Raw genomic sequence first — 144179 nt, 5'->3', positions numbered from 1 at the left:
ACTTAAACTCAGCTCTGGACCAGGCATATCTGATAGATATCCACAGAACTTTCCACCTCAAATCAACAGAATATACATTGTTCTCAGCACCACATTGCACTTATCTTAAAATTGACCACATAATTGCAAGTAAAACACTCCTCAGCAAATGCAGAAGAACTGAGATCATAACACACAGCCTCTCAAACCACAGTGCAATCAAATTAGAACTCAGGATTAAGAAACTCACTCAAAACCTCACATCTGTATGGAAACTGAACAGTCTGCTCCTGAATGACTACTTGGCAAATAGCAAAATTAAGGCAGAAATAACAAAATTCTTCAAAATCAATGAGAACTAAGTGACAATGTACCAGAATCTCTGGTACAAAGCTAAAGCATTGTCTAGAGGGAAATTTATAGCGCTAAATGTCCACATCAGAAAGCAGGAAAGTTATAAAATTGACACCCTAACATTACAATTAAAAGAACTAGGGAAGCAAGAGCAAACAAATTCAAAAACTAGCAGAAGACAAGAAATAACTAATATCAGAGCAGAACTAAAAGTGATGGAGACACGAAAAGCCCTTTAAAAAAATCAATGAATCCAGGAACTTGGTTTTTGAAAAGTTTAACAAATAGATACATTGCTAGCCAGATTAATAAAGAATAAAAGAAGAATAAAATAATAAAAAATGATAAAGGGGATATCACCACTGATCCCACAGAAATACAAACTACCATCAGATAGTACTATAAACACTTCTATGCAAATAAACTAGAAAATCTAGAAGAAATAGATAAATTTCTGGACACATACTCCCTCCGAAAACTAAACCAGGAAGAAGAAGTCAAATCCCTGAATAGACCAGTAACAAGTTCTGAAATTGAGGCAATAATTAATAGCCTATGAACCAAAAAGCCCAGGACCAGATGGATTCACAGCTGAATCCATACAAAGAAGAGCTGGTACCATTCCTTCTGAAACTATTCCAAACAATAGAAAAAGGGGGACTCCTCTCTAACTTGTTTTATGAGGCCAGCATCGTCCTAATTCCAAAACCTGGCAGAGACACATCAAAAAAAAAAAAAAAAAAAAAAAGAAAGAAAATTTCTGGCTAATATCGCTGATGAACATCGATGCAAAAATCCTCAATAAAATACTGGCAATCTGAATCCAGGAGCACATAAAAAGCTTATCCAATATGATCAAGTTGACTTCATCTCTGGGATGCAAGGCTGGCTCAACATACACAATCAATAAACGTAATCCATCACATAAACAGAACCAATGACAAAAACCGCATGATTATCTCAATAGATGCAGAAAAACCCTACGATAAAATTAAACACCTCTTCATGCTAAAAACTCTCATAAACTATGTATTGATAGAACATATCTCGAGATAGTAGGAGCTGTTTATGATAGACCTATAGGCAATATCATACTGAATGGGCAAAAGCTGGAAGCATTCCCTTTGAAAACTGGCACAAGACAAGGATGCCCGTTCTCCTCACTCCTATCAACATACTATTGGAAGTTCTGGCCAGAGAAATCAGGCAAGAGAAAGAAAGGGTATTCAAATAGGAAGAGAGGAAAAATCAGTATCATTTCTATATGTCAAGAGCAAACAATCTGAAAATGAAATCTTTTAGCTTTTATATAATTCCATTTACAATACCTACTAAGAATATGTAGGAATAACCTTAACTATAGAAGTTAAGATCTCTACAATAAAAACTATAAAATATTCATGATATAAATTGAAGAGAACACAAAAAATGAAAATATATCTCATGTTCATGAAGTGGAAGAATCAATATTTTTAAAATGTCTATACTACCCAAAACAATATACAAATTCAATGCAATTGCTACTGATGTACCAAAGATGTTCTACACAGAAATATGAAATATTCCTAAAATTTATGTGAAACCAAAAAGATCCAGAATAACCAAAGCCATCCTGAGCAAAATAATGAACCTGGAATCTTGACATTACATGACTTTATATTACAATGTAAAGCTATAGTAACTAAAACTGTTATTACTGGCATAAAACCAGACACACAGAACAATAGAAGAGAGAATCCATAAATAAATTCATATATTCACAGTCACATCATTTTCAATAAAGGTGCCAAGAACATACAATGAGGGTAAGAACACTCTGTTCAACAAATGATTTTGGTAAAACAAGATGTTTATATTCATAAGAATGAAAGTAGACCTCCATCTCTCACCATATTAAAAAAAATCAAATCAAAATGAATTTAAAACTGAAATGTGACACAAGAAACTGTAAAATTCCTAGAAGCAAACATTGGGAAAAGGCTTCAGGATCTTAGCATGGACAAAGATCCTTGATTAAGCATAGTCAATCAACGCAAAAATAGACTAATGGGATCACATAAAGCTAAAAAGCTTCTGCACAGGAAAACAATCAATAAGGTGAACAAATAACCTACAGAATAGGATAAAATATTTGCAAATTATTCAACTGACAAGAAATGTATCACCAGAATCTATGGAAAACTCATACAACTCAATAGCAAAAAATATTCTGATTTAAAAAATGGATAAAATGTTTTAATAGACACTTCTCAAAAGAAGACATACAAATGACCAACAAGTGTATTTTTAAAAATTGCTCATCACTAATAATCAGAGAAATGCAACTTAAAATCACAGTGAGAAATCATTTCCCCATACCTAAAATGGCTTTTATTATAAAGACACAAAAATAACTGATGCTGGTGAGGATGTAGAGAAAAGGGAAGCCTTGTACACTCTTAGTAGGAACGTATATTAGTATAGCTACTATGAATAACAGAATAGATGTCACTCAAAAAACTAAAAATAGAAGTGACATATGATTCAGCAATCCCACTGCTGGTCTGTATTCCTGTATTTATTACAGCAATATTCATAATAGCTAAGATATAAAATAAAACTATGTGTCCATCAATGATGACTGAATAAAGAAAATATGGTACATATAAACAACAGAATATTCATTATTTTATTAGAATGAAATTATATCATTTGCAACAACATGAATGGAACTGGGGGATATTACCTTAAATAAAGTAAGCCAGGCATAGAAAAACAAGTATCATATGTTCTCATTCATGTGCAGTAGGTAAAAAATTGATCTCATGATAGTACATGGTAGAATGGTGGTTAACAGAAGCTCAGAAGGATAATGGGGAGGAAGGGATAATGAAGGTTTGATTAATGGGTATAAAAATACACAATTAGTGTATAGTGATAATTAACATTAATCAATTGTACAATTCAAAATAGCTAGAGGAGTGAATTTAGAATGTTTCTCACACAAAGAAATTCCAAACCTTTGAGGTGATGGCTATCCCAATTACTCTGACTTGACCATTACACCTCTTATGCTTGCCTCTAAACATCACATGGATCCCATAAGTATAAACAACTATTATGTACCTTTATACATAAAAAATCTAAAAACCCAATAAATAGGTTTTTAATATTCCTGACCTAAACTTTGTTTGTTTTCAGCTCATTCTGTTATATTTTGCTGAGTTCCCAATCCCGTTTCATAGAGTCCAGGTTATTTTGCTTTCTTCTAATGATAAGTGTAAACTTTTCCAATGTGTCTGTCTAAATTATTTAGTAGACAATTTTCCAAGGCTTGCTTAATTTCTTCATTTCTAAATTGTCAATATTGATGACATTTTATTTCAATTTACAGATCATTTTTCCATACATATTATATTTTTGCTTATTGCTTATTTTGCAATGTATAAACTTCTAAGAACCAATTAATTAACGGAAAATAAGATCCCACATCTTGCCTTGAAACTGTTCAGTGTACGTTTTGACTACCTGTGTGCGTGTGTTTGTGTGTATGTGTATATTTAATAACTTTTTATATCTACCTTATAAACATTTTTCTTGGGAATATTTTGTTTTTCATAGACAAAATTTTTCATATTTATGGGGTATATGTGACATTTTGATACAAGCATACAATGTGTAGTGATAGGTAATTGGGATAGTGATCATCTTAAACATTTGTCATATCTTTGTATTAGCAGCATTTCAATTTAACTCTTTTAATTACTTTGAAATACACAATATTGTTAACTCTAGTTGCCCTACGGTCCTATTTAACACATATCTTATTCTAACCATATTTTTGTACTCATTAACTAATCCCTCTCTATTCCCCGTTCCACATTATGGGAAGAACACATTTTATAAAATGACTTTTGGTATATATAAAAATAAAATAATCAGATACGGATTATTTATTTAGCTTATTAAAATGATAAAGTATATATCCAAATGCTAATTCATCCTTACATTCAAATTTATTCAGTCATGAATTTTTTTATTCTTCATTCATACTGCAAGCCTGATTTTGTAATTGTGTATTTTGAATGCTTTAGTAGAAATCTTCATTTATTTGATTATTTATAATACTTTATTTTTACTTTATCTGCTTTCATTCTTACCAAGAAGGTATTGGCATATACCATCTATTTCTGACACACCTCTCCATAGTTCACCAACTTTTCATACCCAGGGAATTAGTGAGGCTTAAGTGTATTTGAATTTTTGAAAAGAGGGATATGATTTGTGTACCTATCGTGGATGTTCCTCTTTAATCCAGACAAATGTAGTGCATTTATCTAAGATTCCTTTAGATTATAGGTTTTTAATAGTTTCTTTCCTTAATATATAGGGCAGATGCAAATTTCCTGTACTTGTAAATGTCTCAGTTTATTTCTTTCATAATTGTGTATGCATGCATTTACAATGGGAGGAAAAATGGGCAAAATACTGGACATCAAATGAATGTCTCCCATCAGATTTTATTTCAATAAATCTTTGTTCATTTTTGTGATAATGGAATTTTTACTCTTTTACTTAGTAAATTACATCTATTAAACTTCTATCTCATATCTATTACTTTAAAAATATGTTACTTAAAAAACCCAGAGCTAAATAACAGAAACATTTTGAAAGTTTCCTCATTTCAATTGTTTAATACCTGCATACGATTATCCAAGAATTTTGTACCTCTGGTCAAACATTTTAGAGAATGTTCTGACAAAAATATCCTTCTTAGGCTGACAAAATGCGTGTGTCTTTCCTTTAAATTCACACTTTTTACTACTTGAGTTAAAATCTTAGCCTCACAGTTATGTGACCTTTGACAAGTTATTTAGCCTCTTAGTGTCTTTGTTTGTTTTTGTTTTCAAAATGTGATACGAATCATTTCTATTGCCTAGGATTTCTATTAAGAGTAAATGAGATGAAAAATCTAAAACCCTCAGAAAACGTGGCACATAGTAAGCTGTTAAATAATATCAGTTGTTTATTGTTTGACCTTTAGTTAGAGTACTACAAACCCAACCTCATGAGTTAGCACACTAATTATTAGGGATTTTTGTGTGGTAAATATTTACGGGCCTGTGTGTCTGTTACTGCACCCACTTCTCCCACATTCTTCTTAAATACAATTTCTTTATCCATATAGAAAATATTTTTCTGTGCTCCCACGTGTCAATTCCTTTCCATGGATTTTAAGAGTGGGGCCGAATGAGGCGAGACAATCCTTTTCCCAGATATCAAAGTTGTAAGATGTAAAGATTGGAAGACTTTAAAGGCCTGGTTTTATAACCGTGTCTAGAATGGAAAAGGTAACCATCATGCACAGAAAAAGCAAAGTCTAGAGAATGTGGGTCTTAACAGAGTTTGCATCTCTAGTGCATGTGTTCCTGAGGTTTAGCACACTCCTGTCCTTTTTTCAGCTTGGTGATTCCGTAAAATATTATGTAATTATTCAACTCAGGTTTATCTTAGTTAACAAAAGTTGTCCATTTTTTTTTCTGTTGTTCTTAAGTAATCTTAGTATTTTTTATTTTTTATTTTTTGAGACGGAATCTCGGTCTGTTGCCCAGGTTGGAGTGCAGTGGCCCGATCTCAGCTCACTGCAAGCTCCGCCTCCCGGGTTCACACCATTCTCCTGCCTCAGCCTCCCAAGTAGCTGGGACTGCAGGCGCCCGCCACCACTCCCGGCTAATTGTTTTGTATTTTTAGTAGAGACGGGGTTTCACCGTGTTAGCCAGGATGGTCTCGATCTCCTAACCTCGTGATCCGCCCGCCTCGGCCTCCCAAAGTGCTGGGATTACAGGCGTGAGCCACCGCGCCCGGGCAGTATTCTTTTCTACTTTTACGCTGCTGTTGAATTTGTTTTCATTCGTCTTGGAGACCAGTGATGGATACAGCCTCTTCTTCAAGTGACTCTGCTTAAGCAAAAAGAGGAAGATTCACAGGTGCTTTAAGAACAGAGTGGTATCTTTTTTTTTTTTTTTTTTTTTTTTTTTTTTGGTAAACATAGCATTTTATTAACAAAACGTTTACACCTTTTTTACAACAAAACAGTGATTTAGCATGTTATACTCTATAAAAGTGTATTATAGAATATTCAAGCCAAAACAATATTATTTAAAACTATGGCAAATCAACTTTCATTTGCAAACTATCTACTAGGAACATAGGTATGAAAACAAAAATCTTACAACAAAAACCAAAAGGTCTAGTTTTCTTCTGTCAGCATCTATAAACAATACAGACATCATATGGTTTACACACACTTAGGTCCAGCCCAAGGTTAAGACTGCAAAAATAAAGTCTTCAAACATCCACAGAAGCTTGATAGCAACACTCGCTTACCCAAAGTGATATCTCTAGATAATTTCAGCTGTGGGAGTTGATTGTCTATCTTCTCTTTTCTCCTCTGTAGGTTTTTGAGGAAACTAAACTTTGTTTTATCTGCTTTGTGAAGAAACACATTCTTTCAGCTTCATTACAGTGCAGCTCTGCTTAACTTTCTGGAACAATGACATGTAACTAGCTTTCATTCCTTTAGTCTCAGACAGACCTCTACCAAAACTAAACTTTCTTAATGACCTTCTAATTGTATCTGCCTTCACCTAATTGCCTGGGCTCTTTTAGTACCACTCCCTTCCTCACACATCATGGAACATCCAAATTAAATTGCCTTGAGGACCATGGATTTGTCAGGTTCTCTTTCCTTATTTGTTGAAAATAATATTAATATTTATGTGATAAACATATGTCCATTATTTATATGCTTGGTGTTAGTATCTTGGTTAGTAAATATTTCAATTATTTATATGCTTGATATTAGTATGGATAGTATTCCATATTTTGCCTTACATATTTTTACAAACCTCACCTATTTCATGCTCCATATGCATTTTACCCAGTGTACTTGCCAAAGATCAATACAAAGTTCTCATTGGGAAATTTTCTTTCAGTTTTTTTCCAACAAAGAGAAATTCTGAGGAAAGTTGAGACCAGATCTGGGTACTTCCTTCTCACATGCTTAGGCATGTTCAGGGGAAACTCAAAGCTGGCCTTATTTTTAATATTTTTTTTTCTTATAAGTAAACAAGTAGGAATTTTATTGTACTCCACAACTTTCCAACATTTTTTTCGTTTTTCTTGAGTTTTTAATTTTGCAGTCTCCTTGTGCTTATTAGTAACCTATGGAAAATTTTCTCATTATTTCCTTTTGGTAAATGGCGAGTATATTGAACTCCTTTTATAGTTTATATCATAAATTGTATAATTTTCTTTCCATTTTCCAATCATTACCCTAAACCTACTAAAATTTAGATATAAGGTTTTTCTCTGGATTTTGTTTTTTTTCTAGTAATAATTGACAGGATTATTTGAATCAAACTGCCAATGAAAAAAAAAAAAAAGAATTTTTCTAGATAAAATATTAAAAACAGTTCTAAACAGCACTGAGTAGTTAAACTGATGATAGAAAGAGGCTAGACCACAACAAGAGGATAAACTTTACCTGGAGAGATAAGTATTAAATCAAAGAAATAAAGTATCTTTTGTCTTCAGGGCATTTACCCATAGTTTACATAAAAGTTCAAAGTGACACAAAAATTCAGCATCTTAGGAAACCGTCTTGACAATAACCTAGAAATAAAGTGACCACTCTTTTGGAAAGATGAGTAAGAATTAGATACTCTTCTCTTATTATCCCAAACTTAAAATTACTAGAAGCTGAGCAAAACAGGTGAAAATAAAATAAACAGAGAACCTACGGTACTACATATGAATGTACTAAATGTTCCAGTTTAATGACAAGCATACTCATATAGGGAAAAAAAAATACCAACAACATGTTACTTACAAGAGACAAATATAAAATACAAAATACAAAATGAGTAAAAGTAACGGGATTAAAAATGATATGTAAACTGTACTTTCAAGCACTCATAGAAAATCTACCACAAATTGAATATATATATAAGGACAGGGAAAAAATGGAACCCATATACCATTTTGGTGAATGGTGCCAGTCAATTTTGTCACTTTGGAAAATAGATTGGCATTATCAAGTATATTTGAAGTTGCACATACCCTATGGCCCAATAATTATATTCATAATATTAATAAGTATATATGCTTTTAAAATTCACTCACATGTGCATTTGGATGCCTATATGAGAAGATTTACAGCAGCAATAAAATGACCAGAAACTTTAAACAGCTCAAACATTCATCAACAGTACAATAAGAAAAACAAATTATGGAATATTCATATAATGAAATATTAAAAGATAATGAAAGTGAACAAACTGCAAGTTAAATGATATTTTACAAACAAAAGTGAGAAAGACAAAAGCTAAAAACCAAAACTAGTAAAATTTAATTATGTTTATATAAAATTGAAAAGCAGAGAAAACCAAAGTAGGAATCAGAAACTATGGCCCCTGAATCAAATCTGGCCTTACATCTATTTCTGTAAATTGTACTGAGGATAAATACATTCATACTTTTGCCTATCATTCTATGGCTATTTTTGTACTACAATGGCAGTGCCTAGTAGCTGTTACAGAGACCCCATGACCTGCAATGACTAAAATATTTACTATCTGACATTTATGGAAAATGTCATTCTTGGAACTAAACTATCATTTAGGAATGAAAATGTAAGTACTAATACGTAAGATAAAACAAAGAACATGGAAATAATAATAAGCAAGTTTAAGTTTTCCTTCTGGCATTTTATAAAAAAGGTTGGGATCACAAAAGGACACATAGGCCGGGCTCGGTGGCTCAGTGGCTCAGTAATCACAGCACTTTGGGAGGCTGAGGTGGGCAGATCACTTTAGACCAGGAGTTCGACACTCGCCTGGAGAACATGGCGAAACCCCGTCTCTACTAAAAATACAAAAACTAGCGGGACGTGGTGGCGCACACCCGTAATCCCAGCTACTAGGTGGCTGAAGCACGAGAATGGCTTGCACCAGGTAGGCGGAAGTTGCGGTGAGCCGAGATCGTGCTACTTCACTGCAGCCTGGAAGACAGAGTGAGACTCTGTCTCAAAAAAAAAGGAAGGACACAGCAGCTCTGTATTGCTGCCAATGTTCTATTTCTGTACCTATGTTACCGGTACAAGCACATGAACAGATTGTTACATGAGCATTCATTTTATAAATATCAAATTATGTGTATATTTTACACATTGTTGGTAATTCTTTACAATTAATATCTTTAAAATATTTTAAAGAGAAACTAAACACATTTAAAAACTAAACCAAGCCAAAACAAAAACATATATATAACATACCAAAGCCATATAATAATAGACCTATATACTAGCTAGCATACATACTAATATGTATACACACACACACTAGCATATATATATGTGTGTGTATATATGTGGACACTACTATATATGCTAGCATATTTGACAACAATATGACAATATGCTAGGACTTTTTCCAAATAATAACCCTGAATTTCATTTGATTGTTATCGGTTTTCCTGCCCTAATTCTGCACCTTCCACATTCTTCTTTCCAACAGGCAAGTAAAGAAATACATAGCCACCAATTAGTGCATTTAACTTATCGAATAAAGCATGTATCAGACAGAAATTGAATCCTCTGCAATCTATTATAAATACTTATGTTTAGTAAAATATCCTGAGATGGTAAGACACCTTTTCTTCATTTTGTTATCCTGTTCTCTGCCTAGAAAATATAAATAAATTTTTGTTGAACTAGTGAAGCAAGCATCAGTCATTTATTTTTAATCTAAAGAGCTAGGTGTCTAAATACAGAGCAGACGTTTGTATCCAGACAGCTCTATGTTTTTCCTATTTGCAAAATAGAGATAAATAAAGCTAACTACATTTACAAAGATATTTATCAATAAACATCGTAATGCAGTCTATTAGACGTGTATGCAAGCAGGCCGATTTTTAAAATCTTTCCAGAATTAAGTTGTTTTTTTTTTTCATTTTATAAACATTTGAATTGAGCCACTAGCATTGCATTAGAAAGACATGCTGGGTTGACATCAAGCTGGTTCCAAGTTTGCAGTGGATTGAAGATCGGAAGTTTTGTGGGAATGCTAACGTGCTGGTTCAGGGCTCCAAAACTTACATTTCTCCAGATGGAGCGTTGTTAATATTCTGGATTTGTGGCACTGCACTATTTTGAAACAAATAAAATGAAGCAGTAAAAAGTAAGTTTGTTTGCCATATGGCTGTTTATTTCTCTATGTAGAGCCTCACTGTGAAATATATGGCTCCTCAATATGGGACAGCCACATATTCACACCAGTGCACCTGCTTTTAGCATGAGGAATCTTTCTTTTGATGACATTAAATTCATGATATCATGATTTGAAGAATTTTTCTCATCATTTATGAGACTGTGGAGAGCAGTCTGTCTTATAAGACATGGAAAATGAGATTATACATTGGTAGGTTTTACCCTTTAAAATATATGTATTATTTAAATATGCAAAAAAGCTGTTTTAGGTAAATGAAAGAATATGATAGATAGAAACAGGACGGTGAATACTGTGAGAGAGGCTTGTGTTCCAATTCTACCTGAAACAGGGATTTCTAATGTAGCCCTGAGCAAGGAATGACATTTCTCTACCTAATCTATTCTACTTTTATAATTGGAATTTAAATAATAGAATTACAGAGTTACAGATTTCTCAAAATTTGATCTAGGTTTGCCTCCAGGAAAAATACAATGAGGATACAAAAAGAAGTATTTTCTTCCCTAAAAAGTAACAACTTCTGTTACTAATCAGTACAGTGATGTTTTCAGGGTCAGGGGTTAACCTGTTCTTTAGAACTTGCTTTCTCTTGTCCTACTTGAAAGTGGGGGAGAGAGTGACCTCTTACAAACCTAGAGAGGATTTTAAAGTGCTGCTTTCAGGCCATAATAAGAGGTGAAGAGATTCTGCTAGGATAAATACTTTGCTTTGGTTTGGACCCAACACTCTCAGACAGTCACGTACCTACAAACTCTTCTCAGATACAACTGTATACAATTGTAAATGTGCTTTTCAATATCTTACTTACATCTTCCATCCTTTCTTTTATAAAAATGTCTGCTTTATTGCATACATTTTGCAATCCTTTTATAAGATTTCAACCTTAATACCTTTAAAACTTGAAAGTAGAAACAACTCATCAACAAGTATTAATTACTTGTATATATAATAGAAATCCTTGAAACATTAAAATACTTGAGTCTATAAAGTTAAACATCAAGGATATATTGTTTATTACTTAAGAGGAAAGTATGGTTAATATTTTAGAATATTACAATCTCTTAGTCTAGTATAGAAATAGGCTCAGGAGATTGTCCTGCTTCAGCCTCCCAAGTAGGTGGGACTATAGGCACGCACCACACCTGGCTAATTTTTGTATTTTTAGTAGAGGAAGTGTTTTGCTCTGTTGGCCAGGTTGGTCTCAAACTCCTGACTTCAGGTGATCCACACGCCTCTGCCTCACAGGGTGGTGGGATTGCAGGTGTGAGCCACAACACCTGGCCAGTGGTTTTTTAAAATATTCTTTGACAGTCTCATTGTCATATCAATTAGATCAATGCCTTTAAAAATATGTATATATAATCTCAAAAATAAAATAGTAAGCATTAAAAAAATAGAAACATAAATAGAACTAATGTATGAAAAAACTATTCTAAAAATACACTGTTGTAAAAAAGATCAATTTTCTTTTATGCTGTTTTTCATGTTATTAAAAATTCTTATGTAAATTGTTTTCCTTTACAATATTTCTAATACTTACCAGCTTCCATACTTCACCTTAATCAAACTGTTTCACCAGATACTATATCAATGTGCCCATCTCTTGATGTTTTTGGATTTTATTGTCATATAAGTGTCTTACTAAAGCATCTTAGGGTTTGTGCTATTTCCTGCTCAACAAGTCTGAGTAGCATGATCTCATTAAAAGAGTAAATCAGCTTGAAATTCTATGAGGTTGTGCATTAGTATCCTAGAGCTAACAAAGTATCACAAAATGGCGACTTAAAACAATGGAAATGTATTGCCTCACACGTTTCAAAGCTACAAGTCAAGATGTCGGTAGAGGGTAGGGTTGGTTCCTTACAAGGGCACCAAGGGAAAATCTGGTCCATGTCTTTTTTTCTAGCTTCTGGTAATAGCTGGCACTCCTTGGGATTTCTGGGCTTACAAATGCATCACATCTCTGCCTCTATCTTCACATGAAGTTCTACCTGTGACTCTGTCTTCACATGGCTGTCTTCTTACAGGATACCAGTCGTATCGGCCAAGAGGACCACTTGACTTCAGTATAACCTCATGTTAACTAATTAACCTGCAATGATCTTATTTCCAAATAATATCACATTCTGTTGAACTGAGAACTGATAATTCAACATATATTTTTCCAAGACATAAGTTAACCCATAATAGGTGTATATTCAGACATATCAAGTTAATATTATCAGAGAGCATGGATTCTGATACAGTATGAATGTATGTCATTGAAGGCATAATATTAATTCCCCTACTTCACAACTGGTTTTTAAAAATTTGCTTAATAGATAGAGAAATGAATTTGCTCCAATATATCAGTGACCTCCAGATTTCAGTTTATGTTGATCTTCATTGTCAAAGATCCATTTGGTTTTTGCACCTCTGAACAACAGCTTACATTATAATATTATTTGAATCCATATTCTTGCATCTTTCAAGTCTTTTTTAATGGTGCAAAATAGTGCAATTATCTCAAGAATGTGACACATATGGTTTGTTATTAGATAATAAGATGCTGTGATAAGAAGTTACCCTTAGTTTTTCTTGCCATCTATAGCCCTGATTGTCAGGTCAGGGGACCAATATGAGGATTCTGCAGGTTTCCAAATAACAATGTCAATGAGGCATTAATGAACTGAGAAATATATATATGGTGGTTTGAGAATTTACTGAGTCTACTCTGAGATTCACCTGGGCCAAAATTTTACTTATCACTTCATCACTATAAGCCCTCTGATAATCTATAAATAATGAAAGAAAGATTTGCAGCATATAACATATATACCCTTTTATCAAGAGAACTGAGTGCTCATTTCAATCACAGAAATATCAGGTTGCCAAACAATGTGAGGAATCAAAGTTTGTATACTGTTTGCAAGCTCACAATTTAAATTGCTAAAGTTTCATGAATGTTGGCAAAAGACAAGAGACTCCTGAATCGGAGACAAATAATTTTATCACTCAAAGATAGGCAGAAAACATAAGCTTAATATTTGCATTGGTTTCCCTTGCCCACAGTTCCCACCGGGCATTGCAGAGTCACCAACATAGATGCTTTGCCTGCAGTGGGTTTGCATCTCAATTAAGAAACACCAAACTTAAAATACCCCAGTCTCTCACAATGGGTTGCAAGCAAACCTGCTCAACCTTTGCCCCAGAAAAAAGATGTTATATTGCCAAAAAATGAGACACCCATGGAGAACTGTCTTTCAGCACAGTATGTATTGAACTGTATTGTGTTGAACCAATGTATGAATTGGTTTAAGTCTGGAAAATGAGTGAAAGATAATTACTTCCAATTGTAGTTACCCCAATGGGATTTTTGCTAACCAGACTCAAAAATTTTCCCATAATAAAGGTAAGGAATTTTTTAAGCTGATGATACTCCCAGATTAGTGTGTTTCTCAGAAGAGTCCTCTGGGCCCTCTGGTTAGCAGAGTTAGCAGAAAGTGGCAGTGGGAGAGGATGAACAGGTACAACTTAATAACTCTAAATAGCATTCCTATTGTCTTAGTCTTTGGATTCTTTTTTTTTTTTTTTTTTTCCCACAATGGCAGAGAAGTTTTGGCATTTTGATCTAATTGACTACAGGCTACCATTGAATCTACATTTTTATTTAGACTGTTAGAGACATTTTCCACTATCTGGAAATTCAAAGCAAAAATCTCTGATAAGTGCATTTTTTTTTTTTGGTGGGGGAGGTGGCTACATTTCTTTTCCTTTTTTTTTTTTTTTAATACTTTAAGTTCTAGGGTACATGTGCACAATGTGCAGGTTTGTTACATATGTATACATGTGCCATGTTGGTGTGCTGCACCCATTAACTCGTCATTTACATTAGTTATATCTCCTAATGCTATCCCTCCCCCCAACCCCCTCCCCACAATAGGACCCAGTGTGTGATGTCTCCCTTCCTGTGTCCAAGTGATCTCATTGTTCAATTCCCACCTATGAGTGAGAATGTGTGGTATCTGGTTTTCTGTTCTTGCGATAGTTTGCTGAGAATGATGGTTTCCAGCTGCATCCATGTCTCTACAAAGAACATGAACTCATCGTTTTTTATGGCTGCATAGTATTCCATGGTGTGTATGTGCCACATTTTCTTAATCCAGTCTGTCACTGATGGACATTTGGGTTGATTCCAAGTCTTTGCTATTGTGAATAGTGCCTCAATAAATATATGTGTGCATGTGTCTTTATAGCAGCATGACTTAAAATCCTTTGGGTATATCCCCAGTGATGTGATGGCTGGGTCAAATGGTATTTCTAGTTCTACATCCTTGAGGAATCGCCACACTGTTTTCCACAATGGTTGAACTAGTTTACAGTCCCACCAACAGTGTAAAAGTGTTCCTCTTTCTCCACGTCCTCTCCAGACAATTCTTGAATCAGCCTTAAGAATCAATTTCTACACTTCTTATATTCCTGCTTCTGAACGTTAGCAAGATTTTGCAACATTTTTGACATCTAAGACATCTTAAAGATTCCTAGACATGAGACTATCTCACTCAATGAATCTAGAAGCAGTAAGAAGTACTGGGAATGGATCCTGAGAAGATGCATTTCCTTGTTAGGCAATTTGTGCATTGAAGGTTTGAGGATTCAACATCTCAGATTTCTCTAAATCTGGCCTAAGTTTGCCAGTCCAAATCTTAGGTTCCTTCTCCTTTCCAATTAATGCCCTAATCTTAACATCCGGTCAGACTGTGAATTTGACTTGCAACTTGCTCACATTATGCATGAACTTAATTTTTGTTGTATTCTTCAGATACTTTTTAAAAGAAAAAAATGAGAGATTTTTAAAAGATATAGGCGCTGTGGTTCTATATTCTTTCCTTGAATGAGCAGTTGATGCCCCGTGCTCATAATATACTTTACTTTTGGTAAACTTTTCCCAGTAAGATGGCACAACATCCCTTTAATCTTGTCTTCATTGTCAGTAGACTTGTAGGGTGCAATTGTTCATTTAATCAATACTTAATCCAAAGCAGACCCATGTGATAATATTTGTAGTTATTATGCCACTGGATGCCATGGATAATTGTTGTCCTATTTTCTGTTTCTATGAATGTTATTGCCGTGTTCAGTCTCTAGCAGGTGAGCAGTTTATTTCCATTCTCCATCTTGGAGGTCTGTTTCTTTTTTTTTTTTTTTTTTTGAGACGGAGTCTCGCTCTGTTGCCCAGACTGGAGTGCAGTGGCCGAATCTCAGCTCACTGCAAGCTCCGCCTGGGTTCACGCCATTCTCCTGCCTCAGCCTCCCGCGTAGCTGGGACGACAGGCGCCCGCCACCTCGCCCAGCTAGTTTTTTGTATTTTTTTTGGTAGAGACGGGGTTTCACCGTGTTAGCCAGGATGGTCTCGATCTCCTGACCTCGTGATCCGCCCGTCTCGGCCTCCCAAAGTGCTGGGATTACAGGTGGAGGTCTGTTTCTTAAAACCACCTAGGTAGGCTAAGAACTTCATCCATCAGTGTTCAGTCAAGAAAAAAGAAACAATTCAAATTTTAAATAGATGCAAGTCAGTGCAAGGGATATTTTTAACAAAGTTAATACAATTGCTGAGAACACTAATATGGAATGAGAGGAAATGTAATTGTAGCTTGATACATTGGCCAAGCAAAGCAATAATCAATAGCTTCCTTCTTTTCAACCTCCAACCTCCTCTTAGTGACAACTAGTGGCTGAAACTAGCTTGAAATACTTTGCAAGGGGACAGAATTATGCTTGATTGCAATGCAAAGCAGAATGTGGCAGATAGAATAGTATTCCTACCTTACCCCAAAGAGGTTCACATACTAAAATCCAGAACTTGTGAATATGTTATGTTTAATAGCAAAGGAGAATTAAGATTGCAGATGAAATTAATGTTTCTAATCAGCTGTCTTTAAAATAAGAAAAGTATCTCTGTAGGGCTCAATATAATCACCAGATTTCTTCAGGTGTGTAAGAGTCATGCAGAAGAGTTAGAGTCAGAAAAGATACAAGGAAAGAAGCAAGTTTGAATTGAGCAAGTAGAGGTTCAACTCGACGTTGCTGGCTTTGAAGATGGAAAGAGGCCCACCAGGGCCAGGGATACAGACAGCCTCTGGAAGCTGGCAAAGTCAAGGAAACATAATCTCTTCTAGAGTCTTCAGAGGGAGCATAACTCTATAAACACAATGATTTTAGCACAGTGTGATGACCATTTTAGAACAGTAACCTCAAAAATTGCAAGATAACAAGTTTCTTTGTATTCGAAGCCACTAAATTTGTGGTAATCTGTTAGAGTGACAATAGAAAACCAATACAAAGAGCAAGTAAAGGTATGGTATATGAGAACTGACAGGCAAATAACCCACACATCTAATACTTTTAATTATTAGAGTATCAGCTCACAACATCTGTGCATTGTGAAAGAACTGCCAGGTCCTTCTGTGTATGAACGGTAGGCTATGCATAAACCTACTGGGACCAACCCCCTTTTTATCCACTCAATTACATCATTGGAAAAGTAAAACTTTAGTAATAAATCTAGATTTATTTTTTTAAAGAAATACTTTAAAACAATTTATATGGAATAATTCATACATACGTATTTTATAAGACTGCTTTACAATAACTTTTCATCAAGAACATAAGGGCTACTTTCAAAATCATTATCAGAATCAACTATGGAAAGAGTACAGTGTGATAAGCAAGGAACAATTAGTAGAGAAAGCTCAGCTGAGGCAGCTGAATAATTTGAGGATAGCGTCAGATTAAGGGTCCAATTTGGTTCCTGTAGATTAGGAAATGTATAGTTTGTTTGTTTGTTTTGAGATGGAGTTTCACTCTTAATGCCCAGGCTGGAGTGCAATGGTGTGATCTCGTCTCACTGCAACCTCCACCTCCCAGGTTCAAGCGATTCTCCCAGCCTCCAGAGTAGCTGGGATTCCAGGCATGCGCCACCAGGCCCAGCTAATTTTGTATTTTTAGTAGAGATGGGGTTTCTGCATGTTGGTCAGGCTGGTCTTGATTTCCTTTCCTCAGGTGATCCACCCACCTGGGCCTCCCAAGGCGTGAGCCACTGAGCCCACCTGTATAGCTATTTTAATCGAGATGGGTTAGCTTAGAACTTAGGCCATCAAGCCAGCCTACAACATATGGAGAGGATTCAGGATCAAGTTGAAAGGACACTGTCATCATTCGCTTCAAAGGTATAATTTGTGCAGGAAAAGGCTCAAGCCAAGTTGGATGCTAAATATACAAGTTAAAAGTTATGTGCTCAGGATAATGGACCAATGTCAGGTTGTAGATACCTAAACTGGAGAACATGAGAATATAGGCAGAAGTGGAGCACTCTTACACAAGCTCAGATTGACTTTTTTTTTTTTTTTTTTTTGAGACGAAGTCTCGCTCTGTCGCCCAGGCCGGAGTGCAGTGGCGCAATCTCGGCTCACTACAAGCTCTGCCTCCCGGGTTCACGCCATTCTCATGCCTCAGCCTCCGGATTAGCTGGGACCACAGGCGCCCGCCACCACGCCCGGCTAATTTTTTGTACAACCGCCCAAATAAACAAACTAAAAAGGCAGTAATAGGAAATCAAATACAGAGTAGAAAACTAGACAACCAGACACAGCTTTTCAGGATCCCAAGAAATTAAGTGGTTTCAGCCCGGCTAGAATGATTGCTTTTTCTTCTGCTCTTAAGTAGTCTTGTTGTTGATAAAATGAGTTCACAGTGCAGGTTGTTTCTCAGAGCAAGGTAGGTACAAATATTTGTTGTAGAGAAACAAATCTCTTAATCTGGGAAGTAATTATACTATTAATAAGAATTTATTTATTTATTTTCTTATTCCTGCAGTTAACAGATATTTAAAAATTGATGACACTGTAGCCATTGCACTACACACTGAAAATTTAAATATAGCTCCTCTCTTCAAGAAATGTATTGTTGATTAATTTAGGCATCTAGATTAGTTTAACCATCCTATAAATTGATTGTGTCTTTCATGGGCCTAAACTCTGACTTATATTCCTCATAGTTAAGTTTATTTAATTATTATACTCTGTATAAAAAGCAAACAGCTGATGATTACTACCCAGACCATGTTCATGAAATACAGGAGAGGGTTTAAATTTCTCTCAACATTATTCATCACCAGACATATTTTCTATTCTCAATTTTATTCTTTCTTTCTTTTTAATGAACCATCAGTGTTTTCCATGTCTCACTTGAGTTTTGGAACTTAAAATTAGATGTAAAGAAAACATGTTTATAGTGTATATTTTATTTGATAATGACAGTCAAAATTTGTAAATACAGAACATGGGTCCTAGCTTATGTAAAAGGTGAAATAATGTATCTGGATTTCTGCTGATAAAACTTTCCAATATCTGTTGGAAAATAACATTGAAAACAGACTCTTGCAGGAAGCCTTAAAGTGCAAATCTGTAGGCTTTCTCAGATTTAGCAGGTTAAATCTAGAGTTAGTACTCCCTTGTGATACCTTGGCATTTTAGCATGTTAAAGATAAAGCACATTTAATGATCACAGGAGAGAGTGCAATTAAAAATGCAAGCTCATTTGCACTCCCTTCCTATTCTCTGGTTTAGCTAGAAAACTAGAGTAAACATCTGTGTATATAGTGCAATTTGAAGTGTAAGAGAAAATCATACTTCTAGATTAAATGATTCCAGTCCCAAACTAGCTAGCCAGAAGCAGCATGAATGCAGCACTTCAAGTGTTGAATACTTCTATTTTACTTGTACTGGGTCATCTGAATAAAATCTGAACATGGCCAATTCAGTCAGAATAATCCAATTTAACTTTATACCTGATTGAAAATATGTTTCCTCTAAATTGTCTTACTATTTACTAAACCAGGATTTTGTTGCTATGTAAATGTTTTCTGTCTGAAATATTTACATAAACTAACATAATTAAAGTAATTATACTAAAACCTTTATTAATTAAACCATGAAATTTCTATCAATCTTAACTCACTTTTGACACTAAAAAAAACACCAAATACATAGATTTGGTATTTTGGCAAATTATCGCATTTTCTCTTCCCATTTGTAATTATCGGAGCTAAGAAACTAAAATAATTTTTTTTAACCCATAACAAAGTCACAGGAGAATTCCAGACAGATTCCTCTTGCGTTCTGCTGGAATTCCCCTGACATTTGCCCAAGAAAATGTAAAGATTGAAACCTGCATTTGGAACACTGAGCCTCAAACGGCTGACCTATTACAGCTGTTTAAATGACAAATGCAAAATATTTTAGAAATGAAAAACAGTGGTGGCAGAGAAGAGGAGGGGTCAAAGTGGAGAGATCAGATGTCTAAAAAACGAAATGTTTCCAATATTCCATTTTTATAAAAAATAGAAACATTGAATGCGCTAAACTAGCCAAAATACTTTGGAGGCATTTCATTTATACTGTGTAAATCTAAGCCAGAAAAATAATTTTAAATAATAACTCAAACTAGTGGTGTCATACACATAACCTCAGTGAAATCCAAGGAGCTATCTTGTGAGCAATTTTAAAATAAATATTTCATCATATTTTATCAAATAGAATATTTAAAATTCTGAGTTAGTTTATGTTAATCCCATGATTTAATTAATACATTAATACTATTCATTATTTAAATGTTTACTTGATCAAAACCATGAAAGATTAGAACTCTTAACTTACAAATAGTAATATAGTGTTCTTGAAATAAACAATTCCCTGGCATTGCTTTCTTCAGATAATGCAAGTAGCCGCTTTGAGTCATAGACAGTCATAGATACCTTTTCTAGGTATAATTATGAGGGGGAAAGACTTTCAAATATAGTTAAAGGCAAAAATAATTACTGTAAAAATTGCAGTTTAAAAATTTGATCATCACCCCTCAGATTACAAAGGATAACATTAAATGATCCACAGCTAATAATCACTCTCAACACATATAAATATTCTTCACAACTTCTCAGTGTATACCCAAGGACTAAGGAGTTCATAAATGTTATATTAGGAAGCTTTTACTTTATAATGCAAACCATGGCTGTGACCCAAAGCAAGAATATACAATACTTTCCTGTTGGATATTCAGTCACTTTCATTCCCTTTGATGCTCTTTCCTCACTTTCAGGGAAGGAGCAGAGGGAGTTCAGGTTTGTGGCCTGCTCCCCTGTTGTCCTTCATTCTACAGGCACTGAAAATGAGATGAAACCTCAACTGCTCACTAGTGCACACACACACAATCCACTGGCTTTCATCAGTAACTTTTATTCTTTATGAAAGTTTCTATCAGAGAACAGTGAACCTTATTATACAGTCCATCCAGCTCCACTCACCATGGTCTGGTGTGAAATGAGGAATTACAGAAAATTCCACAAAAGGTTTCTTCATGTGTAAGATCCTCAGATGAGTTCTTTTTCTTTTACAGTGTTGAGGAGTAGCTGAACTGAATGAGTCTCCATGGGCATGCAAGAATTGGTAGATCATAAAGGTATCTATGGCCCTGATAACTTCCTTAGTTATTTTACTCCACCAACAGAACTGTTAGGGGGTGGAGTCAGCATCTCCATGATCAAAGTAGGTGGTTCTGAATATTTGCCATTAGCTGAAAGTTTCCAAGAACAGTGAGGAAGAGTAGCTCTTATTAATTGTATTCATTTTTGTTTTTTGTTGTTTTTTTCCTTTTTATAAGGTATAGTTGAAATTTTTCTAAAGGTATCAAAGATAAAAATTCAAGATATCACTGTTTTATACTTGCATCAACTTCTTTTGTACCTCATATAAATGTAAGCTTTTAAAAAGAAGTAAACAAAGGAAATAAAACAAAAACACAGCAACAATAATGCGTAAGTCCAAATAACCTTGCTGGGTCATATAATCTTTTTTATTACTCTAAAAAGGAGTAACTATGAATGTGTTCTAAAAAGTGTTAAATCTTCCAAGGAAACATCTACCTTTATTAGAATTGAAAAGGAAAAATATATCCCTGAAGATTAATAATTTGAAGTTCAGAAAAATTTGCAGAATAACCATAAGAAGTGCATCTCTAGTCTGGGATTACTCTCACAACTTCTAATGTTCTTGCTTGTAAACACATTGTAATTATTTAAAACATAGATATTATATATGTATTTAAAAATATTTATTTATTTAATACCTTCTATGTATTAGGCCTTCTCCTATGCAAGGAGGATACAAATGTAAAACATATAGAGCAGGAGACAGAAAATAAATGAATAAATGAATATACCATAGAATGACAGATGAGGTAAGTACTATGACAAAAACAATAAATTAAGGTAAATATTAGACAGTGATGAGGGATGCTAATTAACACCCCTTTCTGAGGGGGACAACTGAACAAAGAACAGAAAAACTGAGAGTGTAGGTCACACAGGTGTCTCTGGGAAGAAGTTATCAGGAAAAGAGGACATCAAGATGCAGTTCCTGAGGCAGATGTTGCCTCAGTATGTTCAAAGAAATACAAAGTGGTCAGTATACCTGAAGTAGGTGGATCAAGGGAGAAAGTGAAAAAGACAGATAATGGATAATACCTGATCTTAGAGGCCATGGCTAGGAGTTCAGGTCTTATATTGTGTATGATAAGAATATACTGCAGAGCTGCTAGAATGCCACCATCAGGTATATAATTTAATGGGGGTAACTTTTAGCTCTGTAGATACACTATAGTTAGGCAAGAGTGAAAACAAAAGAACATCTTGGAGGGTGTTGTGCTAACGTAGCACTATCAAGACAGAATGATGGCTTAATGTGGATTGGCAATGTTGGTGTATCCGTTAAACTGTTGCTCTCAATTCTCCCCTCCATGTAGACACTGGCAACTACCAATATGTATTCTGTCTCTATGGATTTGCCTATTCTGGATAATTCATGTAATAGAATAATATGATAGATGACTTTTATGTCTGAGTACTTTCATTTAGCATATTGAAATTCATCCATGTGGGAGCCTGTATCAGTACTTCACTCCTTTTAATGACTAAATAATATTCTATCATATGAAAATACCACAATGAGGTTGTCTGGCCATCAGTTGATGAAAATTTGGGCTTTTTTCACCTTTTGGCTGTTATGAATGGTGCTAATATGAACATACATGTAAGTGTATTTGAGTATTTTCAATTATTTTACATATATATCTAGGAGTTGGCTATCTGGGTCATATGGTAATTCTATGAAGAGTTGACAAACTGTTTTTCTTAGCAGTGGAACCATTTTATATTGCCATTGCCAATGTACAAGGTTTCCAATTTTCCATGTCTTTGTCAACAATTCTTATTTCCTGGGTGGTTTTTTCATTTGGTTTGCTTTTGTGTTTTGTTTTTATTATAGTCATCCTGGTAGGTGTGCAGTGATACTCACTATGGGTTTTTGATCTACATTCCCCTAATGAATAATAACATTGAGCATCATTTCATGTGCTTATTGTCTATTTGTATATCTTCATGACAAAAGCCTGTTTACGACCTTGCTTTATTTTTCATTTTTATTTTTGCATTTTGGTTGTTGAGTTGTAAGAGTTACTTATATTTTCCAGACACTTGATTCTGATCATATCTATAATTTGCAACTATGTTCTCCTATTATATAAGTTTATTTTTACTTTCTTGATAATATCCTTTAATGAACAAAATTTTTGATTTTGATAAATCCAACGTATCTGTTTCTTTTGAGGTTCATCTTTTTGGTGTTATATCTAAAAATTCATTGCCAAATCCACTGTCATAAAGATTTACCCTTTTTTTTTTCTAAGAGTCTTATGGTTTTAGTTATTATGTTTAGATTGTTGATTCATTTGGAGTTTTTTGATATGGTATAAGATAGAAGCCCTAATTTATTATTATTATTTTTGCATGTGGATACCTTGTTGTCTAGTACTATTTGTGGAAAAGACAATTCTTTCCCCATTGAATAATCTTGACACTCATACTGAAAATCATTTAGCCACAAATGTCTTGTTTGTTCTTGATCATTTAGCCATAAATGTCTTTTTTGTTAATCTTTGTCTTGTTCTTGATCTTAAAATGAAAGCTTTCTGTCTTTCACCATTGAATATGATGTTAACTATGGGTTTCTTCAGGAATACCCTGTTGAGGAATTTTTTTCTCTATTCTTAGTTTCCTGGAAATTTTTATCATGAAAATACCTTCTTTGAATCAATTGAGATGATCGCATATTTTTTTCTTCATTATGTTAATGGCATGCATTGCACCGATTATCTTATATTGCACTACCCTTTCATTCTTGGAATACATCCCAGTAAGGCATGATGCATAACCTTTTTAATATGCTGCTGAATTTATTCTGTTGAGAATTTTAGCATCTATATGCATTACAGATATTGGTATATAGATTTATTTTTCTATGTATTGTCTCTGTCTGGCTTTGATATTAGGGTAATGATGGCCTTGTAAAATGTACTGGAAAGTGTTCCATTCTCTTCTGTTTTCTAAGACCTTGAGAAGAATGGGTGTTACTTCCCTTCTTGAATATCTGGTAAATGTCATCAATGAAAACATTTGATTATGAATTTTTCTTGATGAAAAGTATTCTTGTTAAGAAATATTCGATATTTTTTCTGTCTTCTCAAAGCTGCCATTGAAATCCTTTAATAAAGTTTTCATGTCCCTCTTGTATTTTTCAACTTTAGAATTTCTATTTGATTTCATTATCTATTAGCATATTATATCATGTACTATAATTATTTATTGATTTTCTCTACTTGTTTATACATTAGTTTTCTGTTTTTTATAGGTCTTTGAACATATTTAAGACACTTGTTTTGAAGTCATTGTTTAGTGAGTCCAAAGTCTATATTTCTTCAGATACAGTATTTTAATTTTTTTGTATAAATGAGCAATATTTCTTGTTTCTTTTCATGCTTTGTAATTAAATAAAATCAACATTTTAAATATGATCATGTGGTAATGTGGAAATTGGAGTCTTCCCCTCCTCAGGAGTTGTTTGATTGCTTGCTCTAAGCTAGTGTTCTTTATTTCCTTGAATTTCAGAAGCCAGATAAAGTGGTAGGGGGAAAAGAAGAAAGGAGAAAGGAAAAGTAAAGAAAGAAAGAGAGAGAGACAAAACAAAAACAAAGCAAATGAAAAAATAAATAAAACTTCTCCCAGTTTTTGCTGATGTCTGACATACCTTCCACACTTAGGCCATTTACAACTCTGCCTTACCTTTTATTTTCTGCTTCTAGTATGCCTAGAGATTAGAAAGAGGTAAAAGTTTAGGGTTTTTGAAGACTATTACAGAACATGCATCCTGACCTGGGCATGACTGTGGCATTCTATATTCTTCATTATACATGGTTTGTTTAAATGCTCTAATTTCCTCCAAGCAACTCTTTTTTTCAGCTTTTTCTCCCCAGATTTGTGGCTTAATTCTATATCTCAATTTTAATCTTTTTCCATGGTAGCTTTGGGTTGTTTGCCTTATAGTGTTTTGGCCAAATACCCACTGCTTATCTATTCTGAATGAATTCCACGTTAGGCGAGACTAGGACAAGCACCTTGTGTCAGTTATTCAGGTAGGTCTAGAAGGGCTAAAACTGACTAATACAATTATTTAAGAGTAAAGTTGGAAGTCCTAGCAAAATAATCAGGCAAGAGAAAGAAATAAAAGGCATCCAAATAGGAAAAGAAGAAGTCAAACTATCTCTCTTTGCTGACAGTATGATTCTATATCTAGAAAACTCTAAACACTTTGCCAATAGGCTCCTGGAGACTGATAAACAACTTTAGTAAAGTTTCAGGATATGAAAGCAATGTGCAAAAATTAGTATTTCTATGCACCAACAATGATTATGCTGAGTGCCAAATCAAGAATGCAATTCCATTCACAATAGCCACAAAAAAGATAAAATACCTAGGAATACATCTAACCAAGGAGGTAAAATATGTCTATAAGGAGAACAACAGCAACAACAACAACAAAAGCAAAACACTGTTAAAAGAAATCATAAATGACACAAACAAATTTTAAAATATTCCATGCTCATGGACTGGAAGAATCAACATATTAACAAATTAAACAAAAAGACATCAAACAAAATGTCTAGAAATAAATTCAACCAAGGAAGTAAAATACCTCTACAATGAAAACTCTAAACTATTCATGAAAGAAATTGAAGATGACGCAAACTTAAAGATATCTTGTATTCATAGTTTGGAAGAATATTATTGAAATGTCTATACTATCCAAAGCCTATCACAATGCTGGTAACACTCTTCATGGAAATAGAAAAAAAAAAATCTGAAATTTCCATGAAACCACAAAAGAGCCTGAATAGCCCAAGCAATCTTGAACAAAAATAAGAAAGCCAGAGGCATCAGAGTACCTTACTTCAAAATATGGAATAAATCTATGGAAGTCAAACTACATGGTACTGACAAAAATATAATAATAAATTTAAAAACAGATGAAAGGAGCAATGGAAAATAGAAACCCCAGAAACAAATCTACACATCTACAGTCAGCTGATTTTCAACAAAGATGACAAGTACATACAATCAGGAAGAAATTGTGTCTTTAATAAATGGTACTAAGGAAGCTGGATATTTATTAATTTTTGATATAAGTTTTTTATAAGATATGTGGTTTGAAAATATCTTCTCTCCCAGTCTGTGGGTTGTGTTAGCATTCTCTTTGCAGAGATTTTTTAGATTTCTTTTTTTTTTTTTTTTTTTTTGCTATTTTAGTTTTATTTTTTCCTTAATTTTTAATTTTTAAAATTATATTTTTAAAATCCAGTAAAGTACAAATTACAGATTTTTTTCTTTTGGTGTCTGGTTTAATTAATCTGTCTAAATTTATGTCATGTCTTTATATTTTTGAGATACATACAGAATTACTTATGAGTGAGATAACTTTTTTAAAGCTTTTCTTTGGAATAATTAAGCAAAAGGAAATTTGTTGGGAAGGGTTTAGCCAAAAGTTGATAAATGTCAAAATTAATCGAAGGGTATATTTGAAATTATGAAGCTATTTTCTCTATAATTTTATGTTTGCTGTGTTTCAGAAATTAAGAAATGATGGTTGGTTATATACATTTACAATTTGATCATTGCACAATGATCTTTCCCGCAGTGTCTGCATATGACTGTATCCACATATATTTTTTACTTTATGTAAAATCCTCTTCATTGCTTTAAAATTTTATTTTCCAACCAACAGGTTTTATACTACTTTAATAGACCTCCAGTTGAATTGCCATTTTCTCTGAAAGCAATTTAGAACTAAAAAATAAGAGAGAAAAAGAAGTATTAAGAATTATTGTAGAGTCAGCCTTAGTCATAAGTAAGGATTTAGCAAATATTTCACTTTGTGGTCTCTATCCATTTATTTTAGGCTCTTTCCCATCAGTTCATAGTAATTCTGTTGTTACTAAACACTCCGACGTCTCTGATAGTATTTGCATTTTTTTCAAACAAAACTTACTTTGAAATTCTTTATTTTTGTTAAATAGATAAATACTAATATACAGTGTAACAACATAATTACAGTGCTATTTTATGAGCAGCTATAATCTTAATGTAAACATTAGTATATTTATTTATGTTATATATTCATAAGAATGAAGTATTCAGCTCTTACAGTATATTCATATTTTTTGCTATTACTTGTTATTTTTCCCCTAAGAGTGATGTTTCAAAGAGAGGGAGGCTGTTGGGCTTTTCCTAAGTATTTTGCTAGCTGTATTTCAACTATTGTTTGCTTAATTATCAAAATAATCCTATGACTTTTGCTATTATTGTATTCATTCTGCAGATGGCAAACTCATATAAAAATAGGCAAAGAAGGTCAAACAAAAACATTAGTTGGAATTTTAACATGAGTCTTTCTTATCATATTTTTTGTAAAATTAGAATGATCTTAAAATATAAATATCATAAATTCTGAGAGTTGTTTTCTACCAAATTTCTTCATATCATGGTTAAAGTGTGAACTAAAATATCTGACTTTTAACAACACTTTTTTTTTTTAACCACACAGGTCATAACTTCAGAAATACAAATACTATGTTCCAGTAATTTCAAAAATTTAGCAACAGAATTAGATATGTAAGGGTGTTTCTTTATAATTTCTATGGAGTTTCAGTTACTCTTTATATTTAAATTAACTAAATCATTAAAAAATCAACAATCTTAAATAAAATTTATTCATTCTTGGATTCATTTCAATTTTATAGTTTTATTCTGGTGAGGTAAAACTATATTTTTCTGCCATTTTTCAACGATCGCTAAAATGAATCCACATATACAGAACTTTAACCTCTTTGGTTTTATATTATTTGAGTATAATTCCCAAATAATTGGGGCTCTTTCTTCCAAATGGTAATATATGAAATGCCATTAAAGAATGATATCCTTGAAAGAGCAAGAATTTAATGTTAATCCTCTTGTTTTTATATTCATTAATGTACTAATTGCTTTTCTTAACTCTTAGTTTTTACATCTGTAACTAAGTGATTTTTATTCCACATATGTACAATAAAAATCATCAGTCGGGAGAAATCTGCTAACTGTTATCAAGTGTCAGACCTGTGAGGGCAATACGTACACTCAAAGAGGTTAATTTCTAGCATAGAACAAAAATATGTAAACAACCGTGTACTCCAATATATGGGGAGTACATAGTACGCCAGTGTGATAAATAGCATCATGAAAGGCACACTGAAAACACAGAAAAAGACATTATTTTCATAGAAGAAATAAGTTATTAATATCAGAATTAAGTAGGACTCTTAGCTGATCTTGAAATAATGTGTGGATTTAAAAATATGCTACTATAATTATTAAACATATTTTAAATATTTTAAAAGGAAGTATACTAGTTTACTTTTTTCTAGACTACTAAATTTCAGCTTCATATGATTCTTGAAGTTTTAAATTCTTTTTATTTTTTATTATTATTATACTTTAAGTTCTAGGGTACATGTGCATAACGTGCAGGTTTGTTACATATGTATACTTGTGCCATGTTGCTGTGCTGCACCCATCAACTCGTTATTTACATCAGGTATAACTCCCAATGCAATCCCTCCCCCCTCCCCCCTCTCTCCTCCCTATGATAGGCCCCGGTGTGTGATGTTCCCCTTCCCGAGTCCAAGTGATCTCATTGTTCAGTTCCCACCTATGAGTGAGAACATGCAGTGTTTGGTTTTCTGTTCTTGTGATAGTTTGCTAAGAATGATGGTTTCCAGCTGCATCCATGTCCCTACAAAGGACACAAACTCATCCTTTTTTATGGCTGCATAGTATTCCATGGTGTATATGTGCCACATTTTCTTAATCCAGTCTGTCACTGATGGACATTTGGGTTGATTCCAAATCTTTGCTATTGTGAATAGTGCCGCAATAAACATACGTGTGCATGTGTCTTTATAGCAGCATGATTTATAATCCTTTGGGTATATACCCAGTAATGGGATGGCTGGGTCATATGGTACATCTAGTTCTAGATTCTTGAGGAATCGCCATACTGTTTTCCATAGTGGTTGAACTAGTTTACAATCCCACCAACAGTGTAAAAGTGTTCCTATTTCTCCACATCCTCTCCAGCACCTGTTGTTTCCTGACTTTTTAATGATCGCCATTCTAACTGGTGTGAGATGGTATCTCATTGTGGTTTTGATTTGCATTTCTCTTTGTAAGCATCAGTAATAGAAAAAGATGTGTCATTAATATTTATTTTATAACTATAGAATTATAGTTTGCTAGACTTTGTTTCAAAAGACCAATTCAGAGCCCAGTTTTATTTCTAACCCAGATGGAAGAATGCCCACCTACTGAATCATCCAGACCATTTCCTGTAGTATTTGCTTTTGCCTGTAAATATTCTCAAGTAGATCTATTCAGGGTCAGTTCAAATTCGATTGCTAGATGTTAAAACATCACAGCGGAGTAAGATGTTAGCAAGATACCTCTTGTCATTCAGCAGAGATTTTCCTTGTATGGTAGATACAGGAATTTGTATTATTTTTTAAAGTACATTTTAACATTAACCCATTGTGATCCATAATCACATTCATTAACTATTCATAAAGGGGGCTTTCAAAGTGTTCATTGATCTTTAACTTTAATGGAATATACTCCCCTTATAAAAAATGTGCTTCAAATGCAAAGTAATTAATTAAGTATCAAAATGTGGTCTGAAACCACTCAGTGGTAGCATCATTTTCTCACATTCACACAAGTTTGCAGTTTAATGTGTTTTTTATTTACGCGTTAAACAGAATGCTTCTGAGAAGGATTGAAAATGAAATCCATAGCTTTTAGAATATTAAACAATTCATACTGTTTGATTATGTCTTTTAAGTCTCGTATTATACACAAACATTTAAGTTATTGTATTTCTTTTTTTTTCTTTTAGTGACTGCGTAGTACTCCACATTTCAGATGTACTAGATGGTATTTAAATAATAAATATCTTTGGCATTTAATTCTAGCTAAATATTAAGATAGTTCCTCATTTTGGTATAACACTATGAATAATATATTTTATATAAATATTTGTGCATTTGTCTGATTGATCCTTTAAGATAATGAAGAACTTGTAAGTCAAACACTCCACTCACTTGCAAAGCTTTGAAAAAATACTGGCAAAGAGTAGTTGGAGCAAGATAGCTGATTAGAGCCTCCCAGAGAACATTCCCTGCACAGGAACATCAAGCTGAACAACCATCCACATGAGGACGCAACTTTATAATAACCAAACATCAGGGGAGTAAGCACAGTATCTGGTTTTAACATTATATCAAGGAAAAAGACACTGAATAGTGTAGATCATCTTAAATTGTGTACAACACCTCTCCCCCATCCTCTGGCAGGGCAGTGTGGTGTGGACAAAGTATCCCTATGCTTGGGGGAGAGAAAGCCCAGTGACTGTGGAACTTTACATTGGAACTCAGTGCTTCCCTGTCACAGTGGAAAGCAACACAGGGAAGTTTCAGTTGGTGCCCATTGAGGGAACATTTAAACGGGTCTTAGCCAGAGGAGAATCATCCATCCCAGCAGTCAGAAACTAAGTTCTGGCTAGACTCACCACCATGGCCTAAAGTGCTCTGGAGTCCTTTTGAGTTTATTTAAGCCTCAAAATAGAACCCCAGGGTGCTTTAAGCTAGGGGGCTGCAACTACTGGGCAAGACCTGGTGCTGTGCTGGGCTCCAAGCTGGTGGATTTGTGGTGGACACAACCCAGTGAGATACTAGCTTGAGTGGCCAAGGGAGCAGTGCTTGTATCATCCCTCCTCCAACTCCAGGCAGTACATCTGGCAGCTCTGGGAAAAGAAGGAAGAATAAAGAAGACTTGGTGTTGCAACTCGGATACCAGCTCAGCCACAGTAGGATAAAACACCAAGCAGAGGTCTGAAGCTTCTATTCTGGGCCATAGTTCCTGTGACACATTTCTAGACCCACCCTGGGCCAGAGAGAACCTACAGCCCTGAAGGGAAGGACCCATTTCTAGCAGAATTCACCACATGCTGACCAAAAATCCCTTGGGCGCTGAATAAACCAGTGGTAGCCAGGCAGTAGTAACCATGGGCCTTGGGCAAGACCCAGTGCCAGGCTAGCTTCAGGTGTGATCCAGCACATTCCCAGCTGTGATGTTCACAGGGAAAAATTCCTTCTCCTTGAGGAAAGGAGAAGGAGAAGTAAAATGGGCTTTCTGGCAACTTAGGTGCCTGCTTAGCCACAATAAAATATAGCATCTAACAGATTCCCAAGGTCTCCAGTTCCAGGGTTCTGTGGGGTGATTTCTAGATCCTTCCTGGTCCAGAAGGCCCTACTTACCTGAACAGTGTCTCAGGCCTGGCAGGATTCACAACTTGCTTACTAAAGAGCCCTTGGGCCTTGAATAAACATCAGCAGTATCTAGGAAATAGTCACCACATGCCTTGTGTGAGTATCGTGCTGGCTTCAGGTGTGACCCAGTGTAGTCCCAGCAGTGGTGGCTACGGGAGTGTATATGTCACTCTCCCTCCAACTCCTGGCAGCTCAGCATGTAAAGAGGGACTTTGTTTGGGGAAATGTAAGCGAAGAGAACAAGAAACTCTTCCTGGTAATCCAGGGAATTCTCCCAGCTCTTATGCAAGAACATGAAGTCATATTACTACAAGTCTGCAAGAGTCAAAGCATTACTGGACTTGGGGTGTCCTGTAATGCAAAGACTTAGATCACAACACTCAATTCCCTTTGACTACTTGCAAAGGCTTCCCAAGAAAGACAGGTGCAAACAAGCCCAGACTGAGAAGACTACGATACATATCTAAGTCTTCAATGACCAGACATTGATGAACATCCATAAGCATCAATACCATCCAGGAAAACATAACCTCACTAAATGAACTAAATAAACCACCAGTGACTAATTCCAGATTTGCAGAGATATGTGACCTTTCAGACAGAGAATTAAAATAGTTGTTTTGAGGAAGTTCAAATTGTAGCTAACACAGAGAAGGAATTCAGAAATCTGTAAGAGAAATTGAAGGAAAGGATTAAAATAATTAAAAAGAATGAAGCAGAGATACTCGAGCTGAAAAATGCAATGACATAATGAAGAATTCACTAAAGTCTCTCACTAGCAGAACTGATCAAGCAGAAGAGTGAGGTTGAAGACAGGCTATTTTAAAATACACAGCAGGAGGAGTTAAAAGACAAAAGAATAAAATTAATGAAGCACACGTAGAATCTAGAAAACAACCTTAAAAGGGCAAATTTAAGAGTCAGTGGCCTTAAAGAGGAGATAGATAGAGAGATTGGCACAGAAAGTTTATTCAAATACATAATAAATGCTATCCAAGCCCAGAGAAAGCTCTCAATATTCAGGTACAAGAAGTTTATAGAACATCAAGCAGAGTTAACACAAATAATACCTCAAGATATTCAATAATTAAATTCCCAAAGCTTAAGGATAAAGAAAGGACCTAAAAAGTAAAAAGGGCAAAGGGAAAAATAACATATAGAGGACCTCCAGTACATCTGGCAGTAGATTTCTCAGTGGAAACCTTCCAGGCCGGGGGACAGTGGCATGATATATTTAAGGCAATGAAAGTGAAACAAATCTCTTTTATTCTAGAATATCGTATTCAACAAAAATATTCTTCAAACATGAGGGAGAAATGAAGACTTTCCAAGACCAAAATAAATAAATAAATACATAAAAGCTAGGAGATTTTGCAAACATCAGACTTGTTCTACAAGAAATGATGAAGAGAGTGCTTCAATTTGAAAGAAAATGACATTAACACACAATAAGAAATCATGTGAAGGTACAAAACTCACTGGTAACAGTGGGTACACAGACAAATACAGAATAACATTGCAACAGTGGTGTGTAAATTATTCATATCTTGAGTAGGAAGATTAAAAATGAACCTATCAAAAATAATAACTACAATATTTTATGACATAGACAGTATAAGATATAAATAGAAACAACAAAATGTTTAAAAATGGGGTCTTATAGACTTAGTTTTCTCTCGTTTTTGCAATCAGAGTTACATTTTCATGATTTTAAAATAATGGATTAAAAGGTGTTATTTGCAAGTTGAATGGTAACTTCAAATCAAAAAGGCTACAACAGACACATAGGAAATATAAAGCAAAAAATTAAAACATATCACCAAGCCAGGCCCGGTAGCTCATTCCTTTAATCCTACCACTTTGGGAGACCAAGGTGGGTGCTTCACTTGAGGTCAAGAGTTCGAGACCAGCCTGGCCAACATGGTAAAACCTTGTCTCTGCTAAAAGTACAAAAAACTAGCCAGGCGTAGTGTCACACACCTATAGTCCTAGCTACTTGGGAGGCTAAGGCAAGAAAATCACTTGAACCTGGGAGGCAGAGGTTGCAGTGGGCTGAGATTATACCACTGCACTCCAGTCTGTGTGACAGAACAAGATTCTGTCTCAAAAAAAATAACACCGTCAGAAAAAATCACTTTCAGAAAAAGGAAGAAGGAAAGCAGGTAGGAAGGCAGGAAGGCAGGAAGAAGGAAGGAAGGGAGGACCGTAAACAACTAGAAAACAAGTAACAAAATGGAAGTAATAAGTTCTTACTTTTCATTAATAACACTGAATACAAATGAACTAAACTCTCCAAAAGACATAGGGTGACTGAATGGATCAAAATATGAGACCCAGTGATCTGGTGCCTACAAGAAACATACTTCACCTATAAAGACACATATAGACTGAAAACAAAAGAATAGAAAAGGATATCCCATGGAAATGCAAATCAAAACAGAACAGGAATAAAATAGACATAAACTATCTATTCTACAAACCAAAACAGAGCAGGAATAAAATAGACATAAACTATCATATCATCTATTTGGATAAAATAGATGTAAAAACAAAAACTATGAAAAGAGACAAAGAAAGTCATTATATAATGATAAAGGGATCGATTTAGCAATTATAAATATACATGCATGCAACACTGGAACACATAGATACATAAAGCAAAAAGTATTAAAACTAGAGAGGGGTAGATCCCAAAACAATAACAGTTAGAGACTTCAGCCCCTCATCTTTGGCACCGAACAAATCATCCACACAGAAAATCAACAAAGAAACATCAGACTTAATTTTCACTACAGACCAAATGGACCTAAATAGATATTTCCAGGAGATTTTATTCAACAACTGCAGAATTTATTCTTCTTCTCAGTACATGGATCATATCTAAGGATAGACCGTATGTTAGGTCCCAAAACAAGTATTAAAAAACTCAAAATAATGGAAATAATATAAAGTATCTTCTCTGACTACAGTGGAATAAAACTAGAAATCATTGAAAAGAAGAGCTATGGAAACTATACAAACACCTGAAAATTAATTAGTATGCTCCTAAATGACCAGCGAGTCAATGAAGAAATTAAGAAATTTAAAAATGTCTTGAAACAAAAGGAAAATACAACACACTAAAGTCTATAGGATATAGTGAAAGTGGTATTAAGAGGGAAATGTATAACAATAAACACCTACATTAAAAAATTAGAAAAACTTAACCTAATGATGTATCTTTAAAAACTAGAAAAGCAAAAGCAAATCAAACCTAAAATTTGTAGAAGAGAATAAATAATACAAATCAGAGTCGAAATAAATTAAATTGAAATTAAAAAATACAGAAGATCAATTGAATGAAAAGTTGATTTTTTAAAAAAGATAAACATAATCAACAAAACTTTAGCAAGATTAATTAAGAGAAACAGGAGAGAAGACCTAGATAAATAAAATCAGAGACGAAGAAAACGACATTACAACTGATACAGCAGAAATTCAAAGGATAAGTAGAGACTACCATGAGCAGCTATCTGCCAATAAATTGGAATACCGAGGAGAAATGAATACAGTCCCAGACATATTCAACCTACCAAAATTGAACCGAAGACATCCTAAACCCAAACATATCAATAACAAATAATGAGATAAAAGCTGGAATAAAAAGTTTCTCAGCATAAATAAGCCCTGGGCCCAGTGGCTTCACTGTTGAATTTTACCAATTAATTAAAGAAAAACTAACACCAATCCTACTTAACCTATTACAAAAAGAATTAGAAAAGAGATCCTTCCAAGAACACTCTGAAGCCAGTATTACCCAGATACCAAAACCAGACAAAGAAACATCACAAAAATAAAACTATAGGTCAATATAGTTTTTCATCTGATAAAAATTGATGTAAAAATTCTCAACAAACTGAATTCAACACCTTAAGAGGATCACTCATTATGACCTGGTAGAACTTACCCCAGGAATGCAAGGAGGGTTCAGCACATGCAAATCAATCAGTGTCATATATCATATCAGCACAATGAAGCACAAAACCATATGATCCTTTCAATTGATACTGAAAAAGCTCTTGATGAAATTCAGCATCCATTCATGATAAAACCTGCCAAACAGGGAACATACCTCAATGCAATAAAAACTATATTTGATATTCTCACAGCTAGTATAATACTGAATAAGGAAAAACTGAAAGTCTTTCCTTTAAGATATGGAACTAGGGAAGAATGCCCACTTTTACTACTGTTATTTAACATTGTACTGGAATTCCTTACTAAAACAATTACATGAGAGAAATAAATAAAGGGCATCCAAATTGGAAAGGAAGTAGTAAAATTATTTTTCTTTGTAGACAATATGATCTTATATTTGAGAAAAGCTAATTTTTTCACTGAAAATTAGAACTGTTAAACAAATTCAGTAATGTTGCAGGATACAAAATCAACTTACAATAATAAATAACATTTCTATATGCCAACAGTGAGCAATCTGAGAAATCAAGAAAGTAATTTTATTTAAAATAGCTAGAAATAAAATACCTAGGAATAATGTCAACCTAAGAAGTGAAACATCTCTACAATGAAAACTATAAAACACTGATGAAAGAAATTGAAGAGGTCACAAGAAATAGAAAGTGTGTTAATGTATTAGAATAATCAGTATTGTTAAAATGCACATACCACCAAAAGCAATCTACACATTCAATGCAATCTCTCAAAATATCAATGACATTTAAAAAATAGAAAAAATAATTATAAAATTTATATGGAATCACAGAAGACCCAACATAGCCAAAGCCATCTTGAGCAAAAAGAACAAAACTGGAGGAATCACATTTCCTGACTTTATGTTATATTATAGAGCTATTGTAACCAAAACAGTATGACACTGGAATAGAAATAGACGCATAAACCAATGGGATAGAATAGAGAACACAGAAATAAATTCATGTTTTTGTAGTGAACTCATTTTTGATGCAGGTTCCAAGAACATACATTGGTGAAAGGACAGTCTCCTTAATAAATGGTGCTGGGAACATTGGATATCCATAAGCAAAAGAATGAAACTAGACACTTGTCTCTTGCCATATATAAAAAAGTCAAAATGGATTAAAGATTTAAATCTAAGACCTCAAACTATGAAACTACTAAAAGAAAACACTGGGGAAACTCTCCAGGTAATTGATCTGGGCAAATATTTCATCAGTAGTGCCCCAAAAGCACAGGCAACAAAAGCATAATAGACAAACCAGATTACAAGTTAAAAAGCTTCTGAACAGCAAAGGAAACAATCAACAAAGTAAAGAGAGACCCCACAGAATAGGAGAAAATACTTGCAAAATAACCATCATTCAAGGGATTAATAACCAGAAAATATAAGGAACTCAAAGAAAAGGAAAAAATATAATAACCCAATTTTAAAAATAGGCAAAAGATTTGAATAGGCAGTTTTCAAAAGAAGACACAGTGAAAAAGTACATGAAACAGGTATCTGGAACAGATATATGAAAATGTGCTCAACATCACTGATTAACAAAGTAACAGAAATCAAAATCACAATGAAATATTATCTCAACACAGTGAAAAATGGCTTTTATCAAAAAAAAGAAAAAGAAAAAAATACCAGACATGCTGTTGAGGAGGCAGAGAAAGATGAACACTCATACCCTGTTGGTGAAAATGTAAATTCATACAGATACTATGGTAAATATTACACAGTATGGAGATTCCGCAAAGAGCCAAAAATATATATACCATGTTATCCTGCAATCCCACTACTGGGTATATATTAAAAAGGAAGGAAATGAGTATATCAATGAGATATCTGCACTTCTATGTTTATTGCAGCACTATTTACAATAGCCAAGATATGAATCAACTGAATAAATGGATAAAGAAAATGTACATACACAGAATCATATTGAAAAATGAAATCTTGTCATTTGCAACAAAGTGAATGGAACTGGAGAACATTATGTTAAGTGAAAGAAGCTAGGCACAGAAGGACAAATATCACATGTATTCACTCCTATATGGGAGCTAAAAAACTTGATCTCATGGAGGTAGACAGTAGAATGATGGTTAGAGAGACTCAGAAGGGTAGTGGGAGGGGCATATAGAGATTGGCTAATGGGTACAAAAGTAGCTAGTAGGAATAAGATCTAGTGTGTGAAAGCACAATGTGGCGAGTATAGTTAACAATGATTGTACATTTTAAAGAATCTAGAAGAGTGGATTTGAAATGTTCCCAACACAAGAAATTCTCAATGCTTGAGGTGATGGGTATTCTAATTCCTCAGATTTTATTATTACACATAGTATACTTGCATCAAACTACTTCACATACTGCATAACTGAGGTACAACTGTTATGTACCACAAAAATTTTAGAAATAAATAGAAGTATGCTTAGATTTACCTTTTAAATGACTATATGTAAACCCTTCATAATAAAAATGAATGCAAAAAGAAAAAAAATAGCTTTTAATAACAACAAAGAACACTTGGAAAACGTTGCCAGCTATCATTTCAAGTATTTGTTCTATTAGGCCATACATCATGATTAAGCACTCTAAAGTAAGTTTCTTGAAAACATTCGTGGTGATTATAACCTACTTATTTTCAAACCTCACTAATTTGTTTTTCAGAGGCCTCTACTAACCTTTATTTGCTAACCCTGATAGTTTCTCATTACTCTTTTAATTTCAAAATCCTTAATGTTCAGGCTTATATATACTTGTCAAAACTCTTTGAAATGTATACTTTAAATGGGTGCAGGTAATGGAACATATTGTATGCCTCAATAAAGTGGCTACAAACCAAAATCTTTAATGTGTCTTACGTGAACATTTGCTGTTTGGCCCTTGCCTGTCTTCTTCACATGATCTTCAATAATATATATGTCATGTTCCAGCTTCCTCTTCCTTTGATTTTTTTTTTTTTTTTTACAACATTTACTACTACTGAGTATTCCCTTTTTTGTTTGTTTGTTTTTAAGACTAGTCAAGTGCGGTAGTGAGAAGGGAGGAGAGTATGACAAGAAATTCTGTCTGTTAATGTTTTTGAATAGTCATTTGAAGTAACTCACTACTTTCAGACCAGCCTATTTATTCTTTTTTTTCTTCTTTTCATACTCTACTCTCTTCATTTCTTTTTACAACTTTCTTTTAGATTTCCTCTAAGAAATTAGAATGTCCTCTTCATTCACTTATATTTACTTCTAATTCCAATTATTGTTTCATCTTCCTAGTCTTTCTCTAAGTACATTTTTTGTCAGATGATTCATTTAAAATAAATGGATCCAAGTACTTTAAGACATATAATTAGACTTGAAGCTTAATACCAGGAAGGAAAACTATGTCATGACAAGATGGGCTTATTTTATGGTCAAGGTGTGTTAGATTGAGTTAATCTGATTCATCAGGGTGCATATCAATTTTTGTATTAAGACCCTTTCATGTAACAAACACTATGAAGTCATATAAAAGAAAGACAATTGCCAACAGGTTAAATAATGATAATATAGACATAAGGATTATTATAAGGATAGTAATCCAAGTTGAGTTGCTGAAACTAAATTTTCATATCTCAGAATGATGATTAAAATTTCTGCCTACCTTAGGTTGTTAGGAGGATTTAATGAGATGCCAGTGAAATCCCTTTGCAAATTATATAGAAAATAATGTTTTATTACTTTAAACAATTGAATCTTTAGGTTTATAATATTCTGAATATCAATTAAAATAATGCCACATTGCAACTTTGTGTGAAATAAAAGTTCAGGGTTAAGAATTCATTGAATTCTATCTACTTAATCAAGCTAATTAATTTCCATTTAAAGTTGCAAAAATGCTACATGGTTTTCAGCTTAATAACCTATTAAGTGACCCACATGATTGTTTTACTCTGTACATATCTCTTTTTCTGTCCATATGTTTTACAATATGCCCTTCCTTTCCATTACCTTTATTTTTGCTTCTGTGATATTATCCACATAACTGACAGAATTTAAGCTTTATTTACTGTATTTTAAACTCCAACTTTTACTTTAACTGGAATGGATAGCTTTATGTTTTTGTTTTTGTTTTTTTTTTAAATTCTTTTCTTTCCCCTCATTAATCACCCAGGGATACAAACCTTTGAAGGCTTTACACAAGCAAAGGGCAGGTGATCTAAGAGAATCATTGTTGTTTTAATTGAGAAAGAGGCATTTTCTACAAAGTTATTAACAGCCATGCTTGCATTCTGCTGAGAAATGAGAGAGAGGGAAACTCCTGAATAGCAAGATGGTGAAAAACATGCTATTACAATTCATTCTCCAGGAAAAATTCAGGGGCATGTCAGAAAACTCCGAGGTATGGCTGGAATCTCTGATCACCACATGGTGACTCTGGAGACCACTGTGCACAGTGTCCAGGACCATCAGGAAGCTCCCTTGCCTAGTTTCAGAGGCTGAATCCTTGTGATCAATCAAGCATGACTTAATGAGTTTTTGGTCATGTTCATGAAATCCTTCCTTACTCAAACGTCGTCGAAGATAACCTCCTGTTTTCGGCCAAGTGTTTGACAGTTTTGTATTTTATCGTTTCATGTTCACGTATAGTTCGTGAGCATCTACAAGAGGTTAAGAAAATGAAAAACTGATTTGATTTACATTTTAAATAAATAATGTCAGGTTATGTGAAAAATAGAAATTGCCAGCAGAGACAGGGTAGGCATTCAAGGCTGGATGGAAGAGACCAGTTAGGAAGCTCGTCTCACTTTGGTTTATATGAGTTAACTATTTACACGTTTATATTGAGAATTATTTTAATTAAAAAAGTAAATCTTACATTTTATCAAATCTGCTTTTAACAGTCACAACATTTATATTGTTTTCTATATTGATCTATACATGTGGTAAATGGCATTAATCTATTTTACATTTTGAACTACCCCTGTCTATTTGGAATATAGCAACCATGGCCAAATGAATATTTTCTCTTAATATTTGATGAGGTTCTGTTTGACTCTTGGATTGATGCTTCAAAGTCTCACTTTTTCATCAGTGTATTATATCAGCACAGACTAATGGCTCTTTGATGGGTTATAATTCCATGCTGTCATTATTTATACTAATCCTCAAATTGCCCTAGTTTTTGGCAAGGAGAGCTCTTTCAGGCTGGCCCCTGTGTCCTTTCAATATTTTCCCATAATTTTTTACCACTTTCTTATTTTCTGGCACAGTAAGGTGATCCTGGTTCACCTTTAACTTTCTGTTTCCTAGGCTTGCAATTTGCAATTGATCCAAGGAGGTCCGGTTCCTTTAAGCAGAAAATGGAGAATTGTACTTGAAAAACAAGATCTGGTATTGCCTACACTCATTGTTATAGAGGTATTCCTGCTCCAGTCACTCTCTGTGGACAGAGTTAGAAAACACATATTCATATTTGTACACACACCTTTACATCTGTATTATTTTTATATCTATTCATACATACTGAAAACCATAATTTCACACTTACATTACCATTCCAATCCAATTCCATAGTGTTTATTTTCATTTTCTCCCTTTTTTTATTTGTAACTCTCTTCCCGGTGAGAAACCTGACTTCAACCATCTTTAATATATTTACGTATATAAGTCAACTGCCTGAATGAACTCATCACTGTCCCAGTGTAGATACCCTGTTCTCCCCATGAGCTCTTACATGTAGCATAGTACCCCATGTTGTGCTTCCTCACCCCCATCTGGTCCAACACTCTCCACTGTACAATAGCCACATGTGGAGGCCCTACAACTCTGTTGGTGGTCTAACATCCTGCGCTAGGCTGTTGTCCCTTGTGTATGCTCCCTCCAATTCAATCAGGTTGGCCTTTCCTTTTAGGCTCTCCACCAGGCCATCACCTTGATTGAGCTCTAATACCCTATTCCAGGCTTGGACTCCACAGTGGCACTCTCCTCATTCCACCTGACACTCCACATCATATCACCCTCCTCCCAGCTTAGACACCCTTCTCACCCTAATCAGGCTCTTACAACCCACAACAGACAGCATCCCTATGCAAGGGAGCTGCCTTCTCATCCTTGGCTTGGATTTTCCACACAGAAACATTGTCCTCCTCTCCTTCACCCAACTAGGGCTTCAAAACCCCATGCCAGGCTGCTTCCCATTAGTGTGCATGCCATTCTTAGCTGACTCAGACTCTGGCATCCTGTGCTTAGATTCATCGATACAACTGCATTGACACGCATCCAATGACAACATTCTCACGTTTATCATGCCCTGGAGCCCATGCTAGGTCACCCACCTGTACGAATGTCCCTCTAAACCCATCAGGCAGTAACAACCTCACCAATAATTAGTTCTTCCAATCAGACATCTTCATCACTCTTCTTAGACTTCACTACCTGATTCTAAGAGGCAATTATTTATTACATTTTCTATTTACTCAATGTTAAATATTATTGGCATTTTTTATTTTTTTTGCACATGGGCTCAAATTTTCATCCAGTATCTTTTGTTTTACAACTGAAGAACTTTTAATAATTACTATAAAATAGATGGACTGAATTACACACACACACTCACACAAAACAAAAAACAAACAAACAAAATACTCCACTTCTCTACAGCTTTAACCCCTCTGGAGAGGGAGTGAGACAGGGCTGGTAAAAACACCATGAGATTTCCTCCCATTTAGAATATGGCTTTTTCTTAATTGGGCATTCCCATAAGTGCTGTAGATTGTGACTCCCTCTCAGATTCCTATAAGGTTATTTTCTCCTAGTTTCTAGTAGTGTTTGATATTTCCATGGGAAAACTGAGACTTGGATCTTCCTTATCTGCCATTTTGCTTGTGTCATCTTTCATTTCTAAATGATAAATTTAGTTTACAGTAGTGACTGGTTTATGTGAATTTATGTGATTCACCCTGTCAACCTTGTGCATGTCTCCTGATGTGCACATGTTAAAAAGCTCTATGGGCTATGTACCTAAGAGAATGATTGCTGGAATGAAGGCTATGTAAATGTTCAATTACATGTAATGCCAAACCTTTTTCAAAAGTGTTGTGAAAATATGAGCTTGTTTGTGCCTACTTTGTCTTTTATCTTTGGGATTTTCAGAATTTATATTTTTTGCCAATCAAAATGTATGGTCTTGGTTTGCATTTTCCTGATCAGAAATAAATTTGAACATGTCTAATATGCCTATATTTTTGGTTCCATGTTTTTGTTTCTAGTAGATGTATTTCAGTTGTCCTCTGTGCATTATTTCATTAGTATTTTTTCTCTTATCTTAATAATTTATAGGCGTTGCTTTTGCATTCTTGATATTGAGCCTTTGTAAGATGTGTGTATTGCCAACATCTTTTCACAGTCTATAATTTTACTTTTCACTTCTTTTAAATTGTTTTATGAGGTACAAAAGCTTTTATGTTTAATAGTTAAATTTGTCAGTCCTTTATATCACATAAAGTCAGTGAAGTGTTTGAAATAGCATTGACTGTCAAGATGCTTTTGAAAAAAATGAGATTTCAGGTAACTTACTAAATTTTTTTCATAATTTTCTTGATATATGGGAGAAAATATACACAATAGCTGTACCTTTTAAATCCCACTGTTAAAATAGTTTATTTTTTTTCCAAAGTGAGTTAATGATGAAGCCTTTTCCTGTGTGGGCTTGAGGGCACAATCTGTCTTCACAGGAAGCTTCCTCAGAACCACCAGTGTGAACCCCTGAAGGTGCCTCCTTTTAACAAACCCTACAGTTAGCCTCAATATTAGGCTTAGATTCCTGGATCAGTTCCAATTTGGAAAATACACACTGCTTACTAAAATGTCTGCTGCAGTTTGAATGCAATGCAGAGTATTTCTTCACTTTTCATAAAACTTTCAATATGATCTCAAATATATTAAAATATATTTTAATCTCCACGGTCAATGATGATGTTCAGGGTTGCGTATTCTTTTTCATGACATAGTCAAAATAAAACTTTGCTGTTTCAAAAATAAATACATAGTTTGAGCACATTCTTATTTCATTTAACCTGTATGTATTTACTGTCAAAAAGTCTTTAGGTAATTTTCAGATAGGATAACTGAGGTACGTAGGTAGATAGATAATTGATTGATAGATATACATGTGTATATATATATACACACACACACTAGTAAAAGCATTAATTTCAAATGATCAGTTCTGGATTAGCACAATTTCTATATTGTATAACCTGAGTCTAAACTTTAGATTTATGCAGATTTACAGAGAGTTGAATATTCTAGGGCAACACAGAGAAAGATTGCAGATACCTCTTTCTAAGAGGTATCTTTCTAAATTTGTAATCTGACCTTACTAGATCACCCATTAGAGCAAAAATCCAGTATCAAAATGCATAAATGTTGTAAAGTACAATTCTACTAAGATTCTGTCCAGAAAATCAAAATCATGGATTGAAAAATGTTATTTGGGCTAGCTTAACAACTGAATTGATTGACTGTATGACTAAATGTATTGAGATCACAGAATGGCAGTCAAAACATGGACACAGATAAATATTTTATTTACGAATATATTTTGAATTTCTCAAAAAATTTTAACTATAGTATTACATTCATCTACTGATTCTTTTTCAAATACATAAAGTGAAATTACCTATACTTCACTCACTACATAACCTCACTTAGACACACGAAGAAAATTTTTCTTCGATACTATACATTCTAAAAAGTAGCCCATTAGGAAAAAAGAATCCCTGGCATAAATGGGACAACATTGGTAAACTAGATAATTTTTTATTGGTTTGACTAGTGCTCAAAATCATTTTCTGAGTAGAAATAAGAAGAAGAATAGCCTATAACTGTTTCTAGAGCAAGTTTAAACAGGCCAAAATAATCTCGTCTATTTCTCTGGAACTATGTGAAGTTTCGATAAAACACAGGAGAGTAATTTTTATCAGGTGGCCCTATATTTGGCCAAAATGAAAAACCTGTTCCCAATCTTATTTCTGATGAACATATCAAAACGATTGTTGTATGCCTCATCTTTTTAAGAAAGCATATGTTAAACAGGGCAGGCAAAGATAAACTTTAAAAGGATTCACTTGTCCTAACAGCCCATCTGTTTCATACTCCCCGCAGAGCACGTCTCTTTTCTGGGGTCCCTTTCAGGTGCGCTCTTACCTTATGTAACACTCTCTTTATTGTAAGTTCATGCTGTGACCCTGTCAGAATTGCTACAGCAGGGGTGACCTCAGTAATGACCATCCACAGCCTGCCAAGCTAACTTGGTCAGTGTTAGCTGATTAAACTTTTAACAACATCCCCTGTGCGATAAAGGGCAAAATGACAACTTTGCCCATCGTCAAGGTGTCTGTATAATAAACTAATTAGTAAACCACACAGTCTGTGGAGCTTTTAATGAGTGCTATCGGCTGGCCTCTGTAATAAAAACCCAGTCTGCCCCCTTTTGGGATTCAATTAAGGCACAGACTGTCATATGCTCGGTCTAGCTGATCAATGAATCCATTCCGACCTTTGTCGGAGCTGTTTGCAAGGTCAGTGGCAGTAGTGAAGAAAGCCGGCTTGGTAAAGGAGATATACCCAACAGCGGCCGACAGGCTCCAAGTCCAGTTGTTAATATCCTTGTGGTCATTTGACATCAGCAGAAGTTTCTCTCATTCAAAGGTTAGCTGAAAGAGAAGACGGCAATGAAAAAAATATATATTGGTATTTTTTCACAGAAAGGTCCTTCTGTTATTAAAAAATGATCATTAGTCTGTTAACATCTAGTTTTACCTTGCGGTATCTTCCTTTTCTTCACCCGGTGGAATAGATGATCCAAGTTTTGTTCTTCCAAATATAACTTATTGATTTAATTCTTTTCCAGAAGTGAAAACAAATGTAACCTTTATGAAATGTAGTTCTGTTTTCATGATTCAGGATGCTGAGGTTTTTACAACGGAATTAAATGAGAAAACACGATGTTTCTTATTAAAAGTCTACGAAGTCAGGAAAGTTTTTATTATAATTAAATGCTTTTAGTACTCTATAATTTTGGATATTGCAGGATTCTTCGAGTCTACATCTCAAACCTTTTTTTTTACTAATTTGAAAATCCCCATATTTATCTCTACACAAAAATCTTCAAAACTAAAGTCATTTTAAAGATATTTAAATGATAGTTTGACTGAATATTTTTCTATTTTGATAAGTTACATAAGGAGAAAATAATTGTAAATTCTGTGGGTTGTAGTTCCCAGACTTAATATTTGTGGATTTTAGAGTGATCCCAAATATCCATGAGAATTAGCAATCTATAATTTTATTTATACCCAGGATTGAAATGCTTTACTGTCAAACTGTGAGATGCAAAATCTCAGAGCTGGAGGGTGAACCTAGCTGACTGCTCAGCAGCCACAACCTAAAGTACCACTGTTGTTGTATATGCAATGAAATTTGAGAAGTCCTATAGGATATTGCTATTTATACTTAATATAAGGTAAAATATATTATAAATGTAATTTAAGATTTCAGGAATTTATATATAAAAGTATATGTCTATCAAGATTCTACAGTTTACTTTTTTTTTTTTTTTTTTACAAAATGAGCATTTATGTTCAAATTGTGTGGCAATGACATTCAAATTGAAACATTTTAAAGTTCAAACATTTCAATAAACATGTTTGCATAAAATGAAGCATCTAATTAAAATGGAATGATCTGCACCTTTGTTTGAGTAACATTGGTATGATTTTTAAGCATTATAAATGAAGATACCATGAAGTCTAGGAATTCTGACTCTTAAAGGTTTATTGTAAGGGAATAGTTATACAGCTATAGAATAGGCAATTAGTAAAATATCCACTGCAGAGTTCATTTTAGTAGGAAACAATAGTGTAAAAACTAAATACCCAACCATAGGAGACTTTATGTACACTTAGCGAAATATTATGCAGCCCTTAGAAATGATTCAGGGCCTTTAGTCATCGTCATAGAAAAAGATCCATGCCTTTGTCAGTGAAGTGACCAGTGTGAAAAGCAATATGCTTACATTTTTATTATGCCTATTTCATAGTATATATTAAATACATATAAATAAAATATATGTACATGTATATTAGTATATTCAAGTACACATGTGTACATGAATATATCTGGAAATATACATGCATAGGTATGTCTATATATATGTATGCACCATGTACATAGACAAATCAATCAATAAAAATACATGTATATACATACTCATAAGGGTACGTTCCATTTTTTACATTCAATATTTTCTGATTTCTTCTAATTACTTTTAATAATATTTTTATGAGGAAAATTTATTATTTAATATTTGCATTTTTTGAGAACAGGTCTTGCTTGCTGTGTTGCCCAGGCTGGAGTGCAGTAGCATGATCACTGCTCACTGCAACCTTGACGTCCCAGGCTCAAATGATCCTCCCACCTCAGCTTCACGAGTAGCTGGGACTAGAGACACATGTTACCATGCCTGGCTAATTTTTTTTAATGATTTTAGAGGCAAGGTCTCCCTATGTTGCTTAAGCTGGTCTGAAACTCCTAGGTCCAAGTGATCCTCCTGCCTCGGCCTCCCAAAATGCTGGGATTACAGGCATGAGCCACTAAGCACAGCTGTCATCAGGAAATTTTAAAAAACACACATTCTGAAAAAATTTACTCAATTTAAAATAAAATTGCATATCAATTAAAAAATTAATTTTAAAAATAAATGTAAAATATGAAATTAAATATCTGCAATGCATTTTTTAATTATAAATTATATTACAAATAAATACATTTTCCACTACATTTTTTCCATAATACTGTTTATTTGGTAATATTTTCATATAAAATTTATCTAGAAATATATATATATATTTAAACTCAAAGTTTAGCTTGAGATTCAACATATATTTAGATGAAAATTTTATATATTACAGACTTAACTAAATCACTCAATCATAGAAGAGTAGACTTTCATAACTGGAATGAATTGCCTAGAAAACTGCCACCATTTTATTTAATCTCTTTGGAAGTGGAGTCCAGAGAGACAATGTTATTTCGTTGAGATTATACTCAAGCACATTAGAATCCAAAGGAAAATCTTGGAATTAGAATCTTGTGGCTTAGTGAGTTTAGGGTTGGGAGATGATGATCTAAAAGGAAGATATAATCGAAAAAAATTCTTGATTTTTGAATTAAACATTTTTAATTTATCTTTTACTAGGATCAACCCTATCTCTTAAACATAACCTCATACCCTCACACAACATATATATAAACACACACACACACACACATACAGATACCAAGTGAGAATTAACTAAACAAATTAGTGTTTTTGTGATAACTCAGATCATAGGCATATATCTGAAAGGACATATCATCTCAATTTTCCACAGAGCTTAAGTTCAAAAAATGTTATCAGTGCAATTCTAAGGCATAAGAAGGAATGGTCTGTGCCTTATAAATCATTAATTTTTTTCAGTGAGAATGTTGAGTTTTTCATAAGTAAAGATGCTGCATATCTGGTTTGATCATCTTACTCATGTGACAAATAGACATCAGGTTTCTTCATCATAGATGCTTTTTAAATATTTGTTTTAAAAACTAGTTGGTCAGTTTGGGTTTAAATAAGTTGATATTGGGGGTAGGGGTAGGCAAAGGTTAGGGGGATGAGGAGAAAACACTTCCCATGTTCCCCAAACTAAATGTATTACATACCTTGGCATCAAATCGTGAGTTTATTGTCTTTTTCCAGGTTGCCAAATTTCTGACTTAATTGGACTAGTCCTGCAAAATTATGTCTTTGGAATCTATGACTTTATATTGAAGTTAAGTTGCAGCATAAAGAAAAAAAGAACACAAGGTTTGCTAATTCAAGGATGTCTTAATGTTTTAAATCTACCAATATACTATTCAAGTAATTTGATTTCAATTGGGTAAGAAATTATATTTATACAAACTATTTAAATTAATTATTCATATTCAACATATTGAACATTTTCATAAATACAAAATATAAACATCCTGTGATTGCTCATGACAAAGTGACCTTTGGTGCCTTCACAGATATAATTTCCTTTGTGTTTGATATTATCATATTTCTACTCATACTAGAAAGCACCTAACACAGTAAAGGTATGTTATAATTTAATAATAATGATAAATACCTGATTTCTGTTGGAATACTGATTTTTATTGGAATACTCATGACAGACATTACTAACACTGGAAGTATATTAATCCACAGAAATTTCTAAGCTTTATATTGTAAAATCAGTCCAGCTCCACTTCTTACAAGATATAAGAGGTAAAGGGAAATAATTGACTCTGTTTGCCAGATATTACATGAGACATTTTATAGCTATTGTGTCATTTAGGTCTTACAGCAATATTGTGAAATAAGTACTTATCATTATTTTTAATTAGATAAAACTAAGATTTGCTCAATTATTAAATACTAGACTTAATTGATAATATTTATAATTAAATGTGCCCTTTCAGATTTGCCAATATAATCAAGTATTCCCTGTAATTACTATATTAATTTTTCTATGTATATTTATTTAACTCCAACATGCGAAGTACTTAGAAGTTAACATTCTCTTCTAATAAGAAAAAGCTGGATGAACTCAAACCCAGTAACTTTTATTTGACCTACCAGAAAACTGAAATTGCAGGGCAAAATAACACCCTGAAATCCGGAGAGACAGATGCATCTACAGAAATGTAACAATTGATATCTACTAACTTAGAGGAAAAACCACTGATAAATGAGGGCACTTAAATGAACTAATATGGCACTTTAGACTTGGAGGAATTGCTGGAGGCTGTGGACTAGCATGAAAATGAGAAGCTCCTGGAGGATACAATCTTAGATCCCCTTACTTACATGGGTTTTCCTTTCAGGGACCCTACTTGGCTCTGACAGTGGGGGAAGAAAGTAACTACTGTCAAACTCTCCCAGACCCCCTTCTCCATTTAAAAAAAAAAAAAAAAAAAAAAAAAAAAAAAAAAAAAAAAAAAGGTTACCCTCCAGAGAAACATACTTTGCCAAAGTTCAATTCTCAAGCCTTTTTCTAGCAAAAGAAAGAAATTCCCTCCCACTCAGGCCCTCTTCAGCTTTGTCTCTTCTAAGGGGGGAAAAATAACATAGTCAACCAGATTCTGAAATTCCAGTGACTGCATTGCAAACTCTGTAGCAAAAGAAGAAAGGAGAGAATGGGTGGAAAGCGGTGCATTGCTGGGGAAAGGGGGAGAAGGCCATGCCACTGGAGAAACAATTGTGACCATCTCAAGCCAGAGACACAGACCTATTAAAAGGCTGAGATTCAATCATTAGACTATAGAATGTTCCCTCACCCTACACCCTACCACCAACATCAGCAGGGCTCCAATATAAAAGCAACACATTACATTTAGAAAAGCTACACTTCCTGATTGGTCCAAAAGGCTAAATATCAAGCATTGAGAAAAACACAAGGGCACTAGAGGAATTGGAAGCTGTACCTATAGTTACAACAATCATTAAAGATACTCCTCTCCTTAGCCAGATCAATATAAATTCTCTCACCAAAGGCCTTTTTTACCTCAGTTCCTTTTACTCATTACAACATTTGGCTTTCTACAAAAAGTTACAAAGCATGCCAAAAGGCAAGATAAAACACTTTTAAGAGAAAGTGTCATCATCACAAGAAGACTCAAATATGATACATATGTTGAAATTATCAGGTAGGAAATTTAAAATAACTACATGTTAAGAGTGATAATACAAAAATAAACCATTGCATTGCATAATGCAAGCAGAGAGATAAAATTTTAAGAATCAAAAGTATATACTACAAATAAAAAATACAGTAACATAAATGAATGTTTTTTGTGTGTTCATCAATAGACTTAACTGAGAAAAGAAGGGGAAAAGAACCATTGAACTTAAAAATAAGTAAATAGACACTTTCTAATCTTAAAGGCAGAGTTAAAAGGATGAAATATCAGAACAGAACATACAAGAACTGTAGAAAAACATCAAAAGGTATAACTGTGTGTTATTGGAATACCAGAAGAAAACGAAAAAAAGACAACATGGCAGAATGAATATTTGAAGTAATAATGGCCAAGTCTATTCAAAATTAATAATCTCCAGTAAACCAAAGATCCAGGAAGCTCAAAGAACATCACTCAAGGTAAGAACCAAACTACCCAAAGCAAACAAAATACTGACATGCTTAGGCATATCATATTCATACTGTAGAATACAAAATACAAAGAGAAAATGTTGAAGGAAGACAGAAGGGGAATAAAACCACTTGAACTATGGAAGAACAAGGATAACAACTGTAATGGTCTTTTTATTATAAAGCACGCCATCAAAAATAGAATGGAGCAAAATATTAAAAAATTTTTAAAAATGATTAATTTAGAATTCTGTATCCAGAAAAACTATTGTGCAAAATGTAGGAGAAATAAATATTTAGGCAAACAAAACCTAAGAGAATTTGCTGTCAGCTGATGTTCCTTGCAGAGAAATTTTTTTACAAGTTCTTCAGGCTGAAGGAAAATGACAAAGGACAGAGACATGACTCTGCATAAAGAAACAGCTTTTAAGAGGACATATGTGGAGGTAAATCATATTTATATATGTTTACTTTTCTTATCATTAATCTAAATGATAGCATTTCGAAGTAATGATAGTAAAGTGTTGGGTGGTTATAGAATAAGTTATGTGAAATGAATGACGACAGTGTCATAAATGATGGAAGAATGGAGAATACTCTGAGATACTTACACTACATGACTACATGTGAAGTGGTATAGTGTTATTTGAAAGTGGACTAGGATTAGCAAATTATATACATGACATATATTTATATATTATAAAATGTATATATATTATATATTATAAATTAGAATTTTGTAAGGATGTATAAATGCCATGTTAACAGAACAGATGAAATTAAGTGATATAAACTGTTCAATTAAAACCACAAGAGACAGAAAATGAGAAGAAAACAAGGACAAAAGAACAAACATCATAGAAAACAGTTAAGAACATGTCACATATAAGTTTAAATATATGAGTAACTATTACTAATGTGAATGGTCTAAAAACAGCAAGGAAGGAAAGATAATGTCAGATTGGATAAAACAAGACCCAATTATATGTTGTCTATAAAAACCTACTTTAGGCCAGGCACGGTGGCTCACACCTGTAATCTCAGCATTATGGAAGGCAGAGGTGGATCACCTGAGGTCAGGAGTTCAAGAGTAGCCTGGCCAACATGGTGAAACCCCATCTTTACTAAAAATACAAAAATTAGCCAGGCATGTGTGGTGGCGGGTGCCTGTAATCTCAGCCACTTGGGAGGCTGAGACGGGAGAATTGCTGGAACCTGGGAGGCGGAGGTTGCAGCAAGCCAAGATCATGCCATTGCACTCCAGCCCATGCCAACTACAGTGAGATTCCATCTCAAAAAACAAAACAAAACAAAAGAAAAAACCTACTTTGAATGCAACCACAGGTAAGTTAAAATAAAAAGAAAGGAGAAATATATACCATGTTAATTCTAATCAAAAGAAAGCAAGTCTGGTTACATTTATTTCAGACAAAGCTGACTTTAGAATAAGAAAGATTACTGGGGACAAAGTGGGTCATTACTTAATCATTAAGAGACTAATTTTCCAAGACATCACAACCTAAATGTGTATGCGCCTACTGGAGGGTTCTTCAGAGAAATAGAACCAATAGAATAGATAGATAGATAGATAGATAGATAGATAGATAGATAGATAGATAGATAGATAGATAGATAGATAGATAGATGGATAGATAGAAAGATAGGCAGGCAGGCAGGCAGATAGATGGGAGAAGATTTACTATGAGGATTTGTTCATAGGATTATGGAGGTTGAGAAGTCCCATGACAGACCATCTGTAAGCTGGACAAACAGAAAAGCCAGTAGCGTGTGGCTCATCCAATTCCAAAGATTCCAGAAGGAGGGAAACTGATTGTAGTAACTCTCAGTTTGAGGCCAAAGGCCTGAGAACCTGGAGGTTCACTAGTGCAAGTCCTAGAGTCTAAAGGCAGGTGAACCTGGAGTTCTGATGTCCAAGGACAGGAAAGAAGGGTATTCCAGGTCCAGAAAAAAAAGAGAGTAAATTTGCCCTTCCTTTGCCTTTTCATTCTGTGTGCTCAGTGGCTTCATGGTGTTGATTCACATTGGGTGAGGGCAGATCTTCGTTGTTCAGTCTATTGATTCAAAAAAAAATCTCTTACAGAAACACCCAGACATACTCAGATATAATGTTTTATGACATGAGCTCTCAAGGTATCCCTTAATCTAGTCAAATTGACACCTAAACTTAATCATCACTGCATCTAAGAAAAAGAGGCAACACTGATAGAACTGAAGGAGTAAATAATCAAATACATTATCATTGTTGGGGACTTAACACCTCTCTGTCAGTAACTGATAGATCAGACAGGCAGAAATCAGTAAGAATACAGATGACCTTAACAGCCTTATCAATCACCTTAGCCTAATTAACATTTATACAATATTACATTTAACGAGAGCACCAAACATAATCTTCTCAGGTTCACATGGAACATTAATTAAGATATATCCTATTCTGGGGCATAAAGCACACTTTCACAAATTTTTAAAAATATCATACAAAATATATTTTGAAATCACAACGGAATTAAACTACAATTCAATTAACTAAAAAAAGCAGAACAATCTCCAAATATTTAGAAATTAAGCAATATACTGCCAAATAATTCACAGCACAAAGAAGAAACCTCAAAAGAAATTTTGATATATCTTTGTGAATTGAATTAAAATGGAAAGACCATTCCTCAAAATGGGATCTAGCAAAAGCAGACTTAAAAAGAATTTATAACACTATATTTATTTAAAAGCTGAAAGAATATAAAAATAAATAATTTAGCTTCTGGAAAAGAAATTATAAAGTCAATAAATAATGCAAGGACAATATACTAAAGTAAATTCCTTTCCTATATAACATCAATTAACAATTTCACTTTGAAATTTCAAAAAAAACCCCACCATTTATAGTAACAACCTTCCCCCACGCCAGTCCCACAAATAAGTACATGGGTGTGTAAATCTGACAAAATGTGGATAGAAACAATATGTTGAAAGTATAAAACAATATAAGAAAATCCAAGAAGATCTAAATAATTGGAGAAGTATTCTATTAATATGTCAATTCCTTCCATCTGTGTCTATGAAAATAATGCATTCCCAATAAAACCCCAGTAAGATACTTTTAAGATATCAAAACATTAATTTAAAAATGTGTATGGAAAGGCAAAGAACCTGGGGTAGCCAACACAATACTGAAGATGAATAACAGAGTTGGAGAACTCACATTATCTATTTTTAATATTTACCATAAAACTATGGTAAATAAGAGATTGTATACTAGTAAAAGAATAAATACATAGATTAATGAAATAGAATGAGAGCATAGATAAACTGACACAAATGTAATGAACTAACTTTTAATAAAGTTACTAAGGCAATTACATGGAGAATAGCTAGTCTTTTCAAAAGATGGTGCTGGAAAAATTGGATGTCAATATGCAACAATAAGAAAAAAAACTCAGAACCTACATACAGACCTTACATCTTACACAAATTTAAAAACAATAGATCATAGACACAGATGTAAAATTCACAATTATAAAATTTCTAGAAGAAAACATAGGAGAACATTTAGGAGACTGTGGGTTTGCTGCCAAGTTTTTGATACAATATCAAAAGCATATTTCATGAATAAAAACATTTGCAAATTGAATTTTAAAATTAAATTTTTTGTTGTATTAAAGGTGTTGTGAAAAGAATGAAAACACTAGCCACAGACTGAGGGAAAAATCTCTGCAAAACACAAATCTGATAAAGGACTTATTTCCAAAATATATAAAGTAGTTTCTTAATGTTATTAAGAAAACAAAAGCACAGTGAAAAATGGCCAAAAGATCTAAACATCTGCCTCACCAAAGAAGATATACAGATGGCAAATAAGCATTAGACAAGATGATCAAATCATTTGTCATTGGGAAAAGGTGTAAATTGAAATACAAAATTAGATATTACAGCACATTTAATAGCATGGCTAAAGTCTAAAACTGTGACAAAGCAAAAGCTGACAAGATGTAGAACAACTGGAACTTTAATTTCTGATGGGAATTTTATTGCTGCTGGGAATGAAAAATGGTATAGCTATTTTGAAGACAATTTGGTAGCATCTTATAATACTAAACAATGTCTTATCTTATGATCCAGTACTCATGCTCCTAGGTATTTACTCAACTGAGTTGAAAACTTCTGTGTATTCCAGATCTACATATTAATGTTTATAGCACCATTATTCATAATAGACTCAAACTGGAAGTGATCAAGGTGTCTTTCAATAGGTGAATGGATAAATAAGTGAATAGGTAAACTGTGGAATATACATACACTAGAATACTGTTTAGCAGTAATAAAAAATGGACTATCAAGCAAAGCAAAAACAAGGATGAAATTTTGGCAAAGGCAAAAATATAGAGAAAGTAAACAGATTAATGGTTGCCAGAAATTTGGAGAGAGTTAAATAGGTGAAGCACAGAAAATTGTTATGTCATTGAAACTATTTGTATGTGACTGTAATGGTATAGTCATCACGCAATGCACTTGTCAAAACCTACACCTTCACAGAACAACATGTGAGCCTTACTGTATGCAGATCTTTTAAACTCACTTAAAAGGTCAGGGATACCGGGATAGAATGCAGGCTGTGATAAAAGAATCCAATCTAACAAGTGCATGAAACAACATCAGTGAAAAGAGTTGGGTGAAAGTAACCTTGGAAATGAGTGGAGTCTAAAACCAAAGGCAAAGGAAACTGGACATAAGCACTTTACTCTAGCTGATAAAGTTGCTTCCCACAGGAGTATAGGATAACAATTCTAAAGCATACATAAACACATATAACACAATTTAATAAATGGTAAATAATGGAACCCAACTTATCACTGTTATAGTGGTAGGTTACTGACAAGAACCTGTTGACTAGAGTTGGAGACATCAATATAAAGTCATATTTATCTTAATGAGTATATATAAATAAGCAGAACACATTTACTGGTATTTACGAAAATGTAAACATGGATTAGTATACACACATATATTACACTCTTCTGTCAACAGAGAAGCATAGTAGCAATGACACCATGGCAGCAATGGGTACATCTAGTTCCCAGGTTTGAGATTCTAATATCATTCTCCAATAAAAATAACAAGGGTGTTTTTTTTTTCCTTTTTTTTTTTTTTTTTTTTTTTGAGACAAAGTTCCACTCTTGTCCCCCAGACTGGAGTGCAATGGCACCATCTCGGCTCACTGCAACCTCTGCCTCTCGGCTTCAAGCAATTCTCCTGCCTCAGCCTCCCATGTACCTGGGATTACCGGTGTAAGCCACTGCGCCCGGCCAACAAGGGCTCTTTAGAGAAGTGGCTAGATTCTAAGATATGAGCAAGTAATATGCAAGATGAGCCTAGAATGTCTTATACTGCCAAAAAGCAAGGAAGAATGTGCTATAAAAAGACAACAAACAAACACCAATGGGAATATGTCAAAAGGACACAAGACTCAAAGAATCCCCAATAGCCAAAGATGGAACCATATGAGCAACAAATACAATGCCATTGAATTATCACACAAAATATAAAATATCTATAAATCTATACTCATATAAATAAATAAATAGATAGATAAATAAATGGAGAATAGGCAAATAACCCATCAAGATGAATTGCAAAAACTTTATGTGGATAATCCACTGTCACGGAGACTGAGAATAAATTCCCTGTCTTTAAGTATAGGCTGCACATTACTACTTCTGAAGAATACATTAAAAACAAGGAGAGGGAGTATAATACGTCACAGTGGAGAAAACAGAAAAATTTGACCTTACAAAGATGATTAAGGGTAACACCAACAATGGTAGATTTTGTTGCTATAATGCATCCCTGATGTGATGTGAGGTGATATGATGAGAATGACAAATTAGCTCTTTGGTTTTTCTCTTAGAATCTATAAATCCAGTCTAGTCATGAGGAAAGTATCAGATAAATACCAACTGAGGGACATTCTACAACATACCTGACCAATAATCCTCAGAACCGTCAAAGTCATTAAAACAAGTTAAATCTGAGAAACTCACAGCAGAAGGTGCTTAAGGGGAAGTAACAACTAAATGTATCCTGGATAATATCCTGGAGGAGAAAAGGGAAAATCTGTAAAAATTAAAGACATCTTAATAAATTATAAACTTTATTTTATAGCAATGTTTCAATATTGGTTTATTAATTGGAACAAATATTCCACAGAAAGGTGAAATGTCAGTAATGTAGGGAACTGAGTGTGGAATATATGAAACCTGGCTGCCATATTTTCACAATGTTTCTGTAAATCTAAAACCATTTTAGAATAAAATTATAATTTAAATAAAAGTCTAAAAAGGAAATCCATGGTAGCTAGACATGCAGGAAGGAAATTCAGAGAGATTAGACAATGACCATATCATGGAGTATCATGAAGGCCATGTTATCACAGAGATATTGTGTACTCTTGATCGGAAGCCTTGGTGATGTTATGATTTTATTTCCATTTTAAAAAGACAACACAAGATCTTATGTGGCATACAGATTACTGGATGAAAAAAACTGAAAGTCAACAAACAAAGAACTATTTGAACACTACTAAAAGAGCTCAGAAGAGAAACACTGGTGGTCTTGATAAGTAGAACTGATGGGAGATGAAAGACCTATGGAATATGAGACAGGGTTCATGGGACAAGCTAACGATTTTTGTTCTGTGCACACTGGTGTAATAATGGTAGCATTTTCTCCTATAGAGATGTTGAAGAAAAATCCTGTTTGAATGTGGGGGTTGCCAATTAAATATCACAGCAATTCTGTTAGTTTCACATCATAGCACCCATTTTTCTTACACACAGAGGAAAGGTGGCTGAGAGACACTGAAATTCACCAAAATTTTATACCTAAAAGCATTACAGCTGAGACACCATCTCATATGAGTCCAAAATGTCTGATCTTTGCATATTTCACATTGTTTACTCTCTGGCATGGAGAGAATAAATTTCTTTCTCTGTCTCTACAATTTTCAAGGTAAAGTCTCTGTGGCTATTGGCCTACTAGCCTTTCAAAAAAACATGTGAAAACTTTCCAAATGAGAGGAATTCAGTAATATTATCTCAAAATCTACTTTCACCTGTTGGTTTCCTTGAGAATTCAAGGCAAAGGGGCTTAACTTTACTTCTAGCAAAGGAGGGAGAAATTTTCACCATCTTCTGGTAATAAAATAAATATACAGGTTGGTATATGCCATTTGATTCAAAATCTAGGGCTGCATTAGCACTTCTGTGGGCCCTACCCACTTTTGACTTTGTATGCCCCTTCTATTAAAAGCATATTCAAAATTACATTTTACACTACAGTTGCAATAATAATATATTAATGTTATACCATAACATTTTCTTTGATGATCTACAGTACCTACAATGCCTAATAGGTAAGTCAACCGGGTTCATATCTCTGTGAAGAAGGTTCCTACAGTGTTAAGGTGATGAACAATAGAAGATATAGCTTACCCCATATCACAGGTTCTAGAGTTTTCCAAATGAGAATTATTTCAATTCATGATGATGGTCTATAAAATCGATAACTCATTACAGATTACTAAAGCATATCCTCTGGCCCCCAAACTTTTACTAATGTAGTTTTTTTTTTTTTTTTCCAATGAGGGATACAATTCTTTTGAACACCAGTAACAGTTTTTTAGATTAAGCCAGCATGTTTTCTTTCCTTAGATGGTTTGTGACATTTATATTCATTTGGAAACCCTGATTTTACTCAACTTATTAATGCTGTTGTTCATATTTTATTATATTTTTCTCTTATCTCATTGTTAAAAGGAACAGGACTTTAAAAAAATTTGTGTGTATGTGTGCATTTCTTTCTTGCCCAAATATTATGGGCAAGAACTGCTTTCTCAAGTTTTAACTTACATAGTGCATCTGGGACACATTTTCTGCTCTTTTAGGCTTGCCATAAACAAGTAAGTTTAAATATCTCAAGCATTTGGTCTTTGCCCTAAATATGCTAAAGCAAGGGAAATATTTTTTATTAATAATTTTACCTTTTCTAAGAAAGTCATCACATAAGAAGGGCAGCACATTAATTAATTAATACATGTACCCAGAGGAAACTCAAACAGTTGAAATAATAAATGTGGACATGTCTCTGAATATTTGAATAGAATTTTATTATTTAAGTTACTAGCAAATTTAATCTGTAGTCTCAGGCAAGATAATGCTTGGAAGTGTTTTATTCTTAGAACTGAGAATTCTAGATACCTAAGAGTTTATACTTTTGCTCTTTAAAATGTATTTTAATTACTAAGAATGGAATAATTTTAAAGATGATCAATTACTACATTTTTAATAGAATTGATATATTGCACTGATGACACAAAGACATTATTTTAAACACATTATTGTTATATGTTGATATCCATATGTATTTTTAGGATCCCAAAAGGCACTTGGATTGTTTTATCCAACTTAAAAAGTTTCTAGACACTTGTACATTTTGAGGTGTTACAATACTTCCATTAGTAGTATAAAATCAATCAGGGAAAGGCGGTTTGTGGCAGAAAATGTGCTTAGTTTTGGACATGTGGCATTTCGTTATTGTAGAGATTATAAAATTAAAAAGCATTAAATGAAACAAAGTAACATATAGGTTATTCTAGTCTGACATGTCATGCTGAGTTTTCAAAAATGTTATTTGCAAATAAGAGTGCATCAGACTACCTGAGTAAAATTTATTTTAAAAAATCCTTTTTTCTTAGGCAACATTTGACAGAGTTTATCAAGGTCCCCAATAGCAGCAATGTTGCTAACAATATGGACTGTTAATTGCTTCAATAAATAAGCATGTAAAGTGTATATTTATATTTAATATTTCAAGTAAAAGTGACCTACATGAATAGAAGGAGAAAAATTTGCAAATCTATAGGCTGTTAATTAAATGACATGAAAAGGGCAAAATTGAGCAAGGCAAGTGGATATGTTTGAAAGATAGGGTTTTTTTTTTTCCGTTTCTTCTTAAATTCTCTCTAATAAGGTTATCACTTTTATTTCTCAATTTATTGAAACTACTTGCATCAAAGTCACTGATTCTTCCACATTCATAAATCCAATTGTGAATTCTCAGTCCATATCTTATTCTACAAACAGCATTGGAACCAGGAGATCAGAGTTTCCACTCCCTGCTTTAGCACCAAACTCTTCAATTAGAATGGGGCTAATATCCAGAACCTACAAAGAACTCAAACAAATTTACAAGAAAAAAACAAACAACCCCATCAAAAAGTGGGCAAAGGATATGAACAGACATTTCTCAAAAGAAGACATTCATACAGCCAACAGACACATGAAAAAATGCTCATCATCACTGGCCATCAGAGAAATGCAAATCAAAACCACAATGAGATACCATCTCACACCAGTTAGAATGGCGATCATTCAAAAGTCAGGAAACAACAGGTGCTGGAGAGGATGTGGAGAAATAGGAACACTTTTACACTGTTGGTGGGATTGTAAACTAGTTCAACCATTATGGAAAACAGTATGGCGATTCCTCAAGGACCTAGAACTAGATGTACCATATGACCCAGCCATCCCATTACTAGGTATATACCCAAAGGATTATAAATTATGTTGCTATAAAGACACATGCACACGTATGTTTATTGCAGCACTATTCACAATAGCAAAGACTTGGAATCAACCCAAATGTCCATCAGTGACAGATTGGATTAAGAAAATGTGGCACATATACACCATGGAATACTATGCAGCCATAAAAAAGGATGAGTTTGTGTCCTTTGTAGGGACATGGATGCAGCTGGAAACCATCATTCTTAGCAAACTATCACAAGAACAGAAAACCAAACACCACATGTTCTCACTCATAGGCGGGAACTGAACAATGAGATCACTTGGACTCGGGAAGGGGAACATCACACACCAGGGCCTATCATGGGGAGGGGGGAGGGGGGAGGGATTGCATTGGGAGTTATACCTGATGTAAATGACGAGTTGATGGGTGCAGCACACCAACATGGCACAAGTATACATATGTAGCAAACCTGCACGTTGTGCACATGTACCCTACAACTTGAAGTTTAATAATAATAAATAAATTTAAAAAATAAAAAAAAAAAAGAATTTTTCAGAGAATTTCCTTACGTTAATTTTCTTTCTCCTCTTAGCTTCACCCAGTCTGAAACATTTAAATGCCACCCATGTGGTATAACTTGAACATCTCACTTGAATTAAAGACCCCTATATCTACCTGATTACTTAATATTTCCATTGAATGTGTCATAGAATTCCCAAACTTTGCATGTTGAAATTTGATCTATATTCACAAACTTGCTCCATCTATAGTATTTCTTGTCTCAATGCAAAGACTGTTTGGTTCTAGTTAAGCCAAAATGCCTTGAAGAAATAACAACTCTTCCTCCTCATATATCATATGCAACTAGTCAAAAACTGCTATTGAATCTACCTTTAAAATATATCCAGAATATGATTACTACTCACTACCCTGGTCATAGCCACCATCCTTTTTCCCAAGTATTATTGCAATAACTTTATCTGTCTTCCTGCTTTCATCCTTGCTCCTTCTAAAATCTGTTCACTGCAGAACAATGACACAAAGTCATTCAAACTTAGTGAAACCAGTTCATTGTGTGTCTGTGTGAGAGTGGCAGTAGCATAAGTGTTGAAAAATATTTACGTCATTGATTTTGGTCTGTAATGTTAAGGTAGAGCCAACAGGATCTGCTGAAGTATCTGGTGAATGTTGTCAAGTGTAAGAGGTGTCAACAAAAAGAATGAGTGGCCTGAGCAAATAGAATAGAGTTGTCTCTAACTGAGAAGGAAAGACCGAGGAGAAGAAAATTTAAGGAGGAAAAAGATGGGCAGGAGTTCAGTTCTGGACACTTTAACTCTTAGAAGCATATTAAGCATCCAAGTGGAGATGTCAAGGCATCTCTGGACAAAAATTTGAAGATTGGGAAAATAGATACAGTTGAATTTATAAATTTGGGCACTGATGGAGGATAGGTTGCTTTTAAAGCCATGAGCCTTGAAACCAGGTCATTCTTTTGCTTAACACCTTCCAGTTGCTCTGCATCTCCTTCAAGGCCCTACACAATCTGGCCTCTCACTACCTCTCTAACTGCATCGCCTATTTCTCTATGGCTTTGCTCCTTCCACTCTCTCCACTGTTGTTGTTTCTTAAGCACATCAGGCAGACTTCCCACTGAGGGCCTTTGTAATGGCTGTTATTTCTCTTGCAGATGCTCTTTTCCCATCTCTTTCAAATTTTTACTCAAAAATTCAAAAAAAAGTGATTGCTCCCTAACTGTTCTATTTTACATAGAAACCTTTTTCCAGACTCCCACTATCCTTTATTCCTTTTACCTTCACATATAATTTGGGTACTGCTTAATTTATTGTCTGTACTCTCCCTTATTAATTATTAAATAGGCCCATGAGAAAACTTATGATTTTTTGTTTCTTTGTTTTACTATTTAATTTCTTTTTATAACAGTAGGTAAAATCTCTCAATAAATATGTGTTGGACTTGTTGAATGACTATAGATCCATATGGTGAATGTCAATTTTAAACAATCTTGATGAAATTATTCTATGTGGGTTGGATGAGAGTATGAAACATTGTTTATAGAGGTGAATTTTCTGATGAGAATTCAAGCTAAAATTGTAGTTATCATTATGAAAGGATTAGGTCAAATTCATAAGAAGGACAAAGTAGTTTTCAACATTAATATCTCTTAATTAGCTACTTGAAAATAAAATAAAATGATGGTTTTTCTGTCATCTCCTCTAGATATACTGATCTACAGGTATCTGTATTTTATTTTATTTTATTTTATTTTATTTTATTTTATTTTATTTTTTGAGATGGAGTCTCACTCTGTCACCCAGGCTGAAGTACAGTGGCATGATCTCGGCTCACTGCAACCTCCACCTGATGTGTTCAAGCAGTTTTCCTTTCTCAGCCTCCCAAGTAGCTGGGACTACAGGTGCCCACCACCATAGTCGGCTAATTTTTGTATTTTTAGTAGAGATGGGGTTTCACCATATTGGTCAGGCTCATCTCCAACTCCTGACCTCAGATAATCCTCCTGCCTCGGCCTCCCAAAGATAGTTTTAATGCAACTTGTCCAAGGACCATGCTTTGAGTAAATGCCTTAGAGAAAGAGAATGGAAAGTTGAAAGAAAACTTCTAGGATTTGAGGGAAGTGAGTTCCCATTCTCACTAAAAGACATCTTAAAAGTATGTGATTAAATAGCAGAATTAAAAATTTGATTTAGTATTAGAGAGTCTTTTTCTTCTTGGTCAGGACTGATAAACTGAGGAAGATAGACCATTTTATGCCAGGAAGAATTTAAAAATAGATTCTCATCTTTCTGCAGTGATTTTTATGATAGTCTATTTTAAGATATCAGATTAGCAAAAATGAACTTGCATTGTTCTTTTCAAGTGCTGTGATTATGACTTTAAATCTTTTTAACAGCTATGAAGGGATAGACTATGTTTCATGGTAAGTTTTAAGTTGAGATAATTGATAATAGGGCCAACTTTTCTTTGAGCATCAAAGTGAATACAATTTTAATTCTTTTGAGCCTTCCTTCCTTCCTTCCCTCCTCTCCTCTCCCCTCTTCCTTTCTTTTTTCTTCCATTTCCCTTTCCTTTCCCTTTCCCTTTCCTTTCTTGATAGCGTCTCACTCTGTAGCCGAGACTAGAGGGCAGTGGCAAGAGGCACGATCATGGCTCACTGCAGACTCCACTTCCCCAGGCTCAAGTGATCCTCCACCTTCACCTCCTGAGTAGCTGGAACTACAGACATATGCCACCATGCCTGATTATTTTTTGTATTTTCTATAGAGACGGAGTTTTGTCATGTTGCCCAGGCGGGTCTCCAATACCTGGACTCAAGCAATTCACCCACTTTAGTTTCACAAAGCTCTGGGACTGCAGGCATAAGCCACTATGCCCAGCTTCTGCCTATCTTTAATGATTTTCTTTCACTCTGTCTCTGTCTCTTTCTCATCAAGGTGTACATTTTTAGACCTAATCAAGGCCATATATAAATATAAAAATATTTTTTCATTTGTAAAATTAGTATTTTGTGCAAGATTTTCAATGGAAAAGACACTCTAGAAAGGTATAATTTTTACGATTTTAATTTAATAACATGATTGCTATGGTTAAAATGTGTCTCCCAAAATTCATGTTTTAGAAACTTAATCCCCAGTGCAAGTGTTGAGAGGTGTGGCATCATAGGAATTGATTAGGTCATAAGGTCTCTGCTCTCATAAAGGGATTAATGTCATTATCTCAAAGTAGATTCTGGTAAGCCAGTTTGGCCCCCTCTGGTTCTCTTGCTCTCCCCTAAACTCTCTTGCACTTCGCCTTCTGCTGCAGGATAACACAGCAAAAAGGCTCTCACCAGATCTTGGTCCCTTAACCTCGAACTTCTCAGCATCCAGAACTGTAAAAAATACGTTTCTTTTCTTTATAAATTATCCAGTCCATGGCATTCTACTATAGCATCACAAAGAAGACTAAGACATTGACATTTTACGTTTCTCAATATTGATGAAATAGGACGTCTATCACAGTAGTAACAGAGGGAAAAAAGAAGGAGGGATTGAGAAAAACAGTAAATTTTTGTTGCTCATGTTATTTTTCTCTTGACATTTTTGAATATATCTGCACTGTGGTATTGGATACTCAAATAAGATTTTAGCTTACTTCAAAATATTGCTGAACTAAATGTTTCCTTTATTTTCATGAGTTTTAAAATAACCAAAATGTAAACAGAAAAACTAGTCCAGGACCAGGTTCTAAAGTGATCATTTTCTTATTAAAGATTCCCTTCAAGTGTATGTATACAGTTTTATTTAGCATTTCTAATCCCACATAAATACAAATATACACACCTTCTATCTCTAATTATACTCTGAGCTGTTTCAAATCTGTTCCTGTGTAATTGGGGCAGGGTTTGTCTGTATAACATTAACTAGTTTTTTTTGTTGTTGTTGTTGTTTTGTTTTTTAAAAGAACAGCAGCAGAATTTGAAGTAATGAAACCATTTTAATTTTAAACATCCAGCCTTATCTAAGACTTCAATTTAAGAATGGGAACCTGAAAGAAATACATACAATATTTTGCTGAAATAAATCTTTCTTTTCAACTTCCAGAAACATCATGAGATTACACAGCCTGATTTATAAAAGAATTTGGAGCAAGCTTCAGACTTTAAACATTCAAAACTGAGGTTTGTTTATTTCATTTTCTACTTACTAAAAGAAGAGTTTTTAACCTGAACTAAAGGCCTGTGCTATATGTACTTGAGGTACTGCAGTGCAATATGTGCTAACTAAATTGTGACTCTATTTTACCACTGGTGACCTGAGTGAAGATTCAAACTTTCTTCATGTTTTTATTTTTAATAATATAAATATAAAAATGCTAAGCTGCAGAAAATATTGAATCCACATGGATTTAACCTCAAGAAGCTCTGTAAAATTCTTAAATGACATTATAAAAACAAGAAGTTAAACCTAAAGCATCCTCCTTAATATAATTTGAGAAAAAGAAAATGTTCATATCTTAGGTAAGATACCAGTAACTCCTGGTTAAAATGCTACAATGAGTAAGAAACATGCACTGACCAATTTAAAACTTTATTTTTTTTTTCTATTGAGGATCATGAGATAACTTGGTTAAATTTGTTAAATAAAACAGATATACTAGTCAGTAATTATTGATGGGTGTGATATCTTGGCATGACTAACAGTTTACTCTTAAAGAGAAGGTTACTAACAGGAAGGGCAAAACACAGTAAGACATAACTCAAATTAGAAAACTCTCTTCTACTGGGGGGAAAAAAAAAAGACTTTTGGTCACCCTAAGTTACAAAGTTCATGGTTTGGTGCTTTTAATGAGAAAAATGACTAATATTTATATGAAACTTTTCAACAGTTATTTCAAATGCTATTCCTCAAAAAATATCAATTTGTAACAGTATTATCTTTAAAAAACTCACATTCAAAGAGACTAGACTTTCTATATCTAGTAAGTCACATATCTGATAATTGATGGAGAGAAATCCAAATGCCACTTGTTTGACAATAAATCCTGTGACCCATCTGGTGCCCAGTTAATTTGGATGCCTCTAAAGCCTTTATTTCAGACCTATGTATAATTAATTTACCCCCTAAAAACTATTTCAATTTGCATCTGAAACCTATGACACATTTCAAGATATTGAATATATCCAACTCCAGGAGATGTAGAGTTGAGTCTGCCAAGGTCCTTCTTCAGAAAATAATTTGCTCCCCAGCTTGGAGATGTGTGCAGTTCTGTATCTGACAAGCACATGGGCATATACATGTGTGGCCATATGGCCCCATCTAGGGAATGTTGGTAATGGGTGAATGAATGTATAGCAGTTGGACTTTTTCTTCCTTCTATTTTGAATTCCTCTCTTCCCTTCATAGCAGTTACTCCCTAGTAAACATCTTGCATCCCAAACTGTGTCTCAGAATCTGCTTCCATAACATCAGGACCAACTACATCATCTGTGGGGCCAGTACAAGGAGGAATCCCAGGGACCCCTTTTAATAAAGCATCTGACTGCATGTTTTTATGTTTAATTACTCACGGCTTTCAAGTCCCATAGTGGGACGAGTCCATAAGAAAGGTCTCACTCTCTTCCTTGTCACCAGATGAGAATGATCAAACCACGCAAACCCAGCTCCTATGCAGAGGCTCTCCTCCCAGCATGTCTGAATCACAACAGAAACCAAAGTCATATTCCCCTTATTCACTCAAGCCGTTTTGAACCTGCTTAGGAGTCTACCCTCCTGTCCCCAGAACCCCCCATAATGAGATTAATACATTCTCATACTCTGGCGGTGCATGTGTCAACATCTAAACCTATCCTGCCTTTTGCAGGATGCTACCAAAACACCCTTGTTCCAAAATATTAAAAGTCTCAAGACTGCAGCAGCAGAGGATTGAACCAAATGCAAGGCCATTCTTAGCACTTAGCATGTCATCCCATGTACCTACACAGGTCACAAACATGGAGCCAGCCCTGGGTAAACCCAACCTCCAGCATCAGCTATCTCTTGTCTTTTCATTAATTTTGTGATCTCGGTTGGGGAAGCAAAATTCATAGTATTCATTTTTGGGGAGTCTGTTGTAGCACTCTTGTATCTACAGTTGCTTTTCCATTTTTCTCTTTTCCTGGTGTTGAACGCTGTGCTTCCACAATTTTATGAGTTCTTGTAATTTCCCCAGTCTTATTACTAGCCCCTTTCTAAGGAAGCCCTCCAAGTGGAAGAGATGGTTGACTTATCATTCATGTATTCCATTCCCCCAAGTATAAAGGGAGATCTATCATAGTTATTTACGGCACTTATGTGTGTGCATTGTCCTACCCTCACCACCCTCCTTACACAGTCTAAATTCTACATTCTTACATACCATTTTGTGCAAACATTGCCAATAATTGTGCCTTTCTTTCATTTTATTATTCTCTCCTTGCAAAACTCTAATCAAGTTTAATTGTATTCTCTGGTACTCTGAACCTGGACATGGTTCACTGTCTCAGTTTAAAGTCATAAACAATAGTTTCAAGTGACTGTTAACTTTCCCTCTGTACTGGATTATCTTATAAGTATATCTTGTACATATATACTGTAATTTCTTCCATATTAAAAGAAAATGTTCTAAATCTATATTTTCCTTTAGCTGTTACTCCATTGGTTTTTCTTAACTTTAAAAGAAAAACTCCTCCCATTTTTGCTTCAATCACCTTCTTTCAGGTGTTTGACTCTACAATATGCTGCAAATGCATTTATTGAGTTCACAAATGAGACCCATGTTGCTAAAAACCAAATTCTAGTGTCATTATTGACACTTTTCTTTCTCTCATATCTGATCAGTTATCAAATTATTTTATTTTAATTTCAAAACATATCAAATTTGGCTTTCAATATCCAAAATGATCCCCTGATTCAATCCACTCTCATCTTTTGATGGGATGATCTTTATTTAAAGCTCCTTAACTAGTCTCTCCGCTTCATTCTTTAACTCCATTAGCAGATTTTTAAGTCCAGACGTCAGAGTTATAATTTTTAAACCTAAGTGGACTTATGTCCCTTCTTATTTGAAATATTCATATGGCCTTCATCTCACAAATTTAAAAAGATCAAAGTCTGCAAGAGCCTAAAGGTAACATTTAACCTGGACCCCCATACTTTTGTGAACAAATATGCAAATACTCTACCTTTCCTTCCTTCTTTCCAACCACACTCACTTTCACATTTTTCCTCAAACAAGCCAAGCACACTCTTGCCTCAGAGTCTTTGTACTTGCCTGCCCTTCCTGGGATGCCTGATACCCTTGAGTAATGCTCGCCAATCTTTGGTCAAATGTCACTTTCTCAATGAGTCCTTCTAAGATCACTCGAAGTAAAGTAGCAACCCTTTTTCTGATTCCTAATCGTCAATTCCCATGTTACTCTTCAGTTTTCCTCTTGCTTGTAGTATTTTAAAGTTTTTATCATTAGTATCTATAGATACTTATATATAATATCTATATATATACCATAGACAGAAAGGTCAAGACAGAGGTAAATTTATTTATTCTGTCTATTGTATGTCTCCTGTCAGTGGAATAAAAGTTTCATGATAGCAAGAATCTTTAAGTGTCTGGAGCACAGCAAATACTCAATAAATAATTATTAATTAATTAATCAAGGTATAACTGATAGGGCTCTTATAAGACATTCTTAAAGCTTTTTACAAGTTCTAACAACCTAAGACACAACTGACATTGTATTAGTGACTCGTTAAAGATTCCTTGCAAGGACAAATCCAAAGATTGGAGTATATATGAATGACTGAAGAGGTAGAACATGAAAATAATGTTTGAAATATGAAAAAAATACATGTTAATGAAATAACTCAAAATGTAGACATTTTATAAGCAGATGATATGTAATACTTTCAAAACCAATATAAAGCTAAGTGGAAAATGACAAGATAGTCTGAATTTGGTGAAATATACTGGCCAAAATACTGACAGGTTACAATTCATCCATCATGGCTTTAGCTTGTCATGATCCCAGGATACTAGCTGAGAAGGCAGCTTGTGATTTCTTCAGGAAGCTACCCTAACTTGCGAGATGTATGTGTATGCCTGTGTATGTAAGTGTGTTTAAATAAGGAGTGAGCAATTTATTGCAAAGGGAAATGGAGAATTTTGCACTTTTGTTATTAGGTTAAGAGACCAAATCTAGTCCACTTTTTAGAAATATCTTCCTCTTGTTTCAGGTTGTTTAAGCTTTCTTCTTAATGTTTTGGCATGGGTATGGAAAGGCTGTAGTCAAATTTGTCATAGTTTGATATTAAAATATGGGTGCATTAATCTTACAATGACCTTTTCCCTGAACTTATTCCTAGAAAAAAAAAGATGCTGCATCTTTTGTAAGTAACTTTAAGGCAAGATATTATACAGCATTCAAATATAAGCATTTATCCAGCTAATCATCAAGCATTACCTACTTTCATCAATGTTCAGGAGCTTAATTCCAGGATTACTTATCCCAAAAAAGCTAAATACAAAAATCAGAAGCACAGACCCAAACAATAGAACTTTTATACCATGATAATTAGAAAAGGAACCTATTACCCAGGATTATAATTAGTGACTAACATATTAAATGACCTTTAACATTTACCTTAAGCCCTGGATTTCTGGAAAACCAGCAAGGTTATGAATGCCATATTAGTGATCTTTAATCTTTATTACTGCTGTGGACAGAATTTTAATGATTTTTAAATAGGCAGTGGTCACTAACATATCCCTATTAAAATAAAAAAAAACTCATAAAAAATTAAATGGATTAAGACTTCAAATGTACCATCATCAAAAGTATTATCTAATTATGGAGTTCAGTGAACAGGCCAAGTGAAATGGTTGGTAATATTAGTTACTTGCCACGTGGGAATGCCCAGGATTTATGCACAAATAGATTCTGCTTCTGTTGCAACATAGTAATTAAGAATTTGTCAGGGAAATTTGACCCTCTAGGGTAGAAATTACTTTGTAAAATAAGAATGGCAGAGCACTAGTCTCCTTGCTGCACATAATTTAACTTGATTATTTATACATCAAAGAGAGTCTGCAGTGACTGCAGTATAATATTTAAGTAGAGGGATATTAAAGAAAGAAGCATCTAGTGAAATCTTTTTCCCAAATCTCCGTGAGAAAATAGAAGAAATTTTCATAAAGCATTTCATTTTGCATATAAATTGGAGCCTAGATTGTGCCTGTGAATTTACTGCTGTCAAATTTAATTTTTCTTTAATTCTTCAGACCCAGATGTGAAAGGCTCTGTGTGCAGGCTGCAATTTTCAATGCTTACAGGTAGCTCCCGGATCAATAATGTGTCTTTATGAGAAATTACCATTAATGTTATTGAGTACACATTTTGTTTTATAGGATAATAAGGTAATATGAAATGCCAATTCATTCATTAGAAGAGGGCTAAGTGCTTAAATGAAATGGGTGACAGGTCTGAAAAAAGATGTAGTAATGGGCAGGAAGGCAAGAATGGATTTTTAATGACCTAATATGTAAAAGTTAACCATGTTTTTGCATTTTCTCTTTATACATGATGTAATCTATAATATAAAGAAGTTTATTTAAGTTACAGAATGCATTTTGGCTAAAAACTCTCTGCAAAAGTGAATAAATAGATATCAACTAGGTTTCAGAACATTTTTCTAATGAGTTTACTGAGAACACAGCACCTAAATTAATTAAAAACAAACATTGCCATATGAAATCAATGCTATAAAAATCATCAGTTAATATTAGAATGCCACAAACAAGACCACATTTTATATATATTTAATATTTCTGTTTTTGAAGTATGGTGCTCACAAGAAAAACTAATCCTAAACTTAATGCAAGGGCATAATGCAAGAACATGACATTTGGGAAACTATGTTCAAAGTCATTGGAGATTAGACTAAAAAATGACTTTTAAAAAATCAGTTAAACTGAATGTGAATGTTAGCATAGCTATTAATAACTTTTTATTTTGCCACTCAGGAAAACAAGTTTCACACCTTCTTGAGTAAAATAGTTCTGATTCAGCCCTATGCTTTTAAGCTGAGGGGCATTCTAATTATCTAGAAAGTTGGATGGACTCATTAATTTGATGCCTGTGATTTTATAAAGCACCAGTAGGCACTCTACAAGAAAAGCTTTGAGTAACTCAGTTAACAAGACTTTTGGAAAAATATAAACAAACATATCTATGCTATTACATAATTTAAATCAAAATTACTTGCTTTTGATATCTTACTTAACTATATGTAATTCTGAAACCAATTTAAACTTATTGGTGTGCTGAACATAGTTTATGAACAAAATGTTATTAGGCCAAATATCTTCAAAATGAAAAAGACACTAACATCTCTGAAGATGTTCCCAAATCAAACACTTAGGTACAAAACAACCAAGTAGGAATATTCACAGTTATAAACAAAACAAAGTAAATAGAACAAATGATTATCAACATTATATGGATTCTTTTATAAATTTAAACAGTAAAAACTTGAATAAGCAAAAATGCATCCCTATTTCATTACTTGAGAAGCCAAATTGTGGAGGACAATATGGACTAATAAAAGTACAGAAGCTCTGAAGTCAGGAAACCTGTGGTCAAATCCCAGCTCTCATACCCACTAGTGGTTTAAACATAAACAAATTATTTAACCTCTCCAAATCATTTGTTTTGTCATAAAATGGGCACAAAATTACCTAACTCATCAAGCCAATAGCCTTACATTGAAGTTGAACTTAAATCTGTCTACATCTGAACCTTAAGTGCTGATGTCGCAAGCTTTAAGCACTGATGCCTCCGGTTTTAAGCACAACCTCCTGTCTTGATCACTCTCACTACTCTGGCCATAAACAACTTTACAGAAACATCCAGTTCCGGATTCCACCCCACCTCCTTCTTTCAGCTGAGCTAGACATTTCAAGGCTTGATGTATTCCCTTCTCAGCCTGGGTCCTATTGCTTATCATCTGAACTATTTTCTCAATAACCTCAATACCTTGCATCCTTACCTTTACAGACATCTGACAGATAAAATTTCAATCTTGAGTTAATTCCATCATCCACTTTCTCTACTCTAATGCAGAGGCTTGACACTGCTAGAGAAATGCCATCATTTAAACATTCATATGTCTACAAATTTGTATATTCAATCCTAGTCAATTTCTCAGGTCTTTGGCCTTCTTGATCAGTTGTTCTTTCCACTTCTTTCAGCAATTATTCTACCTTTATTCTCAAGGCTTCTCCATTCTCTCATCCTTACTCTTAATAAACAAACTTCTATATTATTAGGGAATTTGATTTCATAAAACGTGAATTATTGGCTCTTCTGTCCCCCTCACCTTCTGATTTTCTATACCCACCCTTTCCTTCTGAGAGGATTAGATACTTCTCTTCTTTATGATGAACCAACAAGCAGACATCTGTTCTTTATTTTCTAAATGTCCTTCAGAGTTTGTTTCATCTGTTGCCATTTTTTCTTCCCTTACCATGGTTTTTCCTTTTCCTTGGCTTTACCCTTGCTTTCAAACACATATAATCTTTCTAAGCAATCCCTTATCCCAGGAAACAATAGAATTGGAAATACATTTATTTGAAAGTTAAACTCTCTTATTTTTGTTGATTCCTCTTTTCCCTTTACCTGCACTTTTCTTTAAATAAGATATTTTTCCTTACTTCCATTTTTTAATAGCTGTAACTTTTTTATTTTCTCTATCATTTCCCTGAAACTATTTTATCAGAGTAGCCAATGATTTCCTAATTACCCACTGGAATTTAAAAAAAAACTTAACCTACTAGAACAGTGGCAATACCAGTCTGTTTTTGTTTTTTGTTTGTTTTTGTAATCAAGAAACAAGATTTTTTGACTTTTTTCCCCTCAATCTCCAATGAGCTCTCCCCTTCTGCCCACTCCTTAAATGTTCTCAACATTGATCTCTGGTTATTCTTACTCTACGCACACACCATGGAGATGCCTTTTCCAATTTTCTAGTTTTAGCTACAAACTTATGTTTATGACTCCCCTTTGTATATTTCTAGTGCCAATATCTCCACTGAAGTTCAGATATCCACATCCAACTGCCTGCTAAATATTTTCAAAACTGTCTCAAAATTGTCATAAGTTTGTTTTTCCCCATTAATTGTTCCTGCCCCCGTAATACTTGCCTTTCATAAAACCATTGGCCAAATGTAAATACAGGGTGTAAATATCACATTTTCTTTTCCTTACTCCAACTTCCAGGTAATCTCCTACTAAATTTATCACTAAGTTGTTTACACATATATAACCTTTCCTCAAATCATGCTGTCGTTCTCCTCGTTTAGATCCTCCTCATTCCTAACTTAACTAATGGGTGCTAATTGTTGTCTTTGCCTGTGGATTTCTTCCTCCAATCTTACGAAGTTACCATTAATATCCCAAATAAAATAAGACCTGGCCAGGTGTGGTGACTCGTACCTGTAATCCCAGCACTTTGGGAGGCTGAGGCTGGAGGACTGCTTGAGTCCAGGAGTTTGAGGCCAGCCTGAGCAACATGGTGAAACCCCATCTCAAAAAATACAAAAATTGGGCCAAGTGTGGTGGCTCACACCTGTAATCCCAGCACTTTGGAAGTCTGAGGCAGGCAGATCACCTGAGGTTGGGAGTTCGAGAGCAGCCTGACCAACACGGAGAAACCCCTTCTCTACTAAAAATACAAAATTAGCTGGGCATGGTGGAGCATGCCTGTAATTCCAGCTACTCAGGAGGCTGAGGCAGAAGAATCACTTGAACCTGGGAGGCGGAGGGTGCAGTGAGCCAAGATGGCACCATTGCACTCCAGCCCGGGCAACTAGGGTGAAACTTGGTCTCAAAAAAAAAATTAGCTAGGTGTAGCGGTGCACACCTATTCTCCCAGCTACTCCAGAGGCTGAGATGGGAGGATCACTTGAGTCCAGGAGTCCGAGGCTGCAGTTAACTGAGATCCTGCCCCAGCATGCCAGCCCAGGTGACAGAGCGAGACCATCTCGAAACAAATAAATAAATAGGGGGCGGAGCAAGATGGCCGAATAGGAACAGCTCCAGTCTCCAACTCCCAGGGCGAGCGACACACAAGACCGGTGATTTCTGCATTTTCAACTGAGGTACTGGGTTCATCTCACTAGGGAGTGCTGGACAATTGGTGCTGGTCAGCTGCTGCAGCCCGATCACCGAGAGCTGAAGCAGGGCGAGGCATCGCCTCACCTGGGAAGCGCAAGGGGGAAGGGAATCCCTTTTCCTAGCCAGGGGAACTGAGACACACAACACCTGGAAAATTGGGTAACTCCCACCCCAATACTGCCCTTTAAGGAAACGGGCACACCAGGAGATTATATCCCACACCTGGCCAGGAGGGTCCCACGCCCACGGAGCGTCCCTCATTGCTAGCACAGCAGCCTGTAATCTACTGGCAAGGCAGCAGCGAGGCTAGGGGAGGGGCGCCCGCCATTGCTGAGGCTTAAGTAGGTAAACAAAGCCGCTGGGAAGCTCGAACTGGGTGGAGCTCACAGCAGCTCAAGGAAACCTGCCTGTCTCTGTAGACTCCACCTCTGGGGACAGGGCATAGTAAACAATAACAAACGCAGCAGAACCTCTGCAGATGCAAACGACTCTGACAGCTTTGAAGAGAGCAGTGGATCTCCCAACACGGAGGTTGAGATCTGAGAAGGGACAGACTCCCTGCTCAAGTGGGTCCCTGACCCCTGAGTAGCCTAACTGGGAGACATCTCCCACTAGGGGCAATCTGACACCCCACACCTCACAGGGTGGAGTACACACCTGAGAGGAAGCTTCCAAAGCAAGAATCAGACAGGTACACTCGCTGTTCAGCAATATTCTATCTTCTGCAGCCTCTGCTGCTGATACCCAGGCAAACAGGGTCTGGAGTGGACCTCAAGCAATCTCCAACAGACTTACAGCTGAGGGTCCTGACTGTTAGAAGGAAAACTATCAAACAGGAAGGACACCTGCAACAAAATCCCATCAGTACGTCACCATCATCAAAGACCAGAGGCAGATAAAACCACAAAGATGGGGGAAAAGCAGGGCAGAAAAGCTGGAAATTCAAAAAATAAGAGCACATCTCCCCCGGCAAAGGAGCGCAGCTCATCGCCAGCAACGGATCAAAGCTGGACGGAGAATGACTTTGACGAGATGAGAGAAGAAGGCTTCAGTCCATCAAACTTCTCAGAGCTAAAGGAGGAATTACGTACCCAGCGCAAAGAAACTAAATATCTTGAAAAAAAAAGTGGAAGAATTGATGGCTAGAGTAATTAATGCAGAGAAGGCCATAAACGAACTGACAGAGATGAAAACCATGACACGAGAAATACGTGACAAATGCACAAGCTTCAGTAACCGACTCGATCAACTGGAAGAAAGAGTATCAGCGATTGAGGATCAAATGAATGAAATGAAGCGAGAAGAGAAACCAAAAGAAAAAAGAAGAAAAAGAAATGAACAAAGCCTGCAAGAAGTATGGGATTATGTAAAAAGACCAAATCTACGTCTGATTGGGGTGCCTGAAAGTGAGGGAGAAAATGGAACCAAGTTGGAAAACACTCTTCAGGATATCATCCAGGAGAACTTCCCCAACCTAGTAGGGCAGGCCAACATTCAAATCCAGGAAATACAGAGAACGCCACAAAGATACTCCTCAAGAAGAGCAACTCCAAGACACATAATTGCCAGATTCACCAAAGTTGAAATGAAGGAAAAAATCTTAAGGGCAGCCAGAGAGAAAGGTCGGGTTACCCACAAAGGGAAGCCCATCAGACTAACAGCAGATCTCTCGGCAGAAACTCTACAAGCCAGAAGAGAGTGGGGGCCAATATTCAACATTCTTAAAGAAAAGAATTTTCAACCCAGAATTTCATATCCAGCCAAACTAAGTTTCATAAGTGAAGGAGAAATAAAATCCTTTACAGATAAGCAAATGCTTAGAGATTTTGTCACCACCAGGCCTGCCTTACAAGAGACCCTGAAGGAAGCACTAAACATGGAAAGGAACAACCGGTACCAGCCATTGCAAAAACATGCCAAAATGTAAAGACCATCAAGGTTAGGAAGAAACTGCATCAACTAATGAGCAAAATAACCAGTTAATATCATAATGGCAGGATCAAGTTCACACATAACAATATTAACCTTAAATGTAAATGGACTAAATGCTCCAATTAAAAGACACAGACTGGCAAACTGGATAAAGAGTCAAGACCCATCAGTCTGCTGTATTCAGGAGACCCATCTCACACGCAGAGACATACATAGGCTCAAAATAAAGGGATGGAGGAAGATTTACCAAGCAAATGGAGAACAAAAAAAAGCAGGGGTTGCAATACTAGTCTCTGATAAAACAGACTTTAAACCATCAAAGATCAAAAGAGACAAAGAAGGCCATTACATAATGGTAAAGGGATCAATTCAACAGGAAGAGGTAACTATCCTAAATATGTATGCACCCAAAACAGGAGCACCCAGATTCATAAAGCAAGTCCTTAGAGACTTACAAAGAGATTTAGACTCCCATACAATAATAATGGGAGACTTCAACACTCCACTGTCAACATTAGACAGATCAACGAGACAGAAAGTTAACAAGGATATCCAGGAATTGAACTCATCTCTGCAGCAAGCAGACCTAATAGACATCTATAGAACTCTCCACCCCAAATCAACAGAATATACTTTCTTCTCAGCACCACATCGCACTTACTCCAAAATTGACCACATAATTGAAAGTAAAGCACTCCTCAGCAAATGTACAAGAACAGAAATTATAACAAACTGTCTCTCAGACCACAGTGCAATCAAACTAGAACTCAGGACTAAGAAACTCAATCAAAACCACTCAACTGCATGGAAACTGTACAACCTGCTCCTGAATGACTACTGGGTACATAACGAAATGAAGGCAGAAATAAAGATGTTCTTTGAAACCAATAAGAACAAAGATACAACATACCAGAATCTCTGGGACACATTTAAAGCAGTGTGTAGAGGGAAATTTATAGCAGTAAATGCCCACAAGAGAAAGCAGGAAAGATCTAAAATTGACACTCTAACATCGCAGTTAGAAGAACTAGAGAAGCAAGAGCAAACACATTCAAAAGCTAGCAGAAGGCAAGAAATAACTAAGATCAGAGCAGAACTGAAGGAGATAGAAACACAAAAAACCCTCCAAAAAATCAATGAATCCAGGAGTTGGTTTTTTGAAAAGATCAACAAAATTGACAGACTGCTAGCAAGACTAATAAAGAAGAAAAGAGAGAAGAATCAAATTGATGCAATAAAAAATGATAAAGGGGATATCACCACCGACCCCACAGAAATACAAACTACCATCAGAGAATACTATAAACACCTCTACGCAAATAAACTGGAAAATCTAGAAGAAATGGATAATTTCCTGGACACTTATACTCTTCCAAGACTAAACCAGGAAGAAGTTGAATCCCTGAATAGACCAATAGCAGGCTCTGAAATTGAGGCAATAATTAATAGGCTACCAACCAAAAAAAGTCCAGGACCAGATGGATTCACAGCTGAATTCTACCAGAGGTACAAGGAGGAGCTGGTACCATTCCTTCTGAAACTATTCCAATCAATAGAAAAAGAGGGAATCCTCCCTAACTCATTTTATGAGGCCAACATCATCCTGATACCAAAGCCTGGCAGAGACACAACAAAAAAAGAGAATTTTAGACCAATATCCCTGATGAACATCGATGCAAAAATCCTCAATAAAATACTGGCAAACCGGATTCAGCAGCACATCAAAAAGCTTATCCACCATGATCAAGTGGGCTTCATCCCTGGGATGCAAGGCTGGTTCAACATTCGCAAATCAATAAACATAATCCAGCATATAAACAGAACCAAAGACATGAACCACATGATTATCTCAATAGATGCAGAAAAGGCTTTTGACAAAATTCAACAGCCCTTCATGCTAAAAATGCTCAATAAATTCAGTATTGATGGAACGTACCTCAAAATCATAAGAGCTATTTATGACAAACCCACAGCCAATATCATACTGAATGGGCAAAAACTGGAAAAATTCCCTTTGAAAACTGGCACAAGACAGGGATGCCCTCTCTCACCATTCCTATTCAACATAGTGGAAGTTCTGGCTAGGGCAATCAGGCAAGAGAAAGAAATCAAGGGTATTCAGTTAGGAAAAGAAGAAGTCAAATTGTCCCTCTTTGCAGATGACATGATTGTATATTTAGAAAACCCCATTGTCTCAGCCCAAAATCTCCTTAAGCTGATAAGCAACTTCAGCAAAGTCTCAGGATACAAAATTAATGTGCAAAAATCACAAGCATTCTTATACACCAGTAACAGACAAACAGAGAGCCAAATCATGAATGAACTTCCATTCACAATTGCTTCAAAGAGAATAAAATACCTAGGAATCCAACTTACAAGGGATGTAAAGGACCTCTTCAAAGAGAACTACAAACCACTGCTCAGTGAAATAAAGGAGGATACAAACAAATGGAAGAACATACCATGCTCATGGATAGGAAGAATCAATGTCATGAAAATGGCCATACTGCCCAAGGTTACTTATAGATTCAATGCCATCCCCATCAAGCTACCAATGAGTTTCTTCACAGAATTAGAAAAAACTGCTTTAAAGTTCATATGGAACCAAAAAAGAGCCCGCATCTCCAAGACAATCCTAAGTCAAAAGAACAAAGTTGGAGGCATCACGCTACCTGACTTCAAACTATACTACAAGGCTACAGTAACCAAAACAGCATGGTACTGGTACCAAAACAGAGATATAGACCAATGGAACAGAACAGAGTCCTCAGAAATAATACCACACATCTACAGCCATCTGATCTTTGACAAACCTGAGAGAAACAAGAAATGGGGAAAGGATTTTCTATTTAATAAATGGTGCTGGGAAAATTGGCTAGCCATAAGTAGAAAGCTGAAACTGGATCCTTTCCTTACTCCTTATACGAAAATTAATTCAAGATGGATTAGAGACTTAAATGTTATACCTAATACCATAAAAATCCTAGAGGAAAACCTAGGTAGTACCATTCAGGACATAGGCATGGGCAAAGACTTCATGTCTAAAACACCAAAAGCAATGGCAGTAAAAGCCAAAATTGACAAATGGGATCTAATGAAACTAAAGAGCTTCTGCATAGCAAAAGAAACTACCATCAGAGTGAACAGGCAACCTACAGAATGGGAGAAAATTTTTGCAATCTACTCATCTGATAAAGGGCTAATATCCAGAACCTACAAAGAACTCAAACAAATTTACAAGAAAAAAACAAACAACCCCATCAAAAAGTGGGCAGAGGATATGAACAGACACTTCTCAAAAGAAGACATTCATACAGCCAACAGACACATGAAAAAATGCTCATCATCACTGGCCATCAGAGAAATGCAAATCAAAACCACAATGAGATACCATCTCACACCAGTTAGAATGGTGATCATTAAAAAGTCAGGAAACAACAGGTGCTGGAGAGGATGTGGAGAAATAGGAACACTTTTACACTGTTGGTGGGATTGTAAACTAGTTCAACCATTATGGAAAACAGTATGGCGATTCCTCAAGGATCTAGAACTAGATGTACCATATGACCCAGCCATCCCATTACTGGGTATATACCCAAAGGATTATAAATCATGCTGCTATAAAGACACATGCACACGTATGTTTATTGCGGCACTATTCACAATAGCAAAGACTTGGAATCAACCCAAATGTCCATCAGTGACAGACTGGATTAAGAAAATGTGGCACATATACACCATGGAATACTATGCAGCCATAAAAAAGGATGAGTTTGTGTCCTTTGTAGGGACATGGATGCAGCTGGAAACCATCATTCTTAGCAAACTATCACAAGAACAGAAAACCAAACACCGCATGTTCTCACTCATAGGTGGGAACTGAACAATGAGATCACTTGGACTCGGGAAGGGGAACATCATACACCAGGGCCTATCATGGGGAGGGGGGAGGGGAGAGGGATTGCATTGGGAGTTATACCTGATGTGAATGACGAGTTGATAGGTGCTTACGAGTTGATGGGTGTAGCACAGCAACATGGCACAAGTATACATATGTAACAAACCTGCACGTTATGCACATGTACCCTAGAACTCAAAGTATAAAAAAAATAAATAAATAAATAACAAAAATAAATAAAATTAAAAATAAAATGTGATCTGATCATGTCACCTGCCTGCTTTAGAATCCGTCAGTGGAACCCTGTTGTCTGTAAAATCCTTGCTGTTATCTACTGTGCAGCCCTCCCTGTCCTATGTATCTCTTACCTTCACTCCTGCCATGCTCTGCCTCTTACTTCATGCACTTGAAATCAAATGACTTGCTGTTTTCCTCATGCTCCATACTGCTTCACAGCTCTGTGCTTTAACTCACGCTGCTTAACTGCCCTGAATTCACTTCCCACATTCTTTGCCTGGCTAACTCTTATTCATCCTTAAAACTTTAGTTTCCACCATGCTGTCTTCTCAGGAAATTCTCCTGTATCCCCCTAGTCTTAAGTATAAATACTCTATGCTCCCCTGTAGTTAATGCATCCCCACAGCCTCACACTGATATCATGTTGAAATGTTTGTCTTTCTTACCCTACCAGATGTAAGCATCTCATAAGCAAGGGCCGTATGTTTTTCTTTGGGGTTAATTTATTTAAGATTCTCAATTTGCTGAAGTGAGACAAAAAGCCATTTTATTTTTCTGATGGCTGACACCAACTGAGTCAACACCTCCCACTTTCTCGCTCGGTCATGCGTTCTCCGTAATGGCAACTCTGTTCACTTCTGTAACTTGCCAATAATTTTAACCATTATAAGAGCCAATGTCTACTTCCTAAGACCCAGACATATCTGTTTTAACATTTGCTTTAATATCTAATTAAACACTCTTTTTAGAAACACTTCCTCTTCTCTCCCCACACTGTCATTGCTTCTCTTTGTAACATTGACTATTCACAGCCATCCTCTGTGTTTCAAATATCCACCTGGGGCACATTCGATGTCATTTAAGAGAGATGTAGGCCAGGCGTGGTGGCTCATGCCTGTAATCCCAGCTACCTGGGAGGCTGAGGCAGGAGTATCGCTTGAACCTGTGAGGTGGAGGTTGCAGTAAGCCGAGATCACGCCACTGCACTCCAGCCTGGGAGAAAGTGCGAGACTCCGACTTAAAAAAAAAAAAAAGAAAAAAGAGAGAGAGATGTAAATGCAATAGAATGCATCCATCTAATTCCCTGTCAAGGGAGATCAGATGGGTTTCAATCTGTGCCCCGACATGTCTATACACACATACTCATTGCTACCAATGTTAGTTTTTCCAAGTTTAGTAAATGATGTTGATGGCAGTGGTGACTTGTCTGGAGCAGCCGCTGTGAAGATGTTGGCTACAGCAGTGGAGGTGCAACCAGGGCTGCTTGCTCCATGGGGTCAACAGGGTCCAGGAACAGGTGGGAGCCCCGCCATCTACTAAGTCAGCAGGGCAGGAGCCCCACACCTGAGCGTGCACGCTGGTCCAGCCGGGGCTCTGGACCCAGACATCCCTGCACTCTCAGGGGCTCAGGGAGCCCCTTGCTCCTTGGGTTTGAAAGTACCTGCTCCCACTGCCTGGTCTCTCTCTGCTTCCACAGCTTGCTCCCAGGTGGAACAAAGTTGTAGCAGAGGCTTGGTACTATTGCATCCCAGCCAGGTGTGCGCAGATTCAGGGCAGCCTGACACAATAGTCCCCTGCCACTTTTGGTCCCCTCCAGACTGCTGATGAGTGCCGGAGGGAGGCTGGTAGGGGGCAGGGGGAGGCTGAGGGTGGCTCTGCACAGGCCTACAGACGCTCCTCGGCACGAATATGCCAGCCTGGGCACCATGGATGGCATATTGACAGCAGGAGGCAGGCAAGTTCCTGAGTGAAAAGGGGCAGGTCCCTGGTAAAGTCCCACCTTGGAACGCCTGAAGCCTGGGGGCTGGGCTGCCAGTTCCAGGCAAAGTCTGCTGCCAAGAGTAAGACCTTCATCGATGACCATTCGGCCAATTGGGTAGTGTGTTTTCCAGACCCACTCGTGGCCACCCATGGACAAATTAGCACTGACTTTCACCCCTCTGAGCTCATAAAAACTCTCCAGACTCAGTCAGACTCAGACAGATGTTGGATGGACCTGCCTGCAGAAAGGAGTGACACACTTCTAGTCTCCTGAGAGCTGTTCTGTTGCTCAGTAAAGCTCCTCTCCACTTTGCTCACCCTCCAGTTGTCTGCATACCTCATTCTTCCTAGACGCTGGACAAGAACTTGGGACTCCAACCTGCTGACCACTGCTAGCAGATACTAGGCTAATCACAGTGAACACAGCAGATAACATGTCTCATCCAGTGGAACTTAAAGCTTTGAGCTTTAGCAAGCAGTGCTTATAAAAGTTATGGCACCTATAACTAGGCAATTGTACCAGTGCCTAGCATTTGTTTGGTTGCATAATTAATAATGAATCATAATCTGTGCAATGAGAGCAGGCAAATTACCTGATATCCAGAGGGAATTAAATACAGGTTTTTTCTTGTTTTTCTTTCTTTTTTTTTAGATTTTTAATTTATAGGAACTTGCCCACTTTACAATTGAGTTGCAATTTTTACTTAAAATGACCCATTTTAAAGCTTTAATAAAAATATTTGTTATACAAATCTAGATTAGGTTGAAATAACACACAACTCATGTTTTAGTTGCTTGAAACATTATAACAAACAAACTTGCTTAAGTCACAGTCAGTATGGAATTTAAAAGGCTGATATACAGAAGGTTGCCAGTCAGGGCACTAGGAGAAAGAGAAAGTTGAGAAGCCTCTAACCAGAAATTTAATGCTACAACCTATCTGTCCGTAGCCAACTGGAAAGAACCAGTCACATGATCCATCAATTTGCCAAGAGAGCAAGGAATTACAATATTCTCATTTACCAAAAAACTGCATCATTAAAAAATAAATTAAATACCAAAGAGGCAAACCACTGCCCCCAATATTTTTTGCTTGTTTGTTTTCAGAGACAGATTCTTGCTCAGTCGCCCAGGCTGGAATACAGTGGTGGTGTGATCGCAGCTTTCTGCAATCCTGAACTCCTGGACTCAAGTGATCCTTGTATCTCAGGCTTCAAAGTAGCTTGGACTATAGGTATATGTTCCAAGTTCTAATGGTGGCCTTCAGTCTCTCATGGACCTTTTCCAAAGGCTTCTGACAGCCTTATGATCTACTCTATGATGTCAGAAAATCAAACGTTACAAATCTGAAACTTTCCTGTAATAATCAAAAACAAAACTCTTTGCTCAAACCATTTTTAACTGAATTAATAATTTGTTGGGTAGAATACAAGATATTATTTGAAAACAATAGGATGGCTAAAATCCATGTAAGTAGGAAGTGACTTAAGACAGCATTTCTTATTCTGAGAATTATTAGTATGTCTGGCTGTATAATTTCTTTGTTGTGGGGGCATTCTTGTGTTTATAGCATCCCTGTCCTCTACCCATTAGTTGGCAGTAGCACCTCAGTCAAGTTGGGTAAATTAAAAACATATCTAAATATTGTCCTCTGGCAGGGCAAATTTCCAGGGAACAAAATTATCTCTTGTTGAGAACTACTGACCTAGAAGAACTTATTACAAGTCTGTTGGGGTCTGCATGTTTCCTAAACGAAGGAATGAACACACAAGACAACATAAGACAAGACAAACATGGCAGCCGCCTCGAATGGCGCACTCTGCTTTATTTTATACAGTCGTTTGTGGAATGTTGCCAAGTCACAAGACACATTGTTGTTTTTCTGACCTTTCCCTGACTTTCTGGATTTTCAAGATGTTTACACATAAACAAGCCCCCAGGGTCTGCTGTTTACAGCTGGCTCCTTTGTCCTCCCTGTTTGCAGGGGAGGAACACCCCGCTTAGTTTGCAAGAGCAGGACTTATTTGCAAGAGCAGGACTTATCGGGAACGCCCTGCTTCGTTTGCAAGAGCAGGACTTATCCGAACGTCTGGTTTGCGAGCACGTTGTCCTCTACACAAGTCTAATGACCCTCACATGACTTTGTGTTGTAAACTGGCAATCCCATGGAATGAATGTCTCCAGGGCTTTCATCCTAGAAGAATCTCATCCCGGAAGAATTTCTTGTGCTACTTTTTCTAGATCTCTTCCCCTCTACTTCAGCAGTAGATATTAGGTGACCATGCAATCCTCACAACTGGTTTTAGTTTCTTGAACTAGTATAGCCAATGTATTTTCCTTGCAGAAGCCTGAATGGCTCCTCCATTGGAAGAAATCAGGAAGGGATAAGGTTGAGAAGAATTTTTAGTCAGTCTTATTTAAGCTGAAAAGAAAAGAAATCTTGACTTCAACTCTCTTAAACCTTATAGAGGTTTCTGATCTTTGAAAGCAGAAATTCCAGATGTAGGGCAAGCTTCCATAGTGGAATATTGGTTCCATAGTATCAAAGGTCCTGCATTCTTTTCATTTTTCCAGTCTGACATTCATAGGATGCCACTGGGAATTGGTGCCTACATTGATTTTAGGTGTTATGACATTAACAGACCCAAAGCAAGAATGGAGACTGTCTCTCTGTGGCTCTCCGTTAGAAGTAAGAAAACATTTCCAAGAATAGAGGCCACTAGAAAGATTAGGAAACCAAGTTTATTCCAAGTTACTCCAAGTCTTGGGGTAAATGAATTCATAACTCTGCTTCAGTGTTCACATCTATTAGGTAAAGAGATTAGATCAAATGATCTTATGAAAACCCTACTCACTTTAAAACATTATTCACCTATGTGAATACTGCTTGCTTTCTTTAGTTTAAATATATGATTGGAATCATCTGAAAGCTAAATATGTATTAAAGTGAGTTCACTTTCCCATTGCAGGATGAAATTAATTTCTCTTGAGATGACTTCATTGTTGAGTTTTTTCTTACTCTCCTCTGTAAAGTGAATGGCTACAAGAGCCTGGAGTTGTTGCTGAGAGGAGGGAGAGAAGTTCCTCTGAGTACTTCTAAGGTCCCAGAGGCACTACCCATCTCCAGCTCATCCAATCAATAGCCAGTTAGAACTGAGGAGAAACAGTGTGTAAAAATTATGAAATCGATCTGTCGTGCCCCACTTGAGCCATTATTCACTCTCTGCACTTCCGAGGTTGTGAAGGGACCACTCAGGTTAATGGAAACACAGTGGCAGACCTGATCCCGTATTTTCTCATTTCTCCTCTTTTGCCCTGGAGTGAATGCATGGGTCTAAGGGAGTCAGAGAGGCCAGGCAAATCATGATGGAAATTCCCATCGAGCCACTGTTCGAAATTCATCAACACTAATAATGACATCTATACACTCTACTAGTGGAAAAGAAACAATTTGGGAAAGTGAGAGGGAATTTTATCCTACAGAGACAAATAATGTAGTATGCATATCCAAAAATAGGAAGGGCATTAATAAGTAATGGATAACCTACCTCAGCAAACATTTGTAAATTGAGATTACAATTGTTTGTCAAGAAGTATAATTACTGACATTTTTGAGGCACTTGAATATTACTTATTTTTAAATGATCCATCTAGAAAAGCGGGCATGTTAATGCAAACATTTGGCACTTTTTAATGATTACTGAGTTTCATTTGTAGTTTTGTACAAATACTGAATACCATGATGGAATGGAGAGAGTTTTGTAAGTAAATAGAGTCTAATATTAATCAGTTTCATAATGTTTAACAAGTAATTTAAAGATTCTAAGGTTTTTTTCTTAAAGTTAAGTGGTTAGTGTAGAGTCTATGATCTTTTATGGATATAGAATTCTTAAACTATGATTATTTGATTTGCATTTAAAAGGAAAGCTTATTGTGCCATTTATCTCCACTATTAGGCATAATAAAACCTCAATTAATTCCACATTGTTTTGAGGCCTGCAAGTCAAAAGAGTGAGGTGAAATGTAAAACTGTTTTTAATTTATCTTACTGTAAAGCACAAAATAGTTTTTTTAAAACCTTCTTATCAATAATTTTAAAAAGAAACTGCAAAGTTCATAAAATTTCCTTTAGGGTTTCAAACAGAATCTCATCAAAGTAATCATCTAAACTTCAGTTGAATAAAGAAAAAACTGAAGATAAAGAATAAAATATGAGTCACCATATGTTAAAATAAATTTATCTTAGCCTCAGTTTCTGCTGAGTCCACAAGATGATTGATGTCAACATTCTAAAGTGAGGTGAGAGACAATCATGCAAAAGGCAGTTTAGAGAAATGGATTTCTAACTCTTAGCTCCTTGCTCACAATAAGGACATAAAACTGGCAGGGTTTTGATTAGGCAGCGATTTCTTTAGAGAATGCTGTGAGAGGGAGGTTGGTGCTTCTCACTCTACAGTTGCATTGAAACTTTAAGAAGACTACTTAGCTTAACGTGTCTCCTGTAGTTTGATAGGCACAGTGGACAGTGTCTCCTCTGACTCATACTTAAGAAGTCTGAAGCATGAAAGATTAGGTGTCTAGCTACCCTGACAGCAGAGGGATCAACACATACTTTTTGAGATTATATATATGCATACATATATATCATATAAATTATCTCTAATTTAATTTACTCTGTGTATGTATAGACATTATGTATAATATATTGTAATTATTCTTATTAAAGTATCATTTAGTGGCTCAAATAACCATTATAACATGATATGTCCTTATGGTATTTGAAAAAGATTATTTATTTTGTGTTTGCTACACATGAGCCTGAGGGTAAGGATGGATTAAATACTCAAAACCAAAGTTATGGTTTTCTCTCAAGGAACTTCCTGATGACTATGAAGACTAAATGTGATTTTTTGATAAATACTTTAATGGCCAATGTTTAGGAAATTCTCTCACATAATGAATGATTCTCCTTTAAGAGGCAGAGAAACTGAGCAAAAACATTTATGAAACAATAATCGATAACATTAAAAGTGAATTTGCCTGAAAACAGATTGTACTTTGGAGTATCATAAGAATAAAGTTTTTCATGTTTGTAGCATGGCTGGCTGACTGGCCTAATATCATGTGTTGGTGACTTTAGAACAGGAGACAGCAAAACACTAGAAGGGTCTGTGTCATTCTTGACCTAATTCTCCGAGGATTATAATATGATTTCTATTAATATTTGTATTCTAAAATCTGTTTGGACAAAATTTGGAAAGGTTTGAGATATTTAGCTTTTTTTTTTTTTTTTTCTTTTCTTTGGTTAATGCTCAGTTATGGATATTGGCTCCTATTTGAACTTGAACTCATACTTTAATATGCATGCAATATCAAGCTGCTTACAGTTTCTCGAGGGTACCATATGCTTTTTACATTCATATCTATGTACATGACCTACTTCTGGGTCTTTCTCCAGATCTTCATGGAGGCACATTTTATTTCCAAAACTCAGCTTTTTGAAGATATTCTGATACCTTCATCCCCCAAATAATTTATATTTTCAAATCTCTTTTTGCTCTTAAACATCATCACATTTTTCCATTTATGTTTCTCTACAAAAAGTTTTTAAGTAGACATAGCTTGTTTGGTTTTGTTTTGCTGTTTTGTTTTTTCTTTTGTTTTTACCTTCTCTATCACACCACCAATTTGATTTTCATAACACGGCAGATATTTAAAAATTGTTTGCTGAACCGAATTAAACTAAGAAAAGTTAAGATTATTTTGCTTGTTATATTCTTTTGAGAATCCATTTATGTAAAACTTTCCTTTTCAAAAATTATATGTCGTATGCAATAGGTACTCCACACTCTAGTTTTAAAATAATTATGTACTCTTCATTAGAAATTCATTTCTTATATATCTTTTTTTCTCAATTATGTAGTGACAACTTTATCTATGCCAACTTATCTTGAGAAATGTCCATAAGCATTATTTCCTTTATCTATAAATCCAAGGGTAGGGAAATAAGAAAATCAGTGAATAAATTGGAATTCTGGTTCTTCAACCAGATGTTGTCACTCTCTTGCCACTTCCTCCAACATAAAATGGTAGTATAACTACCATTTCAGCTTTCAATTGTATCTACTGGAAAACAATTCTGGGGGAAAAAATGACTCTATTTTTATATGAAAAATGGCCCTTTACCCATTGCAGTTAGGCTTCCATCCGAATGCTGCCTACAAGGATCTTTCCCTGAAGTCATCCGGCTTCCTTCCACATTATTAAATTCAGTGTTTCCTTTCTGGCAGCATTTAACACAGACAGGAACTGCAGGTTTTTAACTTTCCTCCTGCCTGCATCGCATGCTTTAACGCAATCTTCTTTGTAAAATCCTCTTCCTCTAGTTGTTGTCTTCTAAATGTTGGAACCCCAAAAGCTTTGTCTGAATTGGACCCTTTTCTCGCTCTATGCAGTCTCAAATAACCTAAAGTCTCATGGCTGTGGTGGCAATCTGCAGGCCAATGACTTCCAAATCTATCCCTTTTGACTTGATTGCTCATCTGAACAGCAGACTTGTACATCAAGGCCTGCTCTAATACTTTTATGTAGATATCTACTAAAATTTATCTCAACTTTTACTTGGCTCCCATTAACTTTTAATTCTTGACTTGCAAACTGGTTCCTCGTGTTTTTCACAGTCATATAATGAAAATATCAAAAATATTTTCCAATCATTCTTGATCCCTCTCTTTCCTTCATTTTCTCTCCCTCAAATCTCCATCCCATCTTCAAGGTTTGTTCACTTAACTCCCCAAAATATATTTCATGCCTGATGACACAATTTTTTTTTTCTACTCCAAAAGTACTGCCCTTGCCCAAGCCAATGTTACTTCTCATCTAGGACTGCATCATTAGCCTTGATTTCCCTTTGCTACCAAACCCCATTACCCCCAGGTATTTAACACAGAAGGTAAAACAGTCTTACACAAAATAAGACATTTCATTGTCTTGCTCAGTACCATTCAATGTTTTAGCTTCTGTGTGTAGAGTAAAATTTGCCTTACACTTGCCTTACAATTAACAATATTCTCGCCTTACAAAGCTATATCAACACCCAGATCTTGTGTCATCTTGAGATATTTTTCCTCCTAAAACTATACTTCAGGCAGACTGATCTTCTTCCTCTTTGAGTATATTAGGCTTGTTCTGCCCTCAGAACCTTTGCATTAGTCTTTCTTCTGCCTGCAATAATCTTCTGCCTGAATTTCACATAACTTTATCTTAGACTAAATATCATCTCCTCAGAGAGGAGCTCTTTGACTACCCAATCTAAGGCAGCCCACCATCACACCATTGAATCTTAATTCCCTGCCTATCTCTAAATAATGTGATATGTTGGACATATTTTCATGACTCTCCTCTGAATTGTTGTTTGCTTTTCTTTTCTGCCTATTCCCTTTTAAATAGATATACCTGAGATTAGGGACTTTATTTTATTCAATGTTGTACAATCCAGATATAGAATAGTGTTTTTTCCATAGTAAATGTTTCTTAAGTACTAGATAACTAAAAGAATTATAAATACATCTTTGGGACAGTCACGTTTTATACTTTAGTAAAGGCTGATTTTTAAAATGAGTTTAAGCAATATTACATATATATTATATACAACATATAATGTAATATATAATATATAATGTGATATGTGATATATATCACATCATATAAATGTGATATGTGATATATATCACATTAAATTATATATATCACATTAAAATGTATATATATGAAATATATATAATATATACACATAAAATTTCTCAACTTTCATCTGAAAATTAGAGTAATTTTTTCCCCAAAATGCTGGGAGCTAACCATCTTTATCAGCACAGGCTGTGTATTCTAATAAATTACATACCTGATTTGAAACAATGCTTTATATATAAATGTGAATATATATTTTTAATTGCCAACATCTCTGCTCATCTTAAAGTCACTTGCAAAAATCCCCAATTTCATGAAGAGGTAACCCTATCTAGTAGTTATCATGGAGATTTTGGGGATTCAACTTATCTTCCATTTTACCTCTTTTTGTGACCCTCAGTTGTTGACTTTATCAAACTTTGTTTTTCCTACTCATAGTTAAATTTAAAAACCCCAATAAAAGCATTGTGACATGCCAGCTGCTCTTTTCATATCTTAAATAGATAACATGTACATAAATATCTTTTTTTAGTCTTTTACTTTTAAATGTAGTTAAAAGAATTTTATTAAGTGCCTGAGAGGGACACTGGAGAAGGCAAAGATTAATTTAGGAAACCAATCCTTAAAATAAAATTTGTAAAGTTTATGTAACCTAGGTACCTGTGGAAGAAATGATTTGTTCATTATTGTTTATTTTCTCATCTTTCATAACAGAACCTTCTACTTTTAGTCGGACACCACCATTTCTGCCACATTCCCTTGGGAGAAATGATGTGTGCAAGTCCTGTTCCCTGAGGAGATCAGCTTTCAATCCTCTGACTCTCCTCCCCATTCCTCTTTGGCCAACAAATGAAGAAACTGGAGCTTTGCCTTTAAAGTAGAAGATGGAAACCATGTGTTGAAGATAGCAGAACTCCCCTAGCAGAACAGACTCCTTACCTCTTACACTAGAGAGAAATAAAATTTTTATCTTCATTAAGACATTTGACTTTGGATCATTTTGTTACAGGTGTTTGGACTGTACTCTAAATAATACCATTCCCCCAAAAATATACAAGTTCCTTTTGTCATGTCAAGTTTCAAATATGTGAGTAAAAATTGAATTTTAGAACAACGTCAGTAAGTTGGATATTGCCTATAATATTTTATTATTTTTCAGGATAAAAAGTAATGCCAAATGAGAACAGGATATGGCTGCGAATCAGCATGAGGAATATTTTCGGGGTAATGAAAATGGTCTAAAATTGGATTATGATGCTGGTTGCACAATTCATGTAAGTTTACTAAAAATCATTGAATTGTATACTTAAAATGGGTAAATTCTTTTATGTAAAGTATACCTAAATAAAACTTAAAAGAAAAATATTGTGCTTATATACTAATAAAAAGAAGCCAATAACATATTAATTAGCTTTCTGGTTTATTTTGTTTTACCTAAGTATATTATTATTTCAAGGTCTTTCCCTGCTGTTAATATATTTAAAAATCAGGAAAGAGCTATAAAGTCAAAATTGGGGATACCCTTTCCACAGATAACAAACTTGTTCACCTTCTTTTGGATTTTTTTGGGGGGTAAAAGCTACTTTTTCTATTATGCATTCAATTCTACCATATAACTATATTTACTCACTCAAAGACGGCCTGCAATGATTTGGATAAACCAAGTAGCATTAATTCCTATACAAGTCTGGATACATTAGACTGGATACATTTGGAGAAGTAATAGCACTAGTATAGCTTAGAGACAGCAATATGTAATAGAACAGGATGAGAAGAACAAATGTTTTAAATATAAATTTAGTTCTACTTTCAAACAATATTGTTTTATTTGGATTAGTTGTGCATTATAAACTAGTTAGCAATTTGAAAATCCGGTATAAGTTGGATGTCTCTAAGTACGTCCTTCAGGTAGGCCATAAAGCAAGAAGGATTTCAAACACATATTCTGTTTAGTCTCATATATATATATATATAAGTGTCACAACTAGTGCTGGTATCTTTAAGCACAATGACTTCCCATATCTTCCAAACCCATCTATATGCTTCTACTGAAGCCTGTAATTTTATGATAATTCTACTTCACATATTATACAGTAATAATTTGCCTATTCATCTATTTTCTATTTATTTATTTTGAGACAGTTTCGCTCTTGTTGCCCAGGCTGGAGTGCAATGGCACGATTGATCTTGGCTCACCGCAACCTCTGCCTCTCGGGTTCCAGCGATTCTCCTCCTTCAGTAGCTGGGATTACAGGTATGCACCACCATGCCTAATTTTTGTATTTTTAGTAGAGACAGGGTTTCACCATGTTGGCCAGGCTAGTCTCGAACTCCTGACCTCCGGTGATCCACCTGTCTCAGCCTCCCAAAGTGCTGGGATTACAGGTGTGAGCCACCACACCCGGCTTCATCTATTTTTCTTATTATATTATGAGCTCCTAGAAAAGGATAAATAAATATTTTTTTAAACCATCGAAGCCCCTTCATTACAGGTGCATGGCAGATAATATGCACTTGATAAATTCTTATTGATCTTACATGAAATTTCAAGACCTAGAAGCAGAAATTAGCACTTCTAAAAAATGGACAGCCCATCTGTAACTGAACTGAATTTATCTTAAATTCACAACACCTGCTCCCCAATATTAAGTTTTTTTTTTTCAGATTTCAAAAGAAATATTAAGACTTCTAAAAACTACATGTGTGAAGACAACTACATCTTTTTTTTTTTTTTTTTTTTTTTGAGACGGAGTCTCGCTCTGTCGCCCAGGCTGGAGTGCAGTGGCCGGATCTCGGCTCACTGCAAGCTCCGCCTCCCGGGTTCACGCCATTCTCCTGCCTCAGCCTCCTGAGTAGCTGGGACTACAGGCGCCCGCCACCTCGCCCGGCTAGTTTTTTGTATTTTTAGTAGAGACGGGGTTTCACTGGGTTAGCGAGGATGGTCTCGATTTCCCGACCTTGTGATCCGCCCGTCTCGGCCTCCCAAAGTGCTGGGATTACAGGCTTGAGCCACCACGCCCAGCCGACAACTAAATCTTAAAGAAATAAGTTAAACAATGAATCTCGTTCCTGGAGATATATCCAGGATCTAAATTTACTTTTAAAGAATGAAGACAGTCAAGAAAATACTGATTTTGACTTGTCAGGTGTCATAGAATCTGAATAGTTCTAAATGCCTCTAAATGAACATCTAGATTTGATTCAGTTACAAATAGAAGCATTTCTAAATATCTGCTGTAATAGTTTAATATTTCTATTCTTATTTCATTAAGAATCATGTTTCCTTGCTTTCCTTGATTTTAAAAACTTGAAATGTATTAACTGCACAAGATATTTGAACACATTTACGTGTGTGTGTGCGTGTGTGCCCACATTTGTGCACATCACTTTCCTTATTCGCAAAGCAAGTGCTTTGTTCATAGTGAAAGTAAAGAGACAGAATGTGGATAATTCAGCAAATAAGATGATAGAAAGCACTTATTGGCGACGGGTCAGTGGCATCATCCACTGCAATGAAGAATAGAATTTTTATCAAAGTTCCTTGTCTCAGGGTAGCACTTCAAGAGTAAATCATATCACTGATTATAGTCTATAAAAAGATTTTGGAGGCTTCTAATGGAAGTAATTATTTTTTCCTGGTTCTTCTGTATAACAGTATTCTGACATACTGATTATCAATCATATTAACTTAGAAATAATATATGTTCAGTTAAGTTATAAAACTCTTGATCATGTCACATGAAGTCTACATCATCAATTACTGTCTATTGGAAAGATTTTCTTGCTGTTATAAAAGTCAATACTAAACTACAGAAAAAATATATTTCATTTTCAGTGGCAATAAGTTACAATATTTACAAATAATACATTTTAACTACATAATATTTATTTTAACCATGTAATATTTTAACTACATAATGTGATCTGGGATCCCAGGAAATTAGAAATGTCTTATGACCTTGGATTATTCAGAACAGGTAACTGAATACAGTATTTTTTTCCATTTTCTTAACTTTATGGGACTGCTTTTTAATTGAACTCTTAGTAAAGTCTAAGATTCTCCCAACAAAAAGACAGTCTCCTAAAGGCCCATCGTTGATATCAAGCTACCCAGACCCTATTATAGATACTGTATGTAAAAGGAGTTAACTCCAGTTCCTAAGAAATATGTAATTGACCAAAAAATGTTGTAAGAAATAAAATGGATACAGGAGTGCTAAAGAACATATCCTTACTTTGAGATCAGTAACAACCAGTTGAAAGATTTTTTCACTTTCCTGTCAGCTTCTGTAGCATTGTAAGGATACTGCCTTGGGCTATGCAGGTAGCCTTCAGGTGATGAGAATTTTTAAGAACACTATTTGAACATCAAATATCATTGAAACACCGAATGCCAACTAAATAGAATTGATGCTTAAAAATACAAAATACACGATAGCTAACCATAATCAACTTAAATTGTGCCCAGCTATTGTTGACTGAAAAATGAATTTGAGATTAGATTAACAGAATACATGCTAGCTCCAAATTTCTATTTTCAAAGGCCATTTATATGAAAGTACCAGCCTCCATCAGTTGGGACACTTCAGATAAAGTATTTTATATTTAATGTACATTATAGTCAAGCCATTTGATCTTGCAAATAGTGACTACATTGATCCTTGGAGAATACAGCTGTAAAGCTGAAAGCAATACTCAGGAAAGTTTCACAACATGGATTTTGAACTTTTCCTCAAGTTGAAACTCAGTATGAAGTAAGTTTTTGCAACTGAAGATACAAAAACAAATGACAAACGCTAGTGAAATATATATAAATAAATGCTCTTTAATAGTAATGAACACCCCTCCTAAGAGACGCAATTTTCTACCCAGCTAAGTAACTGATGTGTGAGATAAATAGTGGAAAAATGGGGCAGTAAGACACAGGGAAATGTGTGTTTATTTGTCTCACAAGAGTTGAATCGTACTTACTAGCTAGCTACTTGTGAATGATTAATGAAACAGGAGGAAAAAACACAGAGAGAAACAAAAAGGAGAAGAAAAAAATGGGGGAAATGCCCTTCATTCCTCAGATAAGAGAGATACAAACACAGCAGTACCCATTGCCCAGAACAATATTATTTGAAAGTCTCTCAGCATTCAAAAGTCAAACTCGAAAGGCCAATGCTTATTTATTTACAGAATTTCACTGTTTATTTAAATGACTTGTCTTCTTTTTTGAACTTGAGAGATATTTGTTGCAAATTAAGGAAAAACACTTTTTTTCTGTCTGACTAAAATATCAAACGACTCTTGATGTTGTTTTCCCCAGAAGAAATTAAAGAAATTTCACAAAGTTTTGTTGCAACACTGAAAATTTAGATTTGAAAATTCAACACCACAGATGTAATCACAGCCAGACAGTAATTAAGCATCAGGCCAAATTTGGTCCTAGAAATGTGTATGCAGAATGTGTGACTTTAGTGGAAGTCTTCTGTGCGTTTTCAAGGGCAGACTTTGGTCAAAGGCTTATTGAAGGAACTAGGAATAAAATGCTTCTAAAGAAATAGGGCACCTTTATTTAATAATATTTACTTACATGCAAATCTTTTCTTTTTAATTTAGATATATTGTGAGTAAAATTGTGACCACTTTCTGACATTTCCCATATTCACTGAAAGACAAATGCTCATTTTCATCTTCAGTTGTTTTACTATTGTGTATAAGAGAAAGGATAGAAAATCCTCTCCATGAAAGCTTTCATTTTCAAATTGTTAGCATTTCTAGGATAGTCTCAGGATAGGTTTTGGGTGATATGGGAATATTTGGGAGGAAGGGGGGCATTCGCATTTGGCAAGTTTGCTGGGAAATGACCCTATGGAAGTTGCCCCAAATACTTATGGAATATTTTGTTTTTTTCTGTGGCTTTTAATTTACCTTAGTATTTGGCAGCATAAAGGGGGAAAATGCTTAATTTAAACTGTGCCAGGATATGATGTGAGATGTGTCTCTGCTTGAGTCTTCTTATTTCTTTTCTGATAGAAAGATTTTAGTGCCACGTATAATAGCATTCTTGTTTCTGAATCTGAGCCAAGGGACACTTTCTATACGAGTTGCTCTGTAAACTCAGACGAATATGAGCAGCTGGGCTGACCTTGAAAGCCAAATGCTCATTATTATTAATGAACTTCAGCAAGTTTCCTCACTTCTCTAGGCCTCATTTTCTTTCTTTATAAAATAAAGATAACAGTTATTTATAGCATTACCAGAATAACCAAAACAGTAACAAAAAATGTATGCTAAGTGCCTAGTGTCAAACATGTAAGAGGTTTTTAATTATTCTTATTGTTTTTGTTTCTCATTCACGTTGTTGTAATTGATGCATCATTATTGTGGTTCTTCTTCTTCCTCTTCCTCTTCTGATGATGACAATGAAAATAATCTAGGGTATAGACTACATAATTTGTATAGTGCTTTGTGTATTTTGATGGAGACATCACAAATAATTAAAAAGTCATGGGCATTGCCTAACATCTTTAGCAATATAATAAGAAAGTCAAATATTTTTTAGAAATTCCAATAAACCACATATAATTTTTTTAATTTAATATTTTTTTTACATGTCAGAATGTTTAAAACCTGTAGCCAGTGAATTCACAGTTCCTGGTTTCTGCCACGTTTTTTCTTTCGCACTGAGAGAGGAATAGTCATTCAGATTTCCCTGAATCTCAGAGGGCCAGGTAATAAGTTTTCTGTAAAACTCCTATGAAAAGTTTCCTTTTAAAAAATCACTCTTTCTCCGAGGACTAATAGTGAATAAAAGATTCCACAGTGAAAGATAGATAGGGTAGAGCAGCACGTTGTATCCAAAATAAAAGTCATGCCTAGCCATTTGTGAAGTTATGATTACTTGGTGCCGAAATGGCTTCAAGTGATGAAGGACTGAGTCCTCTCCTTTTCTACAAGAACACATTTCTGTCTGGTTAATTATTGTTTTCTATTATTTTGCCTTTATTTTGTGATAGTTTTCAGTACCCACACTACCACAAACATCATCAGGCCTAGTACTGTCTGGCTAGATAAGAGAATGTGGTTTTTCTTTTTCTTTCTATTAAGCATTCTCAAAGTATATACCACAATGTGAAAGTCAGAACCTGAAACCAACATTTAAAGGCAATAGTCATCATATACTTGGCCATGGTCACCTATCACGAACATTCACCAAAAAGAACTACCTTTGGACTATACTCTAACAATTTAATAAGGTAAACCCTATTCTTGCTCTGGGTTTGTCAAGTAATTTATCAAAAGAATACATGTGTAAATTTATATTCCCAAACGACAGCGCACCAGAGAAACAGAGAAAAACAAATTTGGCAACGAGATACTCTATATTCCAAGTCGACTCTGTTCGTTACAACTAATCAGTTCAAAATTAATTTTGGTTATAATCTACATAGCCATGACTATGTGCTGTTGTTCTTTAAACTAGTTCTTTTCTATCTAGAAAATCAAAAGAAAAGGCAGTTATGATGTGCAAAGTTAAGTGGTTCTCTATTGCCAAGGTAAAATTTAAAATTCTGTTAATCACCAGCAGTTATTAATTAAACTATTGCTCATTGGACCTTAACTCTAACTTTTACTCCATGTCTATAATATCACTTATTTTCTGTTAATGTTATAACCCTGGTAATTCTGAAAGATAAAGCAAGTGCCTGGCTCTATCCTTAAATGTCAACCATTTAAGTGGTTTGACTTTTATTTTCTATTTACTTTGGTCAGTGTAAATTTCTATGGGTTTTGCTGGTTGGGGGAAAGGGGATTTGAGGATCTGTAGTTCTTGGTTATTAATATTTGACTTTGTTAGTGCTATCTATTTACTATATGACTTTGGGAAAAAAAATTAGATATTCTTTCACAGCCCTTAAAATGCACGGGGAGTGTAATCACACATTGGGCCTGCAATCTCTATATATTGCTGTTCCCTTCAGTCTCACACTTAGGTAACAATGGTTTTTGATCTTTTATATATTTTATTTTCTCACTCCAGTACATGTTTGTAACATCAGGAATTTGTGTTTTTTTCCTTAAAACATTATATAGATTATATAACATTTTATACAGGAAATGTCGCAACATGTCAGAAGCATGGCTAATCTATCCCAGAGTTTTAGTTTTAGGCTGCACTACCTGTAAGCACGTTGTAAGACTCTGCATGGGAACCTCAATGCTGCCATCCTCTGAGCTAATGGCACAGTCTAAACATCCCCTACGTTGAACCCAATTCTAGCAATGAGTACGGCAGAGAACAACTCTGGGTAGAGTAAATAGGATGTTCTCATGGATATTATTTACAAGCTAAGAAGCTCCCTTCTCACAGAGGTCTAATTTTACCTACCTGGAGTTGGCCATGGGAGGTAGAATGACAGAGCACAGATAAGTAGAGCCAGTGGGGCAAATCTGCGGCTCTTCCACTATTCTGTAGTTCAGTTTTACCTGATTTCCCTAAGTGCCAGCCTGTACTTGCTTGGTGATAGAGCCAATTCATAAACCACAGCACTTTAAAGGAGTTAGCTTTTCCTTGCTCTTCTGAGTGGTATATATTTGCTATTTTTCAGTATTTCGTAGTCCACAAGCAATCAATCTACTTTCTATCTCAGTAAAAATGTCTATTTTAAACACACCCAATCAGTCAGGATTTTCTAACCACAATCTAGAACTTTTAAGAGCTTTGGGCCTCTTAGTCATAGTGTTCAGCAGCATTCCTAGGTGGGTTGATGTGATCTCCACAAACAGTCCCCCCAATCTCCAGGCTTACTCTTTACTGGAGAGGTAAGTAAGAGATAGTAATTTACAAAATGCAGCTAAGTTATGTTGGACAGAGAGAACAGAGACATCCTTTGAACTTTGAACTTTGAGAAGTAAATTATTCTCTGGGAGAAAATCATATTATGAATGTAGTTCAGTAAATTTTTATTATTTTTGAGACAATGGCTCACACTGTCACCCAGGCTGGAGTGCAGTGGGACAATCAGGGCTCACTGTAGCCCCAATTTCCCAGGCTCAGGTAATTCTCCCCTCAGCCTCCAGAGTATCTGGCACTACAGGTGCCCAATACCATGCCCAGCTAATTTTTTCCTTTTTTTTCCTTGTAGAGACAGGGTTTCACCATGTGGCCCAGGCTAGCCTCGAACTCCTGGACTCAAGCGATCCACCTGCCTCAGCCTCCCAAAGTGTGCTAGAATTATAGGTGTGAGCCACCACACCTGGCCATAAAGTATTCTTAATGGTCATCAGGTTCAAGGCTTATCACATTGAATTATGACAGTATGGCTGTAAATTCAAGTATCCACGTGAAAAACTATATATATCGAAAACATGTATATCGAGCGTTATTCTATAAAAACGCAAATTGTGCCTGGCTGGACCTCCAAATGGGTATGGAAAAAAGTCCTTAGCCAAGTCTCTCATGTTTTTTCAATCACTTGTAACCTGTTGCACACTTCAGGTACTTCTTGCATAGCCTTTACCCTCTTGGGTGTAGCTAAAGAAATAGTGGGGAACACTTCATTTGATCCCTAGCAATGCACTCTTAGTTTCCATAATCAGTTTCCCTCATGTTCCTGCCAGACAGGCTGTTGGGAAAAAAAGAGGTTAAGAACACTTACTGTACTCCCTCTACTACCATTTTCTTATTTATTACATCCAGTGAGGGCTTGGGCAATTATAAAGGTTCTCTTTTATCATATCCATTTGAAACCAAGGGAAGGACTAACTCATGCAAGTGTGGTAAAGGCAAAATCTCTCATTGACAATGCTCATTCCAATTGTGCATGTCAATAACAACAACATAACCCCAGCGTATGAGTCCATTCTCACACTGCTATCAAGAACTACCTGAGCCTGGGTAATTTACAAAGAAAAGAGGTTTATTTGGCTTCTGGCTTCTGCTTCTGGGGAGGCCTCAGGAAACGTATCATCATGGTGGAAGGTGAAGGGGAAGCAGGCACATCTTCACATGGTAGAGTAGGAGAAGGTGGGAAGTAGACACACTTTTAAACAACCAGATCTCGTGAGAACTCATTATCATGAGAACAGCAAAGGGGAAGCCCGCCCCTATGATTCAGTCACTGCCCACCAGGGCCCTCCTTCAACACTGGGGATTACAATTTGACATGAGATTTGGATGGGGACACCGAGCCAAATCATATCACTCAGAATATTTAATATTTCTTCTAGTCACATTTTCTAATTTGTAGCATCACTCTCATCTCAGGACATCTCTATATAATCCTGGTTTACCTTTGACCATTTCTTCTTATCCCCCCTTGGGAATACCTGTACAATGAGAGATTGTATCCAGTAATAGTATTGCATACAATTACTGGAACATTTAAAATCAAAAGGCTTTTAATGCCCCACTCTGGGTAAGATGAATAGATATCAATCTAGTAGTTTGTATTTTTTCAAATCTGTGGCTTTAACTGATAGTGTAAATTCCGCTCTTTAAGCATTCTTCATTCAAAATCCTTCATGATTGGATTTGAATTTGTCCAGGAGAGGATATATTAACTAAATTGAGGGAGCACTTTAAGAGGTTAAGGAGGAGCTAAAGTAGATGTTTTATCCCCTCAAGCATCTGTAACATCCCACCAGCTCAAGGATGGCAGCCCCATCAGTTTCCTTGTTTTTTTTTTTTTTTTTTCCTATTTTTCAACAGCCATCTGAACAACTTCACTCAGCTAAGTCAGTTATCAGGCCCTCTCCCTGCTTTGCTTTTCTTTCTTTCCTTTCCCCCACCCCCCGTAGTAACATCTTTTTGGATGGCATAAATGTTTTCTTCATCATTTAACCCCACACATGACCACTTAGCGAGCAGATCAATTGCTGTTTTGGGAATATTACTTTACTCCCTCCTATCCTGTCCTCCTCATCGAACAAAACTCCCTGGAGCATAGTTGATATATTTTTGCATCTACCAGGGTTTGTGCAAATAGCATTAATTTAAGTGTGTCAATCTAATCAGATATAGCCAATCTGGATTGCTTGCACCTATGTACGGTTGTGAAAGTAGTATTGCGGCCAGGCGCGGAGGCTCAAGCCTGTAATCTCAGCACTTTGGGAAGCCAAGGCAGGCAGATCGCCTGAGGTCAGGAGTTCGAGACCAACCTGGCCAACATGAAGAAACCCCATCTCTACCAAAAATACAAAAATTAGCTGGGCATGGTGGCCCATGCCTGTAATCCCAGCTACTTGGGAGGCTGAGAGGCAGGAGAATCGCTTGAACCTGGGAGGCAGAGGTTGCAGCGAGCCGAAATCCTGCCACTGCACTCCAGCCTAGGTAGCAGAGCGAGACTCCATCTTTAAAAAAAAAAAAAAAGGTTATATTGCATCTGTTAGTAAAGGAGAGCATAGGGAGGTTACCTCACTTGGTGTAAGCCTTCAGACACCTTATCATTACCCATTGTTACAAGGTATATGTTAAACCATCTGAAAGCAGCTTCTCACAATAGTTTTCCACCATGTGGAGTTGAGGCATAATCCCTTTCATTCAGTTGTATATAAAATTAGTGACATGCTCCCAAATCATTTTCTTTTCTGATAATTCATGCTGACAGGAATTCATCAGACTTGTTCTTTGATTTCTTCATAAAGAACCCCAGCTCTAACCAGAGGAACCTCTGGAATCTGAGGTCACCTGGGTTGTGATTGAGTACAATGTCTTTATTCAGTAATCAGTTAAAAAAAAAGTCTTTTTTTTCTGTGTTTGATGTTTGACTTTAAAAAGATTGAAGTCTGTCTTTTTTTTTCTGTGTTTGGTGAGGACTGCTATCATCAGCTAGGGAATAGCATGGTTTTACAACCTTCTTTAAACTTACATTATTTGTGTATTCACTTAGCTAATCTCCCTAGATCTAAACCTACTTCCCATAAATTCCATTGTTAAATCTTTGCCTCCATAGTTGTTGTCAAGGTTTTTGCTACTTCATAAGAAGAATACACAAGTAACTATTCCAGCAATGAACCCTCATTATTTTACACCTTCATTATGGAACCCTCATTTCTTGTTAAAAAGTGTTTGAGTGATCATAATTTACAGGTCTAAAAGTTAATCATGCCTACTCTACCAATCTGTGTTATCAAAAAGGGTTGAAATATTAAATCAGAACTGAGGATCTTAACCAGGAACCAGATCTACTTAGGACTCAAATGATACAAGCAAAGATCAAGATATTCCCTGGAGGAATTCAAAATTTTCAAATTCAGCTCTCCAAAATATCAATTGTCTTCCAACCTGGTTGGCATTTTGGTGTAGGATTAACTATGAGGTTTATTAGCAATATATGCAAAAGTATTAAACATAAAAATTGGCCATTTCAATTTTGAAATATCCCTGCTTTGTATTCCACTAATTTGACAGCTTATGTAACTACTCTTCATTTTTTTTCCAGACATTCAAGTTCCATAAACCATAAATCCTAGGTTTATCTACAATAAACAGTCTAGACTGGTCAGGTATATCCACCTAAAACATTTTATAGATAATGACTCCTGGCATTTCTCCATTAATGCACTCTATTAATGTTTGCAAAGAGGTCTGTCCAAAGTCAGGTTCCACCCACCATTCCAGTGCCCCTGTATGGAAGAAGTGTGCTACAGGCCTGCTGGTAATTCTTTCCTTCTTATTACTGGATACCCATGAACAATGAGGTTTGTTTCAGTAGTTTTAAACATTTCTGTCAAGAGGCACTTTGACCTTCTAAATAGACAGCCTGGAACAATTTCAAATTCGATAATAGTTTCAATCAGAATAACCTTAAACTGTTTTATAAAAATATTTGAGCAACTAAAACTCCTGACTGAATGAAAAGCCCTGTCATTTTACTTCAGTGAATACATGAGAATTATTTGTAATTATGAATATTAGCTGTCTTTTTTTCAGATCAAATCTTTTACATTAAAACCCATTAAAACACTTGGTTTTTTAAAACATATTTTCAATTAATAGTATAATTCCAGGTAATGGATCATAAACTCTGAATTAGTGGAAATTTGAATCAATTCAAGTTTCTTATAATAGTATTTTTTACTTATTTCAATCTTTGGGAATTAGTTGCTTTATGAACATCTCGCTCTTCATTCAGTTTGCTAGAAAATGGCAGGATTTCAAAATTATTCAGCAGATTTTCCAGAGTGCCTTGTGATAAACCACTAGACCAGTAAGATGTGTCATAAATATACAAATAAATTCATGAAACTTTATATTACATTATGATATACATCTCATGGATCCAGGGAACACATTAGCATATAAAAGATTCTAAAAACTAACGTTTCCCCAACTCTTTGACAATGAACATCCTTTTAACAAGCAAGCTGCTGTAGTGTCTTCCAGAACCATCATCCTGTGTGATAAGCTTTTGGAAATGGATAGTCTCTCGAACTGATTTCCAATTCCTTATTCTAGCATTCAAGGCTTCTTGACTCTCCAAACTTGTCTAGATGTCACACGCTCTTTTTCAAATTGTCGAGTCTTCTTCTCGCTGTTCCTGATACTACCATTCAGTCTTTCCTTGGAATCCTGCCTTATTATTTTTGCTGCCCTGATATATTCTTCTCCTTCATTATATTTTATACTTCCTTTATCCTTCAGGTCATGTTCTGTTCCTCCGTCAGGCCTCTTGGTTTTTGTGCTTCTTTCTGTCCTTACTGATGTCTGCTTTGGCTTGTTTTGATCTTAAATCCATTCATTTCCCCTTCTTATCTCTATTCTATGTTGGGAGATCATCACTTTTGCACGCTACATATTTAGGATCACTTTTCATTAGGCTTCCTACTATTTTCAACCAATTGAAAGTCTGCTTATATGACTGTAGGGTAAAGATAAATTAAGTGTCAGAGCTTTCCTCCTTGCTTCTTTAGCAATAGTTGTATCTGCTTCAAACCTTTCCCTTCACCTAGACTGGTCTACCATGTATTGGCTCCTTTTGGGTGGCCTTGGTCTCTTCCTCTGTGTACTATCAGTTCTGTCCTTTGAAGATCAAGTAGAGGAGTGGTAGCAGCTTCTTGTACTTCCTAATTTTTGAGTTAGGGTTTCTTATGTATTTCATGACTTGTATCATAATCTCCCATATGAAATTCCCTCTCTTTAAGAACAGAGAGAGATCACACCAAGCTGCTATTTCCTATTGTACCTCGGTTGATATACCACCCAAGTATTGTCTGAATTACCATTGGATAACTCTCATGTTATACTTTCCCATTACTTCTTTAAAATGTATATTGTCCATTTTTCTTTATAACAGGATTCCTGCACTATACTGCTTATGATACAAATCTGCATGTAATACAAATTCACTGTGTAGAATGATGTTTTGAGATATGCAACAGGAATAGCTGACAATATCACCAATTTTTGTGATGTGAGGCTGAAGTGGTAAAAATATTTTTGACATTTCTGATATTCTGATAACATTTCCAATCTTTTATTAGTATATAATACTATTTATATATATTTGCTTTGTATTGCCACAAGCAAGCTTGTGCACTTCTAATCTTTATTTCTGTGCTCTAAACACCAATCCTACTTCTAGTCAGTAATCACCTATTTCTTCAGAAAATTAGTAAATTAATTAATTCTCCCTTGAAATTGCCTCAGGAAACCAGGAGGGATGCTCTCTTTTTGTCTCAACATTTCCAAGGACATTGGCTCATTTGCTCTACTTGATGAACAGCCAACCATAATCTCTGGGTGACTCATTCTTTTCTGTACAATGCAAAGTATAAAGAGAAGTTGGAAGAAAAGCCCACAACCCAAACAATTACCCCAATCATCACATTTAGGACCTAGCAACAAATTAGTGGACAAAACACAGAGCTTATCTCACATTTCTTCTCATCTGTCTTTCTAACCATCTCTACTTCTTTTTGTTTTTTCCTTTTTACTCTGTGGAAGCCAGAGAATCTACTATATGAAATAACAATAGAAAGTCTGAAATCACAGAGAAAGAGAGGCTACGGTAGATGTGCATATACAATTTAGATAATAAGTTGTATTTCTCCAAAGCATTCATTGAATTTTATCATCTTCTCTGTTCCTTGTTGATTCAGGACGTTTTTTAATGAGCAATATTTTTCTTCTGTTAGGACATGTTTCTGTTGCAATGAGGACTAATGCAATAGGAAAATCAGTTTTGACTGCTTGCTAGGTTGCTCGAGGAACCCTCTGCAGTTTCTTTCCCGAGAACCAGCGGATACATTTCCACATGGTAGCCACTAGGTGGCAGCAGCAATGTAAAAGCACCACCGGCTGTAACTGGCAAGTTACGAAGTTGTAGAGATTTTTTGTTTTTTTTTTTTTTGCTTGATCATTTGTGTTTTGCTTCTTTAGAACACACACACACACACACACACACGGAAACTTGTATTACTTATGAAAAGAACGATTAAAAATAACAGTTGAATGTGTTCTGCTTTTTTATGCAAAGGTGAAAGCGGGCAGAGCTTAAATCAGGGACTCTCAAAGGTGCCTGATGCTTCCAAACAGTGAAGGTGCAAGAATAAACCAAACATCCTCTCAGGTATTTATCATCTAGACCAATTTTAACGTAGTGTTTAACACTTGGGCTCTTATATAGTATCTTGTTAAAAATAAGAATATAATATCTTGTTAAAAATAAGAATTGTGTAATAAATACACGTAAGAGTACTTGCATAAAGTTCTTGTTATATAGTGTGGATTTTATCTTTGTCAAAAAATGATCTCGTTATAATGACGAAGTTGCAAGTTCAAGAACTCTAGGATATTCTTGTGGCGAAGTCAGTACTGGTTAGATTTATCATATAGATTGTGGTGCCTACGATTCACATCACTGTTTATGTATTTCTATCTAAAAAGTTGTCCTCGGTTTCTTAATTCAATAAAGCTATACACTGAACAGGTATAGGTACTTTTTACTTACACCAAACAGGTACACATAAAATATATGTCAATGAATAAATAGATTTGTATTTATTTTTTAAAACTATTAGCAAGCAAATCAACCACCTTTTGGGGGACAGAAAGTTGTATGATGTTAGAGCCACTGCATAGACTCCAGCATCTTCCACAATCTTCAGAATACTCTTAAAATATTTTAAGAACCATTACAAAGCTAGAATCATTAAACAGCACAGTAATGCTAAAAACATTTATTTTAATGAAATAGGACATATGACACACCTATGTAAAGTGAAATTTTAAAAAGACAACAGGTTATCACATTTACTATAATTTGCTATTTTTCTTTTAAGCTAATGCATACATTTTGTAAATAAGGCCTACACTATATGTGTGTGTGTGTATATATATACGTATATACGTACCTACATATACGTATATATACACACACGTATATATATACACAATATAAAAATATTATAAAGGGAAAAAACCATGATGATGAATTTAGTTAAACCAAATCATGCTATTAATACCCAATGACTTTTTCAGTATCAAAATATAATTTGCAAACAAAGAAACATATAGTTTATTTTAAATAACATATGTTTTATTTTTCCAAAGTAAAGTAGTATGTAATTTCTTTAAAATTTTTTGTCTTAAATCTGATTGAATATTGGCAACATACACACAAATGAAAGGGAGTTGATTTGCTTGCTACTTTCCCCATTATATAAGAGCCCAAGTGTTAAGTACTACGTTACAATTGGTCTATGTGATAAATACCTGAGAGGATGTTTGGTTTATTCTTGCACCTTCACTGTCTGAAAGCATCAGGCACCTGTGAGAGTCCCTGATTTAAGCTCTGCCCACTTTCACCTTTGCATGAAAAAGCAGAACACATTCAACTGTTATTTTTAATCACTCTTTTCTTAAATAATACAATAAGTAGTCCTGGTGTAGGGTTTCAGAGGGCTAAACTTCTTTCCCCCAATTTCTTCATAGAGTTGGGCACAAGATATGCAGTGGCAACACTGATTATGCCACAACTTAGCAAAGGCTTTGTTATAAAGAGTTCATGGTTTGATGAGATGTTTTATTCCCATTGTGTTTCTTAGAATATATTCATCAGCATGATGTAACCGTGAGAATAGATGGGGACACTGAAAATGTGAGTTCCTGCACAAACCGTTAAATAACTTCTGTTCATAGTTTCTTTTTCTGCAAATTGGTACTTTGTGGTAAGTATGGTTTCAAGAAACCCAAGTGAAAATTTTAAGATTCATTATGTCTGAGGTGAATGAAGCTCTATATTCTTAACAAGATAGCTATGAGGATCTGCAAATAGGCCATATTGTGCACCACTACTCCAATGCCTTTCAGCACAGCAAATCTCATGCATCTCTCCTGAGACTGTGCAGGGGAGTCAGACTAAGAATGCTTCATTCTTTAGGAGAGTAAAGGTAAAATACTGGCTACTGGCCCATTGTCAACATGATGCTCTATTGAATTATGTGGATCCCAGCGGGTCCTTTATCACAGTATAAATAACCTTTCTGCATCACTGGAATGCTGTATTATTTTCATCTTCTAAGGAGGTAACAGATACGAGAAGTCGCTAAAGAACAAAAGATATAAGAAGTGCTTTTTAGAGATCAAAGTATAAGTAACAAATATCAGGCTTTAACTTCATTTAGATGCATATTATGCCAACTAGGAAGTCAACACTGCCCAAGCTGTCATTTCATTTATTTTTCAAATTTCCAAATATTTGCTATTGAGGGTGGTTTAGAAAACTCTGAAGTTCCTATATATTTGCATAAATCCATGGGACAAAACTGCCTAGATTACGAAAGGAGTGGTTGTTTTTATTCTGTAACTTTATTAGTAAATATGTTACCAATTGGATAGCAAACATTTTCCAACCTAAATGTGTTAGAAACGTATTTAATATGAAAAATACTCCTTGCAGTACTTCAGATTTAAATGCATCGCCACTGCATTATCAGTGAGGTTTCCATTGAGAGTATTGAGACAGAGAAAGAGAAAGAGGGAGCAGGGCATTGGCAGGGGCTTTGAAATCAGGATACAAGAAACGGCCATGGAAAAGCAACCGATTTTCATGATGGTTGTAAAACTCACATGGGTACTCATTACTCTGTACATTTATCCTTCAGTCCTTAATGAAGAGTGCAGTCTACTTAAGCAGCAGGATTTATTTTTGATATCTATGCTTCTTAAGGCAAAGTTGAATTAGCATGGGTGGACTGACTTAGTGAGATGCAAACCTACCCCAAATTAGGCCAAACCCTTTGAAGAGATATGGAAATGAAAATGCAAAATCATTGTGAGAAAGGTGGGCTTTTTGTTGCTGCTTCTTTCACATCTCCTTTTCCTACATAGATTTTAAAAATAGCAAAGATCAAAAAATAACAGTATCTTAAGAGTAACAAAAACATCATAGGATGTGGCTTGGTCTAATGGACCCAGAAGAACCCTAGATACTATGCCTTTGCACTCAGCTTTCAACTTACAACGGAGGAGCACCCAGGTTTTCAGGTATTTGGGGGAATTTAATGGCATAACTCACTGTATTGAAAGAATCACAGCTTCAAAATCTTGTAAAACTCTAGAAATATTCTCCAGTAGATTTTCAAGATTTTCAATAAAAGTGTTCATTATCCAAAGGCCTGAAGGCTGTAGGAGGTCACTGCAGGGATTAAGGTTTTCAGTTCTGAGTTGCAAGTGCATAGCTCATCTATGTTCAGCCATACTGAGCAGTCGCTAGGATTCTCTAGTTGTAGGTGTGAAGGAAGGAGAGATGTCAGACAGGTGAACCAGCTCAAAGCTTGAGACCTGAAAAACTGTAACAAGGATTGCTACCACAAAGCAAAATACAGAACATGTATGAAGACTGTAAACAGCAGACGCTGAAGTCTACCTGAGGGAGAAGAGTGGGAGGAGGGAGAAGAGCTGAAAAGATAAATATTGGGTACTGGGCTTAATACCTGGGTGGTGAAATAACCTGTACAACAAACCCCTGTAACACGAGTTTACCTACGTAACAAACCTTCCCATGTGCCTCCGAACTGACAATAAAAGGTTTAAAAAATAAATACAAATCTGTGTATTCATTGACATATATTTTGTGTGTACTTGTTTGGTATAAGTAAAAAGCACCTATACCTGTTCAGTGTATAGCCTTATTGAATTAAGAAACTGTGAACAATTTTTTAGATAGAAATATATAAACAGTGATGTGAATCGTAGGCACCACAATCTATATGATAAATCTAACCAGTACCAACCTCGCCACAAGAATATCCTAGAGTTCTTGAACTTGCAACTTCGTCAATATAACAAGATCATTGTTTGACAAAGATAAAATCTACACTATATAACAAGAACTTTATGCAGTTACTCTCACGTGTATTTATTACACAAACGACAAATGATATTCCTTGTGTTTAAATACCAGTCTCTATTTCCTTTCCAATAGCCATACCCAGTGTGGTTAAATGCAGTTTTTTTCTAATATCCTCTTGTGAGAAAAATTCCATTGGGATATTATTTAAAATGTATTAGTTCCCATCAAGCTAGGTGTTAGGGAAACCATATATTTAACAAGAGAGTTAGGGGATATTTATATTCAAAGGAGTTTGTAAAATACTGACTAAAGGTTGAGAGCAGTAACTCATGCCTGTAATCCCAGCAGTTTGGAAGGCTGAGGCAGGTGGATCACTTGAACCCAGGAGTTTGAGATCAGCCTGGGAAACATGGTGAAACCCCATCTCTGCAAAAAGTACAAAAATTAGCCAGGTGTGATGGCGTGTACCTGTAGTTCCAGCTACTCAGGAGGCTGAGGTGGGAGGATCGCTTAATCCCTGTAGGTCAAGGCTGCAGTAAGCCGTGATAGCACCATTGCACTCCAGCCTGGGCAACAGAGTGAGACCTCATTTAAAAAAAAAAAAAAAAAAAAAAAAAAAAAAAAAAAAAAAAAAAAAGTTGAATTACCTATCTAAAAAAGGAAAAAGAAATGCGGACTAAGGGAAGAGTTCTGATATAGTCTATTTCCTTCTCCCATACTCTACTTTGTTTTTCTCCCACCCAGCTTCTAGTAGTTAAATGCCTTTTTGGTTATTCAACATGCAACCTTCTTCCCAGTTAGGTAGAGTCAATATTGTGTGCAAAACTGGTGAGATCCTATAATCTGCTATTACTTTGCAGGAACACAGGGATCCCAGCAAATCTTACCCAACCTCAACATTCCAAAGAATAAAGAGAAAGTTGGACATTATACATCCATAAATCCTGCAGATTTTAGACTTTACAAACCAATCCTTTATGCTATTCCAAGCCTATTGTAGAGTGCACATTGATCAACCTAGATTTCTGCTCAGAAAGGATGATTTGGCTTCCATGGAAAATTGTACTTTCCCCTATAGATTGTTGGTGGGAATGTAGAAAGTGCAGACACTATGAAAACAGTATGGAGTTTCCTCAAAAACTTAAAAAAATAGGGCTATCATATGATCCAGCAATTCTTCTTCTGGGTATATATTCAAACAAATTAAAATCACGATCTTGAAAAGACATCTGCAGCCCAATTTCCTAGCAGCATTATTCACAATAGCCAAGATGTGAAAACAACTCAAAGTCCATTGACAGAAAAATGGATAAAATGTGACAGTTACATAAAATGAAATATTTTTCACCTTTAAAAAAGGAAATACTATTATTTGCAACAATGTAGATAAACCTAAGACATGATGCTAAGTAAAATGGGCCAGTCACAGAAAAAAACAAACAACAACAACAAAAAAAAAATACTGCATAATTCCATTTAGATATCTGAAATAGTCCAACTAAAGGAAACAGGGAATAGAATGGTTTGCAAGGGCAGGGAAGGAGGAAATGGGAAATTGTTGTTCAGTGGGAATGAAGTCTCACTTATATAAAATGAGTAAATTCTAGAGATCTGCTGTACAACGTAATATCCATAGTTAACAATATTGTGTACTTAAAAATGTGTTAAGAGAATAGATCTCATGTTACGCATTCTACACACACACACACACACACCCCACACAAAATAACACAAGGACATGATATATTTGGAATCTTGATTCTGGTGGTGGTAACATGAGGGTATACATACATTCAAATTCATCAAAATGTGTACATTTTGTTTGTGCAAAATTTTCGTACATCAATTATACCTCAATAAAGCTTAACATTTTATGGGAAATTCTGCCTCTGTTGCAGCTTCCCGAGTCTCTTATTCAAATGGTGAGGGCCTGTAACTATATTCACCTGGTATACCGAGCATTTCTTCATGACAGAAGGGGATGTTTTAATATTCTATTAGGTGTAGTTCAAAAATCTCTCTCCCTGAGAAGAAAAAGGGAGAATTTCTGCATTTGTAGTCCTTATTGATTGATTTATTTATTTTGCATAATGGAAACTACTTTAAGACTTTCTTGTACTAAATATGCTTCTTCTGTTGAAAGTGCTTAATCTGTGCTCAAAAGCAAAAACAACATCTAGTCATTCTTACTACGTCAAATTCCCCTATTATAGCTTCCATGGAAGATTGTACCTCTTATGTCACTTGTCACAGTCACAGTCTTACATGGTGTGTGTTTATTCAGTGACCATCTCTCTTAACTACTAGCTTTTAATTTGGTTTTCAATGTGGGTAGAAACTATATCTTTATTACTTACTTTCATAGCTTTAATATCTCATAGCTTCAGGCACATAAAAATATAAAAATGTTAGTAAGAACTCAAATGTTTTCAGAGTGTCATGAGCTCTGCTAAGAGGTTTATATGAATCAACTCATTTAATCCTAAAAACAATCTTATAAAATTATTACTATTATTATGCCCAATTTACCGATAAGAAAATAAAGGATCAGAGATGTAAAGTGACTCCTTCAAAGTCATACAATTGCTATGGGGTAAAGTAAGGATTGAAATCTAGGCTATCTGTCAGTAGCAATATTTATAGAACAAATTAATAAATTAATGAATCCATGAATGGAATTTTCTTCTTAATGACATTATTAAATTTGTCAAGATCTCATAGGAAATTAGATTTGATACATTTCTTCAGTTGAACTGTGTGTTAATAAATTGAATGCTTTCCTTGGAAATGTAGTACTGGCTTATGTATTACTGTTATCAAATTACTATCTAATTTTAGACATGCATAGTAATCTGTCTTATTACAAAGAAATAATACACAAGAAATCTTTAATACCGAATGTCAAGACTGTATAGCCTCTGGTATCTATTAACTGTATATTGCTAAATTAACAGATAATACATCTCTCAATAACCCCTGTGATTTGCACAAAGTTGTCAGTTAGAAGACAAAGTATTGAGGGAATATTTTTCAATGCTAAAACTGTTGACCATTTTGTATTACTTCTAGCAATTTTAGGAAATACGTATGATATTTTTCTATTTCCTAAAAGGGTGGCCATGAATAAACAACAGTGGAGCGATTGATGGTTTTTAAGTGATAAATTTGGATTATATAAATAACTGATCTAGATATTCTCTATGTTTTAAAATAATTATTTTCATGAAAAAAGGTTAATATATATTTTTAAATGGAAGATAGCTCTTACTGGATAATTTGATTATCTTCTCAAAATTTTCTGGAATATATCTACATTTTCAATTATTAATCATTACAACTTTAGATGTTTAAAGCATGTGACCATGTGACTATTAGTGAGTTTTAATCTAGAAATCATATTAAGAATTTGTTTAGTGTACAAATATGAACATTTTAGACTAGTTTCTAAAAAAAATTATTTACATAATTTTAACCAAAAGTTTAATTTGAGCCATTCATAAAATTGGATAAATACAGATTAAGATGGATAACCAAATTAATTCCCTTTGTCAATTATAGCAGTGAAATTCAATAGTTATTCTAATAATTTCCTTCCCAAATACCTTTCCAAGTCTTTATTTGATTTTGTGTTTATTGACCTGGAATAAAATGCTTTTCTTTTCACTATCTTATTGATAATTGGTTTCTACTTTTCCTGGTTTAGCTTAGGCAGTCCACACTATTCAAGGAAATATGAAGAATTGAGATATACATAGGTTGCCATATAGTAGAATCTTAATATCCAAGTACTCTCATACTCAGATTTGAGTATTTGCAAGAGATCAGGGGTCCACAGCCTAAAATAAATAGTAATTTTCCTGAGGCAGGTGAATAATGAGCACTGAGGGCTGATGTTTCAGAATTGAGTACAGCCAACCACACAACACCTTTAGCCAACTGGAGTTTTTAAAAGTCTTTTTCTTATATTGCATGGAAAGTACTTGAGTAATATTAACACATATGGGGATTAGATGTGTTAATCTAATTAACACATTTCTGGAGATATCCCTTGATAACATCAAGAGTCTAATGAAGTTCAAAAAAAATGAATTTAATTGTAATTGTGATCACTTTCTAAAAAGAAAAAACAGAAAAACAATTTCTGAGTTTATTCTAGGATTCAAGTGATAAATTAACAAGCATGTCAAAACACTGAGTATCAATGTCATGCATGTTACAGATAACCCACAGAGCAACTGCCTGGCCAGTTCATTTAAGCCGTACTCTGGCAATGGCTACACACTTAAGCTTTGCTGACTTGCCATGAAAAATTTTATAAGCAGCTGGTTCAATGAAAATCTTGCACTGATGAGATCTCCAGGACTTTTAGTATGACCAAGCACTTTATCAACATAGTTCTCTAAAAGGGAATAGATGGCCTGACATGCAGACTTGTCAGAACAAACAGAATGAAGGGGGACAGCGTGGTTCAGTTATAAGGAGAATGCCTGACAACAGGAGGAACATCATGTGCTTTATTTTTTCAGCTTTATAAGGCATAGCTGTAGGCCATCTTTCCATGACACATCAACTTCTGGCACCAGGGAAATAATATGTATGAGTTTAAAGAGATGTCATGATTTGACTTACAGGCCTGAACAACTTTCATTGTTAAGAATCTGGGGGAAAAATAAAAAAAAAGGAGCCAGAGTCATTTAACTTGCTGGCAATCCTGCTCTCATTTGTTACAGGAAGAATATCTTGTTGAGGCAGACGGCCCAGAAGCAAAGCACTTTAAGGAAACACATCTTAACTAGCATCCTTCAGTCTCCAGGCTGACTGTCTACTCTGTTTCACCCATTGCTATAACCCAATATCCACACCTTATGAAGTAGAGCAATGTGTTTTCTTTACAAATTACTCTTTTGCTTTACTCATTGTCCTCACATACACTACCTTCTTTTTCTTTTGAGTGTTAGTCTACTGATTTTCTGCATGTTCATGTGTTTCCTTTTCATCTTTCCTTGAGTTTCTCTTCTCTCATTTATTTGCATCTCTCCATTTTATCGTTACCAGGTTATATTGCTCTTCCCTCCCAATTAAATTGCCACTTGTCTAATTAAACGTCTAACAAATTAGGAGCACCTGTATGTATGCACATGCATTCAAATTGATTGGACTGCATTTAGCAAGCAATATATGTAGTCTTTAAACATATTTTACATAAATATAAATAAATGTAATATCCATTAATCCATCCAGTATTTACAGAGTACCTACTAGCTGACAGGCGTTATTCTTAGTACTAGGAATATTGCAGTGGATGAAGTTCCTGTGCTCATGAATATTCCTCTAGTGAGGAATTCAGACAAGGAGCAAATAAAATATAAAATAAAACATAATGTCAGGTAGTCATAAATGGTATCACTGTGGCGGGGGTTCCTATTTTAGATAGGAATCACCATGCAAGACTTCTTTGAGGCGGTGAATAATCAGAATGAAATACACAGCCCTTTAAGTATCTAGGAGAGCAATGGTAAACGTGGGTACAGTAGGCGTGCTTGCTGAATAGCAGGACGAGAACAGGACTGGAGCAAAGCAAGACAGAAAACATGCGAGAGGAAACGAAGTTGAAAATATAATCATAATCCAGGTCACGTAGAGTCCTGAAAAAGACAAAAATCTTTGGATTTTATCATACAAAAGGTGGCAAGCCAAGGGAAGGTTTAGATCAGGGAGATAACATGATGTGTCTGTTACTATAAATGGATAATTCTGGTTGCCACAATGAAATGAATCTGAAGAGTGGAGACAGGGAGACGAGTTAGGAGGCTATTACAGTGAGCCACATGGTCAATGATTGGCTTTGGACTGTGTTGGCGACTTATCCAAGTACAGGTGGCGAGGTCAGATTCCAGGCTAATTTTGAAAGAGAAGCTAAATGGGGACTGGGGCCGGGTGCCATGGCTCATGCCTATAATCCCAGCACTTTAGGAGGCCGAGGTGGGTGGATTGCCTCAGCTCAGAAGTTAGAGACTAGACTGGCCAACATGGCAAAACCCCAGCTCTACTAAAAACACAAAAAATTATCCGGGTGTGGTGGCAGGCACCTGTGATCCCAGGTACTCAGGAGGCTGAGACATGACAATCACTTGAACCCAGGAAGCCAGAGGTTGCAGTGAGTTGAGATCATGCCACTGCACTGAAGCCTGGGCGACAAAGTGAGACTCTGTGTCCAAAAAAAAAAAAAAAGAAAAAGAGAGAGCTAAATTGAGGTGTTAATTGAATCTATGTAGACTGAAAAAATGAACAGTTGAAGATCAGTTTAAGTTTTTAGGACTAAATGAAAATATGGAGTTTCCATTTAATGAAACTGTGAGAATTGACAAGAGGAGGTTTGGGATGAAACGTCAAGAGCTTGGGTCATGTCAAGTTTGAAACATCTATACAAAATCCTACATGATGTGTTATGTGCAAAATAGGATATACAAGTTCGGTTTTCAGGGCATGGTCATGTAATCATTATCCATTAACTAGCTTGATTCACCTCCAGAGCAATAAAAACACAAGTTTATATTGTCTGTAGAGAAGAGTAAGTTTTTATCAACAGTCTTGCAAATTCTTACCATTTATCTTTTCATATACGTACACAAAAGAAAGAATCAACTATGTCCTCAAAGTATATTATTATTTTAGCATTTACAAATGAATCATTTTAATAATCCACAACCAGATCACTCTTACCAGTAATACTGGGGCCTCCTCTCCAATAGGGGTGTCTAAACATCCAAGCAAAATTTGTACTGACAAAATAGTAAGTATGCTGCTGAAAATTTGATGAAAGAAATTATAATGTGATTTAGGACATTTACTTACTTTAATGAGATATTTCAGTTCTGTAGATTAAATAAATCATTGAGGATATAGCCTGGTATATAAAAATATCATGAACTGGAAATTATTAGGTGTGGCTTCTTGGGTTCTTAGATTTACTTCTAACAGTTATATAGAAAAGGTAACATTGTTCTTAGTGCTGAGTTTTCACTTCTGTAATTTGTGGATAGTAATATATTTTTTTCTGGCCAGGCCCTGTGGGTCACACCTGTAATCCCAGCAGTTTGGGAGACTGAGGCAGGCAGATCACCTGAGGTCAGGAGATGGAGGCCAGCCTGACCAACACAGAGAAACTCCATCTCTCCTAAAAATACAAAATTACCAGGGCATGGTGGTACATGCCTGTAATCCTAGCTACTGGGGAGGCTGAGTCAGGAGAATCGCTTAAACCTGGAAGACGGAAGTTGCAGTGAGCTGAGATCAAGTCATTGCACTCCAGCCTGGGCAACAAGAGTGAAACTCCATCTCAAAATAATAATAATAATAATAATATCTTTTCTATATATCAGAAAAACAATAAAATAAAAATCTTGGAACAAAATAAAACTGCATAATATAGCTAATCAATCATGTTAACTATAACTAAATATAGATGAAAAAATACTCGTTTTCTCTAAGCAACATTTCAGAAGAATATTAACATTATTTGAATCTTTTCAATAGCTCACTTTTTCCCTAAGAGAGAAGAATGCATAGCATATTACGTATTGATCCCATATCATACATAACTCACTTTAATAGTTATTTGGAAAATACACATTTGTTTAACTTAGTTCTTATTATGGCGTTAACAATTTGAGGATGGAAAACGCTTGGCTATGTGCACGAATAACTGTAATACAAAACGATGGGAGACCAGAGCCACAAACTGAGTCAAACAAAAAATACCAAAGAATAAAAGACAATTTATTAGTATCCTCCCTTTGCCAGCCGATAATTCAGAGGAAACCAAATAAAACATTATCCAAAATAATGTATAATAGGCAATCACTTTCCTTCCAGAAGCATGAGATTTGATTACCATCTTTTTAACTTATATGAAGATAAATGTGGTCTATGGTCATAAAATCTCCTGGATATTTGAAGAATCTATTCACATTATTCAATGAGATTACATTCTGTAGTAGTATATTCCATACGTTGATTGTATACTCTGTTCTATCATTTTAGTTTATTTGCTCCATATTTACTATCCTTCATTTCTAAGTATCCTTTTTTCTCTCTTATTACTGTAACATGGTAATAGGTGAAACTGATTCATCAACTACCATCATTCTTTTAAAATGCTGATCTTTTTAGCTATATTGACTTATGTTTTCTCCTCTGCTATAGAAATGAACTACTGTTACATCCTTGGCTAAATTCACGGGCTAGAGTCCCCTGAATGGAAATCTCATGTTTAGGGGAGGATAACTGAGATAAAAATGTGTCCTTCCCATGAATGCCATTGCGGCAATTCTGCTTGCCTTCAACTCTTCTAAATTCTCTGTATATGAGAAACATACAGAGAATTATCCTGTTGTTTGGTCATTGAATACAATGTGAACTGGTGTTATTTTCTGCATAAACAGTAACTAGTCTTGAGAAACTTTCATAGTATTTCAATGAGGTTGAAAAATATGCCAAATGTATTAAATTTAATTTAAAATGTTAAAAATTAATTAAGATATGTTTGTATAACTCCCTTTTTCTTCTGCCATCAATTTTTTCTCATTATAGCGTTATACCGAATGCTCAAAGGCAGCATAACTCAGTATTTAAAATCCAAATTTTAGAGTGGACTATTCTGTTACGACTAATGTGAGTTTTGGAAACCCATTTAAACTTTCTGTGCTTCAGATTCTTTACTTTTAAAATGAAGGCAATAATAACAACTCTTTACTGGAGTTGTGGTTAGCATGGCATGGGTTATTATAAGTAATATGATTATTAGAGGGCCTCACTGTAGATTAGCTGTATTTAGTATTGCTAAAGGAATAGCTTGATGCTGCTTTGTGAAAAATAGTATGATGGCAAGGTGAAAGAAGGTTCATTAATTCACTTAATTTATACTAAAGTTATCTTAGTGAAAAAGTACCAAAATGTTCTGTATTTTGAATATTTGAGATATGCTCTATATGCTAAATTAAGAGTCTAGGAATCTGGAGTAAACGTAAAAATATACATTAATGCTCATTAAACAGTATTCAATTTGGAAATATAGTAAAATGTAGAAAAGAATAAAAAAGGAAAGTTTTTAAAATACTGAACTATTTTCTATCCAAAGAATCTGCTAAACACAGTATTTTTCCTCTTCCATATAAACAATCTAACCAGACATTCTGATCTGACAGATTATATAATACAACCCTAAGAATAATTAAAAATTATCTTCAGTTTTTTCAGTGGATTATATTTAATTATATTTGACTAAGTCCTGCATGACATAGAGTTGCACCTTTTATTTACTGATCTTTTGCTAGGTAGAATAAAGCTGCCTTTCACTTTAGAGTTGAATTGCCAATATGCTTGCAAGTTTTTCTCCTGCATAACACACTGTAACATACTGCCATGGCTTGAACTGTTCTACCTGCCTTTACTTTAATTTTACTCTTGAAGACTCGCCTTAGAGGGTACCTCCTCCAAGAGGCTTTTTCTTAAACAGACAGATTGGTGTAGGTGATCTTTCCCATTTTTCCTCTTACATTTATGTATAATATTCTACTTACTAGATAATATCAAAATATATTATGTGTTTATTTCCCTAATGGAATATAATCACCTTTATGTTGCACAGATTATTTCTCACTTATTTTTTCCAAAGAGTATCTAAGAGAATGTTCATGTAAAGTAGGGGAATCAATGAAAAGAATGTTATCTTTTTTAAAAAAACTGAACTTCCATGTTCTTGTTTAAAATTTGCATTTGTAAAGTGAATCCTAAATAAAGTCTGATCTTCAAAAGTGATCCCAGTTTTCAGGTTTTTAGTGTTCTGAATAAAAATTCCAAGAAGCTAATGATAAGTAAAAATATATTTAGAACTGTTTTCATCAAACACTGGAATAGCTCTTTCAAAGTTAAAATTTAGATATTTGAGTCATTCTCCTCTTTCTTCCCTACATAATACAAATCTCACTATGTTGTGATGAATATTTCAAGTGTTAATTTGTACTAGGGTTGTTGTTAATATGTGCTTTCCATAGAGATCATCTAAACACTTGCTGCACTGACATTTTTGTGGCCCTTTAAAACTCTACCTGAGTTTTATATTTGGTATTTGATATTGGTATTCTCTGCTGTGCTTGCGATGAACAAAGTCAGGTCTGCTGCAGGGTTCTTCCTGGGGGGCATACGGTGTTGCTGTGTTTCCCTTATGTCACCTACATTGCTATCTTGTTGCTGAACCTTTCCATTGTTCTAGGAAAACATATTAAATATTAAAACTTGTATTTAACCTATACTGATTAATGCATTTCTTATGGAACATGTGGTTGATTATAGCATTTACATTCCTCTGACTGGGCTGTTGGTAATAAATTTCTCATCAGTCCAGTAAGCTAGGTCCCTTGGATGTTTTAATATAGAAGAAGGTGGTATAGGTAGAAATTCAATTTTTCAAGATTCCTAGGAGAACACCTTCTTTTTCATTAAAAATCAATTCAAACATTGGTGAAGAGTTACAATGGACTTTTTCTGCCTATTTATTGATATACCTAGCACAGTGCAAACACACATGAATAAATATTTGTTAAGAGACAATCAAAGGATAATAGTAACTTTTGAAAGACCTATCTAAGACCCTAGAAATAATCATACGTACAGAGAATATAAGGACTTCCCTAATAAGCAACAATTAGATATAAAAATATTTTAGAGACACTGTAGTATATTGGATAGAAGAATATATTGGAAAGCAGATGCCCTACTATTTGATGTATGACTTTTTGTCACGTTTTACTTCTCTAGATCTCAATTTCCTAATATGTGAACTGAAAAGCCACATTGTCATGGAGATCCCATTTATTTAAACAATTCATGATTTTATGCCCTACCTCTTTTATTATAATTCATATCTACAGGGAGGAAAATTTTGTGTATTTGTTACAGGCAGATATTTTTCTCCCTTAAATACAAAAGATCACATTAGATAAGGAAGTATTAATGGAAAAATTATATACACACACAGTGAGAATGGGGACAATATAGTATTTCCAATAAAATAAATCTCTTTTTCAGTGTGTTTTTATAATTTTTTAATGGTTAAGAATGTGTCCCCAACCAAGAGTATAGAGGAAAGAGAAAATGCTGATTTCTTACTCAGATTATTTTATGTATTCCACAAAATTGTATCTCTATTTTACAAAAAGGCTTAACATTTTTAATTTCCTTGCTACCCTATGCATTTTTGTTGTGTTTTGTCTGAGACACAGTCTGCTTCTATCCCCCAGGCTGGAGTGCAGTGGTACAATCTTGGCTCACTGCAAACTCTGCCTCCTGAGCTCAAAGTATTTTCCTGCCTCAGCCTCCTGAGTAGTTGGGATTACAGGCGGGTGCCACCATGCCCAGTTTTTTTTTTTTTTTTTTGAACCAGAGTCTCACTCTATTCACCCAGGCTGGAGTGCAGTGGTGTGATCTCAGCTCACTGCAATCTCCATCTCCCAGATTCAAGCAGTTCTCATACCTCGACCTCCCAAAGTGCTGGGATTACAGGCATGAGACACAGCGCCCGGTCTGATTTTTGTATTTTTAGTAGAGACGGGATTTCTCCCTGTTGCCCAGGCTAGTCTCAAACTCCCGGTCTCAAGCTATTCACTCGCCTTGGCCTTACAATGTACTGGGATTACAGGGATGAGCCACAGAACCCATCCTGCTCTATGAATTTCTAACATTTTTTAGCTAATGTTAGATAGCATTTTCTCATGCGCCATTATATTTATAATGGCAAGTAAATGGTCACCAGACAATGGAAGAATGATCTCCTTTAAAAAGGACATGGGGATCACTTCTGCCTGACTGAAGGGTTTAGATTTGAGGTTCTGGGCATATCCAACCAAATGGCAAGGATTTCCAAATGTAGATAAAGTATATCAAAATAACTTAGAAAATTTTGATATTTTGTTTATTTGAATGAAAAAAATATAAAGAAGTTTCTAGGTCAAGGTGGAAAATTGAACATCTACATACATTTTTCTGTTTATGTAAAGTCTATTAAAACTCCACTGAAATTACAGTAAAGAAAATGCAAAATAATTAATAAACACAACATGAAGAATGTAAGAAAAGATAAAATTTTGATGATGAAAAGCAAATGTTTAAAGGTAACCACCTTAACCAACCCATGAAAGACAAACCGTAATCTGACAGAGCAGAAAACTGACCACTAACCTGATTTACAGAAAGGAATGTAAACAGGCTGAGACATTGGTGGCTCCAGTCATCACTGAAAATTCAGATGAAAACTGAGCTAGAAAGATTTCTGGGAGCCTGTTTAAGAAGTTAGATTCTCTGGTTTCCTCCTTCTCTTAGGCAGAACTTTGGAGTCTTAATCATTAAAGAAGGCAAAATAGAAGAATTATTAGTGGAGGGCAGGTGAAATACATGGGCAAGAGTCTAAACATAAAACAAAATGATTAAATTAGTATTTACCTACTCAGTGTTGAGAGCTTACTTTCCCCCTACTTTGTTCTCCCAATGCTGGCCACCAGAGTTTTACTCTCTAGAATAAAAGAGATGTGAGGGCTTTTCCCTGTAGAATACTACCAGATAAGAGAAAAGGCCTAACGACATTAACATCAATATATAGTGCAGCTGGTTATCAAACAAAACCCCCATAACCTTACAGCCCATGCTAAGTGCTTCCAATCATCTTTACAGGGACTGAGGATCACAACACGCCTGAGAAAGTTTCTCAGAAATAGAAATAACAATGAAGACAGCAGTTACTAAACAGGAATAAAAGTTATATTTTATTAATAAAGTAGTTTAATTAGAAAACATTAATATCATCAGATACCTAAATATAATATGTATAGTTAAAATGAATATTAGGATTAAAAAGTGCTCTTGAAAATTGAAAACATGACAGCAGATATAAAAAATACAATAGGAAATTTGGCGATGTTGAATAAATGTCCCCAGACCTTAGGGCTGAATCAGAGAAAGAAAACATAGAAAACTATTAGAGGCATATAACATTTCAATAATTACAGTTCCAGATGAAAAAAAAAAAAAAGTTGAATGGGAGGAAAATAATGACAATCTTTTAACTGTTTTAGTAGAATCAAAAAACTAAAGTTTATAAATAATAAGGGCCAATTAAGGGCACAGAACAATGGTTGAAAATTGGCCAACAAGGAAAATACTAATGCAGAATTTCATACACTGAGAACAACAAAGAGATGCTACAAGGCTCTAGAGAGATGTGGCCGAAAAAAATCTCACATCAAAGCCTAATGATTACACAACAGCACCAATGAAAATAATATCATTGGGGCAATGACTTCAAAAGTGTGTGTGAATATGGTTTGTACTCTTAAAATTTGTAAAGTAAAAATCTTAATCAGAAATGCGGTAAAATTAAAACATTTCAAACGTTCCAGTTCTCAAAATAATTATTTCCAATATTTTCTCTGAGAGCAAGTAAAAAATGTACGTCACATAAGTGAGAATAATAAATACAAAAAAATAGGAAATACACAGGATGTAGAGAATACAGACACAACTACAGAGAAACTCAAAGAAAAATATGGAAGATGAACGAGGGAGATTTCATAATGGGCAACTGTACAACTGGTGTAAAGCAGGATAGATAGAGATTAGAACTGTTCAGACATCTGAGATTTCACAAATGAGGTAAAGTTTTAAGGATAACTGTTGAATATGAATGCATTGGGATTTAGACAATTTAAAGAGTTTAGCATTAAATTAATGAAAATACCTACAAAATAATAAAAAAAAAAAAAAAGGAGAAAGACAATTTTAATTCCTACGTGGGGGGAGGGGGGAAGAGAACTATTTTGGACTAAAAATGTAATTATAACATAGTAGTTTTCTCTGGCAAGAACAGTATTTCTATAGTTCAAATAACATAAAATAACGTAAACATTGGCTACTGAACTATCTAGCAAAGGTTTCTGTTACTCAGTGGTAATCAGTACGTGCTTTCTAAGCTCAAAGGAAAGTCACATTTTCTGGTTTCTTGTAGTTGGGCAAGGGCTGATGATGAGTTCTAGCAGGTGGGTTGTGGATACAGGGTAGTCATGTCATTTCTGAGTTGAGGACATTAATTGTCTGTGTGAGCCCCTTCAGCATTCTTCTTCCCTGCAGAATTGACTGAAAAGGACACAGAGGACATAAATATTGAATTATGGAGCTTCCGTCAGTCTTAACTGTTGAGACACCTGGAGAAGTTCCTGGACCTGCACTGAGCTTTGCTTCAGCAAAAAGTGAAAACTTTCTGTTTTAAGCCATGAAAATGGAGTTGTTACTGCCGCAAAATCTAGCCTAAATCATTTTGTAAAATCCAAACTATAATATATTTTAATGGGAAGATGTGAGGATAGAAAATGTGTGTCTGTGTGTATGTCCTGTCAACTGGAGAATCACAAGGTTGATTAATTTGGAGAAGAGGTATTATTTCTTACAAAGGGTTACAGCCTGCTGGCTGGCCATTCCTAACAAGAGGGAAGCGTTGCCTCTGGCAGAAACCTGTAGCAGGCACTTGGAGGGAGGCAAGGTGAAAAGCAAGAATTTATGCTGAAGGTGTTGGCTAATAAACATTTTCAACAGGTTATAGGAGAAGCTATTAATATTTACTAAGGGGGGATGCTCACATGTGTGATAAGTAAACATGCATGTTACATGTGTTGCATGCTCATTTTGGGCCAGAGACTTAACATGTAAATGTGTTACAATTTAGGTCCTATATGTCAAAAGATAAAGCAGGGATGTAGAGGCATTCAATAGCCTCCGTAAAGGGACTAGAACCAGCCCATGGTCTGTGGTTTCTTACCAGGAAGAAGTTACTAACTCAGTCTCTTCACAAAAGTTGTAGTTACAGCTTGTAGAGCAAAGGGGTTAATTAGTATCTGGTGGTGGATGAGCTGTGATTGTTTCAATATTGCTTATCTGGAGATCAGTGCTGCTTAGCTGCTAGAGAAAAAGAAAAAACCTTGTGGCAGTTAGAATGTAGTTTATTCTAAACTAAGTCACACACAAATGTAGGAGTGTGTGACTTACGCCTTGCCTGGCATGGCCTTAGGTCTTGTTTATAATTTGATATCTAAAATACAAAGAGTCCTTTTCATCAGTCTTATAATCACCATTTTAACATCAATATTGGTCCATTGTTGTGTCTGCACCACAAAAGGTAGGAGGTGTAATGAGGCGTTCTCAACCTCCTGTTTCATCATAGCTAAGAATTCAGTTTTTAAGGTTACCCTGGATTACCATTGACCAAGAGGTGATATGTTCAATTCATTGGGGGCCTTAGGATTTTATTTTGAGTTCTCGGTGCACACGTGTATGTATGTATGTAATGGCAACAGTGAAATGGTGGTAAAAGAAAGTTATCCTCTTGTATAGTAGAGGGCCAAAAGAAAATGGCTAAAACTGAAACATAAAAATGTACAAATATAGCCATTGTGTTTATATTCATGGAAGTAGCTACCAAAAATCCAGCCAAAATGATTGCAGTCCTTGCATTGCAGGTTTTCAGCAGGTGCAAATTTCAGTAACTGCTGTTTAGTTAAATAGCACCAGTTCCCCAAAACATGGTTCAGATTTTTGCCATGGAAATGCTGTAACTACAAACTGTAAAAACTTCACTGCTAGCTTATCAGTCCACAAGTCATTAACTACGTCAGAGATGTGCATCATAATTAGTGACCAACTGTATTGCTACTTTCAAAATCTGTTGGTGATTAGTCACTGCATACCTGTTATTTAGTTTAAGCACAATTGTCTTGTCTTTCAATGATAAACCCATGTGAGGTTTTACAAGAATTAGCAGGTAGGTGGCTGACAAAGATGAAAGTTCACAAGTAATGGAAAGTGATGAAACTGGAAGTGAAATTTGAATAAAACACAAAGGAATTACAGAAATAAATAGCTGACTATAAGATTGTTGACACTCGCTGAACACTGTGTTCTGTTGAACACGGTTGCTATTGGAGAGACTCTGAATGATATGGTTTGGCTATGTCCCCACCCAAATTTCATCTTGAATTATAGTTTCCTTAATCCCCACATGTCATGGGAGATACCTGGTGGGACGTAATTGAATCATGGGGGTGGTTACTCCTATGCTGCTGTTCTCATGATAGTGTGTGAGTTTTCACAAGATCTGATGGTTTTATAAGGCGTTCTCTTGACTTTGCTTGACACTTCTCTCTCCTGCCACCATGTGAAGAAGGACGCATTTACTTCCTCTTCTGTCATACTTGTAAGTTTCCTGAGGTCTCCCCAACCATGCTGAACTGTAAGTCAATTAAACCTCTTTCCTTTATAATTTACCCAGTGTCAGGTATGTCTTTCCTAGCAGTGTGAGAACAGACTAATACAGTAAACTGGTACCAGGAGAGAGTTGGGTGCTGCTATAAGGATACCCAAAAATGTGGAAGCAACTTTAGAACTGTGTAACAGGCAGAGGTTGGAACAGTTTGGAGGGTTCGGATGAAAACAGGAAAATGTAGGAATGTTTGGAACTTCCTAGAGACTTGGAGGGCTCAGAAGACAGGAAGATGTGGGAAAGTTTGGAACTTCCTAGAGACACGTCGAATGGCTTTGACCAAAATGGTGATAGTGATATGGACAATGAAGTCCAGACTGAAGTAGTCTCAGATGGAGATGAGGAACATTTTGGGAACTGGAGCAAAAGTTACACTTGCTATGCAAAGAGACTGGCAGCATTTAGTCCTTGCCCTAGAGATCTGTAAAACTTTGAACTTGAGAGACATGATTTAGGGTATTTGGCAGAAGAAATTTCTAAGTGGCAAAGCATTCAAGAGGAAGAAGAGCATAAAAGTTTGGAAAATTTACAGCCTGACGATGCAATAGAAAAGAAAAACCCATTTTCTGGGGAAAAATTCAAACCAGCAGCAGAAATACTGCATAAGTAACAAGGAGTTGAATGTGAATCATTAAGACAATGGGAAAAATGTCTCTAGGGCATGTCAGAGACCTTCGCAGCACCACCTCCCATCACAGGCCCAGAGGCCTAGGAGGGAAAAATAGTTTCCTGGGCTGGGTCCAGGGACCCTTGCTACATTCCTCCTTGGGAAATGGTGCGCTGCATCCTAGCCACTGCAGCCTTGGCTAAAAGGGGCCAAGGTACAGCTCAGGCTGTTGCTTCAAAGAGTGCAATCCCTAAGCCTTAGCAGCTTCCACATGGTATTGGCCCTATGGGTGCCCAGAAAGCAAGAATTGAGGTTTAGGAATCTCTGCCTAGATTTCAGAAGATGTATGGAAATGCCTGGATGTCCAAGTAGAAATCTGCTGTAGGGGCGGAGCCTCCATGGAGAACCTATGCTAGGGCAGTGCGGAAGGAAAATGAAATGTGGGGTCAGAGCCCCCCCACTCACGTAGTCCTCACTAGGGCACTGCCTAGTGGAGCTATGAGAAGAGGGCCACTGTCCTCCAGACCCCAGAATGTTAGATCCACCAACAGCTTGCACCACACACCTGGAAAAGCTGCACAATGCCAGTTGTGAATGCAGCCAGGGCAGGAGTCTATACCCTGCAGTGTACAAGGGCAGAGGTGCGCAAGGCTGTGGGAGCCCACCTATTGCATCAGCATAACTATATGTGATACATGAAGTCAAAGGAAATCATTTTGGAACTTTAAGATTGAACGACTGCCCATTGGAGTTTGGACTTTCACGGGTCCTGTAGCCCCTTTGTTTTAGCCAATTTCTCCAATTTGGAACAGGTTTATTTACCCAATGCCTGCACCCTATTGTATCTAGGAAGTAACTAACTTGATTTTGATTTTACAGGCTTATAGGTGGAAGGGACTTGCCTTGTCTCAGATGAGACTTTTGACTTGAACTTTGGGTTAATGCTAGAATGAGCTAAGACTTTGGGGGACTGTCCCCCTGATGATTGTGTTTTGAAATATGAGGACATGAGATTTGGGAGGGGGCAGGGGCAGAATGATGTGGTTTGGGCTGTGTCCCCACCCAAATCTCATCTTGAATTGTAGTTCCCATAATCCCCATGTGTCATGGGAGGGACCTGGTGGGAGGTAATTGAGTTATGGGGCAGTTACCCTCATGCTGCTGTTCTTATGATAGTGAGTTCTCATGAGATCTCATGGTTTTATAAGGGGCTTTTCCCCCTTTTCTTGGCACTTCTCTCTCCTGCTACCACGTGAAGAAGGGTATGTTTGCTTCCCCTCTGCCTTGATTTTAAGTTTCCTAAGGACTTCCCAGCTATGCTGAACTGTGGGCCAATGAAACCTCTTTTCTTTATAAATTACCCAGTCTCCAGTATGACTGTATTAGCAGCATGAGAATAGAATAATACACTAGATATGCTGCCAGAAAAACTTAGTGAAGGAGAATTTTATTGACATATATGATGAAAGTACTTATGAAAAAAGGATGAAGACTCCCAAAGGAAGTGATGCCAGTAAAAACTTTACATTGATGGATCCTTTTAAGATAGTTCATGATATTGAAAATGCAAAAGGTGAAATATTTGAAGCTCACCCAGTTTGAGAAAGGATTATGACAATTTATAAAGGCACAGAAAATGCTCACTCCTTATCATCTGTCAAGCTACTCTTGAGTTTTTGTGAAGAAATAAATGTTAAATTACAATATTGTAATAAAATATTAGCTTCACTATTTTTCTTTTCTAATTTTCTTATATATTTATCACTGATGATAAGGAAGTCTTTAATGTTTTGACAAACATTTTTAAAGGTCAGAGAACAATCATCATTTTCCATTGGTTATTAAGATGGCTTACACAATGTCCCATTTCACAGACACTCTTATGGTCAGGCACTGTCACGTTATGTGAGGACTGTGTGTAGTTGAAAATTGTTTCCTCCAGAGATTGTGAAATTAGGAGGAAAAGGAGATAGAGGACTTCCATTCTATGTAATAAGCCTTGTAGTACTTAGTGGTTCTTTCAGTGTAATATTCAGTAGTATGCCTATCTTTGATGACAACCTAAATATGAATAAATATAAACTATTTTTAATAATTACAATGAAAACCATATTTAATGTAATATATTATTTGGACAATGAAGAAGATAGGATCTTCTGTGGGCAATAATTTTTACATGCAATAATGATTGTTTCAGTTATTCAGCAGTGGCATTTGTTTTGAGTTTTCTAAATTGTATAATTATAATGGTAACCATAATGACCAATATTTATTGAATATACTTTATGTATCAGGCAATAAGATACAAACTTCATGTGCATTATCCCATGTGATCTTCACCACCATTTTATGAGGTAGATATTATTATACTCATTTTTTTCTTCAAAGTAGAAATCAGTGGTTAAACTTTCCCAAAGTAACAGAGCAATTTAGATGCAGAGTCAAGATTTGAAACTAAGAACTCTAACTTCAGAAATCTGGTTGTTAGTTTTTTAAGTTATGATTCCATGCAATTGCTGCTGAATCTGGTGGTGACAGCTGTTGTGAAGTGTTAATCTATATGACAGCAATAACAATAACTATGAAAGAAAATACATTGATGGATAAATCCATCAATTTATTTAAAATATTCATTTAGTAGCTCATCAATTTCATTTTATTTGTGAAACCTGAGAGCTCCTGGAGGGTCTTTCAGCTCTTTCTCATAAGGTTATTTATTTCAGTTTACGCTAAAAATGAGTTCTTTTAAGTTACCCAGTTTGATTTGCCATCACTCTCAGTCTATTTTTCAGCCTAATAATCAGAAATGTAAAGCCGGGAGGTAGAAAAGTGGGTGAGCCTCAATGGAAACTTAATTAAATTCTCTATTGTTTGTCATTTAAAAATAATTTATAATAGAGACACATTAATGTTTTAGAAGAAAAATGACTTTTAGACATATGTTTCTTAAACTAAGGAACACATTAAAATCACTTACTTAGATGGTTAACCATACAATTTCTTGTCTATATCCAAGACCTAAAGAATCACAAACTATATGAATAAATCATGAAATTTCAACTTTTATGAAGGTCTATGGGTAATGCCTAGTATTTAAAATTTTTTTCACTTTTCATTAAACCAAATTTTACTCTATTTTTAAGTTATAATTTTATTTCTTCCATAAAAAAAAATAAGCAGTGTTATTTAGCTATAATTGATATGCAGAAAAACCGCATCCATTTAAGCTGTATAATTTGTTAAGTTTGGACTTAAGTATATACCTGAAGAACCATTACCACAACCAAGGTAATAAACATATCTATCACCTCCAAAAGCATTCTTCTGCCCCTATGTTTCATTTGTTTGCTTGTTTGTTTTGTAGTAAAAATATTTAACATTAGATCCACCCCCCCTAACAATATTAACTCCACAACACATTATTGCTAATAATAGGCACTACATTGTACAGACATAAAGTTCAATGGGTACAAAATTTCATTTATGCCCTGTAATGTCTAAGAGTTGGTCTAAGGAACACCATTTCAAAAATAGAAAAATTGTATTGAAAAACCCATGACTACTTTGTTACTTTGTTTTGTAAATGTCAAAAGTACTTTATAAAACATAATTTTAGGAAACTTTATCTGACCTATCAAAAAATTGAGATCCAGTGAGAGTCAAATGCAAACTTAATCTCCAACTTTTTCTGTAAAGATTGCCACGTAGATGGTATTCAATCAATGCATTAGTTATTTAGATTTTTCCTAAGTAAAATCTAAATGGTGGTTATAAAAATAAATGTGTAGAAAGGAACTTGCCTATAGTAAGAATTTTCTGTGCTGTTTTCTTAATAACATTTAACCTTTTTCATTTATAAAAAGTCCATTTCTTGAGTTTAGCTATAAATAATGGCTGATTTATTTATTTATAAGAAATAATTGTTCTGTTTATTTTAAAACTACAGTATTAAAATAAAACAAAGAAAAAATGTATTTATAAATTACATACCTTACCAAGTCAATCAGAAAAAGACAAATTTTCCAAAGTCAAAATACTTTCATAGTAACAATGTTTTATATGAATATCTATGTTAATATTTATACCCATATCTATTTATCTATGCAAAAAAATACCTGGTTGAATAATTTGTTTTTAAGAGAAATATTAAATCTTTCAGTAATAGAAAAATGGTAAAAGAAAATTAGAAGAAAATTTTGTGTTTCCTAATATTTTAAAGTATCAAAATTCCAATTTGTTTCAGAATTGAATATCTTATAAAACAAGTCATTTAAATTTGTATAATACTGACAAGAAGTACTTATGAGGAAATTTTGATTGAGTAGTGACTGTTTAAAGCATTTTGTTTCTAGAATATAGACAAGGAAATGATCTGTAAAGAATTGCTGCTATCTATAAACACATAGTCTCAGATTGTCAAAATTCAATGACAAATTTTTAAAGTTAACACATTATCATTAGTTATCTATTAGGACTCTGAAGAAACTAAAATAATTTTATTATAGAGAGACTCATATATTCACTTTTAGTTAATTTTCAAAATGTTTCCCAATGAATTTTAAAATTTTTGTTGATGATTGACACATAATTGTACACGTTTATGAATTATGGTATGATGTTTCAATACATGTTTACATTGCTCAATGACCAAATAAGTATAGTTAGCATGTCCATCATCTCAGCTTTATCATTTCTCAAAAGAGATATTTGTTATGATGTTTCACCCACAAATACCATTTACTTCAGTTTTCATTGTTTTGTTTCACAAACCTGTCCCTCTGCTTTAATAAATTATTATTCAAACTTTGCCATTTGAGAAGAAAATAAAAAATAGATTTTTTTCATAGATAGGCTTCAATATTGCTCATCTAAACTTGATCATATTGAATAAATATGTATATATAATACATTGTGTGTATATATATATAAACACATATCTTTAAACAATATATATTTGTGTTTGTATGTGCATGTGTGTGTGTGTATATATATATACATATATATATAAGTTTTTAATTTATGTCACAAAGCAATTCTAATCAAGGAGCTTCTTGGAATATTATGTACTCATCCCAGAATTGGCCAAATTATTATTTGCTTGTTTTTACATTTTCATCAGTGTCATAGTAAGATAAAATACAATCAGAATATCAGAATATATGTGTCTAACAATATTCTACTTACAGAATCGCTCTTGGCCTGAGTAAACTGTTTACTTTGTTTACAGGTAGTAACAATGATAATAACAATAATGGATGAAAAAACAGCACAACTAAAATTATTCGGTGTTTCTAAGATAAAAATATATTTCAGATTTAGGACAATCATTATTTATGGCATTCAAACTTTTGGTATCTATGGTTACTGGGTCACTAAAGCACTTAATAAGGCATGGTACTTTTGATAACAATAGTAACTAACATATTGATTGCTTACTTTGTACTGGGCACTATTCTTTGTTTTCTCATTTAATCTTCACAACTTCTCTGTGAATTTGTTATACGAATTATTTCCAGTTTACAGATGAGCAAAGGGAGACACAGAGAGATTTAGTAACTTGCCTAAAGTTGCATAGTTAAGAAGTGGGTGAGCCAGGACTCAAAGCCAAAGCAGTCTGTCCAGACTCTTCCTAATTGAATATACTGGCAAAGGTATGTATATATAAGTATTGTGTGATATATTTGTTATACATGTTTGTACATATTTGTGCTGAAACTATATAATAAAATTATTTTTACTATAACAAATTATTTTCATTTCAAACAGGTCAGAAAATAGAAAACACTGAACCATGAATTAGTTATCCAAGAAACCTGCAGAGAGAATGAAGCATTCTACTGCCAGAAGGGATTTCACAAGGATCTATGCTTATTAGAGTAACCGTCATTATTTTTAACCCGGCATTATGTAGTCACAATACAGTAAGTGTTAGTTATGCAAACAAAACACCATTTCATGATAGGAAATAAATGTGTGCTTTAGAATTTCAAAGCTCAAGGAAAAATGTACCCTTTATCCAATCAATAAACTGTAGTAACCTAGAGAATTCTGATACCCCAGTCCATTTTTTTTTCATTCTTCAGGAAATGGCCACAAAAATGAAGCAAAATTAGTATTCGAGAACAACAGGATGTCATGTTTTGAGAAAAATTTGTTTTATAATAAAGAGATAAATTATTCTTAAAAGGTATAGAAGGTTACAGAGAAATTATGGTTTAAAGGTATATAAGAAATCCAAGCAACTACTTCCAGATCCAGTGAATTTCAATCTTTGTCAATAACTAAATTGCATGTTATTGTTGGTGGATCAGAATGTTTAAAAGTGTTGGTGCTTATGAATTGGGATATATCCTTAATTCCACAAATCTTTAAAACTATACTAAATGTCTTTTAATTTCTCTTTCTTGAAGAAGTGAATTCACTGTTATCGTCATAATGGCATTAACTATCATCGTAATAGAAAATGATCAAGATACATGCTGATCATTGACTTTACATGAAATATTTCTTTATTATTAGTAAATTACTAATATTCACTTGCCATACAGTTCAAAAACTATGAGTCAGAATTATTGCATATCAATTCCAATTTCCCTACTTTTAAGCATCGTGATCATGTTTTAGCTACTTAACCTCTTTAAACTTCAAGACTGATCATCTGAAAAACAGGGATAAGCATTTTTATCTCTGAGTTACAGAAAAGATCAATGGAAAAAAATCTGTAAAGCAACGTGTAAAGTACTGTGTCTGTCACATAATAGGTGCTTAATAAATATACTGGTTTCTGTTTTCTTTACCAAATTTATCACAGATATAGGATGTTAAGCCAAAACAAAGGTAACGCTAACTTGTTTCAATGTGTGCTTTTTATGATTGACTTTTTAAGACACCAGAATAAAGATAATTGTAAATTATTATTTTCAAAGCATCAAATACAATGTCACCTATTTATTTGCTTTGTGATCTATCTTGCTTCACTACATCCCATCACTATAACATGAACTTTGTATCAACAGAGCATGCAATGGTCAAGAGAAGGATTTCTTGAAAGACTGGTTGCATCACTCCTAGAAAACATTTAAAAATTACTGCTCTGGTAATGGGTCAGAGGTATCTTCACACCCAAATAACGATTAATAGAGGATACATACAAAGCTGTTTTCCTTGCAATTTTATGTTTTCATTTTGTTGACAGAGCTAAATTTTCCCAAAGTTAAGGTATAATCTTATTTCACCATACTCATCCATGGTCTGAATCAGATTTTGAAACAAATTGTGGATTTAGAATTTAATCCAGTCCTTGGTCAAGCAGAGGAAATGCCACAGTAATGACCAAATCTCTCTCCAAGTAATGCTGAGCAGCACATTCTCCCTTCAGCAGATTCCTTCAGGAATCACCACTGCCTGGTGTGTGGAAAGTTTTGGAACACAGGACACATTTCTCCAACATCCCTGGGGAAGACAGAATTCTGATGCCCACTCTCTAATTTTCAATGGCCAGATAGGTTTTTCCTGATAATGTCCTTAAGCAATAAATTAACATGCAAAAAGGAAAAATTCAACTCCTACCACCATAAGATGACTATTATCTTAAGGCAGCTTTAATTCTCTCAGAGGAAACAGAGTAGAATGGAGCTAGGGAAACACTTAAAACCTCATTATCACATATCCCCTTCTTCACCCACAGAGCCCCCAGCCTGCCCATTATTGTCCTGCCTGTACTTTCTGTGGGACTTTGAAAAGAAAAGGTTCAAAGAGCAAGACTTTCAAGCTCCCCTTTCCATGTCAAACACTTTCAACTCCTGATTTCAAAGTGCCACTTCGTTGCTGTTCAAAGGCCTGTGGACTCATAGGGGGTGAGATTGGAGTTAAAGGTTGAACTACAAAGCTCCTTGCACTCACAGTCATTTCCAGCTTGGAGATACAAATGGTAATACAAACTCAAGCACCTATCAATAAAACTGCCAATATATGAAAGGAGGGACAGAAACATTCTAAATGGCCTTTTAAATTCCTTTCTTTTCCCAACCAGCTGCGTGCTGTCATCAGTCCGGATGAAAGTCTAATTGATATCTTGAAGTACTACTTTTCTCTCTGTTCCCATTAGAACTAGGGGGACTACAGAGGCAGCTGAGGGAGAAAAAACAAGAAAGAAAAAAACACCCACACCCCCCAAAGAAGTTATACAAGAATAGCTAAAGAAGTCCCTTCTAACATCTGAAAAAAAAAAAAAAAAAAATTCCTGCCCTACTCTAGTTGAGTATTCATCCTCTTCCCCTTCACTCTCTCTATCCTTTTTATCTGCCTGCCCACAAGATTTGGAGCACCATTAATTGGTCCTCAGGGAGGCTAACAGGCCTCTGCTTTTATGACTCAGTTCTTTGTATTGTACACATGTGGGCATCTCTCAGGAGATAAACAAAAGAAAAATGTGTGGAAAAGGGCCAGAAATTGCACAGGTCTAAACACTGAACAGGCCATTGTCTTGATTTACTGTTAATGTTTTAAATTACGAAGATAATTCGCATTCCCCACCCCTGGTGCCCTCCCCAGTCTGCTTAAGCTAATGTGCTTTTTCTCATTGTTACTGGGCCATCATCTGAGGAATTCTATTTCCTATTTGAAATGAAACATCCTTACTCCTTCTTGGCCCCCTCCTCTTATCCGCCCCCCACCCCAGTCCTCAGCAACAAACGAGAGAGGTGGTCTTATGGGAAGATAAAAAGAATAGTTGATCATAAGAACTAACCTGGAGCCAATACATTGGCCTTTCGTCCCTTCAGCACTTTCTAAACCCTAAGCACCTGCAGCTAATTCTCCTGACTTCCAGCCCTGGCCTTAGAGATGCTGAGGTACAAACACTGTACCGGCACTTTCTCTGCCTCATAAAATGTTTACATTTACTGGAGAAAAGGTGACCTCTCTTATGCAATGTGGCATTCCCTTTAATAAGGGTAGTAAGAGCTCATTGTAGTATTTACAGCAAGTTGTTTTCATGTAAGAACTTGGATGGCTTTCATACAACTAGCATCTTAATTTAAAATTATCTTGAAAATAAAAGCAGGGTCAAAATTTAGCATACTTACACAAAAACTATTTTTGCTTATTGTATCATAAATCGAACCCAGAGTACACAAGGTAATATTCAGGAGTCAAAATGGAGATGTAGTGTCTACTACATAATTAGGCTAAGTCATTTAAACTTGCTAAACCTGAGACTCCCAAAATCTTCTGGAAATACAATTTCCATAAGAAATATTTAAGTCACCTAATACCTGAGATTTTAGTCTATCTCATTAAAAGCTATGCTTACGTATACCAGTGTAAAGTATTTTATAATGTCCCTTTTCCTGGTCATCTCAATTGGATTCTCTATAAAGCAGAGCCTATGGCAAGAACTTGCATACTAGCATTATATTGGAGGGGACACATCAGAGAAATAGTAGTGAGTAAAAAAACTAAAATTAAAAAAAGTGAGAAAACAGTGGTAGGCATGAAAGGTGTCACAGTAAGGTTTAGGACCGTGTCAACCATAGATTCTAGAAAAGCACAGTGAGCTGTTATCTCTTGGGGTACCCTCTATGAGGCACTGTAAAGCTACAGCATTTTGAAACATCCCTTCTAAAGGAAGGAAGAGCCAAATCTTTATCTACTGGTTCCTTACCTTCTGTTGGGTCTTATTGGTCAACATGTGACTTACGGGGCTTTAACTTTGCTGCACCCAGGAAATGTGTATCAGTGCCTTCTAGGAACCTACTAGAAAAAGTAGAACTTTCACAAACCAAGTCCAGTCACCATGAAGGCATGGAAGTCTCTCCATGACAATCAGTGTTACATCTAGGGTATTCTCATTTGTATCAAGATAATTGGACCCCTTATGAGGTGTCTGGCCATCTACTAAGGAAAGTTTTCTAGAGACCCAAAGGGGAAGGTAAGGCATCTTCCGACCTATGTTTGGAAGTTCCATGGAGTCACTTCATCACATTCTACTGCTCAAAATTAGTCATCGGACTAGCCTGTATTCGAGGGGGCAGGACTAAATAAGGATGTGTACACCCAAAGGCGTAGTTCATTGGGAGACTTAGTAGACATAGTCTGTATGTTGAATATATTCACAAAACATAAGAACTCTGACTAGACACAAAAGATGGCCTTCTAAATAGGTTCCAAAACATACCACCATTTTCCAAGAGACAGAAAATTGTGCCTCTCCTGCAGAATCTTTTAAATATATTTATGTTTATTATATAAAACCAAATATATATGTATAAAACACATATATGTATATATGTTACATAAAACCAAATATATACATATATAAATACAAATATATATGTGTATATAATATACGTTATATATACACATATTAGAAAGTGCATGGATTTAATTATATGATATGGGTTCAATCACTTCATAAATACTTTTGCTTTCTTCCGAAATTATTAAATACAGGCAATCTCTAGGAATTGTATATAGATATTAACCCTATAATTATTGTTATAATAAAATATATATATATATATATATTTTTTTTTTTTTTTTTTTGAGACGGAGTCTCACTCTGTCGCCCAGACTGGAGTGCAGTGGCCGGATCTCAGCTCACTGCAAGCTCCGCCTCCCGGGTTTACGCCATTCTCCTGCCCCAGCCTCCCGAGTAGCTGGGACTACAGGCGCCCGCCACCACGCCCGGCTAGTTTTTTTGTATTTTGTATTTTTTTTTTTTTTTTTTAAGTAGAGACGGGGTTTCACCATGTTAGCCAGGATGGTCTCGATCTCCTGACCTTGTTATAATAAAATATTCTAGTTCCCAGAAGTTGACAATCACATTGTAAAACCAGTGTCACTTATGGAATTCTGCCACCTATTAAAATAGCTTATTTTTCCTGAGTGTAGTATAAGTCGGGGTTTCACATGCATGATATGAATGACTTTTTACAAGGATCATGGATACATCATTATTTTTAACTGGAAGAAGCCTCAGAAAGGTCAAATAATTTAACCCAAATAAGTTTAACAATGTGTTCACAAAGTGTTAGCGCTAGATATTGAACCCAGTTCTGACTAATTGCTAATTTCGTGCATTTTCCTGCTTCACGTGGTCTTTTGGAGGCCCAATAACATAAATATATACAGAAGATCCAATGTTACATTCGTCTCATGGGTCAGTTTATGTGAAGAAATTTTTAACTTTTACCTTTCTGTGAAGAAAATGGGTCTTGTACTTAGGAAAGCAAGAATATATTAATTCTATATTTCGTACCAGGTCATGTCATCCCTTACAAATGTTTTCTGATTGTTTTTAGGTATGGGGTATGTTTTTATTCCTCCAGCTAGATTTTAAACTCTTGTACAGGAGAGACTATTATTTCCGTTTGTCCTGCACTCTAACTTGCGTCCCCTTGTTCGATTTTTGACACATACTAGGTATTTATCAAATTTGCTGTCAAACCAAGTTTATCTTTTTATCTGATTATTAAAGAAATGCTTCTCACTAATCATTTAATGCCTTGCATTTAGTTATAGAAAAAAATTATTATTCCGATTAACCATTTTCAAAGAAGCAATTCTTGGGTGATTATAAGTAGAGAAGGTCCTAGGGAAAACTACAATTATAAGCAGCTGCAGCATGAATTACATGTAATTATAGTTGATTCCTGTAAATAATTCTTTCTGTAAATTTCCATTCCAAAAGGATTTATTGCTTGGTAACAAAGGATATTTTGAATTAAAATATATTTTCCTAAATTTATGTAAATAAAATTATATCTATCAAAAAGGAGATAGTAAAAGGAAGAATAAGGGATCAAAGAACAGAATGTTTCCATTTCTTAGGTGCATTTCTTATAAGTCACAGAATGTGATTTTTTTCATTCTATCTCAATATGACACTTTTTTTTTTTTTTTTTTTTTTTTTTTTTTTTTGCTTTAGCTTGTCTGTAGACCAAGTGAAAATAAAATACAACCCCCTTCAAAAACAAGCAAATAAAAATGTGGTATACTATGTTCTGCAGTAATTGTCAGCAAAACCTTATAATTCTATTTTAGTTCATAATAAGCATGTAATGACAGGTGGCTTCTGATGTGTCATCAAGGCAGTTGACTGATTCTTGGGCATTGAACATTTCCTGTTTTACTAGCAATTTTTCTCAATATGATGTATAGTTATTCTATCAAGTATAGGCCAATATAGGCATTATTTATCAAATATGTTCTAACAGAAATGACAAGAGTTGGTATATCATTTAAATCAATTTAAATATTAATAAGAGTTCTTTAATTTTCATATAAAAATAACATTTGAAAAATATTATATGCTGAATGACTGTTTAAAAATGGGAAGAGTGTCTGCATTTCTGAATTATAACACAAAATTAGAAGAATACTGTATGATTTCAACTCTTTCCTTGCAAGGAGAGTTCATCTTCTTCTGAATTATAGCTTTGTTTTTCCACATAGCACCTATTCCTTAATGCTTTGCAAGGCTATCACACTAATCTAGTGTGGAATAATTTGTATTGTTTAGAGAAAAGCTGATATGCATATCTTTGTCTGATATTCAACATTTCTGAATCTCATAACTCTTTGGTATAAGACAAACTCCGTATTTTTCCTCAGAAAAATAGAGCTCTTTTAATTGTTAAATATTTTTTTCATCAAAACTTAGATCTCTTAAGAGTCTTGGGCCCATGACAGCAATTCTTCTTTTTGTATATAATCAACATTAATCTGAGTTTACATGTGAGAGCACACGTAGCATGTAGTTCCCAAATAATGTATTTTTTGTTTTATGTGTAAAAATCTTGCTCATAAATAAGGTACATAAGCGAAACAAAGGGAGACATATATTTAAACCTACGAAGCTTCATATTTACCTCTGTATAGGACCCTTTATTTCACATCACATTATCAGGCAATAATAATCCACTTATCAGAATATTAGGCAAAAACAATATGGCTCTGATGTACTTTTCCAAATGTTGTCTAATTTCCATAAAATGTCTGTAAAAATGTCTTTTGCACATCAAGATATCTTTTACTAAAAATGATTATGGAAATAGGTCATTATGTGTATTCCTAATAGACAGCAATTTGTTATGTTTAAACACAGATTTTGTATTAATAGTTGTGAATAAACACTAAGTTATGAAGCACTTTAAATATAAGCAATACATATGTTTGTACTATCCTGATGACACATTTCTAACACACACACAGTGTGTATGCAACCTAATTAGAGCAGATATTTACCAAAAAAAAGTAAAACATTTAACTTAGATATCTGGTAGTAATAGGAGGTGACTCAGGGTGTATCAAAATGTGTACAATACTATAATAATATTGGTCTAAAAGCCCAAAGAATTATTGAAACAATGTCTACTAAATAATCAACTACATATTTAATTTCGATATAACATGTATATTCCATCTATTCATAAATTTATATTTAAGTATTAATTTAAATATTCAGAATATTTAATTTCTGTGTAACATACATATATATGCAATGTTAGAACAACTTTCATATATACATATATATTTCTAAAAGACGTGATTCTAGCTAATCTGGCTTCGCTGTCAGTAACAGTGAAAGATGTGTAAAACATCTATCCAATTATTTCAGCTAATATACAAGCATTAGGCATTCAAATTTCTAATTAAGAGACAACATGCCCTGTCAGGCATCTGCATGGGCTATTGAACATTGCCTAGAATGTTTCATAATTATTCCAGCTTAATAGTTCTAAAAATGTAAGCAACGTGCATCCATTGAAGGATAGTGTGGCTTATCACGTAAGAAGGTACAGCACACAGAACATGCTCTGGTTCCATGTATTCATGCTAGAGGTTTTTATTGGAACATGTTTTAATTAATTCTTGAGCAGAGAGAGGAATAGCACGTCACCAGTGAAAGTTGTTCAAACATTCCTTATTGAAAAAGAATCACAATGTGTAGGCAGTAATAGATGTACATTCGTTGTAGGATTTGTATTTTGACTACCCTTCTCACTCCAACTCTTTTATAGCCTAGGATAAAAGCAGTTAGTTGGAACTAATTTTTTATATAAGGTTTGGTAAGATATCACAAACAGAAGCAAATAATAAGCCATTCTTTTCAAAAATATAATCTCACCTAGGACATTTTCTCATTTGCAAAATATTCGATTTGAGCATTGAGTTATAAAAACAATATTCTTGACCGTTAGTTGTTTAACTTTTGGAGTACACAGAACATGAATGACCACTTTTCAGGTCAAAAATAGTTGGGTTAACCAAATAGGGTGACATGGAAGAAAATATTTATGCTATATGAAAAAAAATCTAACAGAAAATTATACTAAAAACAGGCATAAATTAAGACCTATCTGTTTTAGAAATAAGAGTTTGAAAAAGTAAAGAGGAAATATGAACACACGATTAAATAAATTAATTAACTCAGCTAGTGTTCTTTTTAATGGTGAAGGAAGTTAAACAATGCCTATTTGATGAACCAGAGTACACAAATATGACTGCCCTTAAAGGTATAAGTGTATTTTACATTAATATCAACCCGACATACATTCTTCAAGTGTCTGTAAAAGACAAGGAAACATAAGAGGCAAAAATCCGAAATGTGATCTTTAAACCAATAAAATTAAAAACAGCCGACATGTAGAGTTTTAAAAAAAAGGAGAGAAAAAAAATGATATCAGAATAAATAGAAAAAAAAGTGTTAAGGGAGGAAAGAGAGAGAGAGAGAAGAGAAAACAGTGAAAGTGAGCACAACTTTCCAGCAGAAGATCAAAGATTGACTCTGCGGAGTGGTATCACATAGGAAATTAGCAATAGTACATCATCATAGAGAAAAAGTCTTTAACCTGTAACACTATTATTTCAAATTTCATAGTTTGGAATACTAGAAGGTTAACTTATAAAACAAATTTAGTAGTAAGAAAGTATACTATTTCTTTGCTACTTAATGCTAAAGTCCGTCTGATAATAATGCTTGATATAAAATATGTATTTCTCTTTCATCTATAAATTCTTTTCACACTTTTTCTTGTCAGTCTAAAGTGACCTCTAAAATCAATTTTATTATTTTTAGAATTATTTTTATCATAATAATGCAGTGTCATCAAATAAAATAGGCACATTTTCAATTGTCTCAACCTATGTAGATACAACTAGAATAGACATAATACATCTTCTTTACTAGTTTCTCTTTGAATGGTCCACCATCCTAGAATAAATATTTTACAATTAAAAACGTGGAATCTTAGTTTTAATAGCAATTTGAAAAGTGGAAGAAGACAATGTAAGCTTCTTCCTAAACCTACCTAAAAACAAGTTAAAAAAAATTTTAAAAAGCTTTTAGAATGTCAGTATGAGGGCCTCCGTGAACATATCCCCATCCAGGAAACAACTATAATTTTTGAAAATTATTTTTAAACCCAACCATTGAATACCTCTGGAAGTGCCCAAATGGCACATAGCAAATGAAGAAACACTTATACAAGAAAAACTACCTAATCTTGATAAGAATAGCAAGAATCTATGACATTTGAATCACAAAGCTTGCTGTCCTTTCAGTGACTAGATGCTTGAAGCTGGTAGAGTGTGCCCTAGAAAATAGGATTCCCTCATCCTTCAGCTCCTAGTCATGGGATATGAATTTTATTGGAACAAACAACTTGCCAGCATTTGTTTTCATCCCTGGTACACGTTCCAAAGGCTATAGTCCCGGCATGTGCATCCCAGCATGGCAAGTAATTTGGGGCTCATTTCCGGCCCCCAGCCCCCACTCACAGGACAGATTCTCAACCCTAGAGATAGCAGGCAAAGATATAGGGATCTGGATAGCCCTTTCCTGAGCTTACTCATTGGGCGGAAGTTCCACTCCAAGAGAAGCAAACTGGAAAACCAGAGGCTATTGTCCCCACGGAGCACCCTGCTCCTTAAGAAGCAGATTATTATGCCTATCCCCACTTCTGGAGCTATAGCTCAGAGATTTTACCCAGAAGGAGGGACAGTCCACAGGAACAGGAGAACTTCAAATATATTCCCAAGGGAACTTACTTTATTTGAAACACAGAATAGGAAAGATCAAATCAACGGTTGTTCTAAAAGAAAAGAAAATGGACATTTTGTTAATTAACATGAAGAGGAATCTGGCATCTCGACTGGAGAAATAAGATAAAGTAGGCAAGCTAGTTCGCCAGGGAGAACCATGGAAAGAGATAAGTAACAAATGTTCTCTTGGAGTCTGAACAGGCCTCAAACACTATTTCTACAAAGAGGCTCATGTTTAATTGAATCAGGCCATGGAGAAATTTATGCCCCCAGGATATTGTGGAAATAGTAAAGCAGTCTTCAGCAAATTCATGGAACCTGAAAGCTGAGTATGGTACCAGAAAAGGCAGAGAGGTCAGGGAAAGAGCCAAAGGTTCTGAAATGACTGTAATCTTAGGATGACTGTACATGTGCCCAATGTTACATCCTCTGAGTAGCACTATCAGTAGCATGACCTCGAGGAGGAAATGGATTTCACTAAAATAGTCCAAAGAAGTCACTAAAGAAATAAACAAGAAATCCACAACGACAATAATGACAACAAGAAGTAAGCCTGGACACAGGAGAAAGAGTAGTATCCAGAACCGTTACAATGTATATGTAAATTGTTTGGATTTCAATAAAAAATTACAAGACATGAAATAAAAGTAACCTAAAATTAGAATGTAGGTAACATGGAGACAGGAAATATTAATGGCTGTGAGAGAGTTCCACTGTTGAATTTAACAGAAAAACATTTCAAAGCAGACATTATTTTTAAAAATATTTTTAAATATCGAAGAAAATCATGCTTAAAGATGTAAAAAAGATAATATCTAATAGAGAATATCAATAAAAAATAAAAATTAGTTCAAAAGGAAACAAATGGAAATTCCGATGTATAAAAACAAAACTCACTGAAATGAAAAAATTTACAAGAGTGACTTAACACTAGATTTGAGCCAAAGAAATTATCAGCCAACTTAAGACAGATTGATAGAAATTATGCAATGTGAGTAACAGAAAGAAAATAATGAATGAAAATAAATACAACCTCAGAAAAATGTGGGACGCTACTGTGCTGTAAAATGGGACTATTAGAGACATAAAAGACACATATTCAAAGCATTAATGCTTGCCAACTTTCCGAAGTTGATAGAAACCCTTAATCTACACCAAGAAGCTCACATAATTCTAAGTAAAATAAATACGGCTGGGCACGTAATTTATTTTACAGGCTGTAATTTTTTTTTAAGGTCATGCCTGTAATCCCAGCACTTTGGGTGAGGTGGGCATATCACTTGAGGTCAGGAGTTCAAGGCCAGCCTGGCCAACATGGAAAAATCAAGTCTCTGCTAAAAATACAAAAATTAGCTGGGGGTGGTGGCATGTGTCTGTAATCCCAGGTACTCAGGAGGCTGAGGCACAAGAATCACTTGAACCCACGAGGCAAAGGTTTAGTGAGCCGAGATCATGTCACTGTATTTCAGCCTGGGCAACAGAGCAAGACTCTGTCTCTAAATACATACATACATACATAGGTATAACAACCAAATACACTATAGTAAACATGCAGCAAGCCAAAATTGAGAACATTTTGAAAGCAGCAAAATAAAAATGACTCGTGATATAAAAAGGAATCCTAAGAAGATTAACAGCTGGCTTTTCTTCATAGACTAATAGGATAGAAGACAGTAGGTGGCACATGACTTGTTGACCTTCTGCCTAGTTGTTTTATCCTTTACTGAAAGTGTGATATTGATTTCCAAGTATTGTTGATCACACACACACATGCACACACACACACATGTCTTCCTTAAAACCTGTTAGCTTTTGCTTCATGTATTTTAGAGCTCTGATGTCAGGTGAGTATATGTTTATAATTGTTACATCTTCCTGGTAGGTTGTGCTTATTTTTATCTCTAGTAACATTTCTTGGCTTAAAGTATATTTAGTCCAGTATTTGTAGAGCAACTTCAGCATTCTAATGTTTTTGTTTTGTTTTGTTTTGAGACGGAGTCTCGCTCTCTCTCCAGGCTGGAGTGCAGTCGTGCGATCTCGGCTCACTGCAACCTCTTCCTCCCGGGTTCAAGTGATTCTCCTGCCTCAGCCTCCCAAGCAGTTAGGACTATAGATGCGTGCCACCATGCCCAGCTAATTGTTTTTCTTGTTTGTTTTTGTGGGTTTTTTTTTTTTTTTTTTTGTATTTTTTAGTAGAGATGGGGTTTCATCACATTGGCCAGGATGGCCTTGATCTCTTGACCTTGTGATCCACCCACCTCAGCCTCCCAAAGTGCTGGGATTACAGACGTGAGCCACCGCATCCGGCCTCTCATGTTATTTTTTGGCATAAAATAACATAAGTTTTTCCAACTTTTTACTTGCTATTAAAAAGAGTTTTAATTTAAAGTCTGTTTTGTGTAGACAGCATATATTTGAATCATACTTTTAAAAATCCATCCCTAGAATCCTGTTTTTTAATTGGATTATCGAATCTATTCAC

This window comes from Chlorocebus sabaeus, chromosome 11, assembly GCF_047675955.1.
Source record: "Chlorocebus sabaeus isolate Y175 chromosome 11, mChlSab1.0.hap1, whole genome shotgun sequence".
Classification (NCBI taxonomy): Eukaryota; Metazoa; Chordata; class Mammalia; order Primates; family Cercopithecidae; genus Chlorocebus; species Chlorocebus sabaeus.
Note: the sequence above shows the minus strand (reverse complement) of the source record.